The following is a 144179-nucleotide window of genomic DNA, read 5'->3' on the forward strand; positions in this document are numbered from 1 at the left end:
GTAGCATTCCACCAAGCATCAGCCTCATGCTGCAGTTTCGCTCAAGACACCAGGATCTTCCAAGCTTCATTACAACGGAGGTTGCGGATAGCTTTTTCCATCTCTCTAATCCACTTGTTCGAAACAGAACATCTTTGGTGATTCCAGTGAAAGCAGGGACTTGAAGCTTCATGAAATGTTCCATCAACTTCGAATGAGGTCCCGGAGCAAATCCATCAACATTGGCACCAGCCGCAGTACCAGTCCCAAGAGGATACGAGCTGCTTGCTCGGCGGAGACAATCACTCCAGAGGGAAGAAAAAAACTATAATGGTTTAGGATTTTATTTTCTCTAATAAAAGTAGATGATGTCCCAACATTGTTGATAAAATATTGATGAGAAGTCACTAGGGCTTGGGGCTATCAATTGCACCATATAAAATCTTGTCACCTTGACCTTGTCCTACCTAGGTGTTCTACAAAGTTGGACATCCAATTTAAGTGCCACCACCGTATTTATAGTTTCCAACGCCAGATCGCAATGCCTCCATATCAGTTCCTTTGGAGGTAAATAAAATTCAAAATGGGATTGTACAATATACAACAGTCCAAAATTTGGGATTTATCCAATCACTTGAATGGTTTTTAAGCTACAAAATCCGGCTATGATAGCAACACATGAATTTCAAAGTCCCACTGGGTTTGGGGAGCTCGTGATAATCTAAAAACTGTATCTGGCTATGATAGCAACACATGAATTTCAAAGTCGCATGTATTTATGAAATTTAAAAAAAGGATAAAATATTTAAAAATAAATTAGGGCCCAACCGGGTTCGAACCGGTGACCTCTTGATCTGCAGTCAAATGCTCTACCACTGAGCTATGGACCCTTGAGATGTATAATTTCATTACAAGAAATTACTTGATTGCTAGAACAAATGTTGAAGTTGCTTCAAGTTCTTCCTCCCCCATAGTTGTGAAGGTATTTACAGATGGAGTTTGGCTAATAAGATCAAGCCTTAGAGGCAAGGGTTTATCATTATTCATTTTGAGGGAATTTCCTAGTTGGATGATAGTTATATAATTTTGCCACTTTCATCTTCTTTGCCCACAAGATTTCTTCATGTTATTGTTCAAGGTTTTGTTTAGATATCAATATTGTCACTTGGAATGTACTTTCAGGGTTCATGTCAATGTATGTTTATGTAATGAAAAGATCTTTTGGTTAATGTTAAAAGTAAAGTTTTTAATTAACTCGATTAATCTCTGCTTTCCCAATGTGAATTGTGAGGTTTAAATGTAAGTGATTGCTAAGTTTTCCCATGTGTACTTAACAAAATTGTAGTGTCATAAGTCCCACTCGGTTTGGGTAGCTCAAGGATAATCTAGTATCCAACTATGATGGCAACACATGAATTTTGAAGTAGGATGTATTTATGAAATTAAATTAAAAATAAATTTATAATAAATTAGGGCTCAGTTAGGTTCCAATGGTGACCTCTACTTTACCACTGAGGTATGAACCTTTGATGGTCCTTGCTTACAGAAGGAGTTTGGATAGTAAGTGTTAGGGATACATAGTATATGCTTGTACTTATATGGTTAGATTTTACTATAAATTATGTACTGTAACACTTTGTTATTCAATTGAGAATGCCATTTGTTGCATGGTATCAGTCTCTTTCCTCTCAAACGAGTTTTCGATCCAAGATGGCTTCTAGCTAGGTAGATTTTGGTGTTGCTCTGCACTCTGCTTCAATGCTTCTGCCACTGGTTACCTTGAATGTTTCACCTTTGCTGCCATTGAAGCTTACTGATTCTAACTATCTGCCATGGCGCATCCAGTTCACTTCAATTCTGAGAGGTCATGGTCTTCTAGGGTTTGTGGATGGCTCTATTCCTCGTCCCACTGATCCTGTTGTTTTGGTACTGTGGGAATGTCAGGATCCACTCATCTTTAATTGGTTGTTCTCTTCTTTGTTTGAAGCTACTATGCCTCATATTTCGTGCAACCAATTCATTTGAAGTTTGGGATAGTCTTGCATGAGTGTAATCTTCTTCTTCTTCTAGATCTAGAATAATGGATCTAAAGGATCGTTTACTCAAGGTTCAGAAAGGATCCTCCACAATTTCAGATTATCTTCTTGAAGATCGTTTGATTTCGGATGCCCTAGCAGCAGTTGAATCTCCGATTGCTGATGAAGATCTTGTTCTCGTAGATCTTCATGGTCTTGGCGAAGACTATAGAGATGTTGTCACTTATGTTCGTCTTTGGGTGTCACCAATGACCTTCTTGGAGTTATCTGGCTTTCTTCTCAACATGAGATATTTTTGAGAAATTCTGCTTCTATTGCTATGGCCTCGATCTTAACTGCTAATGTTGTTGCTCATGGGATCTTGCGTGAGCCTTCAACTCAAAACAGACGTCCACCTTCTAATTTTTCTCAAAATAGTTTACTTTTCCAAATCAGAATCATCGGACTTGGTAACTTTGGAAAGAGGACGTGGTGTTGGTTTTCCAAATTCTAGTTGTGGTTTTTATCAAGGTTGTAGTAACTATGGCAATCAGACCTCCTATATTGGCTATGGTACTTATGGTAATGGCTATTTTGGCAATGACAATATTTCTGAAAATTCTACTAATTCTATTTCATGTATGGGAGATCCTTCGTTTCTGAACACTCCTCACCCTAAGTGTCAGCTCTACAACCTTGAAGGTCACCTGTGTGCTAGTTGTCCAGAAAAATTTAACCATGTGTTTCTTCTTGGTAATCTTTGTGCCTTCTTCTTTCTTTCCTCAAATTTTCCTCCAGATACATGATGTTAAGGCAACCTAGAGGGGGTGAATAGGTTGCAACTAGTGGACTTGCCTAATTTTTTTGTTTAATTGCAAATACAAGGTAAAGTAATGCAATCAATCCACAACACAAGTATTGTATAATGGTTTGACTTTGCAAGTCTACGTCTACTCCTCTCTTGGCCTCAAGAGAGTATTCCACTAGTGATTCTCTTTCAATACAATGGGTAGAGATCAAATCCTTTACAATCTATGTTTAATAAGGCAAAAACATCATTTACAATCTTTAATCTAAGTAAGGCAAGAACACCCTTTACAATCTTTGTTCCCCTCTACAATATTTCTACATAGGGCAAGAACACCCTCTACTAGTTCTAATCAACCTAGACTAGAATTGAAACAACAATACAATTTGAGAATTGGAATATATTATCTAACAAGGAGTGTGACACTTAACTCCTTGTCTGAGTGTGGTGCAATGATGCATGAATGCTCAAGAGATGAGATGCACCACTAATGAAATCCCAATGGCCTTCAATAAGTCCAAGCTTTACTCCAAAGAGCTTGGTTTGACAACTTTAGAATGTCCTTCAAAATTGAATGAAGTTGGAATGCAAGTGATCAATGCTTGTTCACCAATTTGAGTTTTTTAGAGTTATGAGATAGTAAATGCTCAATAGGCAAGGTAAGACATCTCAAATGGGGGTGGTTGGGCTTATAAAGATGGCATTCAATTGTTTGGTCCAACTTTCCAATGGATATAAATTTTTGTGAAATTTTAGTCCAAACGAATGTACGTCTGGATCAAGCGGAGATCCGTCTCAAAATTAGCGGTTAAAGAAATAGCCGTTGGGTTAAGTCAAGACCAGACGGATGCATGTCTGGCTTGCCATAGTCAGACAGATTTTCATTTGGCCAAACGGAAATTTCGTATGGCTCTCTATGACCAGACGGACGTCCGTCTGTAGCACAGAGTGCACAAGTAAGTGCAGGTAGGGACTTGATTGGGTTTTATGGTCCTTCTAGCCAACCCTAAGCCTCATACACTCTCATAATATGTCCTAGGTCAGTCTAGTGACATGATATACATATAATGTAATGCGATTACATATGAGTGCACGTACATGTGAGGTAAATCCCGAATTCATTTAAGTCTTGAATTTAATTTGATTTTTGCATCTTCTTGTGCTTTGATCTTGATGCTCATCTTGACCTTGATTCCTTGTCCAAGATTACTTGATCTTGATTTGGGCTTGACCATCCGGTGAATTTGCTCCATTGAGTTGAATTTGATCCATTTGTTTTAGTAATGAGCTAGACATTTACAACTTAATGTAGACATTAGTGATTTATGTTTGTTATCATTAAAACTAATGGAGGTTGATATGACAATGTTGACATGGCATTTTCCAACACATGGCTTATTGACAGTGGATCTAATAATCATTTAACTGCAAATATCTCTAATCTTGATGTTTGTGATCCGTTTACTAGTTCTGAAAACATTGTAATTGGGAATGGTCAAGGTTTGAAAATTTTCTATTGTAGTTCTTTTATGAATCTTGATGGTTGTTGTGTTCTATTGAATGGAATTTTTTGTGTTCCTTCTATTCAATATAGTTTGCTTTATATCAGTCATTTATGTGTTGACAATAATTTGCTTTTTAAATGTATCGATTCCTCTTTTTCTTTGAAGGACTATATAATTCAACAGATCTTGTTCCAAGGCTGGAGAAGCAATGGGCTTTTTCCTATTCTTTTGCATCCTCCTTCAACATCTCCTCCCACTGTTTTTCTTTATGCTACTTCTTGGCATCAACACCTGGGGCATCTGTCCACTCAAAGACTACAGTATGCTTTGCATTCCTCTTCATTGTTTTACTTGGGTCAGCCCCTTCACTGTGATGCTTGTCATTGTGACAAAGCGCGTTCACTTCCGTATGAACCAGTTTTACACATTAGTTCTTCTCCATTGGAATTAGTTCACACTGATATCGCTGTAATCCCAGTGAATTCTTTTGACAAATTTCGTTATTTTGTTAGTTCATTGATGACTTTTCTAGATACTGTTGGATATATCAAATCTGTAATAAATCAGATGTTCTTTCCATTTTCATTCTTTTTAAACCTCTGGTCGAATTTTTTTTTTAATGTTCTATTCGTTCCTTACAATTTGATGGTGGAGGGGAATAATTTGTTAAGTTGATTTCCATTTTAGCTTCTAGTGGCATTACCCATCGTTTTTCTTGTCTGAAAACACCACAACAAAACGATGTCTCCGAAAGAAACATTAGACATGTTATTGAATCTGCTTTGGCTTCATTGTTTCAAGCAGGTCTTCCTGCTTCTTTTTGGTTTGTTGCTATTCAAAACATCGGTCTATGTTACTAACTGCACCCCCTCTCCTTGATAGTTCAAACAACCTCTGACCTTACTTTTCTGAGAATTTTTAGATGTCTATGTTGTCCTTGTCTCAAATCATATGCCTCTGATAAATTCTCCAAAATCCGTACCTTCCTCGTCTTTTTTCCTAAGTTGAGGTCTTCCAGTGTTGGGCCTAATATTTCTTTAAATATTAATGGTGGGTCATCTACTCAGGAGGTTTCTACTCATGGGCGAGTTGATAAAGTGAATGTTGTTGCTGGGCCAACTCCAAACATAAGTCCTACTAGGCCTTCTAGTGATGTTGTTGTTTCTAATGAGTTATCTAATGAAGAATATGTAGAATGTGCTTTACCCAGGCCTACTTGTACTCGAATGGTCACTCTTACTCAAGCTGGTTCTTTAAAACCTGTCTAATGTTTGAATTGAGTTACTACAACTACAACAGATTCTGGATTGGTTCCCACTTCCTATACACAAGTTGCCAAGTTTGCTCAATGGTGTAAGGCCATGGAAGAAGAATTGAATGCACTTATAAAAAATGGAACATGGGTATTAATCTCACCTTTTAAAGCCCAGAATTTAGTTGGCTGTAAATGGGTCTTTAGAATAAAAAGAAATCCAGATGGGTCTATTTCAAGGTACAAGGCCCGTTTGGTGGCCAAAGGCTATCATCAACGGTTGAGATTTGATTTTGGGGTAACTTTCAGCCTTTGTAGTAAAGCCTGTGACAATTAGGCTTGTTCTCTCTCTTGCTGTTAGTAATTCTTGGCCCATACGACAGCTAGATGTGACAAATGCTTTTCTCCATGGTGATCTAACGTAATCAGTATATATGGAGCAACCCCCTGGTTATGTTGATACATCAAGACTAGATTATGTTTGTCTTCCCCAGAAATCTTTGTATGGGTTTAAACAAGTCCTGCAGATCCGGTACACCAAACTCAGTACCTTTCTTATTTCTTATGGTTTTGTTGCATTGAAATCTAATACATCTTTGTTCATATTTCAGCAAGGGGACGTTGTCCTTTATTTCTTAATATATGTTGATGACATATTAGTTATTGGAAATAACACATCAGCCATGTAATTGCTCTTTCAGGCCTTGTCTAAGTCATTTGCCATTAAACTCATGGGAGATTTGCATTATTTTTTGGGTGTGGAGGCCCATAGAGACTCTAGTGGACTCCGTCTCTCTCAACATAGATATATTGTTGATCTTCTAGCTCACACACTAACATGAGTTCTGCCAAGCCCATAGCTACGCCTCTTGCCACTGCATCTATCTCTACCAGCAGTGATCCATTACCGGATGGGGCCCTTCAGGATTTGTCCTTCACTCCCCAAATACATACTTTGCAATTGGAAGAGTAGCCCAACTTATGCATGCGCCCACTGATTTACATTGGGGTGCTGTTAAGTGTATTTTGCACTACCTTAAAGGTACCATGTCTGATGGACTCCATTTTTGCACTAAGTTTGCAATTTCTCTCACAGCGCATTCCAACTTGGATTGGGCTGGTGATCCAGACATTACGCGATCTACCATGGGAATGTGTATACATTTTAGCAATCATTTGATATCATGGAGCTCTAGAAAGCAAAGAACCATCTCTTGGTCTTCCACTGAAGCTGAATACCATGCTGTGCCTGTACGACTACAAAATTAGTATGGATACAGTCTCTCTTACATGAACTTTAGATTTTTCTCTCCTCAGCGCCCACAGTGTATTGTGACAATATTAGTGCTACCTTCTCACGATTAATCGAGTGTTTCATTCACAAACTAAGCATCTTGAAATCGATTTCATTATGTTTGTGAACTTTTTGCCAGGAAACGTCTTTTAGTTCGTTTTATTTCCACTATGGACCAGATAGCCGATGCACTTACCAAGTCACTCTCTTGACCATATTCCTTTGGTTGTGGGACAAGCTTGAAATCATTGATGTGCAGTGCCTGCGGGCGTGTTAGGGATTCATAGTATATTCTTGTACTACCATATTTTTGTATTGTACGGTTGGATTCTTGTATTCATTGAGACTATAAATTATGTACTGTAACACTCTGTTATTCAATTGAGAACATCATTTGTTGTAGTAAGATCAATCCTTTGTGGCAGAGGTTTTATCATTATTGATTTTGAGGGAATTTCCAAGTTGGACAATGTATTGTAGGTTGAGCATCTTCAACCACATTAGTAGAGGTTGAAATAGTCCGAGGTGCAATATTGCTACTTGATGCTTTTATCATTATTGATTTTTGAGGGAATTTCCTAGTTGGACAATGTATTGTAGGTTGGGCATCTTCAACTACATTAGTAGAAGTTGAAATAGTTCGAGATGCAATATTCCTACCCGATCTTATCAAGTTTTAGTTTTTTCAAATTGTAGATCTATTATTAATGCTGTCCAAGACTAGTTCTAGTTTGGGTTGTGCATCTACAATAGTTGTAGATGATACTCTATCTCTATTAAAGTGGTTCAATTTTGTTTCTTTTAGCTATATTTCTCGCTTACACATGGCTGAATTTTTTTTTTTTTTTGGTAGAAAGGCGCTTTTTATATATAGGGATAGGGATATTACATATGCCGCCCGTAGGAGTTGAACCCATGACCTCTCCACTGAGAAGCAGGTTCCTAACCATCATACTACTCCTCCATTGGCCACATGGCTGAATTGTTTAACTCATTGTACGTAATTGGAAGATTCTTTTAAGGAAAGGAGCCAAATACCCTCATTGCTTCTTCAAGTTTGGCTCAGTTGATCATCTGTCTACACTTCATTGAATCGGATCAAACCAATCAGCGGCTGCCCAAAAGGACATAACAAGACAATTTTGAGCAAGTCTAGTGGGCCAGCCGGATTCCAATTTAGAAACCCTGGTTCAGGTTGGAACAACCTCATCCACAAGCATAGGATATCAAATTGTTATTGTTCTTGTTAAAGGTGCCAAGTTTTTTTTTTTGGCTGCATACAATTAAATGATCATAACAACATGACTCACTCAAGATTCCCAAAATCCAGATATGGTTGAAGTTTTTGTTTTGGTAGAAAGATATGGTTGAAGTTCCAATCAGGCCACGAGTTTTTGTAGCTCACGTAACTAGGAGCCACGTCAGCGGTCCCTTAAAATATTTGGCTCTTTTCACGGGTAAGATAGGAAAAATGTATAAAAAGAAATCAGGAACACCTCATTCGCGCCTCCACAGCTCCGCCACTTCTTCATGTTCTACGATTCCATAGCCACACACTTGCTTCCAAAATCAGGAACAGATTTAAAAGTTCAATTTTTTGGGGGAAAAATTGAGAAAAAGCTGTAAAAATCTACCAATGGATGACTAGGATTCAATCAAATTTTCTGTATTAACAAGGTTGATAAAACAGGCTCCCACGTTGTTTAGCCGAGCGAAGAGGATTCGAGAAAATTAAAGAAGACGACATGTATAAATTCTGAAGATTTTAGGGTTATACGAAGAAACCCACAAACATTGCAGAGAAGGTGTAGGCGAAATATATTGAGTTTTTCATGGAGAACGGGTTGGATGAAGTGATAGACGAAGAGTACAATGGTAACGTTGGTGGTAGTAGCGATGAAGAGGCAGGGGAAGAAGAAAGTGATAAAGAAAGTAACAGTTCGGCTTCGTGTTCTCCTTTCTCTTCTCAGCAATGGCCCCAGAGTTACAGGTGGAATTTGGGTTTTTTTTTCTTTCTTGTGTGTTAAAGGAAGCTTTGAGTTCAGAATATCCTGGAGTGCAATTTCATTTACTTAGAATTTACAATGATTAAGGGGTTTGAATTCATCTATTGACTTAAAATCCATTGATATTCTAAATTTTATCTCATTCTATGAACAACCTTTTGATTGCTTATTCTGTTTCTTACAAGTTAGAAATGTTCTTCTATATCTGGATCATTTCCTGTTTTTTTGCTTATTATCAACGGGCTCCTGTTGCAATAGATTTTCATTTGGTTGCATGCTAGATTTTCTTCTTCTTCTCTGTTTTTGTTGATTGAGTGTATGATGTCTGGTTAATTTGAAAATGGGATGAGCTTTTTGGACGGCTGCTGGTTTACGTGTTCCAACATTTGGGATAGTGCCTCTGTTGCTCTTATCATGAAAGAAATATGTGAAGAAATGCTAAATTACTTGCTTACTAGACATTCTTTTCAGTCTGTTAGTTGCTTGTATGAGAAAATTCATTCTATTTGAGTTTGATTTTAATTTTTTGACATCCTGTATGATGCTGATTCAGGTTCTTATGTGTAATTTTATTTGTCAGGGAGACTACTGATTCGTACACAATAGCTGCGTCTCCAATCTTCACTAGTCTCATCCGTGTCCCCAGTATTAGGTATTCAAGTTTTGACTATGGTACCAAAAGTAATCAGGAGCTCGATGTAAAAACTCCATTGCTGCCTGAGTATGAAGGATTGTCTCCAGGTAAAGATGAGTCTGAACCAAGACTCTCGTCAATTGTGTCAGCAAAGTCCTACATGCATGAGCAGCTGAGTGGAGAACTACCAATTGGTTATGGATGTAGCTTAACTCAGACGGTGTTCAATGGTAAAGTGCATCATCTAGGTGCATTATTAACAGTTATAGTTGATTTTTTTCGTAATATTGTTTTGTAACTACATTTTTTCTTTTCCTCATAATTTTATTGTTTCATGAAGTGACAAAAGCCTGCCTGATTTGGTGCCTTTTTTGATTTTGGAAGATCACATAAAAATATCTCTGGAGATTCATGCAAAGTTTTATGTTTCACAGGAAGTTTATATCTCCTGTATACTTGATAATATCTTTTCCTCTTATGCCTTTTTTATTTGGGAAAAAGAATGCTGCTTGGTCAAGTGGTTCCTCTGCCCAGACTCAAAACCATGGGAAATTACTGCAGACCCTTAGGAGTAAAAATTCTCATACATGTGGATGCGCTTATGCACACTCTCCTTGGCCCTGTGCTGGTGTAAGTGCTACATGACCAAGCAGTGATCTCTTCCCATTTTCTTTTCAAGCCTGGAATTGCTCTGCCCCCATTCTTCCCCCCCCCCCCCCCCCCCCCCCACCGGCCCACCCCCCCCCCAAAAAAAAAATAAATAAATAAAAGAAACAAAAAAGAATGGGAAAAAAGGACAACTGTTATACCTTTGCTATTTTCCTGGGAAACTCTTCAAATATTTACATCTTATTCTGTTATTTCTTAAGAGCTGAATTTCAGAATGTAATGCTTTTTTTTTGGATGAATAAATAAGTTCATTAACCAAACAGGAGACAAGAAGAAGGGAAAAGTATAAAGCCAAAGACAGGTTCAATATAAAACAAAAGAACATCAGAATGTAATGCTTTCTTCACAGTCTCTAATGGGGTACTTATAGTTTTACAGTTGGAGGAAAAACAAGTCTGACGAGGAAAGAAAAAGTAAAGTAAACAAATTAGAATAGGAGTTTTAAGAGTAGAATCCAAGTAGAAGAAGGAAAGAAGAAAGAGGGAGAGTAGGAATCCCTTGCTAGTACCAATCGCGACAAGGATTTTCTTTTGTTTCCCTCAAGTTGGTGCATAGATGTCATGCATTTGCAACTTGGCCAGACTAGGATGAAACAGAGTCCAGGCAATTCTTAGTGAATATATCACAGCTACTTGGTCTCCAAACTTCATGAAGGGTATACAAGTTACTCCAGTTTATATTTTTGATGAAGTGCCTGTTAATCTCCAGATGTTATGTTTGATCATGTTGTATTGGGTCGTGAGCTATTCTTATAGCTGCGACCATCATAGGAAGAGAAATTGGAACACCAACGTAGCCACAACAACTCACAAATCCCTTGAGCCATAGCCTGAAACTTTGCTTAGGCACTGGACCTTGCAAATAACTTTATGTTTCTTGTTGCATCAAGTGACCAGATTTCCAACAAAAGTACAATACACTGCGGTGGACTTCCGATCATGTGATCCTCCCCAGTCTACATCAGTGTAGGCCTTGATACAAAGATGATCATGTGGGTATAAAAGAACTCCCCTCCCTGAATTTGGATAATGAAGAAAATGGAGAACAACAGCCATGTGATTGGATTGATGGATCATGCATGAACTGACAAATTATAGTAATGGCTGCATCAATCTCTGGTTGAGTATGAGATAGGTAGTGTTGCTGCAATTATTCTCCACGTCCACCAAGATTCGCTGTCCTACACAAACGTACTTGACCGTGTTGGTCAAGGTCCGCCTCCAACGAGCAAGTTAGCAAGAGATCAATCTAGAAGAACGAATAGGTAAGCTTTCCTAGTTTAGGAATGTAGTGCTCACTATTACTTACCCTTCTGCCTCCCTTAGATCTGTTTACATAGATTCTAGGATTGTTTACCTGCCCTTTAGTAGTAGAATCCTGCTCGGTCTCTTGTTGATGAGTTTGTTCCGGACTCTCATATCCGGAGAGTCTTTGATCTTATCTGTTCGGGAGTCTTTTGTGAATAGGAATCTAATCGTCCTTGATGATTGATTTCCGTAGCTATCTGTTACGGTATGGATAACTCATCATTTAGGCTCGCCCGATTTACATGGGTAAACATTGGTTGAACACAACCGTGGTCGACCCTAACCATGGTTGACCCATCTTGGTCTTCCTTGACCATGGTCGATCTGTTTGGACAAATCGATCATTAATATATGTCCCTTAGTCCCTTGGTGTTGGTAGCTATATGCTCGGCCTGAGGGACTATCTTGTCCTTGTTCGTTGTATGTGTGTCCAGTAAGAATTTGTACCGTTCCTCCCATACACGTTCCTCATTTTTGAAAACCGAAACGTCACATTTATTGGTAGCCACTCATTGCATGCATTAACTGACGCATGTTCTCCTTGAATCACGCTAGTGTGCCATGTGTCGACAAAAAGGTCATGTCACATAATTATGTGATCGGATTACGAATAGACTCTTCATCCCAGCCGTCTAGTTGTTTAACATAACAACTATCAGATGGGTATCTTGAGAATGATTAAAGGGCCTTACATCTGAATCGCTGAAAAGGGATTTATTTGATGTCTTGGATTGGAATCTTTAAAAGGTTTAAATACTCTTTCCTTCTTCCTTCTTTCTCATTTCGTTCCTGCACATACGAGAGTGAAACACGAGCTTTTGGAGCAACCTGTCCTCTATGTTTGGTTTACTTATTGTCTACTTTTCTCTGGGAAGCTTGAACAAGTAAGAACAAGTAAGTACCCCTCCTCATTCTCCACTCTTTTTACTTCATTTTCATGGAGATTCATGATAAGAAGCTAGAATACTGTATCTTTGGGTTTTGTCATATTCTTATGCTGGTTCTTTGTCTTTCTTCTTCTTTTTGTACCTTCTTCTTTCATTTTTCCATTATTTTCTTCTCCATTTGTTAGAATATCATGGTGTTAGTGAAGAGAGTGAAAATGGTAGTTTCCAAACCCAAGAAAAGATTGAATGAAGAAAAACCTTCTAGTTTTGTGACCATGAGTGATTTTGACCTCGAACACCTTAGAGACACCGAGCAATATTTGAGTGGTTAATCCGGTAACCCTTCCTCTTATTCTGGGCGATATCCATTTAGTAATGATGGTGAGGAGGTCGAAACAGAGTCCCGACTTTCATCTTCAGCTTTTCCTGATCATAATAGGGCCTCCTTAAGTGCTCGGGCTATGTTTAAGGCCGAGAGAAAGAGGTGGAAAGATAGTCTTTCTCTCGAGGAGTATAAGATCGAGCAAAATAAAGACCTTACTTCCGACCATATATATTATGACCCATCTTCCTCTGGACTTGAATTCCAACCCTCACATATGACAGAAGAAAGGTTAGAGTATATTCGTAAAAAATATGAGATACCTTCAGATGTTGTTCTTCGGGTCCAATCTAGTGATAAGAGGGCAAACACTCTTCGTCCCAGGGAATTCTGCCTCTATGAAGAGGCACTTAGGAGTGGTTTTAGAGGCTTCCAGTTCAACCTCTGTTCAGGGAGATAACGATTCACTTTTAGATGTGCCTGGGCATGTTTGCACCCAACAGCTGGCACATTGTCATCTGTTATTGGGGGGTTCTATCAGGGCAAGAGCAAGTCAAAGTTCGTCCATCTCTTGCCCTGTTCCTTCATTTTTTAATGGCAAAGAAGCAGGAGTAATATGGATGATTTTATCTTTCAAAACGCACTTCTCACCAATGTGTGGTTGGGATGGAAATTTCATAAGGAATGGCACACTCCCGTCCAACACTAAAGAGTGGCGCCCGAAATTTTTTTTCGTCCGGCCACCCACAGAACCTTCCTAATCTATTGGGTCTATGGACTGGCCAGAGGATCAAATGATTTCCTAGATCTATCTGCAGTCGAGGAGCATGCCAGGGAGCGAATTCTCCAGCTCCTTACCGAAGACAAGAATCAATTTGCCGTTAATGACCATTGCTCGAAATACCCCAGTATACTGCGTTGCTCGAGATTCCTTCCCGGTGAGTTGCTTTTTCAAAACGTCTTTAATTTATTTTCTTCTTTTGGCTGGTGTGAACTTTATGTTTAATATTTGCCTCAGTGTTGCTCAACCCTGCGGAGTATGCTCGTGCTATAGACGAAGACATAGAGGAGGTAGAAACAAGATGCCTGACCAAGCTTGAAAGTGCTCGTTCTTCGAGAAGTAAGGCGACTCCAGCTCCATCAGTTCTGAAGAGACCTGGTTCATCCGCAGGTTCTTCCGACTTACCTCCCCAGCCAGAGAAAAAAAGAAGCTTAGTCTCTTTTGTAGCTTCAGCTGTTTCTTCCGAGGAGGATGCCAACGTTCCGCATCCTTCTAGTCCTCCTCGACCTTCTTCTGGTGCTTCACCGAGTACACAATCCTCAGAGGCTCCCATTCTTCGTCCTTGTTGGTCGCTGACCCCTAATTCTTATGTGATAAATAATCAATAGAATGGAACTTTGGTTGCTTTAGATTGGATTTCTAGTGTGCTGCTACCTGCTGACCAACAATTTCTTGGTGGGCTTGACCCTCTCCGATCATATGATGTTACAACCAAGTAAGTTGAAACTTTTCGATATTCTTTGAAACCTTTTTTCTTTTTTAACGCTTTTTCCCAAATAACTTTTCTCATTTGTTAGGTTGCTTTGCGCTTTGACTCAAGCCATAGGGGGTAGTCTGGAAGCTGCTAGGAAAGATCATATGACCACCAGCTTGGAGAAAAGGTTAAGGACATGGATATTCAAGTATCCAACCTTAAAGCAACTAATGAGAGACTGGTTGGTCGGGAGTTAGAGCTGCAAGGTAAAGTCATGATTTTGGAGAGGCAAACTAAGTATGCCGAAGAGCAGGTGGTCACCTTGAAGCTTGAGTTAGAGGAGCAAAGAATTTGTTGGCGAGCAAAGATTAGGAGCTTGCAATTGTTAAAGAAGAAAATTTGACCTTTGCTTAAGTGATCAAAGATTTGACCAACCAAGTTGCTCAGGCTTCATTGGCTACTTTTGAAGATCTCCCTAATGAATTAAGGCACGAGGTTATCCACCGATGGGTTCGTACCAAAGGGTTTCGTGAATTTATGGCCAAGGTTGCTGCCCCGACTTTCAAATATGGTCGGCGTTACACTTTCTCGAGCATAATTGGAGAGTTTCTGGGGCTTGATTTGCAGAAGTTTGAAAAATATATTGACCTGGGCATCTTTGATGACCTGAAGATCCCCTGTCCATCATGGGCGGTTGGTAAGATGGCATTTGCTTTACCTAAAGAGGTAGATGTTCGGGATTTTTTAGACTCCGACTGGGAACCGGCCCCTGAGGAGGGATCCCAAGCCGGTAATTCTTCTAAAGCCCCTGAAACCGAGCACAATTCTTATGAGAATGTGAGCCCTGACCAAGATTCTCCTGTTCAGTCTCCGGATCTTAATTCTGCCCCTGTCTCTTAACTATTTTGGCCTTTGTTGAGCCTATCTTGTTCTTGTCTTTAACTGTATATGGCTTTGACTTTGAACTTTTGTATTTAAGCTCTTATGACTGGTGTAATTTTGATTGATGTTCCTGTTTGGAGACTGTGTGACTTTGTGCCAATTTTGGCCTTTTAAAATCAACTTTTGTATTTAAGCTCTTGAACAAGTGTCCTTGTTCGGGAAACTTAGCTTTTGGGCCAATTAAGTGTCCTTGTTCAGGAAACTTTGATCGGTCCCTTCTTCTCGAGTGTTTAATTGCTTTTACCTGTTGCCCCCGAGCATGGTTACTTCTCTAAGGTTATTATGCTATGGCCATGATTATCTCGAGTAGGGTAATTTCCCAGGAGATCTTTGTCAAACATGTATGTTTGGAATGTGATTTCTTGGATACGTTGCTCATACATAGGTGTTCGGCCATTTTGTAAAAAGTATATGGTGGGGAACACATTTGTTCGTTCTTTCTGTGCGGAACATGATTGTTCAGATGAATTGCTTGGTATGAATGTGTTCTCATATAAGTGCTCGGAACATACGTGTTCGAAGATATTTGTTTAGAATTGATGTGTTTTGATATGAGTGATCGGAACACGTATGTTCGGATTTATTGCTCAGGACTTATAAGTAATCGGAGCATGTATGTTTGGGTAGATTTTCTTAAGAGAATAACTTTACTTGTTTGCTTGATAAAGTTGTGTTGAAACAAAATTTGGGTTTGGCAACCCTAAAAGAAATTTGCAGAAACTAACTAGTCTTCAAAGTAAAGCTAATCGACCAAGGTATTAACCCAATTTACTAATAATACCTTTTAAGGTTGCTTCGAATTCCATGATCAGGGAATTAGTTGTCCGGTCTCAGGATCACGAAGATGGTAAGCACTTGGGGCGACCTGCTGTATTATTATGTATGGTCCTTCCTAGTTTGGGGAGAGCTTTCTGTGGTTGGTTGGATCAGAATCAATTGTTCGGTGAAGAACGAGTTCACCAGGGAGGTATTGTCTCTTTTTTACTTTTGCATTATAGTATGTGGCAATTCTCCTCTGGTACTTCCTAGTCAAAATTAAGCCTTGTCTCTTGTCTCGTTTATAATGTCTATATTGCTTTTCAGTCCTTCAATGTTAGCTTCTTCATCGAATTCTTCTTCTCTTAGGGATCCGACTTGTATTTCAACAGGTACTCGAGCTTCCGCTCCATGGGAGAGCCCAAATGGCGTTTCTCCTGTGGTCGTTCTTGCAATTGTTCTATACGACCATAGGACATTGGGCAATTCATCAACCCATCTTCCCTTCATTTTGTTGAGCCTTTTCTTGAGTCCATTGAGCATAATTCTGTTGGTAACCTTGACTTGGCCATTACTTGGTGGATAAGCTACTGAAGAAAGTCGATGTTCGATTCCATATTTCTTATAAAAACTTTCAAAGGCTACATTCTCGAATTGCTTTCCGTGATCGGTGACCAATATTTTTGGTACTTTATACTTGTATATGATATTTAGCTTGATGAAGTTCTTCATTTGATCGGCATTGATTGATGCTAGGGTTCTGCTTCTACCCACTTTGTGAAGTAATCCACTGCAACCACAAGATATTCGCTTCCTATGGAAGCTTTAGGTAGTTTCCGTACCAAGTCTATCCCCCATTTTGTAAAAGGAACAGGTGATAAAGTTGATGTTAGTGGCACAACTGGATTGTGTGGTATATTAGCATGGACTTGACATTTGTCACATTTTCGAACAAAGTCTTTTGCATCTGCCTGTATGGTCGGCCAAAAGAATCCTTGCCTCATTGCCTTGTCTGCCAGTGCTTGTGCTCCTATGTGTGCCCCACAAATCCCTTCATGAATTTCTCTCAAGACTTTAGTGGCCTCTGGAGATCCTAAGCACCGCAGCAGTGGCCATGTTAACGATTTTTTGTACAAATGCCCCTCTGAGAGTGTACTTGGCAAATCTTTGTTGAATTGTTCGAGCTTCCTTTTGATCTTTGGGAAACTGATTGTTCTTTAAGTATTGAATGATCGGTTCCATCCAACCGTGTTTAATGACTATCTGCATGTGGTCGGTAAATTGATGCTTAGACTTACAAGCTCTTCCAAATACACCACTGGCCTGGTGATATCTAGGTCTTCTGTTGCCAGGCGGGATAGCGCATCTGCTTGGTCGTTCTCCTTTTTGGGTACTTGTTTGACCACTAAATCAGTAAATTTGGTTTATATTGGTCAACCAAGCTTAAGTATTTTCCCATTCTTTTTTCTTTAGCCTCATACACTCCATTCACTTGATCACAATAAATTGGGAATCACTTTTGATTTCCAAGTGCTGGATCCCTAAGGTTGTTGCTAGTCGTTGACCAGCTAGGAGTGCTTCGTACTCTGCTTCATTGTTGGAAGTTTTGAACTTGAAGTGGAGCGCATATTTTATGATAAATCCTACAGGGTTTTGTAGCAGCAAACCTGCCCCACTTCCTTGTGGATTACTGGATCCATCAATGTACAACATCCATCTTTTTACTTGCCCTGGGAGTAGTTCGGCCTCTTCTTGACTGTGTTCGGAAGATTGTGTTTCGACCAAGAAATCAGCCAATGCTTGACCTTCAATGGTTGGCTGTGGTCGGAACTGTATTTGGTGCTCGTTAAGTTCGACCGTCCAAGTTACAAGCCCACTAGCCAAGTCTGGTCGGTGTAGTATCTTCTTCAATGGAAAATTTGTTAGCACAGTGATCGGATGCGCTTGAAAATATGGCCTGAGTTTCTTGGCAACGTTCACCAAAGCTAATGCTTGCTTATCAACTTTAGGGTATCTTGTTTTAGCGTGGCGTATATACTAAACTGGGTTTTGAACGTTATCATTTTCTTGCACTAACAGTAGTTGGCGAGGTGGCCAAGTATAGAATCAATTCTTTTTTGGGAGTTGGACGAACGAGTAGAGGTGGATGGGACAGCTTCTCTTTCAGCCCATCAAAAGCTCTCTAGCATTCTTCGTTCCAGATTTCATCTTTGGAGCTGGTTATACTTTTCAAGGCTTTGAAGAATGGCAAGCTCTTTTCTCCTGACCGGGCTATAAAGCTGCTACCTAACCAGTCAGATTCACTGTACTTCCCTGACATTCCTTGGTGGCTTCATTTCAATAATGGCCTTTTATCTTTTCTGGATTTGCTTTGATTCCTCTTTAAGACATTATGAAACCTAGAAACTTTCCAGATGATACTCCGAAAGCACACTTTTCTGGATTGAGCTTCATTCTGTATGTTTGGAGTACATTGAATACCTCTGCCAGGTCGTCAAGATGGTTGGTCCTCAAAATGCTTGTGACTAACATGTCGTCCATATAGACTTCCATGTGTCGTCCTATTTGGTCGGCAAAAATTTTGTTGACCGCTTTTTGATAGGTTGCTCCAGCATTCTTTAAACCGAAGGGCATTACTTTATAATAGTAACTGCCCTTGTCTGTAATGAAATCGGTGTACTTTTCATCATCAGGATGCATCAGGATCTGGTTATATCCTAAATAAGTGTCCATGAAGCTAAACATTTCATGTCTTGTACTGGCATCAATGAGAAGATCTATTCTTAGAAGAGGGTAGCAATCCTTGGGACATGTCTTGTTTTGATTAGTGTAATCCATACACATTTGCCATTTACCATTAGCCTTCTTGACCATTACCACATTTACAAGGCAAGTAGGGTGATCTATTCGCTTTATAAAGCCGGATTGCTTTAACTTTTGGACCTCCATTTGGATTGCGTCATGTTTCTCAATAGAGAAATTTCTTCTTTTTTGGACAATCGGAATGGCTTGAGGATCAATGCATAGTTTGTGTTCGGCTACTCTTCTGTCAATCCTGGGCATGTCATCTGCTGACCAGGTAAAAACATCTGAATTTTGTTTCAGAAATTGAGTTAGTTTGATCTTGAAATCTGCCTCTTGCTCGGCACCTATGAATGTTCCCTCGCTTGGCTGTTCGGGATTTAGACAAATTCTTCCAGCTTCTCCACTGGTTTGGCCCTTTGCATAGCTTCTTCATCACGATCACTTTTAATTACGATAGACATGGTCGAATTAGTTTTCGCTTTCTTTCTCATGTAATTGATGTAACTTTGCCGACTAAACTTTTGGTCGGCGCTACATTCTCCAATTCCATTCTTGGTCGAGAACTTCATCTTTATATGCAATGCTGAAACCACTGCTTCAAGAGCATAGAGAGTTGGTCTTCCCAAAATTACATTGTACGCCAACAGATCTTAGATGACCATGAAGTTCGACTGGATGACCCTGTCTCTTGGGTGGTATCCGATCCAGAGATCCAACCTGATTGTTCCCTCTACTTGAATGGAGGATCCTGTGAACCCATATAATTGGGTTCCGCAAAGAACGATCATGTCCTCACTTAATTTTAACTTTCTAAATGCTTCTAAGGATAGTAGATCAACCAAAGAACCTGTATTTATGAGAACTCTATGAACCTCGGTTCCAGTTATTATGACTTTCACAACTAGAGCATCATTATGGGGAGTTTTCACTCCCTGCATATTTGAAGATGAAAAGGTGATTGGTTCTTACCGTTAAGGCTGGTCTTCCTAGCTTTGCGTTCCCCACATAACACGCCTTTCTTTTTGCCTGTCTGGCAGATTCTTCTGTTGGGCCACCGAGCACTATGTAAATTGGAGATCGCCTTCTTATGTCGCTACCGATTCTTGCTCGGCTTCTACTTGAACTCCTTGGTCATTCTCTACTGGTCGACTTTGGTCTCTTCTTGTCCCCACTTGGTTGTGGGGGTGCTTTTTGCTCTGTTCGGACGTATTTTGTTAACTGCTCTTGCGAAATTAGCTTCTCAATTTTTGACTTCAGTTGCCTACAATCATTGGTTCAATGATCGTGATCTTTGTGAAACTCACAATATTTGCTTCTATCCTGATCCTCAGGTCGGGATTGAAGGTTGCTTGGCCACTTCAGAAGTCCTCAATCCTTCACTTGCATAAGAATCTCTGACCTTTTAGTGTTTAGCGAGATGTATGCTCCTTCAGGGTGTTTGGTTAACTCAGGCCAAACACTTTTGCCCATATTTGTGGTCGGATTTCTACTTTGCTTGTTAGTTTTTGCTTCTGTAGTTGGCTCCTTCTTTTGAAACTCTATGGTTTTAGATATTTCAGCTTGTTTATGGCAGCGCTCCAGTAGATCCGCATACGTTTCAGGCATATCTAACAAAAGACACTCCAAGAATCCCTCATGATTGAGTCCCTGATATAAGGCATGGAAGGCTATCTTCTCATCCAAATTTTCTATCTGAATGGTCAGATCATTAAATTTCCGGAGATAACTTCTGATTGACTCGGTACGTCCCTGCTTGATGGTGAACAAGGTGTCCTCCCTTTTCTTCGTGTTTATTCCACTTTGAAAGCGAGATAAAAATACCCAACCAAGGTGGTCAAAATTCTCTATCGTATTATTCTGGAGTCCCAAAAACCATTCGGATGCTGATCCAATGAGCGAGGCAGGGAAGATCCTGCACATGGCAACTTCACTATGCCTATATGAAGACATACCGGACTTATAATGCATTATGTGGTGCCTTGGGCACTTTGTTCCACTTCCATCGAACATGGTAGAAGTCGGGCATTTGAAGTTTTTCGGCATCTTTGCTTATGATATCGCCCGGACAAAAGGATCTTCTTTGAGAACTGAGTACAAAACATCCTTCCCGAGTCCTTCAATTTCTTCAATTTCTCATCAAGCTCGTCAAATCGCTTGTTTACATAATTTGCATGTTGTGCAAGAAGTTCCTCGTTCTCTCCATTGTGCATGCCATCGTTTGGTCGGGAGATGCTTTCTCTATCTCCATGCTGGTCGTTCGGAGGAGGGTCCTTAGACGCTACCTCTCGTGATGGTTGGGAATTGTCTCTGACCTTTTCCTTTCCCTTCTCCCGATTCTTTTAAGATGGCCGAGATGCATGGTCGGGATTCTGCGTTCGTGCTTCCTTTCGTCGTAGAGGTTGGCCGTCTTTATTGCCATTGGGATTAATGGGAATAAATTGTGGCCCAACTTTTGATACTGTTGCCAGTTGATGGATGCTCGCCCTAATCAGCTCGTTCAGATTTAAGATATGCTTTTGCAATTCATTGAATTGCCCCACGGTCACAAACTGTTCGGGTGGATTTGGTAGGGCATCGTGTTTGGGTATTTTTTTATCCCTTGCGACACTTCCCCTTTATTAATCTCCTTCTCTCCTTCACTTGATTCATCCCCAACTAACCTGTTTGACTTGGGATGCATGATGACTTTTTGATCACTTTCCCACAGACGGTGCCCATTGTTGCTGCAATTATTCTCCTCGTCCACCAAGATTCGTTGTCTTGCACAAACGTACTCGACCATGTTGGTCGAGGTCCGCCTCTGACGAGCAAGTTAGCAAGATCAATCTAGAAGAACGAATAGGTAATCTTTCCTAGTTTAGGAACGAAGTGTCACTATTACTTACCCTTCTATCTTCCTTAGATCTGTTTATATAGATTCTAGGATTGTTTACCTGCCCTTTAGTAGTAGAATCCTGCTCAGTCTCTTGTTGATGAGTTCATTCCGGACTCTCATATCCGGAGAGTCTTTGATCTTATCTGTTCGGGAGTCTTTTGTGAATAGGACTCTGATCGTCCTTGATGACTGATTTCCGTAGCTATCTGTTATGCTTTGGATAACTCATCATTCACTCGCGCCCGATTTACATGGGTAAACATTGGTCGAACACAACCAGGTCGACCCATCTTGGTCGTCCTCGACCGTGGTTGATCTGTTTGGACAAATCGATCATTAACAGGTAGATTAATTTCCCAACAGTCATTGACAAAGACCTTTATTGATAGGTTCCCCTTCTTTTTCTTTGAGTTGACTAATAGCTTTCAAAGGAGTATCACTTGGATGAGGACCTAGTAAATCGGTTTCAGAGAACAGTTCTAGGACATACTTTCGTTGAGATACAAATATACTTTTAGTAGAACGAGCAACTTCGATTCCTAGAAAGTACCCAGACTTCCCTAGACCTTTTATTTCAGACTCATGATTCATGAATTTCTTTTTTCAGCTTTATTATTTCATCATCATCATTGCTTGTCATGACTATATCATCAACATAAACAATTAAGATGGTTACCTTGAGAGCTGTTTTCTTAATGAATGGTGGATGGTTAGCATTACTTTGTCTGTATCCAATTGACACCATAGGCTTTTAGAATTTTCTAAAGCATCCTCGTGGGGACTACTTTAGCCTATACATAACCCACGTAGAAGTTTGCATGCTTTCCCTTGGGTTTTGTCACAAGAAAAACCTAGGGGAATCTCCTTGTAAACTTCTTTTTCCAATCCTTCATGTAGGAAGACCTTCTTTACATCTGGTTGGTGTAGATCCCATCCCATGTTCACTGCACATACAAGCAATACTCTGATTGTGTTCAATCTTGCAACTAGTGCAAACGTATCTTAATAGTTGATTCAAAAGTTTTGAGTGAATCCTTTGGCCATTAGTCTGGCTTTGTATTGATCTATAGATCCATCACTATTCTATTGCATTGCAAACTCTAACATGCATCCGACAGGCCTCTTCCCTTGAGGAAGATTAACAGGCTCGCAAGTTCCACTCTTGTCTAATACTTTCATCTCTTCCAACTTGTTGCTTTTCACTTAGGATCTGTATAAACCTCCTGTCATTTCTATGGAATGGGTATAGAAGAAAGTGAAGACATGAAATTACTATAAGAAGGTGAAAGAGAATTAAGAGCGACAACATGAGATATGCAATAGGTACATTTCCTAACACCCTCTCAAGAGAAGGATCCTTATCGGATGGAGGAGCAGGTAGAGATCCAGGATCTGGTTCTGGAGAGGATTTTTTAATGGTGAAAGTGCTATAGTAGTGGTTTGTTGTTGCTGTTTGCGAAATGCACAAACGAGTGTCTTAAGGGACCTTTACTAGTTGGCTGCTCCCCCTCATTCAGTGCTTTTGGCTCCTTCATAGGTCGCTGCTTCCCCTCACTTGAAATTGTTGGATTAATATCCAGGCCAGTGAAATTAGAAATAGGCACATCTAACTAGCAATGCTTTCACCTGAAAAGTTGTCGAACAAATGTAGAATGATGACTCATGAAAGATGACATCCATGGAAACAAAGAACTTTTGTCATGGAGGATGGTAGTAGCACTAGCCATTTTGGGAAGGAGGATAACCCACAAAGATACAGTGAAGACTCCATGGATCAAGCTTGCCATGAGAGCAATGATCCCGAATATAACAAACACAGTTGAATGCTTTGGGAACCAAAAAGGGTTCTTTCCAAGAAGGATAACTCCAGCTGCTTTAAAGTTAATTGTGCGGGAAGGCATACAGTTAATCAGATATTTGGCAGCAGTAAGAACAGCATTGCTCTAAAAATTTGGGAACATAAGGGGCAAACTTAAGTGCACGACAGCTTCCAATAAGCGTTGATTCTTTCTTTCGGCCACTACATTCTGGGATGGGGTATCACCATATTTCCTCTAATTAATAATGCCATATTCGCCAGGTATGCTGAAAATTATGCTCCATATATTTTTTGCCATCATTCAGTGCAAAATGGTTTAATCTTTCCATTAAACTGGGTTTGGATCATAGAAGAAAATTTGACCAAAATTTTGACAGTTTCGGTCGAAATGTCTGCATTTTTCAAAAACGAAACGAAATTCCAATTATTTCGGAAAAGTGTCAAATTCCGACCATTTTGGAGGTTTCGACTAAAATTTCGACCGAAATTTCGACCATTTCAACATTCTAACTTGTTTTTCCTTAGTTTTTGTTGATTTCTATCCCATTTTCACCTAATTTCCACGACTCATTTGCCTTCAAACACCTCTTTTTCTCATCTTTTACCTCCAAACACCTCCTAAGCCACAACAACTACAAAGGAAACTCTGACAACAATAGAATGTGAAGCATGAGCCATACCCAACAGTTCTAAACTTGCACTTTTTTTATTTTTGTTTTGTTCATGCCTTAAATGATCTTGGATTGCCTTGAAATTAATATATGTTTAGCCTAGGACTATGATCAATGATTGTGTTTTGTTAAACTTATATTTATTATTTGCAACCATTTTTTCATTTTCTGATTTTAATAATTATTTTCTAAAATTATGTATTTTTATTTTATGTATGTATATATGATATATAGGCTTCAACTTAATATATGTGAGGCATCATTACTTGATCTAGTCGGTCATTTTATTTTGTTGACTTGTTGTATATGTAACCATTCTACCAAACTCATGTATGCTAATGATTCTATGCTTGTATGCAATACAGTTTGCACTTGTCGGAACCAGTCATTTGTTAGTATACTTGAATGATAAATTTTCAATGGTTTTTTTTTTGGCAAAATACTAGTTCCATTGTGTTTATTATGCTTGAAATAGATAGTATGAAAGAATCCAAGTCATTTTGAGTCCATATGAGGCCCAAAATTGAAGTTTCAATTTTCAAGAAAAAAGTGTCCAGTTTGATTGAAATTTCAACCGAAACATCGAAATTTCAGCCTTTTGCAAAGTTGAAATTCCTGTTTCGGTCGAATTTTCTTCCTTGGTTTGGATCATCTTATGAAATAGTTGAGAACACTGAAAATTTTCACTCTGAGGCACATTAAGTACACCAAAGTGATACGATTCTGACAATCAATAAATCTAACAAACCACCGATGACCAGAAATAGAAACACAATGAGTCGGACCTGATATACCCGAATGAATTAACTCAAAAGAAAAGTCACTGCTTTTATTAGAAGAAAGATAACGAGAGTGTGTCAGTTTAGCAATGATACATGCCTCACATAGTAGCTCATCTTTATTACAATGCTGAAATAAATGTGGAAAAAGAGAAACTAATGTCTTGACAGGAGGGTGACCAAGTCTCTGCTGAAGATGCTGAATATGAGATGTAGCCAAATGAATCTGTGGTGTTGGTGAAGATGTTGAGGTAGCAGAAGGACGTATATGGTTGAGCAAGTAGAGACCATTTTGTACCTTACAATGTCCAATTGTCCTCTATGTCACCAGATCCTACAATACAATGGGAAGGAAAAAAAAAGGTATTGCAATATAAGTCTCTAGTAAGACAACTAATTGACAGCAGGTTAGTAGAAAAGAAAAGAACATTTAAGGTGGAAGATAAGGGTTGGAGAACAGTGAATGGAACCTTTCCGAATAGAAGAAAAAGATCCAGTTGGCACACATATTATATCTTTCCTAGAGAGAGGGGTATATTAATGGAACTGAGTGAAAGAACTAGTCATATGATCTGTAGCCCCAAGAGTCAATAATTCAAGAATTAGATACAGTCGTGGCACGAAAATGTGAGATAGAAGTACCTAAGTGAGCCTGATGATTACTAGAGGTAGCAGAGGTAGATGCCGATGAAGTGGAAGTAGTGCATCTTGTAGTAAATGTTGGAGAGCTTGCAATTTGTTTGTAGAGAGCCTGGATTTTGTGTTAGTAGAGGGAGTGGGATCAACTTCAATTTGATTAGCTTGAGTCTTTCATTGATTCTTTACACCACATCCTTTCTTTTGGCATCAAAATCTGCTGGCTTTGGTATGCCATGGTTTTCCCACAATCTTGACTATGAATAACATCCATAGTTGTCAAGGTGTCGCCTAATTGTCGCCTCGGTGTCCGGGTGCCTTCGAAGCGCCTCAAATCGGCATCGCCTTATTTTTAGGCAATAAGGCGACCGCCTTAGGGTATGAGGCATCACCTCAGGCCCCTCAGACGCCTTATACCTTAAGGCGTCCGCTTTTTTTTTTTTCTTTTTTAAATCACATGAAAGATGCCAAATTGAAGGCATATATTGAATTACTTATTAGATTCCGATTGTAAAGAATTTATTGTTTGAACCTATATGCATATTTATAATGACGCTACATGTGATCAAAATAAAAACAAACAAAATCGAAAGAGAATAAGTTCTTGACTCGAATCTCACACTCTCACTCTCACTCTAATCCTAATCTCTTTCTCTTTTCCTCTCTTCTTCTCTTCGATTCCCGCGACGACACTCCGGCAAGCAGTGGCCAGTGACAAGCGACTTCTTCTCTTGGTTTCTTCCTGCGACTTTTTATTTAGGACCTACTATGTGTGGTTTGTAGTATGTTGGATGACTTGAGGTAGCTAATATTAGTTTTTTATTATATAAGATATGATAGATTTATAATGGATTAGAGTGAATGAGATGTACACTAAAAATTTCACTTAAAACGCCTCAACCGCCTTAAAAGCGCCTCGGAGGGCGCCTCATCGACTCATCGCCTCAACTAGCCTAAACCGCCTTGTATCGCCTCGTCGCCGTGACAACTATGATAACATCTTTAGTAGCTTCTGGACTATACCCAGTCTGAGTCTGGAAGGCTAATCCATCTGGTGCAGTGGCAGGAAGCATGCCTGTCCGATAAAAATCTTTTGTGTGTAGGAAGGTGTATGACTCCTCTGGAGTGGGAAAAGGATCATGGCTGAGAGCTTGGAGTGGAATAGGATCGCATTCCACATTGAGACCAGCCAAGAAATCATACACCTGAGTTTCATCTAGGTGCTTACGGTAGGCCGTAATATCATCAATGTTGGTTGGCTGAAAAGTGTTGTCATGTCAATCTTCAACTATAATGCACTGAAGAGTGTTCTAGTAATGAGAGTTTGACATTTCCCTTTGTTTGGTGTCATGGACTTGCTTGCGGAAGTATGAACCTGAGCCATGTTTCCAACCTTATCTTGTATCTTTTGGGCAGCGCAATCCAAATAATAGCAGTAGTGTCCAACAAGAGAAAGGTTTGTTGTAAATCGGGTTTTAGAGACTGAATCAAGAAGGCCATCCCCAGAGAGTTGTGCAAGCTATTGATCCTAAAGTGGACCAGGGGTTCTTGGCTTCACAGTAGTGCCTGTAGGATGCCTTAGAAGACCATGGTCAGTAATGGTAATATAGGCTGATCTAGACCACATTAGGTAATTAGTTCCATCTAAGATTGTAAGTGGAGTACTAAGGGGATGATAGTCATTCCTTAGACTGATCAGATATAGTGGGTGAAGAGCCTATTATAGTTCCTGATGTAGTTGTCATCTTAAACCAGATTTATAAAATTCAAAAGTACACGGGTATACTTGGATCGAATATGCAGTCCAGAGGTTAATCTTAAGATCAGAACCAGGTAGAATTTGCAGTCCAGAATGCAACCTTAATAACAGATAAAGGAAAAAAATTTGGAAAAACTTTTCATTTCTTCATAGCAGTGTACTTTGAGTGCAGGTATGAACAAGAGGTAATCTTCAGCTCTACCCAGGTTTCAAGTCTCTAAAGTGGAAGATCTATCCTTCACTGTTGAGTCCTTTCTTCAGGGATTGAGGATAACAAATAATGGGGCAGAATATTTTTAAATTGCTAAGTCATTGGTGGGGAAGCAAAGGGCAACAACTTAACTGTCCATTTCCGCTGGTAGCTGCCCTTTAATTCAAAGGAAGAACAAGAAGAAGAATGTGATGGGAAGAGGTAATGAAAGGCTGTAATTGGAAGAGGGTATGAAGGCTGCGATGGGAAGATTTGGATCAGAAGAATTTAAGCTCTGATACACTGTTTTTTGTTACGAGAAGAATTCTCAGAATGTAGTGCTTTATTCACAGTCCCCAATGGGGTATTTATAGTTTTACAATTGGAGTTAAAACAAATCTGATAAGGGAAGAAAAAGAGAAGTAAACAAATTAAGAGGACTTTTAAGAGTAGAATCCAAGTAGAAGAAGGAAAGAAGAAAGAGGGAGATTAGGAATCCCTCTTGGATTAGCGCTAGCTAGTCATGTAAGCATGAAATTCCCCCTGGCCCTAACCCTAATTTGGGCCCCCAGGCTCAACCAAGATGGTGCAACTAGGGGCTGCCCAAACCCCATTAAGGGAAATTTGGTCATTCCCCCTTTGAGTCAGTTAATTATTTTAATTTCAGAACTTTTATTTTGATTTTGGGAGTCCAAATCTGTTTCAATTCCTTGTTTGAGTCAGCTAAGTAAGTTCTAGTGTCACTAGGAATCTATTTTAAAATTAAGATTCCTTTTGGATAATTCGGTCTTTCTTTAGTACAAGTTAAATTCTTTAATTTGTGTGGTGGTTATTTACTTAGTTGTATGGGGGTCCTAGTCCATACAGGAAACCCAGTTGAGTCGGTCTTTATTTCCCAGTTAGAGTCTATGTCTTTCCCTCCTTGTGTAAGGCTATAAATAACCCACTCCCCTCATTGTAAACTTACGTTGTACAAAGAATCTGAGATTGAGGGGAAGGATTGTGGCATTGTTCGGGGGGCCACAGTTGAGTAGTTTGAGAGATCTTCTTCAAGTCCAGCTTCCTCTTCCAATCTCCAGCATCAGTTTAACAAGTCCAGTGCCTCCACAAGTAGTTGCAGCAGCCGCATCCCCTTCCCCTTCCTCCTTTCTCACTTGCAGCCCTCCCCCAGCCTTTCTCTTCCTTGCACAGCTCCAAGAATCCCCTCCCACCCCCTGCAATCCTCTCTAAGCACCTACCCCACCCCTGCAACACCCTTAGGCAGCACCCTCACCCTCCCCTAACCCTTGTGGAACTTCCTCCCCCTTTTTTTCCCACTCGGCCTCTTTCCCCCTCCTTTGGCTTGCTGCACATCTGAGAGCAGAAAAAGAAAAACAAAAGAAAGAAAAGAGAGAAGAAAGAAAGAATGAAAAGAAAAGAAAGAAAAGAAAGAAAGAAGAAAGAAAATAAAGAAAAAAGAACAGAAAGACTGCCCAAGAATCATTCAGGAACCCAAGAAAACCTTCTCATCTCTTTATTATTCCTTTTCATCATCCCTAAACCCTTCCTTACTCAACCGCAGCTTCCTAGGAATCCTTAAAGCATCTTATGCTTCTTTGTTACATCCCGTAGGGATTTCCTAAAACCCTAACATCTCACAAACACTACCCATATTCAACCCCAGTCCATCCTATAAGATCCTTGTTATCCTAAAATCAACCTATTGGATCTTTGTTGACCTCCATCCTTCCTAAATCCAAATTTAACAATATTATCCATCCCATCCAGATTTCATAATTACTTGTTGGTTCAACAAGAAAGATTCTGAGCTAACCCTAAATTCTAGGAAATTATTTCAATAATCTATAACCCTAAAGTTGGGTTACATCAATTTGGTATTAGAGCAATGGACGGGCTAGTGACTTCCAAACAACTTGAACAAATCTAGAAGACCCAACAAGACATGATGGCACAACTGTAAGGGATAGTAAATCTAGTTGCATATCTAAATCTAAGGGTGACCCATCTGGAACATATCGAAATCTGAGATGCCATTCTATACCCCACCACCACCAAGATCAACAAGTTTGAATTTGCAAGTCTATGTACCCCATAGGCGCATAAAGAAGAATCTAGTGGAGCACAAAGGAATAGAGAAGAAGGAGATGATGTGCTATATCACCCAAAGAAGTTCCAGAGACAAAAATGGACATACCCGGCGGTCGAGGTACGACAACCCCATGTATGATAGGTACGATGTTGAAGAAAGGTAACCCACAAGAACCAACTAGCACCTAGCTTACTTGAGGTAGACATTGTTCCTATTTCAATAGAGGCCAAGACCAGAAGAGAGGTGTAGACCACCACAAGGTAAAGCTAAAATTGAAGGAATTCAATGGCTCCTTAGACCCTTAAGTTTATAATGACTGGAGAGCTGCCCTAGATAACTACTTCAACTAGTATGACCTATTAGAGGACAAGAAGATGCAACTGACCAAAACCAAATTGCTAGGAGCAGCTAGAGATTGGTGGAATACAATGGAAAGAGAGCTATACTATTAAGGTAGAGAACCAACCGCATGGAATTGGATGAGGAAAGAACTGACAGAGAGGTACCTCAAAGCACTACAAGGCAAGTCTCTTGGTGAAAATCCATATGTTGAAGCAAGGACCATGTCTGCAGCTGACTACATCCAACAATTCGACTCCCTAGCATCCAGAATAGGCACCAAAGAAAGCAAGCTCCAGACTTTGACCCGATTCTAGCTTAGTATGAAATAGGACATACAACTGGCCCTAGGAGTTATAGATATAATAGATCTTCAAGATCTAATTGACAAAGCTCTCTGTGCTGAAGCTCTACTTTCTTGAAAGAAGCAATCGAGCCAAGACTATAGAAGAGATCCTCCCAGCAACAAACCCTAGACTTTTTCCCTATAGCAATCACACCAAAAGTGCTGAACCTATTAGAGTAGAAAATGGAGGTCAAGTTTTCGTTAACAACCTTGGGAGTGTTTTTATTTGTCACGAGAAAGGACACTTTGCTAGACAACGTCCTAAGTGTTGAGGACTTGTAGTCCTAGACACCAGCCAACTAGAACTAGAGGAGACACACTTGTGCCCACCTCTAAACTTTGAGCCAGCTAAGGAGTACAGTGAACACAGGATAGACCTAGGAGCACAATTGAACGTGATGTCTAAAATCTTGGTGACCAATAATGAAGGAGAATGGAATACTATCTTCCACTCCATACTATGGGCAGGAAGACTCTTATCTAACACTACAGTGGACAGTGGCAGCAAGTGTTAAATTGGTCTCGGAAAGCTTTGTACAAAGGACGAGATTGAAGATAGAGAAACACCCCCTCCCATACAAGGTTTCTCTACTCAACAATGCCAGGATGGATGTCACAGCCGGGTGCCTAGTCTCAGTCATTTTACACTCCTGTTCTGATGAGATTTGGTGTAATGTAATACCAATGAGGGTGGCCGACGTCATACTTGGAAGACCTTGGCTCTTTGACAATAGTGTTGCTATCACTTGCTGGGAGAACAAGTGTTTCTATAAGCATAGAGAAAATGATTGTGCTACTGCCACTAAACCTAGACAAGCCTTATGGATCAACCAGAAGGACTCTTATAACTCACTAGTCTTGATGGCCCAATCTGACGAAGTACTCAAGAAGCACGTTCAGAGGATAGTTCAGATTGCACAGAAGGACCCAACAGTGAGACCCCATTCATTGGGGATGAATGTCTTCAAGGTGGGGAGAATTATTGTAAGTGCAAAATTCTCCCTGGCCGAAACCCTAATTTGAACCCCGAGCTCAATCAAGATGGCATAACTAGGGGATGGCCAAACCCCTTCAAGGTCAATCTGGTCATTTTTGCCTCTTAGTTAATTATTTTAATTTCAGAATTTTAAGTTTTATTTTTGGAGTCCAAATCTATTTCTAATTCTTTATTTGAGTCAGTTAAATGAGTTCTAGTGTCACTAGGAATCTATTTTAAATTAAGATTACTTATGGATAATTAGGTCTTTTGTTGCAAGTTAAATTCTTTAATTCATGAGGTTGTTATTTGCTTAGTTGTAAGGGGGATCCTAGTCTATAAAGAAAACCCCAATTGAGTCGGTCTTTATTTCCTAGTTAGAGTCTATGTCTTTCCCTCCTTGTGTAAGGCTATAAATAACCCACTCCCTTCATTGTAAACTTCTGTTGAATTGAATACAAAGAATCTGCAATTGAGGGAAAGGATCCTGGTCTTCTTGGGAGGGCCACGGTTGAGTATTTTGATAGATCTTCTTCAATTTGAGCTTTCTCTTACAATCTCCAGCATCAGTTCAACAGGTCCAGCTCCTCCACAGTCCACAAGTAGGCACAGCAGCCCCCCTCCCCTTCCCCTTCCTTCTCTCTCATTTGCAGCCCTGCCCCACCCCTTCTCTTCCTGGCACAGCTCCACGAATCCCCTCCCACCCCTGCAATCCTCCCTAAGCCCCTACCCCACTCCTGTAAGGCTGTAACACCCTTAGGCAGCACCGTCACCCTCCCCTAACCCTTGCGGTACCCCTTTCCCCTTCTTTTCTCACTTGGCCCCTTTTTTCCCCCTTTGTTGTCTTGCGACAGGTCTGAGAGCAGAAAAAAGAAAAGAAAGACTGTCCCAAGAGTCACTCAAGAACCCCAGAAACCTTCCCATCTCTTTATTGATCCCTTTTTCATCATCCCCAAACCCTCCCTTACTCAACCGCAGACTTCCTAGGATCCTTAGCACATCCTATAGTTCTTTGTTGCATCCCATAGGGATTTGATAAAACCCTAACATCTCACATACACTACCCATATTCAACCCCAGCCATCCTATAAGATCCTTGTTAACCTAAAATCAATCATTAGTTTGTTGTTAACCCCCATCCTTACCCAAACCCAATTTTAACAACATTATCCATCCCATCCAGATATGATAATTACTTGCTGGTTCAACAAGAAGGATTTTGGGCTAGCCCTTAATTCTATGGAATTATTTCAATAAACCCTAACCCTAGATTTGGGTTACATCAGCTAGTGCTAGTGCTAATCCTGATAGGGATTTTCTTCTTCCAGATCTACCCTTGTCAACATATTCTATTTCTTTTTTTATCGATTCCTTTTGGTTTTTATTGAGTATGTTATATTCATTTTTTATTTTATTTTGGGGGCAGTGGTGGGTATACAAGCTGCTATACTTCTTTAGGGGATGGGCTTCTTACAACATTTCCTTATGATGTGAAGTAGCTACTATGCATCTCTAAAATGAGTTTTAACTGTTTGCTTTTGTTTTCTTCTAATTTCTGTTGTTTTTCCACAGGGATAAATGTCTTGGCTGGTGTTGGGCTTCTATCTACTCCGTTTACTGTGAAAGAATCTGGTTGGGCAAGTTTGGGTCTTCTACTTATTTTTGCAGCTGTTTGTTGTTGTACGGGAATTTTATTAAAATACTGTTTTGAGAGCAAGGAAGGTATTATGACCTACCCTGATATTGGAGAAGCTGCATTTGGAAGATTTGGGCGGCTTATCATATCAGTGAGTTTCCTCTCTGTAATTTAAGTTACTTTAGAAGATTAAGATCATTTTCTGTTGGTCAAGTTAACTAAACTTATTATGGTATTTTCTGAGCCACCAAATTTCCCTAAACAAGTATGGTCTTTTCTTCAGGTCTATATTAGATAGGGGTAGATCTATGCAGTTCAAGAACTTGGTTCTGAGGCCAACTCAATCAGCCAAAAAAACTGAGTTGGACTGAGATCTTAGCGAGTTGGTGAACTTTTCTGTTTTTTTTTTTTTTTTTTTTGGGGGGGGGGGGGGGGGGGGTTTAAAATCAAAGCTAGGTTTTGTTGGGAAGCATATGATTATGGTGAAAGACGAGATTTTTGCTGAGATACCGAGATAATACCCATATCTAGGATTGATGCTGCTTTCTTAACTGGTAGCCAAAACTGAGATATCTCAGACCTCGTACAGTGGGTCAATAGTGTAGCAGAATAATTTTGGCAACATTTTTTTTTTGGTTACATTTGAGGTTACTTCAAGGTTGCTTGGAAATAACATTGGATCTTGTTGACTTTCAATTTTGTAATTCAGTTTTATTAATTTTCCTTTTCAGGGCTTTCTGATGCAGTTGTTTTCTTTGACTTCTAATGCAGATTGCTTTGTACACTGAGTTATACGTAAGTGAAGCACAGATTCTGATTCTACTGATTCTTCCGACCAGCTACCACATGCTATTACAAAATCTAGCATAATAATGATATTTATCTGTTTCATGAACACAGTCATATTGTGTGGAATTCATTATTCTTGAAGGTGATAATCTTACAAGGATATTCCCTGGAGCATCTTTGGATTGGAATGGGTTTCATTTGGACTCTATGCACTTGTTTGGACTTCTAACTGCTCTTATTGTTCTGCCAACTGTGTGGTTGAAGGATCTTCGTGTGATTTCTTTTCTTTCAGGTCAGTGGAATATTTGTTTCACACTCCAAGGAATTCTGCAGTTTCAGACTTTTCAGTGTGCAGGCTTATCTTATGATACGTTATTTTATTCTTGCAGCTGGTGGAGTGATTGCAACAATTCTGATAATTCTTTCAGTCTTTTTTGTTGGTACCTCTGATGGGATTGGGTTCCATCAAACAGGTCCTGCCCTGAAGTGGAGTGGTCTCCCATTTGCTGTTGGGGTATATGGATTCTGCTTTTCTGGGCATTCAGTGTTTCCAAATATTTACCAGTCAATGTCTGATAAGACACAATACCACAAGGCATTAATAATATGGTATGGAAATGCTTATCTTATTGTGTATGTTGAGCAATTTACTTGATCTTTTCCTTTGAAGGACTTGGGCACTCCTTTTCTGCAGCTTTATCTTGTGTAGTTTACTATATGGAGGTATGGCGACCATGGGATATCTCATGTTTGGTCAAGGCACTCTGTCTCAGATAACTTTGAATCTGCCAAAGCATTCTTTTGCTTCCAAAATTGCTCTGTGGACAACAGTAAGTTTTAGATTCGATAAATTCCATTCTTTGAGTAGCAATAAATGCCTCCTCCTTTCTTGATGATTCTCCATTTATACTCTTTTTCTATTTTTTCCTGTTCCCCAGGTTATTAATCCTTTCACGAAGTATCCTTCTATCTAGTAAATGTAGAGGACCCATCTATTTGGAACTCCAGCTTCAGTAGATACTTTTCCAGTGGCAATTTTGATGCATTTCCTTATCAGCCAACAGATATGCTTTGTTAATGAATCCATTGGCCAGGGGTTTGGAGGAGCTTCTTCCTGCTCGAATTTCGAATGGTCTTTTGTGTTTTATTCTACTGAGAACAATTCTTGTTGCTTCAACTGTTTGCGTGGCATTTCTTTTGCCATTTTTTGGTATGTCATTCAACCTTAACCTAATTTTCATCCTTTCAGATATGTGAAGTAGTTTCAGGCATAAATGACCTTATCTGCAAGATTTCTTGTTTCCTTTACATCAACTGTTGGTGAAGTCTATAATTTCTCATGGATTATTTATAAACAAATATTGTAATAACAGAATGGTTTGCTTATGCATGCCGAAATTGTCATTGCAGCCAATATAGTTTTGTATTTACCAAATGCAAAAGTTAATTTCTTTCTTTCTTTCTATTTTTCTGTCTCATAATAACATTCTTCTTGGTTTTCTTTCTGTTGAGATCTGTATCATATATTGTGCTCATTAACATCCTAGTTAAGAAGTGTGATTATGTGGCTTCCCACAGTTAGTTGAATAAGGCTTAGTTTGATTGTGCTAGTTCATTTTGTCTTTGTGCTTGTTATTTTTATTTATCATTATTTGTATAAAATTTGTCTAATTTACATTTACTTGTGTGTCTTGCTGTTCACACTAGCACTAAGCATTGATTCAAGAAACTTCTGCAGATTTAATACCACATCTGTTGATTGATGGGCTTGTGACTTGTCAACATGACAGTCCAGCCTTTACTGTAATGACTAAAGCCCTAATACGGGAAAGAACAAGAGAATATAAGCATAGATATATCAGGTATGACCAACTTGCACAAATTACAACACCCCCCCTCAATTGGGTGCATGAACTGTTAGAATTCATGTGGTGTAGGGGCTGTTTTGGAACTAGTCTATTATGTAGTTGCCTCATTATATAATGTTGCTTTTTACCTTTCAATACCTCCCTACTCCCTAGGGAAGTGTATGTAATTTTCCTTTTGCATTATGGGTGTATTGGAGAATCACTGCAACATGCAAATTCTACCCATTCTTCGCTCTTCTCTTTGTCTCTTCCATCTCCTTCTTCCTCAACTTCTTCTCCCATGGTGCTGCTCCTAGTTCCTTGAAGATTGGAGCTCCGTACCTCATTTTTTTCATGCTTACTGCTACTGCCAGACTATGGTTTTCGTGAAACTGATGTTCTCAAAACTGCGATGCTGCTGGGCTCTCAGTTTGTGGTTGACAACTGATGTTATAAATGCCTATTTAGTAGTAGTGTGATGAAGACATGATTTGAGAGTATATTTGGCTGTTACTCCCCTGTTTAATGGGTTTTCTTGCTGGTTCCTTCTTTTTGAGCTTATTTTCTGTATTCGCTTGCTGGTTTTTTGAGGTTATTTGGGTTGGGATCATTCTCCCCAGGAGTTTGAGTGCTAAAACTCCTCTTATTGCCTCTTTATATTTTGGTTGAGAATGTTCTCTTCTCCTTAGAGTCTTTGGAGGTAGTGGGTCAGCAGAAGGTACGTCAATTCTTGCAGTTTCTTCACCTGCTCAATGGTTCTTTGACAGTCATCATGCTCAACTCTGGTGAAGTTGGATATTACCAACTACTCAGATTGGAATCAGTCTGTGAAGCTTTCCCTTTGGAGTATGGGGAAGTCAGGTTATATTACAGGGATTTTCAAGGCTCCTCCTAAAGCTGCTCCTACATATCTCAAATGGGAGACATAATTCTACTGTTGACTTGGCTTAGCTTCTCATGAAGCCTGAGATTTGGAGAAGTTTTATGAGAAAGGAAGCAGCCAAGGAAATCTGGAACAATATTGCTCGAACTTTTGATCATGTTTAGGTCTCATCTGAAGTATATCAGCTACTTCAACAGATCATTACAATGACGCGAGGAGATACCCCCATTTCTGAATTTTATAATACCTTCATTGCTCTTTGAGAAGAGTATGACCATTATAGAGGTCTTCATCTCGCCATGGTAGTGAAATTTTGGGGTCATCTCGAGCCTACCAAGATAATCAGTTGACCGAATATAAGAGGATTACAACACTGTGTATAAGAGGAAGACTGATAACAAGCAAAAGAAGGCCTGCTAAGGGTCCTTAGATCCATATCCTAAGCCACCTCCTCCTCAATCTTGTAATCCTTCTTCTCCTCCCCCTAAGTTAGATCTTCCCATTGCTACTTGAAAGGGAAAGAGAATGTACTAATCCTACTGCCAAGCCTGTCTCCTATGGTGTACTTGGAATTTTGAAGCTTATTCTGATGGGAAGAAATCAGTTGGGTCCAATACAACAACAACAACAACAACAACAACAACAACAATAAGCCTTGTCCCAACTAAATGGGGTTGGCTACATGGATTCTTGCCCTCCAATCAGTTATGTTCGAGGCCATGCTAGATACAAGGCCTAAGCTATACATATCCTTTTTCACCACTTCTCCTAAGGTTATCTTAGGTCTACCCTTAGCTCTTCTAGTTCCTTCAATATGGATTATATCACTTCTCCGTACAAGGGCATTTATAGGTCTCCGTTGAACGTGGCCGTGCCACCTCAAATGACTTTCTCGAAGCTTATCACTTATGGGAGCAACTCCCAGACCAACTCTAATATGATAATTTCTTATCTTATCCATCCTAGTTTTGCCACTCATCCATCTTAGCATCCTCATTTCTGCTACATTGAGTTTATCTATATGATTCTTTTAAGAGCCCAACACTCTGCACCGTACATTATAGCTGGTCGAACAATGGTCTTATAAAATTTTCCTTTAAGCTTTAATGGAATACGCCGATCACATAAGACCCCGGACGCACCTCTCCACTTCATCCACCCTATTTTAATTCTTTGGGAAACCTCATCCTCTAAATCACCTATTTTATTTATGATTGAACCTAGGTACCTAAAACAATTACTCTGAGGAATCTCTTTATCATCAAGTATCACCACCTCATCATCTGCCCGATCATGACTAAAGTTACAAACTAGATATTCTGTCTTCGATCTACTAAGTTTAAAGCCTTTTGATTCCAAAGCTACTCTCCATAATTCTAATTTGGTATTAATCCCCACTTGGGTCTCATCAATCAACACAATATCATCAGCAAAAAGCATACACTAGGGACCTCATCTTGAATGTCTTTGGTTAATTCATCAATTACTAGTGCAAATAGATATGGGCTTAAAGTTGACCCTTGATGTAGCCTGTTGAAAACATGGACGGAGGTTTACTAATTAGAATATGATTATGTTTCCTAATAAGTCTAGAATTTTATTTCTATATTTCCTTTTCCTACTTAGTATAGGATTTAACTAGGTTGTAACTATAAATACCCTATTGGGGTTTTGTGAATAATATACTTTTAGAGGAGCAATTCCTCACATTACAACATGGTATCAGAGCAAGGTTTTGTTTTCATTCTACAGAGATGTTGTAGAATTTTTTTTTGAAATTGTTATTCACGTGTTTGTTTTTTTTCCGGGTATCCTGGAAATGTATATTGGGTGATTAAGTGCATGTCTAGGAAAATTTTGTCTAAGGAGTCTAGTATTTAAGCGGACTGATTGTGTCCCTCCAGTCTTTCCTGGTGTACTTTGATTCAACAATATACCAATTGGAGGTAACCTGAGGAGATATTTTCCATGTGAATTAGTGGGAGTAATTTTGAAAATATTTCAAGGACTTTTTCGTAAATTTTGAAAAAGTTCAGGGATTTTTTGAATAATTTCTCCTTACGATGATGGTTGATCGCATATCTCCTTTATCTGGTACATCTGAAGAGTCTCCCATGTCTTCCATTCATAAGGATTGTGAGTTTTCTTCGCTTCAGATAACCTCTGTGAAACTTAATGGGACAAATTATCTTAGATGGTTTCGTTAAGTTTCCCTCGCTGTTGGTGCTCGTGGTCTTACTGGCCATCTTGATGGGATTTCTACAAAACCTTCACACTTGGTCTGCAACTTTCCAAGTGGTATACAGATGAATGCTTGGTCATGGGTTTTCTCATCAACTCCATTGAATCTAGTATAGCAGAGAGTTATCTCCTCCTTCCTGATGCGGCAACTATTTGGAAAGTTACTAGATACATACTCTAGAGTTGGCAATAATGCACAGTGCTTTGAAATTAGACGGAAAATCAATCAGTTACAGCAGAAGGACCTTCCTTTTCCTCAGTACTATAACACTCTTCGGGGATATTACCAGACTTTAGATTTCTATGAGAAGTTTACACCGAAGAATGCTGAAGATGCTATTGCCTATCAACAATGGGAAGATAAATAGAGAGTTTATAATTTTTTGGCAGGATTGAATATAGAATTTGATCAAATTCGCGCATAGATCCTTTCTAGAGAGCCTTTCCCTTCTCTGGCTCAAGCCTATGCCATGGTAGATATCGAGGACAACCGAAGGACAGCTATAGTACACACTCAAACATCTAATAGATTTGCATTGGTGGCTAGTTATGGCAATAATAAATCTACTTCTGATAATTTTCTCTCTCCAGTAAAGTGCGAGTATTATGGAAAAGAGCGTCATACAAAGGACAAGTGTTGGAAGTTGCATGGACATCCAACAAATTTCGTGGAGGTAGAAATGGAATTAAGGGCGGCAATCAAACATCTGCAAATCAAGCCAGTTCTAACACCCTGAGTACTCCAACACCTCTTTCCTCAGATGAGCTCCAGCACCTTCACCAATTGATGTCCAGATTTGACTCATCTTCTCCAGTACCGACTTCCAATACGAGTATAGCCTCTGTCATTGATCCCTCTGTTGATCCACAAATCCCCACAGATATTTTTGGTTGTCACAATGTCAATTTGAGTTATCCCTCCTGGGTAATCGACTTTGGGGCAACCAACCATTTGGGGGCTCATCTACTTTGTTTCATACTTATTCATCTGTCCCTATTGCTTAGGATGTTCGAACGGCTGATGGGTCTCTCTCCCCTATCTCTGGGAAAGGATCTATTATCCTGTTTCTGTCTTACCTTATCTAATGTCATGCATGTTCCTAAGTTTTCGGCTAATCTTTTATCTATTAGTAGCCTTACTCGTGATATGAATTGCAAAATAACTTTCTTTCCTTCTCATTGTGTGTTTCAGGACTTGGAAACAGGGCTTACGATTGGCAGTTGTAGACAGAAAGGGGGGCTCTACTTAATGGATGGGTCCCCATCAGCTCTTTTTATGGTCTCTAATTCCACCTCCCCTGCGCCTTTTACCTAATTACAGTGGCATAGTCGTCTTGGCCACGTTCCTTTACCTATTTTGTCCAAATTATTTCCTAATCTGATTAAAAGGTGCAATTTGAATGATATTTATTGTGAGGCATGTATTTTGGCCAAACGGACCAGACATGTTTACCCTATTTCAGATAATCGTAGTAAAATTCGTTTTTCAGTCATTCACTCTGATGTGTGAGGTCCTTCTCGACTGTGTCTGAATCTGGTCATAGATGGTTTGTTACCTTTATTGACTGTTGTACTAAGACCACATGGGTTTACTTACTTCAACAAAAAAAGTGACGTTTTCTCGTGCTTTCAAAATTTTAATAATATGATTAGGACTCAGTTTGGGGTGACAGTCAAAATCCTTCGTACGGATAATGGAATTGAGTATTTGGGTGGCACATTCCCTTCCTACTTAGCAAACCATGGCATCATACACCAAACTAGTTGCGTCGACACTCCACCTCAAAATGGGGTTGCCGAACGCAAGAATAGATATCTACTTGAGGTAGCACGTTCCCTTATGTTTTCTATGCATGTGCCTCTTCGGTTTTGGGGTGAAGCCGTTCTTACTGCGGCATATCTAATTAACTGAATGCCTTCCCGAGTCTTAGACCAACGCTGTCCCCTTGAGGTTCTTTTAGGTACAACAGTCTTTACAGTCTCGACCTAAGGTTATTTGGATGTGTTGCCTTTGTCCGGAACCACCATGTTCATGGAAAGTTAGATCCTCGTGGGTTAAAGGGCATTTTCTTGGGTTATCCTCCTACACAAAAGGGGTAGGAGTACCCCTGGATGTAGGTAAATTGAGTGATCATGCTCTTGGAAAGGGGGGGGGGTAGTGTCTTAGGCTTTTCAAGGACATTAGAGTATTCTTGTAATAAGACTTCCAATTTGGATTCAAAGGCTCATTTGTATCTAGGTGGGTTTCAACGAACTCCATCCTAAACATAGATGCACGAGTGTGGGATGAGACTAATTTGCGGAGCCTGTGATAGAATAATTGACTTGAGCATTGCTTTAGTTTGCCCCATTGAGTCACCCGCTGGTTTGGTTTGCCAAACTCCAATTTGAGTTGGTTATAATAAAAGACCGTTGGGTTGAGGAGCACCAACCACTATACTCCTAAGATAAGATCTCCATCGTACATAGGAAGAGTAAGCATCAATGGTTGTGGTGTACCCTTGGACTTGTAGCAGAATTTCCCGAACTACACCTTCGCATCTGAGCTTGTTCCCTTCGCCTACAACTATTGCAACTTCAAGCATTGAACTCTGTGATTAATCCCAAGTGCCAAGCAATATAAGGTTGGAGAAAGTTGTGGGTATTGCCCCCATCATCAATATCTAGCAAGGTTTGCCATGGACATAACCTGTAAAGAGCAGGGTTCTCGGACTTGGAATAGGCCATTGAGTGAATTGACTGAGTTGGAACATCGGAGTTTCCCAATGTTGCTGTGAAGTGTTCCCCATTGTCTCCATCAAGTTCTCTGGTGTCAGTGTCATCTCCATCGTACTTTAGCAAAAACAATTGCCTTGATTTGCATAGGTGACCAGGCACATATCTTTCATCGTAGTTGTAGCAAAGACCCTTATTTATGTCCCTGTTGCATCTCTGCCAACGTTCGTCGCTTAATAGGTATGGAAGGAGTTGGTGTAGGGAGTTGTGGAATGGTGGGTGTGTTTAGTAGAGGGGTCAAACTGGTGTAGGCAGCAAAGGGGGCAACGGTTCTTAGCAAACTTTGCTTCTTGGAGTCAAGCTAAGCCCACTATTTGGGCCATGTCTGCTAGCCGGAAGGCCCTGACCTTATTACATATCCCAGCCTTTAACTCTAAGATAAATTCGCTCGTGAGGAATGAGGGTGGTAGCCCACTGATCAAGCTCTTCAAAATGACTAGGTAGTTTGTCACCGTAGTGGTTTGTGTCAATTTGGCCAACGCTGCTTGAGGATCCTCGTACTCTGACAGCCCAAATCGGATTTCCAAAGCTTTTCTGACAGCCCCCCAACTGGCAGCTATTTGGACTTATACATCCACTGGAACCAATGGAGGGCCGATCCATCCACGTGAAAAGATGAGATCTGCAGTCTTTGTTCGTCGGTGGTTGAATGGTAATAAAAGAACCGTTTTGCTTTAAAAATCTACCCTTTTGGATCAGTTCCATCGAATCAGGGGAACTCTAACCGCATAGTACGTGTCTGAATGGGCGGTGGTGAGCCCCAACTGGGTGTTCTAGTTTGGGAAGAGGAGGAAGACACTTGCTTTATTGGATTAGCCAAACGCAACAACTGCTCCATTCTCCTATCCATGACGGTTAATGGAAGGGCCATTTCTGCCAGTCTCTTTCTGTCCAATGACATCAAGCTAGAGAGCAGAGAGCTTAGTACCTTACTCCAATGTGGTGGTTCTAAGCTATTTCATAGTTTTGTCCAGTTGGGATAGGGTGTTCCGTTGGCCATGTTCGGTAGGTCGGACCAAAGATATGCCTAAGAAAAGTGAAGGGTTTAGAGAAGCAGAGAGAATAGGGTAGGAAGAAGATGAAATAGAAACTTAAGGAAGACATGAAAGGAACAACTTCATTCGTGCCCGCATCATTGCATGTGTATAGTATTTAAATTGCATGGTAGGAGATCTTGCAAGATATCTCGGTTTTTTCATAAATCGAGATGAGATAGAGATCGAGTTCTGCGAAATTGGATATCTCACTCGAGATCTCGCCATATCTCACCCTATCTTGCCCCAGATCTCGTAATATCTCGCCATATCTCGCTGGAACTCTCAATTTTCGCTTGATTTTTTGCGAATTTCAGCTGGATTTTCACTTGCAACTACTTTTAACAAATCTACAACATCAAAGGAAGATCAATCATTCTTTGCTTGTCTAATGAACTTATGTGTTAATAACTTATATAAAACTTCTAATGGTTATATAATTTTATCATTCTATTCTCAAAAGTCGAGATTGTGATACTCATATGATTGGAATTTTGATGACATTTAAGCTATTTGATGTATTTGATAAAATTGCTTTTCATTTATATGCCTTAAAGGTTCTATATTACATGTTATATAACCTTGCATTCCTTAATCCTACAGTATTTCAGTTTCACACTATGGATACACTTAGAAATCATACTTATGATTGTTTTCTCACAAATCCAAGGCCACCAGTGTGTTCAAAAAGGCCTTAGATAGGCTAAATACCAAGTTTCAGCCCAACCGGGACCGTAAAACCCACTTAGATGGGCTGCAGAGTTGACGCAAAAAAAATGGCATATCTTGACTGAGATCTCGGTTTTTCAGGGTGGTGAGATCTTGCTCGAGAGCGAGATCTCTTACCATGTTTAATACAATCATTGGGTCATAACCATTAGGGATCAATCCTTCTAGAATACTGCTCATTCCCTTTGCTTGTTCTGCTCCTTTCATCCTCATCGTACACGTCCTACTCAGCTTGTTTAGTCATCTAAGAAGGCGGGCCTTTTCCTTTCACGTGCTGATTTTCTAGCATGAGCATTGTCAGCCCTAGAAACCTCCTCCAAGTTGCCATTGCTAGCGCCAGGTGGCTGCACTGGACCAGGGCTGTATCGTAAACCTATTTCGTAATTGGCTTAGATGCTAATCTTTTGTGCTAATCTTTTGGGTCCATAAAATAGGCCCATGACCAAACAAACTTATGAAACAAAGGCCCAACACCATTTATATCAACCCTAAGTTGATTTCAAAGGAAAATAGGTCACTTCACTGCTGATCTGTCACCTTTAACTGATGGTGACTCGGCTGGCTCTCTTGAGGACCGGCAATATACTTCAGGTTGGTACATTCCTTGGAGGGAATTTGGTGACATAGAGGATGAAGAAATTCAAGAAACAATCTGTAATTTCTAGATCTGGTGCTTAGGCAGAATACAGGATGATGGTTTATGAGCCATGTGGCTGAAGAAATTCCTCCAACATCATACAATAGCTCCTGAAATGCCTCTGAGACACTACAGTGACAATTAGACTGGAAGATCATAACTCTGTTCAGCATAATAGAACAAAATGTGTTGAAATTGAAAGTCACTTCATAAAGGAGATCAAGATTGCCTTATTTGCATTCAGTTTGTTATGACTGAGAACCAATTGACCAATGTGTTCACTAAAGGTGCAACTGTTAAGCCTTTGCATCCTATCATTTTCCAAGTGTGGCATGAGTGATATCCATACACCAACTTGAGGGGGAGCATTGAAGATTTGTTTGGTTAGGTTCTCTTGGTGAAGTGTGTAACTAACTAGGTACATTTAAGCATCTAGGTTCATTATGCACATGTAACATGTTCATTATGTGATTCCACAATCATACTATATTTGTAAAATTCTCAAGATCATAAATGAAGTGTTGACCTCTTTCTCATTGACTAGCCATAAAATTTATTTATCCTTATATACATCCCCACTCAAGTACATGCTTATATTTTGCTGCACAATAACTACAAATTTGAAATAGCTAATCAAATGTCTTAACATTTTCTGTATAATAAATCCTTAATGAATTATTTATGTCAAAACCAAATTATATTTTTCTTATAATTGTCTCTCTCATTTTTGCAAATACATTTCTTGCCTATATGATATTCTTAACATATTTGAAGTTGAAAATTGTCAAAATTCAACTCATCGAATGTAACCTGACCACCGGAAAAAAAAAATTCAGATTGTTAGCGACTGCATTGTGAAGAAATTCTACAGTCGTGCCTCCTGATATGCTTCTACTTGCAATTTTGGAAATGCTAATTGCAACTTATGATTGAGTGCCATGATCATACATTTAATTATCAAATGATTTAGTTACTGCACAACCGTAACAAGAAAACTTACAAAATTGATGCTATTGCAACTGCAGATCTTGTGATGGCTTTAATTGGTTCTCTCCTCAGCATACTTGTGGTAACTTCACAACTCTTTTTATTTTCACTTTGCTTGTGATTGTAACCACAATCAATAATCCCCAATATGGTTATTTCACCATTCGTTAGTGGTAGCAGCAATCATGTGCCCTACTGATTACCCTGGATGACCAGAGAAATTAATATGATTGAAAATATATAGTCCTATTTATATGCATGGGTCTAGCTTCCTATGCTGTTCTTTTAACAATTATCTTTGATTAATGAGGTGGCATCAATAGAAGACCTTAATAGGTAGGATTATATGTTGGCCATCTGAACAATTTTTGTCATGCCATACAATACTGAGACTGGAAATTTAGAATGTTTGACTACAGCTTTGTATGATTGTAAACTCTGTTTTTAATTGATGATTGTGATTCTTTTACAGGCTGTTATACTTCCGTCTCTATGTTTTCTTAAGATAGTGAGGAATAAGGCAACCCGAATACAGGTAAAGCTAGAAATTAGCTATTGTCATGCCATATAGCTTTCCCCACTTCCTTTCTTTGAGAATATCTTTTCCTCTTAAAGATCAAGTAATTGGTTCATAGTTATTGGATAATAATAGTTTTTTTTTTTTTTTGATGAATAATTAATTTAATAAACTGAAAGCAAACAAGAGCTCATACAAATGGGAGAGGGGGGGGGGAGAAGACCAGTCAAGGAAGAGACTGGATTGGAGAAGTGAGACTCCAAGAACTAACAATCAGCCTATTTCTTGGAGAGTCAGTAACAAGGGGATGGGGGAGAGAGAAGTCTCGAATAAACATCATAATAGATGGCATTCCAAATCATATCTCGAGAAGGGGATTTGGAAGTCCATCTTCTCATGTTACATTCCTACCAAAGATGATGGATTGTGGCGGCAAAGACAAGCTTATCCACTTGGTCGCAGATAGTGGCACCAACATAGCTTCTTAGTATCCAGTTCCAATCTTGGGCAAAGCCAAAGGACCGTCACAACCAGGGCCAAATGGAAGCAAGGGCTAGGGTCAAAACAGATCAAGAGAGTGGGAAACAGAAAAATAAATGATCAAGGTCCTCTGAACTATTCCAACAAAGGGGTACAGTTGGGGTTGACAGGGATGTGGCGGCTAATGAGGAATGCTTGGGTTGGGAGAGTGAGGTTAAGGGCTCTCCAAAGGGTAAGGGAGTGGCGGGGGATATTACCTTTGAACTAGACGAGGGGAGTCCAGGGGACAGGGGGGGAAGGTTCTTAGGAGGTTCAAGCCAAGGTAGTAGTAAAGGATGAGGTAGGTGGGTGAAGCCAAGTAATGCGGTCAGTAGCATGGGATGAAAGAGGGGGGAGGGAGTTCCAAACCTGTGTGGGACAAGGGTGAAGGATAATAATAGTTATTCTGAATTCAGGAGATAAAAGGAAAACATAGTTTCTGTTCAAGCATTGAATCCATAGATGCATCAAAATTGTTGTCTCAGTGCCTAAGGTATAAAATGTTATTTCTGGCTAAACATGCATTTTTTTTGGGGGGTGAACTGAGATTCATTGAGAAGCAAGTGTGGAACACACAGCCACTGAATTACAAGACTTCTGTTACTGTGGAGTGGATCATGGCCATACTGTCCTACACTGCATTGATAGGACCTTCCTGGCCAGGGAATCTGCAAGCATTAGTAGCTCTAGGACACGAAGAAAGATAACAAGAAATTGGAAAAGAAGCAAGGTGCCCAATGTCTTCAATAACCGACTGCAGACTCAAAGGAACTGGCTTCTTAGTTAGTGACTACCTAGCAATCTGACTTGATAATGAGATGATCCACAGCCAATTCAATCCCTTCAAATAAACCATGCCTGATCGCAATTGCTTCACCAACAGCAATATCGTCAGAGTTGTTTACATCAGATTTGGCTAATCTAATATTACCTTCCCAATACGGATTATTAACTCCACCAGAGGACTTCTCTTTTGGCTTTCAGGCTGCATCACAATTAATCTTGAATGTGCCTTTTTTTGGGGGTGGGGGGTGGGTGGGGGTGGAGACTTGTTGATGTGAACACAAGGACCCCCTAGCTGAAACCTCAAGTGGGCCCCCCAGGATGGCTCCAAGAAGCCACCCTAGCTTGGCCAAACCCCTATTTGGGGGGTAGTTTAGGCATTTTGCCCCCTTTTTTATTCAGAATTTTATTTGAGTTTAAATTAGTAAGTTAAGTTGAGTTTGGTTTGGTTTGGTTTAGGGAGTTATATTTTGATTCAAAGTTGTTTGGTTGAGTCATAGGTTATTTTAAATTAGCATGTGTTAAGTTAATTTAAAGTCTAATTATTAGCATGCTTGTCTTTTAGTGGATTCCAAATCAATGGTTGAGGTCTTTAGGTAATTAGATTCCAATTTAAGAGTTTTGGTCAAGTGGTGGGATCCTTGTCTGTTAAGAATTTCCACCCAAGTGAGAGTCTTTGAAGGCTAATAAAGTTTATTGTGCTTAAGGGTCAGGGTTCCTAGTTGAGGGAGTCCTAGTTGAGTACAATTGTTCAAGTTCAACTTCTTCTTCACCAATCCAGTAGCTTTCAAGCAATCAATCAAGCATTCGCAGCCCAGTAAGATCTAGTAAGTCCAGCAGCTCCGCCCCCCCCCCTTGCGCCTTCCCTCTTGTCCACAGCCCCTCCCCACCCTGCCCCTTTCTTGCACAGCTCTAGGATCCCCTCCCCCTCCTATCGTAAGTCTCCCCAACCCTTTCCCCTCTTGCCCAGACCGAGAAACCCACCCCTATCCCATCACACCTACTCTCTATCCCTTCCCCTTCAACTACAGCAAACTCCTACCCTCCCCCTTGAAGCCGTAGGTCTTCCCCACCCCCTTTCCTTCCTGCAATAGCAGCAGCCCCCTTCCTCTGTTAATCCCTCTTCCTAACCCCTTTAGGTCTCTTTCCTCCTTCCCTAGGGTCGCACCTAGCCCTAGGTTGTATTCCTAAGGTTATTTTCCCAACTCAGCCTAGTTTTGCTGACCTAGTAAAATTCTGCACTTCATCTTCTTCCTTCAGAAATTATGCAGAATTTTAAACCTCAAGAAAACCCTAAGTTCTAAAATTCAGAGATAGCTAAGCCCTTGACCCACTGAAATTGGGTTTTGAACTTGCAGAACATCAACATCTACTGTTCTAAAACCGCAGGACAGCAAGGTTGCTTCCCTTCCCTGACCCTAGCTGAACCCTCTACAAACCCTAATTTGATTTTTATTTGGATTTTCAGATCTGAATTACCAATTACAGCAGGGTTTTAGAGCATTAGGATACCCTAAACCTCTTGATTTAGCTTCTTGCTGGATTTCCTGGGAAACCGTTAGATTGAGAGCAAGTACTAAAATATCCCTAGCCCTAGATCTGGGTTTTCATCACTTGGCTTGGGCAGTGCTTGGTCTAGGAGATAAGGCAGGCCCAATACGTTGAACCACACATTGTTGGGTGGCATATTCCTCATGAGCTCTTGCTCCAGCCCCTATAACCTCTATGGCTGCCAACCTTTTTTACCCCAAAGGCCAACTCGTTGTGGGCTCTCCATAATCACCAGAAGATAAAGGATATAAAGCTGATACAAGTTGTCAAGGCGCGCCGGCAACGCGCCCGGAGCGGCCCCGAGCGCCAAGGCGCGCCAAGGCAAAAGGCGCCGCTTTCTCTTTTAAACACGAGAAAGATGCCAATCGAAGGCAATATTGAAATACATTAGATTCCGATTGTAAAGATCTATGTTGAACCTATATGCATAGTATAATGACGCACATGTGATCAAATGTTAAAATAAAAATAAAAACAAACAAAAGAAAGAGATAAGCGACCAAGTCCACACCCACCCACCCAACCCAACCCCCCCCCCACCGAGGACACCCAGAGCGGGCGGACAAGCAACCCCCCGGACAAGGACCAAGGTGGTATAGTATGTTGGATGCGAGGAGCCGATATTAGTTATTATAAAGAAGAAGATTTAGAGGAAGAGAGTACCTAAAATTCCTAAAAGCTCCCGCTCAAGGCCTCGGGGGGGCCCCGACTATCGCCTCATAGCCAACCGCCTGCCCGCCGGACAACTATGCTGATTATTGCCTTACTCTGCTTTCTTCCCATCGAATGAAAAATCTGCCAGCCATTGATCTATTCAGAAATTCCAACCAATCCATCACTAGAGGGTTTCAAACTGAGTTTTCATCCCAGCCCAACTATTTGTGCATAGGGACAATGGAGCATGTTGTGCTTGATCAGTTCTAAACTTCTAATTCACCACATCTCAGGCATTAGTATTTGGCCTTGAAGCACCGTCTTGTCATATTCTCACCTGTTGCAATAGCATTGACACAAGATCTCAAAAGATATGATTTAACTTTTGGCAAAGAGTCACACCTCCAAATTAATTTCCAGACCTCGAGTATAATTGACCAAGAGGTGCTTGATGATGTGGAAGGTTTCTTCTGTAGTATATCCTTCTCCCTATTACATTGCATATGGTAGGCAGACTTGACTGAAATACCCCATTTGCTACTGCCCCCCAACCATCTTATCAGGTTTAGAGAAAAGAGAGAGTTGGATGTTCAAGATGGCCTTCTTTGTTTTAGGATCAAATAGTTCAGTCAGCATACTCTCCTTCCACCAATTCTCCTCATCAATGAGGTCATTACTAATTCTATCAATTCAGTCGAGTTTATTCTCGAAGAGACTTCGAAATTTGGTAGACCCAGCACCTATCATTCGCTCCTGATATTGACTGACCTTCCATCTCCTATTTGCCAATATAGGCCCTCCTCTAGGATCCTTCGCCCTTCTAGGATGCTACTCCAGCCCCATGAAGGTGAACTACCAGCCTTTGCTTCCAAGAAACTTCATTTTGGAAAATATGTGCTCTTCATCAAGGTTCAGAATTTCAGTTTTGAAGCCAGTTTCGACCAGCCATGAAACGGAGTTGGGGTCAAAATTTTGACCGCCTCAGATGAACTTGGGAATTTCAGCAGCAAGTTCAGATGGGTGGTTTTGGCCATATTTTGATATGTGTTTTACATGGGTTTTTGCTACACTCTATTCAAAGCATAAATAACACAATGGAATAAGTTTTTTGCTTAAAACCAATGGAAAGTACCCATTCGTATACTACCACTAGTAAGACATGCTTGTCTGTTTCCAACAAATATAAAGACTTGTAAATTGAAACAAATTACTCTAAGTACTCAAAGTATTTCATACAAGTACACTACCGACAAAGTAAATAACCAAAAAGAAACTTTTGCGGACATCTCCACTCAAATCCAAGATGAGTTCCTTGGTGGATCCATCCCTCGACCCTCTCCTCTAAATTGTGGACAAGAACATCCCATGTCATGGTGTTGGACAACGATTCAGGTAGTCCATTATTGTGAATATATAGGTGTCATCATCAGCATGAGGCACGAGGTAGACATCCTAACTTAGGGAATATGTCACCATAACCACTTAAGAGGATGACGGATGAACTGGGTGTGATGGATACCCAAGGATGGAGTCCAAAAATGATGCACCTGATCCTGATCCATCCCCATACCCATGTGTAGGCATACTAGTAGAAAATGACCCCCCGTTTCCCCCATATCCACTCTTGTAGGAAGGGCCACCAGCAACTCCCCATATGCTCCATAAGGTTTTGTCTTGTTTGGGCAAAAGATAAAAAATTTAGTTGAAATTTTGATCGTTTCGGTCAAATCTTGAGCAACTTTTGCAAAATATTGCAAAACTTGGTCGAGTTCTGTGCATTTTAAGGTTCATTTCAGTTGGTACAAGGTAGATGGTCCATCCCAGTTGAAATTTTGATTGAGATGGACGAAACCAGAACATGAAATTTCACTCTAGAGGTTTTTGTCCCAGTTTGGCAAAAAATCGAGTCGAAATTCCAACCGTTTCACTCAAAACTTGAACATTTATCTTCAGTAGCTTCCCCCACTTTGAGTTAGACTCCCTCCACAATCTCCAAGCTGCCTGGTCGAGGATGGCTTTCTGTTAAGTTTCATTTCTCAACCCCAAACCTCCATTTGACTTTGGCTGACAAAGCTTAGCCCATGCTAGCCACAGTATCTTCATGTTTTCATCATCCCCACCCAAAAAAATCTAGCAGATATACTGTTTATTTTCCTGCTGAAAGACCCGAGAAACTTAAAGTGAGCTGTTTCAAAATTTGTGATCAGCATAGCTGCTGATTTTAGAAGCACCTCCCTCCCCGTGTAGTTAAGCCATCTTTTCGCCTTGTAATTTTGCTTCCACTCTATCATTAAGCTTATGAAAAACTTGGGTCCTAACTTACACCAATCTCTGATGGCAGCCCCTAGTACTTGCTAGGCCCATCTCCATATGGGGCCTTGAAGACTCTAGAGAACCATCTTTTGATTTTGGAGTTTGTGTTTGGACTAAAGCGAAGGCTGGACTTTAGATGCCTGGCCACTTGCTCGGGCATAGATTTCCACCACATCCTTCAAGTTGGTTAGGCCCTTCAGTTTGACATCCGAGAACAGGAGGTAGTCATCTGCAAAAATCAAGTGGGTAATTGGTTCTCCTTGATTTCTGGTTTTGACCCCTTGATGGATGAGGCTGCTTAATGCTTGAGAACATAGAACATAAAGTGTTGGTGAGAGTGGATCACCTTTTCTTATCCCTCTCAATGGCTGAATTGAGCATCTCAAGGTCCCATTGATCTGTACAAAATAATGGACTGAAGAGGCACAAGGCTCATGAGTTTCACCAAACAATGAGCAAAGCCAAACCCAAGAAGAATTGCTTCAAGAACTTCCACTCAATCCTATCATATGCTCTCTGCATGTCGAGCTTTAAAGCAACTAACTAAATTCTCCTCGATATAATGGAAAATTTTATGGGCTGTGAAGATGATGTCTGAAATAGATCTCCCTGGCACAAAAGCTGATTGTGATGGTGTAATCAATTTAGGAAGAATGCCTTGCAGGTGCAGCCTTGTTACTGTTATCTTTGTAATTACCTTCTTATAGGTCTATAGTTGTCCACTTCCTCTGGAGTTTTTCTCTTTGGGATCAAGTTAATAATGGTTTCATTGCAATGAGAGGGAATAGTTCCTGTGGTAAAGGCATTCACAACAAAACCATGTGGATCTATATAGATAGTCTTGATAGTGCTGAAAAAATAAAGGTGGGAATCCATCAATACCCGGGGCTTTGAGGGGGCTCATCTGGAAAAGAGCACTCTTCATCTCATCACGAGTTGGGGTTGAGGCGAGTAATTGGTTATTGTTGTCATTCGCACCTGGCTCCATGGTCTTCAATACCAACTTTAAACCTGCATCATTCACTCCCTCTGATGTAAACAATGTTTTATACTGCTCCCCAAATGCTTCGTATATAAGTGCCTCAGATGTTGTCCATTTCTCTGAGGGGATTTTTAATTTCATAATTATGTTTGCTTTCTGTGAATGGCTGAGGCATGAAAGAACCTCGTATTCCTGTCACCACTATGTAACCATTCCACTCTAGACTTTTGTTGCCAGAACATCTCTTCCCTTCTTGGTAGCTCCTCCAGAGTATTTAACAGTTCAGCCTCCTTAATCTGAGAAAAAGACCATTGAGGTCAACTCTATACTTCTAGCAACTCCCTCCTTGTCCTTTCAGTCGAAGTTTGCAGATGACTGGAGGTTTCTGTGTTTCGAACTTCCAATCTGATTCGGCATGTACTTAATTTTCTGTACATCCCCTAGTCTAAAACACCTTCATGGTGGTCCTTCCAAGCTACCACCTTGTCACAGCTTCGGCCTGCAGCCACATTGCCGAAACCTAAAAGGTCTTGCCCCTGCAGTATCTATAACCAGTGGGTAGTGGTCTGATACCACAACAAGTTTGATGAATACCAATGCTTCAGGACAAGCCTCTATCCATTCCGTATTAGCAAAAGCCCTATCCAGCCGAATTTTTATGCTTGCATTGCACTCCTCAGTCTTTTATTGTTCCAAGCATATTTAGGTCCTTGTGCTCCGAAGTCAAGTAGATGATACTCATCGACCATCTCCTGGAATTGAGCTATGTACCTGCTACCCTTGCAATACCTCTGCATTTTTCCTTCCATGAGAGAAAGGAATTAAAAAACTCCGCCTAGAAGCCATTTTTCAACCCTACCCCTGCCAAGAGCTACAATCTGGTCCCACACTTTCTTCCTTTCTGATTTTACCAGATTCCCATAGACTCAGGTTAATATAAAGGCTCCGAGTTCTGTTGTGTAACTGAAACATTTAATCAAGTTGTTGTCACTTGTAAAGAATTTGAATAGAGAGGTGATGTTGCCATAAAAGTACTAGCCCTCTGGATGTTTCCTTCGCCATGAGCAGAAACCAGTGTTGGAAGTTGAGCCGTTTCCCTGTCTTCTCAATTTCATTCAACCCACTCTTGGTCTCCATTAGAAGCAGTACTGCAGTTACCCTATTTAAGACACGTTTAAGGGACCGAACTATAAGGGGCCTCCCAACACCGCTACAGTTCCAACAAGCAAGCTTCATTTCTGCCTGTGGGTATGCTGGCCAGCACCACCCACGGGGTTCACCATTAAAAAATGGAGGTCATCTTCTGTTGACAGAAACCTTATGAAGGCTTCAATGCTCTTTCACTTTTTTGTTTTTGCCTTCATCATCCTTGCCAAGCTACCTTCGAGGTGGCCTTTCAACCTTCAATCGAGAATGAACACCCTGTTTCTCTGGCTTCCAGTATGGTCTTCCCATTGGTATCCATTGTTGCCAAACTTCCATCTTCCTTGTTTATTATTTCAGTGATAGCTACCTCCCCTGGGGCTATTTGTTGTGGGTTGGTTACAGAATATGGATTGGAGAAAGGCAAGGCAATGGCTTCAAGTCTTCTGGGTTAAGTGGGTTTTGCCTTTGGGCCTTAAGTCCTGATAACCTCTGGGATACAAGGAGGGTGGCTACTTGAGTTAGAGGAGTCAGTTGGGCTTGGTGGTTCACTAGGTTATCCAGCCAAGTTGTTTGGCCTTGTTGGGAATGGGCCTCAGTTGGGCCATTGGTTAAGGTGACTGTAGAAAGGTGGGGTATGATTGATAATAGGATCTGGGGATGGGTCATCGGGGTGAGGGTTCTGATGTAAAATTTTGAGGTGGTCCCCTGGGTAGTATCTGGTTCCTGCAGTTCAAACAGCATTGATGCCGCTTGTACTGTAAATCTACTGTCTGGCAAAGAGCCTCTCAACTGAGCACTGTATTTTCAAAGTTTGCTAAGAGCCACAGTTCCTTAATCAACTTATATGTCTCTCCACTCCTCATATTTCTCACATCTTGACTGTTCATGTCCAATGATCCCACAGATGTAGAAAACAACGAGAGTTTTCATACTTCACCGTAATCCCAGACTTCAACCCTTTCTTCTAATTGGAATTATCACCTTCCAGAGGCTGTGATATATGCATTATAATTCTACTTCTCAGATTACTGGTTTGCTGAACTGAGACCCTTTGATTATCATTGACATTTTGGGACGTCCTATTTTTCTCGCTAGCTGGAAGCCAAACTCCAAGGAGAATAGATGTTGTGGTACCACATGGAACTGAGAACATTCTCTTTCTATTAATATACATCAAGATTTCTATCTAAAGTATATATGGAAATTTGCATGTAATTTTTTATTTATTTTATATTTTTTGTGCATATGCTGAAATTTCTAAATGTGTTTTTTCACCTCTTTAGTGTGAAACTGTACCCATTTATATCCCGCATCATGTTCTTTCCTTTCTTAGAGAAACCAACTATGCTTGAATGCATAGTTATCAATGCACTAAAGCTACTTGGTTTCATGGATGCCATGAACACCTATGTTGTCTTACTTTTTTTGGCCCTTCCATCACCCTGGTAGCATTGCTGCCTTGATTACTATGCTTGGGTGTATCTTGCATTAAATATAACTTGCTAGGATCAAACGTGAATAACTTCTAGTCATCAATGATTGAAGTTGAGGAAGTTGCCAGCGAGATAACCTTTTCTTTAAGGCATATGGTCTCCTTATGGATGCATTTGGTTGTTGGCCTGGAGCATAAAAGAAGGTTAGAGAAAAGTTCAACACCTTTCCTGCTCCCCGGTGGGGAAAAAGGGGAAGGGCAAAGATTTTCTGAAATGCTTGTCTGATCGTGCTGAAACAATGGATGAGATGTGAGAAAAGTGAGTTTCATTTCCTTTTTCTGTTTTTGATCGATTTCCTAAAACAACAACAACAACAATAAGCCTTGTCCCAACTAAATGGGGTCGGCTACATGGATTCTTGCCCTCCAATCAGTTCTGTTCTAGGCCATGCTAGATACAAGGCCTAAGCTATACATATCCTTTCTTACCACTTCTCCTAAGGTTATCTTAGGTCTACCCTTAGCTCTTCTAGTTCCTTCAATATGGATTATATCACTTCTCCATACAGGAGCATTTATAGGTCTCTGTTGAACGTGGTCGTGCCACCTCAAACGACTTTCTCTAAGCTTATCACTTATGGGAGCAACTCCCAGACCAACTCTAATATGATCGTTTCTTATCTTATCCATCCTAGTTTTGCGGCCACTCATCCATCTTAGCAACCTCATTTCTGCTACACTGAGTTTATCTATATGATTCTTTTTAACAGGTGAAATTGTAATTGAACCAAATAAATGAATGTTTTTCTCTGTTTTCTTTACCACGTCTGAGAAAGCAACCTTGTAGTTATTAGTGTGGCATCTTGGATACAAACAACTTGAGCATTCAAGTGCACCCTTTGCCTCATTAATAATAACCCAAAAAGAAGAAAATAAAGCAGAAGTTTATGATTATTGTATGAGCAAATTTGGCTGCTGGGCCTTGTACGAAAATGAATTCCACAGGTACCAGTAGCAAAATATTGCCGTTATCTCTTCCCTCCTCTTCAAATGCCCCCATGGTGCCACTTTAGCAAGAGGTAATTAGTTTCCCAACTCAATGAACATCTGCAATATCTGTGCTCCAATAATTTCTGTAATTCATCAACAATATAGTAGTCCTCCTGGCAGTCGAAGCTGACCCAGCCAGTTGCTTTTTCCGCCACTGATGCTGCTTCGACCTCAACATTTCAGACCCACCAGCCATAAATCACTGCTCTAATGCCGCTTATGACCTCATTGTTTGAGACCCACCAGCTGTAAATCCTGCCACATTCACTGCGAATACCGCTGCTGTATCCATTGCCAGCCCTGGAACAACTGTCCCCCCCCCCAACTCTCAAGCCTAATCGGTGCTCCTTTTCTTATTCTGCCTGCCTAACCCCACCCCTTCCTCTTCCTTGTCTCTTCTCCTTGACCAGTCCCTGCCCTTTTCTCATGCTCTGCTCCACCTTGCTTTTCTTGCACAAGTCATTCCCATTGCCTCTCTCTTCCCTCTTCTCCCACTCACCCTGCCTCCATGGGCCCACCATTATGGGTCCAATTCCTCCATCTCTTCCCCTCTCATGCCCCAATCACCCCAGCCCTGTTACTTTCCTGGTCCCTCAGCCTTCTCCCTTATTGACCCAATCCCCGAGCCTAGTCGACCCATTTTGGCCCACTCTTATTGGCTCAATCCATCCCCTCCCCTCCTCCCAACCTCCCAGTCTACACCCCTTCTCTCAGTCCAAACCCACTCTAAGACCAAGCCCATTTCCCCTTCTCTTGCTCAAACCAACCCCATTTCTCCCACCCCCACTCCCCTTTGCAACCCAACTCCTGCTACCCCCAACCCTCCATCTTAGGCCCTCCCTCCTTTCGTGAGGAAATTGCTCTAGAGATTGCTCCCGTGGCTGAAACCCCTCCCCTTCGCTTGCCTTTGATCATGAATGCTGCAAAAGAAGCATTCATGTCCTGGAGGATTACTACCATCCTGATGGAGACTTCCTTGTGAACTTTAAGTCTTTCACGGGGAGGGAAAAAAAAAAGAAGAAAAGAAAAGAAAAAGCATAGGACGGAATCCTAGTCTAGTGCATTCATTTCTCTGTTGCTTTACTTGTTTGGTAGGTGCCTCTATTGCGCTTGTTTGTTGGTTGCCCGGGCTCTGCCCTTGGTCCCTTGTATTCTTTCCCCTCCCCTTTCTCTCCCATTTGTTAATGACTTTTTTATTCATCCAAAAAAACAATATAGCTAACTGGCATTGTCTCAAAGTCCCACTACATGAACACAATAAGATGTCAAAGAAGTAAAACCGTGACCCCTTTATAAAGGAGAGCAAAGCCCTTTTCTGATTTAGGTTTTCGGGTTTTTTGAGTTTGACTTCCACATTTGTATTTCTAGTCCATCTGACTGGTAATCAGCTGCGTGTTTTAAAACTGGTAGACTCAATTTGGATCTTAACAAAGTTGACTTGACTGTCTATTTACTACATTTTCTTTCAGATATAAGGTGTTATGAATCCAAAATCATGCAGTGGCATATCGAACTGGGTCACCATATCTGCTTCCAAACTTAATTACTTTTTTTTTGTTGGATGAGTGAAATAATCATTAACCAAGGTCCAGAGGGGGAAAAGAATGTACAAGCAGGGGAAGGAGGGTAGAAAGGGGGTGGGGTGGGGGAGTTCCATCATACTAGAGGGCAAAAGCTGAGAACCTAATCCCAGGAGACAACAGTATTCCTGTTCCTTGGGGTATCAAAAACTAGGAGGTGGGGAAGAGACTGCAAACAAGCAGAAACGTCAAAACAGATGGCTCTCCAAATTTCTTTTAGGGATCTAGATTTGGAGGTCCATTTTCTGAGGTTTTGCTGCCACCACAAGTGTAAATGGAAGAGCCAATTTACCAACCAGATTGCAAATGGAAGAGCCACCAAAATTATCAGAATTTCGTGTGACTTCATTTTATTATAAATTACCTCAAATTAATCAGAACTATCACTAATCTACTGGAGCATTACTCCTATGTTACATTTCAGGAAATATTGAAATCTTTTAACTGAGAGATGTTTTTTGAACTGTCTGGACCATCTTAGCATGCTATGTCCTCAGTTACTCATATTTTGATTCTGATGAGAGAGAAATGACCAAGAAAAACGTTTTGTGGTAAAAAAAAAAAATGGAATACCATAATTTAGGTTTTACATAACAGGAAATAAGAAAAGCAATGTATAAGTATTAAACATAGAGAACCTAATTAGCAGGTCTCATCTTGGTGTTGTTCATAAGACAAGAATAATATTGGGCAATGCTGAACCTCTGATTTCTGAGCCTTAGTCGACTGCAATATTAAATTAAGATTTACCCCCCCCCTCCCCCCCACGCTTGTTCTTTTGTTTGGGGCTGCCAAAATTGACAATCTAATGAAAGATGATAGATGCGTAAAAGCAAAGTCTTCCCTATAAGTTGTCTTTTCTCATTATTGTCTTCTTTCTTCAGGTAATTCTGAGTGTCTCAATAGCTGCATTGGGCATCATCAGTGCTGGTCTAGGAACATATTCTTCTTTATTCCAGATTGCAAATAAATACTGGAGTTCTTGAAGCAAGTCAACAGCCAAGTACTTGGATGTGTGGCTTCCATTCATGTGAAGGGAAATTGTTTTTGCCCTACACATTAAATAAGTTATTTCTGGTATCCAGAAACTCTTTTTGTTAGTGCAACTTAAGGCATGAGCACCTGCATAATGGAAGTATGGATACTTGAATCTTTTCAATCTGTGTTACAGTTTCAGCTGTAGCAGGGAACTCAGGTCTCTAGATTATAATAATTCTAGACTGAATGCAGACAATCTTGTAAAGCTTAGGCCTTGTATCTAGCATGACCTCAAACAGAACTGATTGATGGGCAAGAATCCATGTTGCTGACCCGTTTAGTTGGGACAAGGCTTCTTCTTGTTGTTGTATGCAGACAATCTTATCTCTTGGTTTTGCCATCTATGATCTCTTAGCAATATTTGGGTGTGAATGGTCATTTAATCTCTGGTGGTCATTTACATTCCTCACAGTTAAGCTTAGCAAAGAATGGAAGGAAGATCTTTGAGGTCTCTGGGTCAGTAGTTGAACAACCACAGCTTACTCAAGCTCTAGCTTCATTCCTTCCCTATAGAACCGAATTCATTCTCAGCTTCGATGAATTAAGTGTCGAGCAACAAAGGCGCCTTTGCTTCTTTTAGTCAGGTCCTGCTTAGTTTAGTTAAACTCCCATTGATGTAACAAAACCAGTTCAATGTGTCGGCAATGTTGTTGATACTGAGAGTTATTACAGAACCCTGCCGAGGGTCAACCAAATAACTGGGGTAAGATAAGATAGAATGGATTAATGGGGGAGTACCCATTTGATGGGCTAGTCTGGGCTTCATGAGGAATTGCAAGAGTGAATATTGGGCTAAGCAAGGAAGGTTAACTCTCTGAATTTTAGCAAAATCAAGCAAGATGTGGGCAACTTTGTTTGAAAAGAAGCAAGTCCCTCAAAACTTGTTCCAATCTAGTGCAGAGCTTGAACCAACAATTTATTTACAACCACTTCTGGCTTTTTGTTTAAATTTTATCAGAAATAATCTCTTATTATCACCTGAATAAATAGAAAGGTTAGAGAGGGTGTGTGAAAATAAATAAATAAACGCTCACCTCAATGAGTCCACAACCCAATAGGTCCAAAATTCAATGTCTTTTTTTTTTTTGGTAAAAAGAGTTTCATTCAAAAGAAGGCCAAGCAAATGGCACAGAAGGCTGGACATGATACACCCCAGCTTCTAGAGAGGAAACGGGCTAGTAGGTCCTGCTTGGGACAACCAAGGCCCTCCGGGCTAGAGAGTGGGCAAATCCATTCCCCTCTCTAGGAATAAAAACGAAAGAACACAAGTTTAACACAACTTTGAGATCTAGCACATCATTGAAAGCTATTGAGGCCTCCAACGGAGGGCGAGGGTTAGGCTTCAGAAGCTCTTGTTGGAGTCCTAAACAATCTGTAAAAACCTTGACAACATCAAAACCATGCTCCTTTACCCACTGCAAGCCTTCCCTGAGAGCCAAAACTTCTCTTGTGAATACTGAAGGCAACACCATTGGTATAGAGCATTGCTACAATAATCTCACCAAGATGCCATACTACGAAACCAATACCACCTTCACCTATCTTTGGATTTAGAGATGCATCACAATACAACATACACTCCTCCCCTACCTGATCCGGCAAGGGGAACTGATTATGGACCTCCATTCCAGCTGTACCACGTTCACTCATGCAAGACCAGAACTCCCGAAATGCTACTTCACCCCTTTGTGCCACCTCAAGTGGGGTTCTCTTAACACCTTTAAATTGAACTTCATTCCTATAAAGCCATAAATGCCAATAGATAAAGGAGATCTGACATAGGAGCTCATTACTTGCATTTTGGAGGAGAAGTTAAATGATTCCCAAGCTTCAAGTATTCCAGGAAGAGAGAGTTCAGTCACATTCTGAACAAGGAACTCCACCAACCCACTACAAAACCATACCGCTCTAGAATTCAATGTCAGAGTTACGTCAATCTAATCGTTAGATTTGTGCAAAACCTTAAGAACCTCATTCCTCCAACCTTGTTGACCTTATACTAGTTTCAAGCCTATGGAACAACCAAAGTCTAGTCTAAGCCCTAATTCCTTTGCTACACAAAATTCTCAAACTCTATTCTGAACCCTAATTCCTTTATTGCTCAAAATTCCCAAATCCCATTTTAAACTCTACTTTCTTGGCTGCCCTAAATTTCCAACCTTAATTTCTTGTTGCCGTAATTCCCAAACCCTAACCCTAATACTATCAAACCCTAATCTTAGATCATTAGAATTATAACTCTAAAATTATAAAAGTCTAGTCCTAGATCCCTAAACCTTGAGTTTGGATCAACTCCTGTTGGGGAAGCGTAGACTGCTCCTCTTATGCTTCTTCACTACAAAATTGTTGTGGGACCCACATCTATGTAATAATAATTTAAACTTAAAATCCTCAATGGGTCCCTTACCCAATTTTGTGGTGAAGAAGCATCAAGAGAGTAGTCTATGCTCCACTACAAGGAGGTGACTTGGACTCCCAAACCTTAATCATGAAACCTTAGTATGCGTTTAGTAATGTTTCCGATCTATGAGACTAGTTCTCATGCAAAACCTTTTTTTTTTTTTTAATGTTTTTGTGTTAAAAAGATTGTTTTTTTTTCTTAGAAATTGGCAGTTGATATATCCGTTCTTAAAATATTTGCAGAACACTATTAGAATAAGTTGGTGTTTCATAAATTCATTCTAAAATTTCAATCGTGACCAATTTTATCATTTCTATTTTTGTTCTTTGGTAAAATATATTTTTGATGTTTTGCAAAAGACGGTCTTCAGACCACTTTTCTAACCGATCCGTTCTTAAAAAAAAGAAGAACAAACCGTTTTAATAAATGCCTATAATCCATTCTTTCATTCCCAAATAACAAAAGAACGTTAAAAATGTTTTCTAAGAACATTACCGAACACGCCCTTACTCTGACCCATCTAAAAATTTTGAAAAAACTAACCCCATTCACATGGGCCTACGTGCCTCTCATTCAAACCCCACTTAACCATGAAAGAGTTTAATTAATAGAAGCTTAGGAAAAAAAAAAAAAAACCGTGTCAGGGGATTGAGTCATTGAGCTACTAGTTCTTGAGTCATCAACTTAAGAAAAAAAAAAAAAAAAAAAAAACAAAACTGTTCTTGAATCATCAACTCGGTTCTTGAGTCATCAACTTAAAAAAAAAAAATAATAAGAATAAAAAATAAAAATAAAAAATAAAAAAAATAATTAAAAAAAACTCTTTTTTCTTTTGGCAACTAGAGGCAAAGTCAAAGGATGCAACGGTATTTGTTAAAAAACAATAAAGGATGCAACAGTACTTTTCTGTGTATATAAAATTCCATTGTAAATAAGTTCAGACTCAAGATTTAAAAGTAGAACGTGAAATTTACAACATTTCAATAATGATTTTTGTTCTAAGTCATCATCCACTGACAACTTCGAGATTATTGGAGTCATTAACTTACCAATGCAGGGTTGGTTGAGTGGTATAATGACTATAATCTATACTTTTCAGTAAAGAGATCATGACTTCAACTCTTGCAGATGGCATATGTAATATTATTATTTCCTCAAATATATAAAAATCTATTGTTCCAGAAAAAGGGAAAAAAATCATCCTCTCATGTTTTTGTCTAACTCCTAATAAAAAAAAAAATAAATAAATAAATAAAAGTAAAGGTTGGATGGTGCCTTTGAACCCCAAGAAAAAAAAAAAAAAAGGTAAAGGTTGGATATATTAAGGCTTTGTGCATTATATTCTCTTGGACGTTCTTATGAATTCATATAAAATATAAATTTATATGTTATCACATGGACATATTCTCCAATTGAAACTCGATTTGTACTGTCTTATGCACTCATATGAATATAAATATATGTTTGTTGGGTGATACTAATGACTCGATGGATCGACCCGTTTAGCATGTTAAAATCTTAAATACGTACAATATGGTTTTTTGTTAGGTCATTGTGAGATTTTTGAGATTTTTTTCCGTAGGATTTTGAGCGAGAATTTTTATAACGCTGTTCTAGTGGTTGGTTGAAAGATCTTTATTATAACTTTCTTTTTATATAGCAAAAGTTTTTCATCTACATAGCACTCTACATTGATGCATAAACAACATTAAGTTTCTAAGTTCTTTTCAATTTGTTATTATTGTTGTTTGTGATTTTTTAGTGTTTGCTCTAACAATATATATACATAATTTCTTACCAAAAACAATTTTAAAAAATAAATCATTCAGAAAAACGGTTAAAAGTAGATATTATTGATTAATTGTACAAAGAGTACTCTTCTGATGTGACTTTTATTTTGCATATCTCAATTTTAATATGGACATGAAAGGGAGTTGGGGGACAATTGTGAAAATGAAACCGGCGGAGCACGAGAAATAGAGGGCCGGACGAGCGCCAGCGACGCCCCTCACGGAAGGGCGAGGACCAACCGCCCCGGATACAAAAGCCAAACCGGGCCGAGGCAGCGACAAAACCGAACGGATCTCGCGGAGAAGCAGAGAGGATTATAGACATTGAGGGCCCCGAGGGTGCACCTCCTAGGGATACAAATGCCAACGTGAACCACAAGATGACATGGACCACCCCCCCTAGACGCCGTGATCAAAAAGACGTCTTCGAGGCACGCACAACGGCAGCGATATTAAATCAAGTTAATAGGGCCTATAATTAACGGTCCACACCGTTTCCAAGTGGGACTATAACACACTTCCTAAAATATCCAAAGGAAAGTTTTCGCACTTATAAATCCAATTTTAAATGAAATATTTATTATTTTATTATATTAAAAATAATACAACACAATTAGTGGTGGAACATCATAAACCTCCACGAAAGTTTCCAAAAAGATGAGCAATAAAGCATGTTATTGTGGTGTATGAACTACTTTTGTTAAATTAGATCTTCAATTGTTCTTCCTTGTGTATATATTAGATTTTTGTTTAAATGTAATATTTTTTTATTCTTTTGGTTTCCAAAGAGGAATACTCATATATAATATTAATAATTAAAAATCAAGACAAGAAAAGATCAACATTGGCATACATACCAAAAAGTTCTAATTCTTTTGTTTTTGTTTTTTTTTTTTTTTTTTAAATATGACAGCCTCAACAGTCGACAGATTTTTAGATATAGTTAAAAAAAGAATATAATTCATAAGCAAAAGTTAGTATAAAATATTTCTTCGAAGATACAAATCATCTAAAATCTTTTCTATAAAGTATTAATAAAATAATATAACTGAATTTTCAAGAATTGAAAAATATCAATGACTTATAATACGAGTTTAGTTCTTTTCAGGATTGAAGGCAAAGTCCTGTCGTATACTTAATTTATTATAAAACTATTCCTTGATGATATAGTCAAGGTGTGCGCAATTTGCCTACATGATTCTCAACTCTTAACAAACATAATTATAAAATAACTGACAGTGTACGAGTTAGGGTTATTAACGTGATAGAAGATCGGAATTCAGATTTTGCTTTTACAAGGAGTTTTTTTTCTTTCTTTTTTTTGGTAGGAAATAGATTTATTCAGGCAGAGAGACCGGAGCTATTGGGCAAAAATCTTTGAGCCAATGAATGGAAGGTGGCCAAATGGTTGTATTTGCGCCGAAGCTGGCCTTTCAGGCTAGTCTATCCTTGAAGTATTGCGAAGTCCATAAATAAATTGAAACTTAGACATATCAAAATATTGGTTTGAGGTGATTAATGGCCTTAAAAAATCAATTAGTCAGGATGGCCGAGTGGTCTAAGGCGCCAGACTCAAGTTCTGGTCTTCGTGAGAAGGCGTGGGTTCAAATCCCACTTCTGACATTTTTCCTAATTTTCATCAAATATTTATGTTTTATTAAGAATAACTTTTTCTAAATTCTTCTTTCATATTTTCGATTTGTACTTCTAGCAAAGAACAACATATTCAATTACACCATATCCTCCCATATACCTTCATTAAAAAAATTCCTCCACTTATTTTGAGAATAATGAGAGAATGTTCTTTGCAATGAAACATAAGGGGTTTGGAGTTAATTGACGAGGCATGTGGCAATTGGCATCACACGTTCTATCATGGTAAAACATTTTGGAAAAAGCACCGAACCTAAAAGGCAAGGCTGAAATTAGGGTTTGCGGGCAATGAGCGGCATGGCGCACATTGCTGCCACGCCACTCTTTGTGTAATGTGTTGTCGTTGCATCATGATGTTATATATCTCTATTGCATACACCCTATTTAGAGCAACAACACAAAGAACACAAAGAAGTTTCTAGCTACTCAATGACCTACTGATTATGAGGATGAAGCCCTGAGAACCCTACTATGATTAATGTGAATGCATAAAAAGGGTTCAAAAGTAAAAACTATAAATAGACTGAAAGAATGCAAAGAAAAACTCTAATTTTGATAAGTAGGTTGCTTACCTTGATGGGTAAGTCTTATGTATTTATAAATAAACATGGCTCTTATACAAGATTCGTTTACAATATTCAAATTTGAATTCAAAATTAAAAACTTGAATTCAAAAATCAAATTCAAACCATAACATATCCGTTATGGTCTTTCATCCCCCCTCAAACTCTGCATTGGCAAGTGCAAGAGTTTGTCTCTATGCTTGAAAAAAACTTGTGATGTTAAGCCCTTAGTAAACACATCTGCAATTTGATCATCTGACCGAACAAAGTGCACTTTTATGGTGTTGTTCTGAACCAAGTCTCGGACAAAATGATAGTCCACTTCTATATGTTTTGTGCGAGCATTTGCAGCCATTTGTGTTGCAGACACATTATCACAATAAATGTCCATTCCTCTTGGAAGTTGCACTTGCAAATCACATAGAACATAAGAAAGCCATGGTAACTCAGATGTTGTGATGGCAAGGGATTTGTACTCAGCTTCCGTACTTGATCTAGATACTGTAGGTTGTTTCTTGGAAGACCATGATAATAAATTATACCCAAAAAAAATGCAAAACCCACTAGTTGATCAGCGTGTGTCTGGGCATCCTGCCCAATCTACATAAGTGTAAGCAGCTATGAAAGAAAGTTGGGTTGGTTTCAAGAGAACACTAGCACCAATAGTATGCTTGACATAACGTAAAATACGTTTTGCTGCTTGTAGATGATCTTCTATGGGAGATTGCATGAAACTGACACACTTGATTGACTGCATAGGAGATATCTGGTCTAGTGATCGTCAGATATTGTAAGGCTCCTACTAATTGTCTGTATGGTGTTGGATCAGGTAAGGGATAACCTGTTGTTGATGATAACTTTGTTCCAACTGCAATTGGGGTTGTGCATGGCTTTGAAGTCTCCATTCCTGTAGACTTTAATAAATCGATGGAGTATTTACTTTGAGTGAGTAAAAGACCATCTGAACTTCGATTAGCCTCAATTCCTAAGAAGTAATGCAAGTGTCCCAAATCTGTCATTGCAAATTCTTTGCTAAGGCTTTGAATAACCTCTTGAATTGCAGCTTCATTTGCTCCTGTCAATATTATATCATCTACATATAACAACAATACTGTCATTGTACCTTGGGTTTTGCGTGTAAACATGGAAGAATTTGTCACGCTTTGCTTGAAACCTTCTCCTTGTAGGTATGTTTTGAATCTGTGAAACCAAGCTCGTGGAGCTTGCTTGAGACTATAAATTGCTTTTTGTAGATGACAAACATGTGTTGGTTTAGATGTGGAAACAAACCCCCTGTGGTTGTTCCATGTAAACATTTTCTGCTAAGTTGCCATTCAAGAAGACATTTTTCACATCAAGTTGATGTATTGGCCATGACTTTGATAGTGCAACGGTTAATACTGTCCGAATGGTGGCTGGCTTTACAACTGGACTAAATGTTTTATGAAAGTCCACTCTTGCCTGCTGGTTGAACCCCTTGGCAACTAATCATGCCTTGTATCTCTCAATGGAACCATCACTTTTTGTCTTGATCCTGTACACCCACTTACAACCTACAATATTCATACCCTTAGAATAAGGCACCAAGTTCTAAGTCTGATTGTCTATCAAGGCTTTGTATTCTTTTTGCATTGCATCAATCCACTTTGGTCTTTTGAGGCTGATTTGTAGGTTTTAGGTTCAGTTGGGATGTTGGAGATGGTGGTGAGAAAGGTTTGAGCTATTGGGTGTCTAATAGTGAGTAAAGAGAGAGGGGTTTTTGGTTTGGCGGAATTGGTTTTACTCCTAGTAATCATAGGATGAGATGTTGGGGCTGTGGTTGGTCTATTGTTGGTGGGGATTGATTAACATCTTGGGTTGGATTTGCCATTGATATGGCTGGTGATGATATTGTAGGGGTTGTTTGTAATGGTTGGTTGATTGAAATAGGAGAAGAAGAAAGTGAAGTGAGTGGAGGCACATTTAGTGGGGTTTGTGGGATGAAAACAGTAGAGAAATAAGTTCGACTGGTGGTTTGTTTGATGATTGGTGTGATGGGAGATTTGAAAAGGAAAATTCCTTTTCTTCAAAAATAACATGTCTAGATAAATATACCTTGCCATTGTCCTTATCTAAGCATCTATAACCCTTGTGATAAAGACTGTAACCAAGAAAGACACAAGCCTTGGACTTTGGCGATAATTTGTCTTCTCTGTAGGGTGTCAAGTTGGGGTAACAAAGGCAGCCAAAAACTCTCAATAAGCAATAATCTGGTTTTAAGCCAAACAGTGCTTCATGAGGAGATTTTCCTTGCAATACCGGTGTAGGTAACCGGTTTATTAAATAGACAGCAACAATAAAGGCTTCTAACCAATATTCTTTGGGCATGTGAGCTTGGAATAGAAGGGATAAACCCATCTCTGTAATGTGTCTGTGTTTTCTTTTTGAAACTCCATTTTGTTCTGGAGTATGAGGACATGAAATCCTGGATACAATGTCATATTCATCAAGATAGTTTTTGAAAGCTCCCCTTGTTAATTCTAAGGCTCTATCACTTTGAAAAAATTTAATAGAAGTAGAAAGCAAGTTTTTAGCCATATTTTTAAAATGCTTGAAACAATGAATTGCATCAGATTTAAATCGCAGAGGATAAAACCAAGTAAATCGACTGAAATCATCAACAAAAACAATATATGAATTGAATCCACTAATTGACAAAGTTTTAGTGGGACCCCACAAATCACAATCAATAAGTTGTAATGGTTGAGTAGTTCGACTAACTGAAATAGAAAAGGGTAATTTGTGATGTTTGCCAAGTTGGCAAGCGTCACAAATTTTATTGGATCCAAGTGTTTCAAAGGAATTAAATAAGACACTATTTCTCAAATCAGTAAGTACTGCAGAAGAAGGATGACCAAGCCGATGATGCCAAATATCAAAAGGAGCTTTATTTCCATAAAGAGCCAAAGGAGGCACAACATTGGCTGAGAAAGAATACAATTTATCTTTGAATGGACCCTTCAGTAGAGTGATGCCTGATTCCAAATCCTTAACACAGAAACCCCATGGAAAAAAATTCACCAGAACAACTATTGTCAGACGTAAGTTGAGAAATGGAAATTAAATTCTTTGACAATTGGGAAACTTTTAGTATGTCATTAAGAGATAAATGATTTGAATTTGTTTTCAAAGTTGAGGAGCCTATATGAGTTATAGGGAATTTCTTACCATCACCAATTGAAACCTGGTCTTCTCCTTTGTAAGTGGCAGATTGATGTAGCATCGCTGGATCAAATGACATATGGTTGGTAGTACCTGAATCCGGTATCCACTATGCATCATTTTGTGGTGTAATGTGTTGGTATTTTGGGTACCATGTAAGCTAGCATAAGGAATGTGAGGTGGTGGATTATGATTATTTTGGCTTTGGGCATAACGGAAATAGCATCTATTGGCCGAATGGCTTTGCTTAACACATTTGACATTTGAAGGAATTAGTATTAAAGGTGATTTTGGTTTGGTCGGTTATAGGAATTTTGAGATCTTGGAGGGCCATTTGATGAATTTTGGAAGTTAGATTTAGGTGGGTTTCGGTTGTTGGGTGGATAGGCATTAATACTATTATTAGGCTGATTAAATTTAGGCTAATTTGTAACAAGTAATGTAGTAGGGGAATGGGAATCAGTTAAGATTGATTGGGCGTTCCCATAGCCACGGCGTAACCGTTGCTCATGAGTAAGTAGTTTGGCCCTTAGGTCGGTAAAGGTAACGGGTGGGGTAGTATTTTCCACAGTGATGATGAAAGTGAGATAATCCGAACGAAGACCATTTAATGTATATGCTACCAAGTCAAAATCATTTATCTTGTCATTGATTGCCGCTAAGGAATCAGCGATGGACTTAATTTTATGAAGATAGTCCGTAATTGCGCTCGTTCCTTTATTGATCATCTGCAATTCACTGCGAAGATAAGTCCTTTGAGCAATGGACTGTTGTTGGAAAAGTTGTGCAAGAGAATCCCATACATCTTTCGCTGTTTGAAGGCCAAGAATATGAGAAGAAAAAGACGGTGTGAGGGTGGCATTGATGCATGCTCGAACAAAATGATCATTCTTTCTCCAGGTTTGAAATGCTGGATTCGGCGTTTGAGTTCCTCCAGTAGTGACAATTTGATTTGGTATTGATCCAGTACCATCAAGATGATGCATAAGATCACATGTGATAAAAATGGATTCTAATTGTTCTCTCCACATGAGAAAATTTGCTCCATCAAGCTTGACATAAACAAGGTTGGAGAGATTGGTAATGGGGAATGGAGTGTTAGCAGTGGCTATTGAAAATGTAGTGTTTCGGGGGAAAAAAAATCTCAAAACCTTAGCTCTAATACCATGAAAGAATGCAAAGAAAAACTCTAATTTTGATAAGTAGGTCGCTTACCTTGATGGGTAAGTCTTATGTGTTTATAAATAAACATGGATGTTGTACAAGATTTGTTTACAAAATTCAAATTTGAATTCAAAATTAAAAACTTGAATTCAAATTTAAAAACTTGAATTCAAAAATTAAATTCAAAAACTTGAATTCAAAAGTCAAATTCAAAAACTTGAATTCAAAAATCGAATTCAAACCATAACAGATCCGTTATGGTCTTTCATAGACCAAATAGGTAGAGTAAGTTGGGGTTGTTAAACCATTAGGTTATTGATATGCTATGAGCTGAATAGACCTAATCTAAGAGTAGTGAATTTCATAGTGTTAGGAAGGTTAAAGATGAAGGGGCAGCATGAGTGTGAAATCCATCCCTATCCTAACCCTGACCTTAAGCCGAAAATCCGGTTGTTTGTAGGTCCGAAGACTTGAAGCAAAGGAAGAAGCCAACTATGGGCCATCTCAGTAGAAGACATGGTGTTTGACCCAGAACCCATGGAGATTGATGATGGGGTTCCATACTTGGAAGTCTATGCAGATTTGGAAAGAAAGCTGCAGCTTGATGAAGGTGAGTATAATTGATGGACTTGAAGTATAGTTAGACATGATTCGAAGGCATTTTTCTATATTAGATAAGTCTTATGTTGTGTTGGGAGAAGCCCATGAGGTTTGGACTTGAGTTGGGCCTCCAATTCCTTGTTTGGGCCTTGCTGACCAGCTTGGTCGATTGATTGGTCGACTGGGCCAATCGACCAAGCAATCGATCAACAGGGTGTTAAATCTGAGAAAATCCAATTTTAGGGTTTTTCACTTTCTATTTAAGTTAACTTCGTGTTTCTTAGTATCCTCTGCCTCCAAAACTCTCTGAAAATGTGGGAAGACTCTTTCAAAGCTCTCTTTGGTGATTTCGAAGGATCTTTGCGAGATCTGAAGCTTCTCATCTCTGATCTGTCAATCCAAGGTTAGTGAGCTTTTCTTTGTTGTGATTTATTCTTCTACAATCTTATTCTTGATTGAGATTGGGAAGAAGATGCTACATTCTTGCAATCATCTCTTCTTTAATCTCATTCTATTCTCAAGGGTTTATGATCATCATAGTGACCTTAACCCTAATCCTTGATAAACTCCTTTTGAAACCCTAATTTTACCCTTTCTAATCACTTTCTTAACATGATTGAATCCAATTTTCATGACGTACTTGTATTTGATTTTGATTTACCTTCTTCTAGGATGATATCTGATCATCCCTAGTCTTTTCCGTGATTTCATAGTATATTTTTATTGAATTCTAGGGTTTTCACCCAATTGGGGAAACCATGATTTCAAATTGGAAGGTAGTGTTTTTAATCATTATTAATGCCTAATCTATACTCCTTTAGTGTTAGAATACTGTTTTAAAGGTTTCCTCCAAGTTTCGTGAAGTTTCAAATCTTGTAGATTGAGTTTCGGATCAAAATCCACTGAATTGCTTCGTACTGACTCAGTTGGTCGATTGGTTGGTCTACTGGGTCACTTGGTTGGTCTACTTACCCAGTAGACCAACCAATCGACCAAGCAAGTCAGTAGCTCTGTTTTTGGCTCAGTTTGATTCGTTTGCTCTCCAATCTTTTAGGATTCTTTCCTAATGTTATATCTATAATTGTTAGGGGTTTATTTTGCTAGGTTCGGAACCTCTCTCTTTGATCTTTGGATAATCAACAACGCTAATTAAGGTAAGGACAGTTATCTCCATAATGACATAGATTGCGTGTATGCTAGTTTCTGATTTCGGAAACTCTTAGATACGATACTAATATTGTACTTTCTATTTATGATGTACTGCTGTAAGTACATTAGTACATTACTTATGTTGTCTTTTCATTATTCAAGTATATATGTATGCTTACTCATGTATGTTGTTAATGAATGCTTTTACATATTCTTTTATGTGATGAGATGTCGGTTATGTATGATGTGACTGATCTGAGAATGTGATTGATTAGGTATGATTTGGGATTGGGAAATGTCCTTTTGACATTTCTGTCCTTGGACATCGGAGGGAATAGTATGGGATGTTCTCCGAAGATGCCCATCGACACTTTCCCGGATTATTGGATGTCATACCTAGGGCCGTCTAGCAGTGTTTGGCTAGGATGTCCCCGTTATATCAGACCCGATTCGGAAGGATATTGAGACCGAACAACCCATGGTAGCAATGGGGATTTATGGGCGCTCAAGACCGGTAACCAACCCGTGAGAAGACATGAATCACACTGTGGGGGCCATTTATTAGTAGGGTTGCATATAGTAGACTTGGGCTCATGGGCACTTAAGGTCGGTAGCCAACCCGTGAGGGGACATGAGAGCTTCCCGTCTATTATATGTGGATGATCAATAGGGTTGATGAGTCCTTAGTCAGGGACTATGCTGACTCTAGTGTGAAGGATACCGGAAAGGATCGCCAGGGGCGAGAAATGGACGTATCTGGAATTGAGTTGATATGACTGAGTAGATGACATGCATTGGGCTAGGCTTAACCTTGACATGCACTAGTACTTAGACCAATGGTGATTTGAGAGAGTGGTGACCTAACCCCCAGCCATGGATTGTCCCGAGGGATGGAGGACCCACTACCAACTGACGTTGTGAGATGAGACCTTCCTAAAGAAGTACGGTGCTCTGACTTAAAGCATGTCTACTTATAGAGACCGACATACATAGAGTTTAGATGCATACATACATTGTCTTACTCATATTGCATTGCATTTTTTTATGTTCTACAACATGTTATTTATGTTGTTATGATTTAACTTGCCTTACTGAGTTCATTCGAACTCACTCCTTTTTGTGCAACCTCTTGTGTTAGATTCCTTTACATGTACTGATTACTATGAAGGGCAATATGAAGAAGCACCAGTTGAAGAAGCGTACTACACGCAAGGTGCTGGCTACAATGAAGATCACATTGATGATCCCACGTTTGGTCACGCTGCGTACTACGATTAGACCTAATGTGGAGTGGGAACGTCTTAGTTGGATTGATGAAGTCCACTATTTTAAAGGCGTTATCTATAGAATAGAAGACTCTTAGTTTAGTTTGATTTCCATTCCTTTACTTTATTTTGAGAACATTTGTATTTCTTTTAGACTTACGTGCTACATTTCCGCTGTAATTGTGGAGTGAGATTCCACCTCACTCTACTCCTTTTTGATGTTTACATCTGGTATCTTTTTTTCCGCATTCTGATTATACTATCATTCTTTTCCTTATTTGGATCTCTTATTTATAATATTACACTTGATTTTATCCGTTCATGATTATGTTATTGCTTATGTGGGAGGATGATTTCCTTGATACTTGATCTTCGGGGCTGTGGATCACACACTCGAGTATGACCAGATAGGGTACCGGCTGGGTGGATGTGACAATGAGGAGGGAGTTCATTGGAATAGACGAAAACGTCTGCATGACGTGAAAATTCATCCCTAGTCTGTAAATAAAAAAATGCTTATTGTGATGTTTAGTTATGCCTTAAGATGATTGATGCACGGATAACAAGTATAGATGTATGAAAAGAAAGGATGTAATCATATAGTGATTGTGCCTATAGAATGTCAATGTTATGACATCGTTGAGTCTGTAAGACAACTACTATCCAATGGAATGCGTATAGGTAATGTTTATGAAATGCAACAATATGTTTAAGCAAAGGAATGGAAACACATGATAATGAAATGAAGATATAATTGTTGCGTCCGTACTCACAAGTATACAAGATCTCCCAAGTAATATAGAGGTAGAGAGACATCATTCCCACTAGGATCAAAGAGTAAAAGTCATGTACTAGCTTTAACAACACCTATAATTATCTAGCTAAATGAATTACCAACGATTTACTAAGCTATTGACTAAATTAACAAAACATGAAAGAAATAATTAAATTGCTAACACAAATCAAATTCAATTGATGAAATTACTAGGGATTCGATTTCACTAAATATGATATAGATTATTGATCTATTCCCTCCCCCCCCCCCCCTCCTTCCTCATATAACCAATTCAATCTCCCAATTGTCAACGAGATTTTCTAAGTTAGATTACCTCATCTGTTAAGCAAGAGGATCCCTAATATATTAAACCCCCTACCAGTTACACATAGAGGATCAATTTAATATATCGTATTAAACACAAGAAACTCATAAACAAAGTCGAACAAACCACCTAGCTTATTACGCATTAGATGTAATTTATCATTCTTCAGTCCTTAATCTAGCATGCATTCCTCATTATTACATGAATAAAAACACACCATGAGATTCATGAATGTTGGTCGGACATTGAGACATTAAGAACAAAATTGAAGAAAATAAGAGGGAGAATTGAATTATATGAAAGGGGAATAAAATCAATAACTGTCTCATGTAATGATCCATCTAACCCTAGCAAAAGAAACTTAGAACATTATAGAAGAAGAAGAAGAAATAGTTAAGGGAAACATCACTTTAGGGTTGAAGAAGAGACTTCTAGCAATTCCAATTTGTCCTAAGGCAGTTCCAACTCTCCAAATTCATCTTTTCTAGTCCTCTAAAGCACAAAAACATTTCTATTTTTATAGTATGCTCCCTTTTACAAAGTGATTTTCAATATTACATGGGATATGATTATAGTATGCTCCCTTTGAGTTTCTTATCTGACTCAACCAAGAAATTTGTTTGTCTAGATGACGTATAAATTGCATTGATTTAGAGAGTTCAAATGAACAATCCCACCATTGGATTTAAAGATCAAGAAGTCTTGAAACTCTTTTCCAAAAATCAGCTTGATCAAACGCTGGATGATTATCCGATGAAGGACTTGTTCGAAATTGGACAGATTACACCCAAAAATGAGCTTCTTCCTTTTTCCTTCTTTGAATATGATTCTTTCTTCTTCTTCTTCTTTTTTTTTTTTTTTTCTTCTTTCTTGTTTCCTTCTTTGATCAATCTTCAAACTCTACTAATTGCTCCAAGAAAATCCTTTTTGTTGAAGGAGTCCAAGTACTAAGAGGGTTCACTATTAGCACATATAATAAATAATTTGAATCATGATTTATCTAGATAAATATAAATTATCAAAATTACTTAAATTTGGGGAAAGTGCATCTAATGCTCATTTGCATACCATATTAGGGTGAAATGATACAAAATGAGCGTGAAGACATGAAAATGTATCAAGTTAATTACTCAAAATAATATGCACAAAATAAACATATCAATAGGATTATGCCTATGACATGTTTATGATGAATGGAAATAAAATGACATGATAATACCTGTGAAACAAGGTGATATGCTTGTGATTAATGAAAATGGAATGACATGATGACACTTGATGCAATGCAATGAAATGATTATAATAATGAAACTGAAATTACATGATGATGCATAAGGAATCGAATTATGTGGTTATGCTTGGGAATGTGATGGTATGCCCATGTGTATGAAATGGAATTGTTATAGAATACATATGCATTGGGCAATGACAGGCATATGGAATGAAAAGGTAAAAGCTATGTCTATAGGAAAGAAAACAAATGCTCATGCATGCGAAATGGACATGTTTCTGTTATGCATATAAAATGAAAATTATGGTCTTGCCTGTAGAATAGATATGATATGATCATCCATTGGTAATGACATGTTTTATGCTCGTAAAACACAACAATGTGATCTAATGGAATGAAAGATGGCAAGATCATGTAAAGGAAATGAAATTGAAAAGAGTTATGTTTATGAGTAGAAAAGTTAGGGTATGACTAAAGGACGAGAATGGTACACTATTTTAACAAAATGAGAAATGACAAAACACGCCTATGTTTACAAAAGGAATGTAATCTTAAGTGCATTATTGAAATGATGGATATACCTTGTAGTGAACTAAGGAAATGAAATATTGAAAAAGATCTTTTGAGGTTTGCTATACCTCACACATTGCACTTGAAAAGTTAGAAGTCAAAGAGAGGTCTATATGAGGTAGCCTCAGCTTAAAGTTGAACCCCCATGGAAGATTCTAGGTAAACACCAACCCCAATATGGGCAAGAATTTTCAACCCTCAATCGTACAACAGTGACAATTTTTAGTACATTGAGAGGGAAAATTCTTGTGATGAGATACATTCCGGCTCAAGTTGAGATAGGAAGATCCTCATAATGGTGGTTGGTGGCAAGAAGAGGTAAGAGGATGAATGGAGGTCTCAAAACCTCTTTGTACTATGGTGACTCATTCCGATGCAAGAAGGGGATGCTCATGTGATGGGACACATTTCGGTATGAATGGAGATAAGGTGAATAAGCAAGTGAGAGGAGAGCTAGTGAAAGACAGATGAATATAGGAGTACGTCTCAACCCCTCTTAGTACGACAATGATGTGTTACGATACAAGAAGAGGATGTTTGTGAGACAAGATCTGTTCATGCATAAATCAAGACAAAAAAAACCAATGGATGTCATAAGAGCTAAAGACTAATGATTGTGAAAAGTCATACTAGAATGTAGAAAGGGAATAGATCCTTCACTAAATATGCCCTAATGGAATACAAGGCTAAACTAAAGGTCCCCTATAGGAACATGGAATAAAGAAAGATTAAGGAACAAGGAAATGAAACTTTAAAGCTAGAAATGCCTTAAATTTGATAGTATGACACACAATTTCTATGAATTGAACTTCTTTGATGACTTAATGTTTTAATATGATATTTATTATTGTATATCTAGCTTAGGGAATGATTTCATTTATTGAGTACTAATACTCATTAAATTTCTCTAATTGTCCCAAACACAAGTACCCAAGTTTATGTAAAGGAAATGGACAGTTATTACATGTAATAACGAATTGTCTTTGGTATTGTGTAAAGTGATGGTTAGATGCCAACAGTGTCACTCATTATGTTTTATATGAGGTTTGCCCTGCTACTAGACATTCATTTATTAGAGTGTGGTATTACATGATTAGTCAATGATGTATCTCTGGTTATAATGAATAAAAAAAAAATTATTGCTAATCTTAATGTTTTAAGCTTCCATATTTAAAGTTTACCTACACGTATCCAGTTAGGCTGCAATGCTATGGGCCCCATTGGTTAGTGGTGTGCATGTTTGAGTTATGCCAATTACAGTATCGTTTCCCTTTTAACTTTGAAGTCAAGGGATCTTATGCCTCTCACTTAATTTAATTTGTCCCTCTCCCAATAGATGATCAAAACTCAATTCAGTCTTAGAGGTATCAGAGGAAAACTTATGTTCTATGGGCTTGGATGATTAAGAATCCTTGTTCTTGTCCATAAGTGGTGATAGATACTTGAAGACAAATTGTTTTTCAGCTATAAGACTAGCTAAGTTGACTTCATCATCAGTGCAATCGACATTGTAAAGTGGATTATGGTTTTGAGACCTAAGAAGTTCACTCGATCTCCAAGTCTAGTAGTACATCCCAACATAAGAGGCTTTCCTTTGCTCCTCTTTCTTTAACAAGTGATCGTAACTCATAAGTTGGGATAGTAACTATCCTAGGTCAGTGACCTGTTGATTGGCAAATCGTTTCTTTGAATCTAAATTTAGACTATCTAAAGCTATTCCCATGAATTCACTCTCAAGCAGTGCTAAGATACCTCAACACCTCAAGGCTTTGAACCACGAGATGAACCTTTTGATGCACTTGTCCGCTATTGAAGATGTGTTAGATCACTTATGTGTGCTTGAGGCTCAGCCATGTAAACTATGCATGGAACTTATCCTCCATATCTTGCCAATTAAACACAAAGTTGGCATGTAAATTACCATACCAAGTAAAGGTAGTTCATGCTAAGAAATTAGGGAACAACCTAAGTTTCATAATGTCATCAGCTCTAGTAGGGCCACATTGCATTGTGAAGCGTGTGGACATATTATCTTCCCCTAAAAACTTTGTAAACTCAAGGATTTTGTAATTTCTACCTAAATCTAGCTAGTCAAAATATTCAAGGTAACGTTTTCTATAAACTGGCCTCATCATCAGCTTGTAAGCAGGTTGATCTAATCTTGAGTTATCTCCTCTCAGACAATTGGAACAACACATTGCCCCTGTTGTGGCCAAAAATCAGGTAGGCCACTTGTTCCTTGAGGGGAACATTCTTTTGTGGAAAGCGATCCATTGGTGCAACTAGACCTCGGCCAAAAATTTCTGGTTTTATGCCATTGGTTTTTAAACATAACTGAAGGCACATTGTTACCTTTTTAATGGCCACTGGCACTTTGTAAGTCAAGCAACTAACTTGGTCCATTGGAACTACATTCACCCTAGTAGCTACTCACAGTGGATGTGTTGGATAATTTACCTAATTTTGTTGTCTGATGGGCTGCGCCATTGGATTATCAAACATATGCGAGTACTCCAACCTAGAATGATTCTCGACACTTGAGGCCTTCGGTGTGTCTAATGTCACCATTGTTTCTACTGGTTAGGATTGTGGTAGGGACTTCTCTATATGGTGGAGTCTTGCTTCAAATACTTGCAATACCGGTTGGCTGTTATGCCTTGACTCCACCAACCCTTGACACATTGTTCTAAATATCTCCTCCACCGATATGCCATTTGCAATGGGGCCCTCACGAATCACTTCATCTTGGCTCACCCTTTCTAACATTTGGTGAGGAGAATTATGTTCTTCCTCTATCCTTGTCATTTTCCTAGTTACCATATTAGCTGAGGTCCCATTGGGCGTGCCAAAAATGTTTCTTCCGGAACTGAGTTTAACAATGTTGGTTGCACAGGCATGTCAGGGCTTCAGAATGACCGAAGATAACATAATCAAACTGACAATGGGCTCTCTCTAGCTTGGCATATCGAGAACTTTGATGCCTTTTGGGAGAAGACAACAAAAACTCATGGAGTTTGATGGTGGTGAATTAAACCAAATTACACTATTGAAATCTACACTACAGGCTAAAAACTAAAGATAGAAGAAAGAAATAACAATTTTGCTTGATTGATTTGTTGTGTGCTCTTTCAAGTACAAAATGATGGCTATTTATAGATTACAAACACTAACCACCCACAGGATAGTACTACCTGCAACTAGCCTAGAATAAGAATTCAAATAAATGAAAAAAATAAATAACAACAACAACAGTTGATAATGGACTTTAACTGCTACCTTCTTCCCCGGTCTTGTAGAGGGTGCTCTTGCTCGTGAACAAAAATTGTAAAAGGGTGCTCTTGCCCTGTAACAAAGATTGTAAGGATTTGATTCTCTACCCACCGTATTGAAAGAGAATCACTAGTAGAAATCTCTCTTGAAGCCAAAAGAGGAATGGACATAGACTTGTAAAGTCGAAACACTATAAATTCTTGTGTTGTGGTTGTTTGTTATTGTTTAATTTCATTTGAATTTTCAATTTACCTTAAATTTGCAATCAAACCGAAGAATTGAGGAATTCCACTAGTTGCAACCTAATCATCACCCCCCCTAGGTTGCACCAACACCTATCTTGCCCTTCGGGGCCAATATATTTTAAATCATACCTTGTGGGATTCAAGGCCTAGCTTACTAAACTTGCACCCTAAGTAACACCATTTGTGCAATTTTTTGTGTTTGGTTTCATTAATCAATTCCCTTGTCACCTTTTGCTTTTACCTATTCAATTCTTTGGAAGTCATTAGATTATATTCCTCATTTGAGATTTTCCTCCCTTCTGCCACTCTATGAAGAGTAATTAGGACCAATGTAGTCACTCTTTTATGTACCAATTGAACACTTCCCATTTTTTTTATCATTTTCAAAGGAGACCATTATTTTTGTTACCAAACGTATGCTAATCCAATGACGACCTTATAGTAAGAACAACAGATCCTTCTCAATCAGTCACTTTGCCCCCTATTCTTCATGAATTAGAAAGATCATTTTCGAGTTATTTACTTATTTATTGACAAATAGTCATGTTGTATTAATGCAAAGTTTCGATCAAATCCCACCCCAACGGGAGCAGTAGAATCCACTTTCTAAAATATTTCGGTAGAAGAATGGTAAGGCGTATTGAGTTCGTGATTTATCGATTTGGTCTTTCAGATGCCTTGTTTTCCGAGATCGAGACTAGCATGTTGTTGGGAGATCAATGAACAATGGGATTTACCCTAAGCAAAGGTAGTTTCAGCAGCATCAGAGACTTTGATACTCGTTTCGAATGGCTTTTCCTAAAGAGATTTTTCTGGAGCAAAACTTCAATCTTGGAGGAAGGGTGGTTTGACACCTGTTCCTATTCTGTATTCTCATCAATAGGCTCAGGGTCATATGTTGTCTTCGGAATTGCAGGTGGGACCTCATCACCTAGTGTCCTACTTTGTGAGCTATCCAGGGTCCAGTGTGGGTTGCACAAGGGTTAGAGGTGTGGAGCCTCGTAGGTACATGAACAGGGTATGGTTAAATCATAATGATCCTTACCAAAAAAAAAAAAAAAAATCATTATGTTGAATATTTACAATACATAATAAATTACTACAAGTTGAAAAACTAACATATAAATTAATTTAATGGGGCATTCCGAGAATCGAACTCGGGACCTCTCGCACCCAAAGCGAGAATCATACCACTAGACCAAATGCCCTAGGCTATACATTGCATGTTATTTTTTATTATATTTATTATAAAGAAGCCTATGTGTACTAAGATGTCCAAGTACTAAGATGGTTCACTATAAGCGCATATAATAAATAATTTAAATAAAGATTTATCTAGATAAATATAAATGACCAAAATTACTTAAATTGAAAAGAGTGCATTTAATGCTCGTTTACATACCATATTAGGGTAAAATGATACAAAATGAGTGTGAAGACATGAAAATGTATTTAGTTAATTACTCAAAATAATATGCACAAAATAAACTTACCATAGGATGATGCCTATAACATGAGATGACATGTTTATGATGAATGGAAAAAAAAAATGACATGATAATGCCTATGAAAAAAGGTGATATGTTTGTGATCAATGAAAATGAAATGACATGATGACGCTTGATGCAATTTAATGAAATGATTATACTAATGAAACTGGAATTACATGATGATGCATAAGGAATGGAATTCTATGATTATGCTTGGGAATGTGATGGTATGCCCATGTCTATGAAATGGAATTGTTATAGAATACATATGCATTGGGCAATGACATGCATATGGAATGAAAAGGTAAAAGCTATGTCTATAGGAAAGAAAAGAAATGCTCATGCTTGCGAAATGGACATGTTTCTGTTATGCTTATGAAATGAAAATGATGGTCTTGCTTGTAGAATAGATATGATATGATCATCCATTGGTAATGACATGTTTTATGCTCGTAAAACACAACAATGTGATCTAATGGAATGAAAGATGGCAAGATCATATAAAGGAACTGAAATTGAAAGGGTTATGTTTATGAGTAAAAAAGTTAGGGTATGACTAAAGGATGAGAATGGTACGGTATTTTAACAAAATGAGAAATGACAAAACACACCTATGTTTACGAAAGGAATGTAATCTTAAGTGCATTATTGAAATGATGGATATACCTTGTAGTGAACTAAGGAAATGAAATATTGAAAAAGGTCTTTTGAGGTTTGCTATAACCTCACACATTGCACTTGAAAAGTTAGAAGTCAAAGAGAGGTCTATATGAGGTAGTCTCAGCTTAAAGTTGAACCCCATGCATAATTCTAGGTAACCAACCCCAATATGGGCAAGAATTTTCAACCCTCCATCGTACAACGATGAAAATTTTCAGTACATTGAGAGGGAAAACTCTTGTGATGAGATACGTTCCGGCTCGAGTTGAGATAGGAAGACTCTCATAAAGGTGGTTGGTGGCAAGAAGAGATAAGAGGATGAATGGAGGTTTCAAAACCTCTTGGTACTATGGTGACTCATTCTGGTGCAAGAAGGGGATGCTCATGCGACGAGTCACATTTCGGTATGAATGGAGACAAAGTGAATATGCAAGTGAGAAGGAGAACTAGTGAAAAACGGATGAATATAGGAGTACGTCTCTACCCCTCTTAGTACGACAATGATGCGTTATGATACAAGAAGGGGATGCTTGTGAGACAGGATCTGTTCTAGCATAAATTAAGACAAAAGAACCAATGGATGTCATGAGAGCTAAAGTCTAACGATTGTGAAAAGTCATACTAGAATGTAGAAAAGGTATAGATCCTTCACTAAACATGCCCTAATGGGATACAATGTTAAACGAAAGGTCCCTGTGGGAACCAGGGAATAAAGAAAGAATAAGGAACAAGGAAGGAAACTTTAAAATGCCTTAAATTTGATAGTATGGCACACAATTTTCTATGAATTGAACTTTTTTATGACTTAATGTTTTAATATGATATTTATTATTGTATACACCTAGCTTTGGGATGATTTCATTTATTGAGCTCTAATGCTCATTAAATTTCTCTAATTGTCCCAGACACAGATACCCAAGTTTATGAATATGAAATGGATTGTTATTCCATGTAAGAACAAATTATCTTTGGTATTGTGTAAAGTGATGGTTAGATGCCAACAATGTTGTTCATTATGTTTTATATGAGGTTTTCCCTGTTACTAGACATTCATTTATTAGAGTGTGGTATTACGTGATTAGTCAATGACGTGTCTCTGATTCTAATGAATAAAGAAAAAATTTATTGCTAATTTCAATGTTGTAAGCTTCCATATTTAAAGTTCACCTATATGTATCTAGTTGGGCTGCAATGCTATGGGCCGCATTGGTTAGTGGTGTGCATGTACGAGTTATGCCAATTACTGTGTCGTTTCCCTTTTAACTCTGAGGTCGAGGGATCTTATGCCTCTCACTTAATTTAATTTGTCCCTCTCAATAGATGATCAAAACTCAATTCGGTCTTAGAGGTATCAGAGGAAAACTTATGTTCTATGGGCTTGGATGATTAAGAATCCTTGTTCTTGTCCATAAGTGGTGATAGATACTTGCAAACAAATTGTTTTTCAGCTATAAAACTAGCTAAGTTGACGTCACCATCAGTGCAATCGACATTGTAAAGTGGATTCTGGTTTTGAGACCCAAGAAGTTCACTCGATCTCCAAGTCTAGTAGTACATCCCAACATAAGAGGCTTTCCTTTGCTCCTCTTTCTTTGACAAGTGATCGTAACTCATAAGTTGGGATAGTAACTATCCTAGGTCAGTGACTTGTTGATTGGCAAATCGTTTCTTTGAATCTAAATTTAGACTATCTAAAGCTATTCCATGAATTCACTCTCAAGCAGTGTTAAGATACCTCTACACCTCAAGGCTTTGAACCACGAGATGAACCTTTTGATGCACTTGTTCGCTATTGAAGATGTGTTAGATCACTAATGTGTGCTTGAGGCTCAGCCATGTAACTGTGCATGGAACTTATCCTCCATGTCTTGCCAATTAAACACAAAGTTGGCATGTAAATACAATACCAAGTATAGGCAGTTCATGTTAAGAAATTAGGGAAGAACCTAAGTTTCATAATGTCATCGGCTCTAGTAGGGACACATTGCACTGTGAAGCATGCAATGTGCTCTATTGTGGACATATTATCTTCCCTTGAAAAATTCGTAAACTCAAGAATTTTGTAATTTCTACCTATATCTATTTGATCAAAATATTCGGGGTAAGGTTTTCTATAAACTGGCCTCATCATGAACTTGTAAGCAGGTTGATCTAATCTTTATCAACTGAGTTATCTCCTCTTAGACAATTGGAACAACATATTGCCCCTGTTGTGGCCAAAAATCAGGAAGGCCACTTGCTCCTTGAAGGGAACACCCTTTTGTAGAAAGCGATCCATTGGTGCAGCTAGACCTCGGTCAAAATTTTTTGGTGTTATGCCATTGATTTTTAAACATAACTGAAGGCACATTGTTACCTTTTTAACAGCCACTGGCACTTTGTTAGTTAGGAAACTAACTTGGTCCAACTAGAACTACATTCACCCTAGTAGCCACTCACAGTGGATGTGTTGGATAATTTACCTGATTTTGTTGTTTGATGGGCTGCGCCATTGGATTATCAAACACAAGCTAGTACTCCAACCTAGAATTATTCTCGACACTTGAGGCCTCCGATTCATCTAATGCCGCCATTGTCTCTACTGGTTAGGATTTTGGCAGGGACTTCTCTTTATTCCACTTGCTTCAAATGCTTGCAATGTCAGTTAAATGTTATGCCTTGACTCCACCAACCCTTGACACATTGTTCTAAATATCTCCTCCACCGATATGCCATTTGCAATGGGGCCCTCACGAACCACTTCAACTTGGCTCACCATTTCTGACATTTGGTAGAGGAGAATTATGTTATTCCTTTATCCTTGTCATTTGCCTAGTTACTATATTGGCTAAGGTCCCATTGAGCGTGCCAAAAATGTTTCCTCCAGAACTGAGTTTAACAATGTTGGTTGCACAAGCATGCCAGGGCTTGAGAATGACTGAAGATAACATGATCAAACTAGCAATGGGGTCTCTCTAGCTCAGCATATCGAGAACTTTGATGCTGATGTGTCTTAGTTAAACTTCTGGATTGAGGGCTTGAGAATGACCGAAGATAACATGATCAAACTAGCAATGGGGTCTCTCTAGCTCAGCATATCGAGAACTTTGATGCTGATGCGTCTCAGTTAAACTTCTGGATTGACTGAGCCTCCTCTCGTATTCGGGATGATGAGTCCTGCAAGAAAGGTTAGATGCGGGCCGGCTCGTGTGCCGGGCAGCCGCCTCCGATGGCTAAGTCAGATGATGAGCAAGAAGAATTCTTATGTAAAAGCAACACAAGATAATGCTCAGAGTGTCTTGGATCCTTACCGGAGGGGTATGGCCCTCTTTTTATACTGTAAGTATTACCTTTTACATACTTGGTAAGTCTACCCGATGGAGGCTGTTGTTTCTCCTAAGATTATGCCTCCATGTCGTTGGTCCTGCTCGATCAGTGATTGAGTTGACCTTCCCCATTGAGAACGGTTGCTATATTAGTCCAGCATACGTTACGCCTTGGTCGGGGTGGTCGCCATATGTCCCGACTAACTAGCATGTGGAGCCCCATCCGCGTCAGACCCGGTCGGGTAGGAATCTTCCGTATCATAAGCCCCCTATCCTGGACGTTGTTTACATCGTGTGGGATAGCAAGGAAGATTAAAAAAGTGCAAGACCTTAAGGAAGGTGCAAGATGACCGGAATTGACCCGAATCAAATTATTGCCTTAAAAAAGTGCAAGACCTTAAGGAAGGTGTAAGATGACCGGGATTGACCCGATTCAAATTATTGCCTTAAAAAAGTGCAAGACCTTAAGGAAGGTGCAAGTTGACCGGGATTGACCCGATTCAAATTGTTGCCTTAAAAAAGTGCAAGACCTTAAGGAAGGTGCAAGTTGACCGGGATTGACCCAATTCAAATTGTTGCCTTAAAAAAGTGCAAGACCTTAAGGAAGGTGCAAGTTGACCGGGATTGACCTGAATCAAATTATTGCCTTAAAAAAGTGCAAGACCTTCAAGGAAGGTGCAAGTTGACCGGGATTGACCCGATTCAAATTATTGCCTTAAAAAAGTGCAAGACCTTAAGGAAAGTGTAAGTTGACCGGGATTGACCCGATTCAAATTATTGCCTTAAAAAAGTGCAAGATCTTAAGGAATGTGCAAGTTGACCGGGATTGACCCGATTCAAATTATTGCCTTAAAAAAGTGCAAGACGTTAAGGAAGGTGCAAGTTGACCGGGATTGACCCGATTCAAATTATTGCCTTAAAAAAGTGCAAGTCTTTAAGGAAGGTGCCAGATGACCGGGATGGACCCAAATCAATTTATTGCCTTAAAAAAGTGCAAGTCCTTAAGGAAAGTGCAAGATGACTGGATGGACCAATCAATTTATTGCCTAAAAAGTGCAAGTCCTTAAGGAATGTGCCAGATGACCGGATGGACCCAAATCAATTTATTGCCTTAAAAAAGTGCAAGTCCTTAAGGAAGGTGCAAGATGACTGGGATGGACCCGAATCAATTTATTGCCTTAAAAAAGTGCAAGTCCTTAAAGAATGTGCCAGATGACCGGGATGGACCCAAATCAATTTATTGCCTTAAAAAAAGTGCAAGACCTTAAGGAAGGTGCAAGTTGACCGGGATTGACCCGATTCAAATTATTGCCTTAAAAACACTGGCTTCGTAAACACTGGCTTGTTTTTGGCACTTACATAACAGTGTCCCGTATGTTTTGGGCTTATCTGTTAGTAAGACTTCCAAAAGTCTCTGGTGTGTAATGCCACTCCGAAGTGCATTAATGTACGCCACCTGATCATCAAGATCCTCGATCTCAATGGTTACTTCATCGAAACGTTTCAGGAAATCCCGAATGGATTCATTCCGCCCTTGCCTTATAGCGAATAAGCTATCAGATGTCTTCTTGCTTCCGATCGCACTTTTGAATCGGGCTATGAACTTCTGGGCAAGTTCCTTGAAGTTGTGGATGGATCTCGGCTGCAGGCTACTAAACCACTTAATGGTCGGGCTTTTTAATGAAGCCGGGAACGTTCTGCAGAGTAATTTGTCTTCTCGTCCAAGGATAGTCATCACCAATTTGAAGTAGCTTATGTGGTCCTTCGGGTTGTCTTTCCTTCGAATGGAGTGAGAGTTGGCATGATGAAATTTTGGGGAAGAGGTATGTTCATGATTTCTCCAAGAATGGTTCCCAGTCAACCACATCAAGATCTTCATCATGGTCTCGATCCTCCAACTTGCGCTCGACCTCAGCCATCCTTCTTCTAAGGCGATTTTGCCTAACTCCATTCCCGCCTGACTCAGGTCTTCCTTTCGGGATCCTCCCTCTTGGCCGGGATCTTCTTGCATTTTGGAAGGCTCTCAGTAGCCTTCCCGTCTGAGTGTTACGTCTTGGTCCTTGCTCGACTCCAATTTGATGGATAAAATTAAGCAATACTCCCTGCATCTCGAGCATGCCTTTTCTAATTTCGTCCACATCCGCCACAGTAGCGTGGCCCTAGGGACCTTTGGACGTTCCTTCCCCATTCGGGTCTTCCAGAACTAGGTTGTCCTAAAGAGGGTCCTAATCTGCTCGGATTGAGGGGTCGACCCCATCTTCTAGAAGTGTTTGATCATCCCCGGTGGTTTCCTGTCGGGTACGACCATTCACTCATCTCACCATGAATTTGAAAACTTGTCTTTCCCACAGACGGTGCCAAACTGATGCGTCTCAGTTAAACTCCTGGATCCGACTGAGCCTCCTCTCATATCCGGGACGATGAGTCCTGCAAGAAAGGTTAGATGCGGGCTGACTTGTATGCCGGGTAGCCGCCACCAATGGCTAAGTTAGACGATGAATAGAGTGAGGTCTCGTGCAAAAGCTACACAAGATTATACTCAGAATGTATTGGATGCTTACCGGAGAGGTATCTCCCCTATCTTATACCATTAATGTTACCTTATATGCATTTGGTAAGTCTATCCGACGGGGGCTATCATATCTCCTGAGATCGCGCCTTCCTGTTATTAATCCCGTGCAATCAAGGATGGAGTTGACTTTCTTAATAGAGAAAGGTTGCCATATTAGTTCGAGCGTTCATCGTGCCTTGATCAATCCAGTCGGTTATTATCCCGATTGAATGTGAAGCCCTAACCGGGTATCACCTGATGGGCTAGGAAACCCGTGCCAAGAGTTGACTGACCGGATGTGGAGCCCCTACCAGGTCTGATCCGGTTGGGTATGAAACTTCCGTATCAGATGCCTTTTGGGAGAAGACAATAGAAACTCATGGAGTTCGTTGGTGGTGACTTAAACCAAATTACACTATTGAAATCTACACTACAGGCTAAAAACTAAAGATAAAAGAAAGAAAGAACATTGTTGTTTGATAGATTTGTTGTGTGTTCTTTCAAGTACAACATGATGGCTATTTATAAATTACAAACACTAACCACCCATGGGCAAGTACTACCTGCAACTAGCCTAGAATAAGAATTCAAATAGCTGGAAAAAAAAAAAAAAAAAAAGCAAACAACAACAACAATTGATAATGGACTTTAATTGCTACCTTCTTCCCCGGTCTTGTAGAAGGTGCTCTTGCCCATGAAGAAAGATTGTAAAAGGGTGCTCTTGCCCATAACAAAGATTGTAAGAGTTTGATTCTCTATCCACCATATTGAAAGAGAATCATTAGTAGAAATCTCTCTTGAAGCCAAGAGAGGAGTGGACGTAGACTTGTAAAGTTGAACCACTATAAATTCTTGTGTTGTGGTTGTTTGTTATTTTTTAATTTCATTTGAATTTTTAATTTTCCTGAATTTGCAATCAAACCGAAGAATTGAGAAATTCCACTAGTTGCAACCTAATCACCCCCCCCTCTGGTTGCACAAACACTTACTAAACTTGCACCCTAAGTAACACCATTTGTGCAATTGTTTATGTTATGTTTCATTAATCACTTCTCTTGTCACCTTTTGCTTTTACCCATTCAATTCTTTGGAAGTCATTGGATTATATTCCTCATTTGAGATTTTCCTCCCTTCTGCCACTCTACAAAGAGTAATTAGGACCAATCTAGTCACTCTTTTATGTTCCAATTGAACACTTCAATTGGAACAATATGCTTTTCAAAGGAGAGCATTATTCTTTTTACCAAATGTATGCTAATCCAATGACGACCTTATAGTAAGAACAATAGATCCTTCTCAATCAGTCACTTTGCCCCTTATTCTTCAAGAATTAGAAAGAACATTTTTGAGTTATTTATTGACAAATAGTCATGTTGTATTAATGCAAACTTTCGATCGAATCCCACCCCAATGGGAGCAATAGAATCCACTTTCTAAAATATTTCAGTAGAAGAATGGTAAGGCACACTGAGTTCGTGATTTATTGATTTGGTCTTTGAGATGCCTAGTTTTCTGAGATTGAGACTAGCATGCTGCTGGGAGATCAATGAACAATGAGACTTATCCTACACTGAGCAAAGGCAGTTTCTGCAGCATTGGGGGATAGAGAGACATGGTAATTCGAATCCTCCAAATCACAGGCATGGGGGACTTTGATACTTGATTCGAATGGCTTTTCCTAAAGAGATTTTTTTTGGAGCAAAACTTCAATCTTGGAAGAAGGAAGGTTTGACACCTGCTCCTATTCTCATCAATAGGTAGGGGTTGTGGATGCACAAAACGAAGACGAAGTAAATTTACAAGTTGAAAAAATTAACATTTAAGTGGGGCATTCCGAGAATCGAACTCGGGACCTCTCGCACCCAAAGCGAGAATCATACCACTAGACCAAATGCCCTAAGTTGTAAGTTACATGTTCTTATAAAGAAGAAACCCAAACAAGTGGATAAATTGGAAGGGAAAAACACGTTAGGGGTTTAGTTGTTATTTTAAAACATCAACAACCAACAAGCTAATAACTATTAGGAATACTCTAAGGGCCTGTTTGGTTACATGAGTCTGGAGATTTCAAATATCTAGAGATTTCAAATCTATAGAGTTATAATTTATAAAATTAGATGTTTGGTTGTGGAATGAAATCTGAGGATTCATCCTAAAAAACTATTTGATCAACGTGATTTTTGTGAATGTGCAAATGTATAGCTTTTTTGAAATCTTTGGATTTCACCCCTTACCCATAAATCTAAAGATTCATGTTTTTAGTATAAAAAGGTGAATCTCTAGATTTCATGAATCTAGAGATTTTTACAACCAAACGGGTATAATTCTCAGATTCATGAATCCAGAGATTTGAAATCTCTAGATTCATGTAACCAAACAGGCCCTAAGAGAGTGTAGCTGACTGCAATTAAATTCAATTAAAACACCATGAGATATCCATCTAATTTAACCCCTTTTCTTAAATCATACTATTGTACTACTATTGTAAAAGCACCTATTCAATAAAGATTGCTACATTTCTTTTCCTAAAATACCCTAAATCATTACCGTTATATAGTAAGTGGATATGATTGTTTATATCTATCTCCATTCTTTTACACCACCCCCCCCCCCCCCCCACACACCACCACTGCTTTACCAACTCATATTTTTCCTTGCAACCCTGATATGGAGAAAATATGATCGACCTTGGTTCATTCTTGGTTCGACCCTCGACCCCGGTCGAGACGAAAGGAATCGACTTGCTTCCGAGCGAGCCGGGTTCAGGAGGTAGCTTGCTGAGGAAGAAAACTAAATCAGCCACAAGCACGCCCTAATCCGATACTTTTGGAGTAGGTTAATCAACCTAATGACGGCTAGCAGTTTCCGGCGGCTGTCACTCATCACTATGATATGGATAACCTTCAGATAACAGTCCGATTATCCTAGGAGTCCTCTACTAGTCCAAACTAGTAGAAGTCTATCACTCAACGGATCTATCTGTTAAGATCCAACGACTATCCGAAGAAGGCTCAAATACACCCAATGAAGAAGATTCGAAGGTACACTCTATATAAGACATTACCTCCCCACAAAGGAGAGGATGGACGAAAACACTCAGATGCTTACTATCTGAATCGTATTCTTGTTATTCATTCCTTAGCTCTGTGCTCTAGCAGAGCCGTTTGTGATTAAGTTCATCAACTGACTTAGCCTTTGGAGGTGGACTCCCGATCCCAGCAATCGGGCCACATCTGACACTTTATTTTGCAGGTCATTCTCATGAGATCTAAGGGCTGAGCAGATTTTGGATGCATCATTTGGCGCCGTCTATAGGAAACGTTTCAGAAAGCTATGGTGACTAGATCAGTGGCAGTAGCAGCAGCAGCTGCACAATGAGATGTTGGCGTCCAAATTCCTAGAGTAAACAATCCGGATATTCCTCAGGGAAGTCGACCACCCGAGGTAGATGGTGGTCAAGGAGGTAATAATCCTCCATATTCACTCCAGCATCAACTGGATCAGCTGAAACTCTAGATGCTGGATGTAAGTCAGGCACTCCATGCGCTGACCAGACAAGTGGCGGCAGAGATCTCCGGACAAAAGTGAGTATACTCCATTAAATATTCCTCGGGCTGATATTCTAAATATTATGAAGAAACGGAATATCTTGAAGTGGCTTCCGAAGCTTCCTACAAAACCAGGGGAGCAGGATCGAGAAAAGTATTGCTGTTTCCACAAGGATTACGGTCATTATACCAATGATTGTAGACATTTAAAGGCAGATATCGAAAGATTGATATCCCAAGGACATTTGTCCATTTTCGTCAATAGAAGGAGAGAGGAACCACGCGATGCAGCAGTAAAAAGGGACCGTTCAGTTAGCCTAGATCAATCAAAGGAAGTTTCTAAATCTAAGAAGGATAAGGAGGTGATTGATGCTACTCGATCACCGATCCTTACAATATTTGGAGATCCCGAGCCTGAATCACTCCGGAAGCTGAAAGCAAAATCCAAATTCGTTGGAATTGGAGAAATGCAAAAGCGTAAGAGGCCAAATGGTGAGGGTTCGATCACCTTTGGCGAAGAAGATGAAAGAGACGTTTGTCTGCCTCATGATGATGCCATAGTCATCAAGGTGGAGATTGCACGCTAAGGTGGATGAAGACTTGATGGAGCCATCATCCACGCATCTATATGGCTTTGTAGGATCATCTGCAATAGCGGAAGGATTGGTCCAGTTGGACCTATCGATTGGAAGTTTCCTCAAGGAAGCTACAGTTCGGGTAAATTTCTTGGTAGTTCGGGAGCTCCCATCTTACAACATCATCCTTGGGAGACCATCCTTATCAAAATTAGGTGCTATCGTTTCTATGAAGCACCTCAAAATAAAATTCCCGACTGAGATGGGAGTCGGTCAAGTTTCATCCGACTAGAGAATTTCTCAGTAATGTTATGTTGCATATCTGAAAGACAAGGAAGGCCCGAGAAGGGTAACGGCGTTACCAATTGAAGTGCGAGATGATCGGGATGAAGCAAAAATGCAAAGGCCCGAGCCAGTAGAAAAGATGGAGCAAATCTAGTTGTATCCCAGTGATGAAAAAAGAGTTACTTATATCGGGTCTGAGCAGCTGGAAGAATTCAAAGGGGAGTTGAAGTCTTTTCTTCAACAAAATAGTGACGTGTTCGCGTGGTCTGCAGATGACATGCCAGGAATCGATTGGCATGTTGCAGAGCACAAACTTTGGATAGATCCAAAGGTGAAACCAGTTATCCAAAAAAGGAGAAATTTCTCCATGGAAATATATGAAGCCGTTTGGGGCGAAGTTGAAAAATTGAAGAGTTCTGGTTTCATCGAACCAATTGAATGCCCAATCTGGTTGGCCAATGTGGTAATGGTCAAAAGGTCAAATGGGAAGTGGAGGATGTGTACAGATTACACAGACCTCAACAAGGCTTGTCCTAAAGATTGTTACCCATTGCCTAGGATTGATCTGCTGATAGATGCAACTATAGGGTATGAAACCTTGAGTTTCATGGATGCCTACTCAGGGTATAATCAGATCCTCATGAACAAGGAGGACGAAAAGTTTACGGCTTTCATGACTGATCGTGAAAGTTTTTATTATAAAGTCATGCCGTTCGGCTTGAAGAATGTAGGAGCTAATTATCAGAGGGCCGTCAACAAAATTTTCAAGGACTTGATCGGGAAAAATGTCGAAGCTTATGTTGACGATATGCTGGTAAAGAGCATTGCAAGGACGAAACATATTGAAGATTTAACAAAGGTATTTTCAGTACTGCGAAAATACCAGATAAAGCTGAATTCGGAGAAATGTGCCTTCGGAGTTTCGTCAGGCAAATTCTTGGGCTTCATGGTATCACAAAGGGGTATTGAGGCTAATCCAGCCAAAATACAAGCTTTGATTGATATGGTAGCCCCCAAAACTGTTCGGGATCTGCAGTGCTTGACAGGGAGAGTAGCCGCGTGAACCGTTTCATCTCACAATCTAGAGAAAAGTGTCTACCTTTTTTCAAAGCTCTCAAAGACTTGAGAGGTAGCAAGGAGGCAAAGTGGACTAAGGAATGTCAGAAAGCCTTCGAAGAACTGAAGGAGACACTTGGAAGACCACCGCTATTATCTCGACCCGAGAAGGGAGAAGTCTTGCAGCTATATTTAGCGGCATCCCCTTCGGCGGTCAGCGCAGTTCTCGTTCAGGAAAAGGACAAGAAGCAATGGCCAATTTATTATGTCAGCCACGTACTATTGGACATAGAAACACGGTATTCTCAGATCGAGAAGCAGGCTCTAGCTCTTATGATAGTAGCTAGAAAATTACGGCCATATTTTTAGGCTCATTCCATCGAGGTATTTACTACTTTTTCTCTCAGTAAAGTTCTTCATAAACCTGATTTGTCTGGAAGAATGGTGGCATGGTCGGTTGAACTCAGTGAGTTCCAAGTAAGCTTTAAGTCTCGAACGACAATCAAAGCTCAAGCACTAGCCGACTTTGTTGTAGAGACTACCGCACCCATGGAAGAAGTTACCGAACCCACTATCCCGACACTATGGGAGGTATATGTGGATGGTTCGAGTAACAAGGATGGAGCAGGGGCTGGAATTCTCCTGAAGAGTCCGGCAGGATTTATTATTCGGTACGCATTAAGATTTACATTCGGAGCGAGTAATAACGAGGCGGAGTACGAAGCCCTTATAGCTGGACTTAGATTGTTAAAAGCATTAGCAATAGCAGACGTAACTATTTATAGTGACTCTCAGCTAATTGTCAACCAAGTACAGGGGGAATATGGTGTTAAGGAACCCCAGTTACAGAAATATCAAGAGATTGTGCAAGGATTGCAGAAAGAGTTTAGGAATCTAAAAGTATGTCAGATTCCAAGAAAAGAAAATACAATGGCAGATGAGCTATCTCGATTAGCCAATGCCAAAGAAAAGAATTTAGACCCTTTGGTCTACATCGAAGAGATAATATTTCCAAGTTATCACGAGAAGGAAATTTCCTATAATGAAGCAGAGCGTTGCTGGATGGATCCAATAGTTGAATATCTGAGAGATGATAAACTACCGGAGGATCCGAAAGAGGCGAGATTAATCAAAGTACGATCAACGCGATTCATTATGCAGAATGGAAGGCTGCACAAAAGATCTTACTCTGGACCCCTCCTGAGATGTTTGGGTCCCGAGGGATCGGAATCAGCTCTGGTTGAAGTGCATGAAGGAATTTGTGGTGCTCACATGGGCTGTCGGGCCCTGGCACACAAAATTCTGAGGCTTGGGCTATATTGGCCTAAGCTCCAACAAGCTGCTATGGAATATGTTCGCCGATGTAGCAACTGTCAAATCCATGCTACGGTATCTAAACGCCTAGCTGAAACCATGACTTCGATTTTAGATCCCATCCCTTTTGCGATGTGGGGAATCAATATCATGGGCAAATTCACCAAGGTGTCAAGCAGAAGAGAGTATCTTATAGTAGCAATCGACTACTTCACCAAATGGGTCAAGGCTAGCGCCCTGGCAACCATCACTGAAAAAAAGGTGGAGAAATTCATGCTCGAGTCAATTATATATCGATTCGGAATGTCAAAAATAATCTTTACCGATCATGGCACCCAATTCGAATGTCATCAGTGGCATACCCCCAAAGCAATGGTCAGGTAGAGGTTACAAACCAAACACTACTTGAGGGAATAAAGAGAAGACTCGAAGCTGATAAAGCATTGTGGGTCGAAGAAAAGAAGAATGTACTGTGGGCCTACCGAACTACGGTTCGGACACCTACAGGAGAATCTCCTTTTAAACTGGCCTACGGATCTGAAGCATTGGCACCTGTGGAAGTAATGGCTGAAACATTGCGGGACAGAGAATTTAAAGAAAAAGCGAATGAACAAGGAATGCTTGATAGCCTTGATTTATTGGATGAGGTTCGTGCAAAAGCAATAGCACGAACTCAACATTATCAACGGAGGATAGCGTCACATTATAATTCCCGAGTAAAGAATCATCGGTACTCAATAGGAGAAATGGTATTGAGAAATACCTTAGCTTCATATCCACGCCATCAAAGGAAATTGGACCCTTCATGGGAAGGACCATATATGGTTATTAAACCAGTTGGTTCGAGGGCTTACAAGCTGAAGAACATGACAACCCAAAAAGAGTTGTATCGTTCGTGGAATGCCAGGCATCTGAAGAAATATTATTCTTGAAGATTGTCATTTTCGTTCATGATGTAACAAATTTCAACTCAATCAATACAATTCTCAGTTTTCAACATACCGTCTTTTGATTGGGGGCATCATACAACACACTCAAGAACAGATCCAGCGACAAAATCAAAAGGCATCGGTTTAAAACCTGAGTGAGTTCCTTCTCGGACTTATTGAATTTTTCCGGAATTTCTTAAGTCAAGGCATCGATTTAAGACCCGAGTGAGTTCCTTCTACAAGGCATCGGCTTAAAACCCAAGTGAGTTCCTTCTCAGACTTATTGAATTTTTCCGGAAATTTCTCTAAGTAAAGGCATCGGTTTAAAACCCGAGTGAGTTCATTCTACAAGGCATCGGTTTAAAACCCGAGTGAGTTCCTTCTCAAACTTATTGAATTTCTCCGGAAATTCTTAAGTAAAGGCATCGGTTTAAAAACTCGAGTGAGTTCCTTCTCAGACTTATTGAATTTCTACGGAAATTTCTAAGTAAAGGCATTGTATTGAACAACTAAGACCTACAGCAACAATGACTCAAGTGACTGACAAAGTTCAAAGATGAAGTTAATTCTTTAGTTCTTTAAACGACCAGAAGAGGCCAACTTTTACATCAAGCATACATATGAGACAACAAGTGTTGGGGTACAATCTTCGTTCAGTCGAAAAAGAAAGTCATCGTCAGTGATCATTAAGAAGTTAAACAAGATCGAAGTAGCTTTGTCAGAACAAACACATGGTCAAAAAGCAATACAGATTCAAGAAGAAGAAGAAGAACAGGGATTGCGAAGCATTCTGCAAGTACAAAATCCTCCACAACTCCATACTTTTTATCCAGCTTGACAGGAAGAAGTCTGATCTTTGATCAAACCTGCATTAAAGGCAAGTTCTTCATAGCTGAATCCTTTCAGAGGAGAATAAGGAGGAGAATCGTCGAGATGATGCATGATATCCGGATCCAGAGGTGGAAGGTCTGTCGTATCTTTGGTCCAGGCAAGAAGAGGAAGTCCCAGCTTGGAAAACACTTCAGGATGACAATTTGAGCGGTGGGGAGTCGTGTTGAAATAAGGATTTTTCCTTAATATTGATTCCCATACTTCGTTTTCGCCATCCCGGTATGCCTGCAAGTTATAAGCGTTCAGCATATCAACAAAAGGCTTACTGTGCAAATACTTGAAGATGCAAGCCCTGTGAACATCAGTTGGGAGGGACTTGGGCAAAGGGATAACAGCTTGCCTTTGGGGTAACGCTTCAGACCCTTTCGCCCATGACTTCCCTGCTTCCCGTTCTAGCCGACGGATCTTCTCCCTGGCATCATCCAAATCCAAACAAAGACGTTCGATCACGGAATTCTTCTCTCTTGCAACCTCCCAAGCTAGGTTTCCAAGATGAGCAATCTCAGCGTCTTTGGATTTGGAGTCTTCCCAAAGCCTGGAAACTTCATCACTCGGCCACCGAGTTCTAGAGGCTGCTTCCACTTGGTTGTGGAAGTTACCAGTGAGACTCCTGCAACAACTTCAGAGTTAGTCATGAGCAAAAGAAGAGTCTTCAGAACAAAAGGTAATGAAGAAAAACTTACATCACCAGTGATTTCATAAAATCACTGTCTGGGATCGTGGAGAGGGCTCTACTCTCGGCAAGCATTTGAACAGCAGTGCACCATTCCAGTGCCTTGTCAAAATCGCCTGTCACCAAGTCAGACCTCTTCGACTAACAAGAAGGATGAGCTACATCAACAGCCAACCTAGGGCGCTTCCTGGTGGCAAAATCCTCCAGCTCCAGAGAAGGAGAGAAGGAGGATACCAAACAAGCTCTAGAGTTGGAAATAGAAGCGGCACCAACAGGGACCGCATCTTCCTCAGATGCTCGAAGGGTCTTCATCATGGAAGACTGAAAGATCTCTGCAGCAGGGGCATCAACAGTACAAGCAACGACGGAGGGAGCCACATCCTCCTTGGAAGACCGAACGGTCTCTTCAGGTAGAGGGAGCGTGGGAGAAACATCAGCAGAAACTGTGGGAATCCGATCTAAAGATTCACCAATAGCAGTCTCCTCACGTTTAGAAGATTCGCCAACGACAATCACCTCGGAAGAAGCAACCTTCGTTGGTACAGGGGCAATTTTCTTACAGGAATTTGCCCTAATAAAGTCCAAGTTAATTTTGGGAGGCACTGCAAATACAAAAAAACAGTGTCAGTATGAGAATCCAAAAACATATAGAAAAGGGAAAACCCTAGATCTCTGTTAAGCGTGAACTACTCTGAACTTCCGTCATAAGTAAACCCCAAGTATGGATACTGTGGTGCTTACTCAGGGAGAAGAAGAGGTTAGTGACATCAATAGAAAAGAAGACTTACTCATTCAGATTCTGATCGAAGATAGTGTTGGAGGACAAGAGTATGGACACAACAAAGGAAGATGGAATGTCATTTTGCAAATCTACTAGACAGAAATAACTTGCAAATAGTGAGATAAGGGTGAAGTACCCTTGAGGGGCTTAAATAGCCTCAAAGAAGGATGCGATGGTTGAAAGCCTAAGGCAACCAAGGGACTAGATCGAAGAGACGCTTCGAATTCTTCAAAAAGCAGGATCAATGGTCAGGGGAAAACGGCGCTTCAAATTCAAAATTCAAAGATTAAACGAAGTTTCCACGTGGAACAATATGCACCTGATACGAGGATACTGCCAATCGTTGCTCCACCATTAAATAATAGAGTATTTCCAACTCCTTGGGAGGAGTAATGGGTATACGAATGCAGGGAAACGTTTGGACTTCGCAATAAATGAAGGAGCAGTTGGGAGTAATCAGAGGCTGAACACATCTCTCCCGAACGCATCTTCATGATATCCCGAACGTTATCCCCCGTTAAGGTACAAGTTAATCTACGTGATAACTTATATCATTTATGTTTTGTTCCCAGGACAATTTTTTGGATAAGAGATGAGGAAGTATTAAGGCAATCATTGGAAAAGTTCGAGATAAAGAAGACGATTTCTATTTCATTAAGAACGTGGAGGGCCAACCCTTCAAAAAAAAAAGAAAAAAGAAAACATGACTTCCTATGATTCTTCCTCATTGTCAGCCGAGGAGTTTTTATCAGCATCTCTTTCCGAAGCAGGCTGTGGAGGTTCTTCGGGAAGGGGCGGTGAATCAGCAAGATACTCCTCAATATTAGGGTCTGCTGGAATAGGATCCTCCTCTTCCAAAACCCAGTTGGGGAATTACAACTTAAGCTTCCCGAAGATTTCCTTGTGACACACCTCTCGGTAAGCTTGAAGGTTGAAGGAGCCCAACAATTTAGAGAAGGGAACGTTGTTCAGGTACTTCCGAATGCAGTCCCTCCGAAGATCTGGTTTAATATGTTCGGGTTCGATGGGAACTGCCATCTTCAACAGACGTTCATTATCCAAGGACTTAAACTCAAGGCTCTCGCCAAAAGCAATAGCCTCCCTTTTATGCTTCTTGGCCTCACATTTGGCAGCATGGGCACGAGCAATTGACGAGTCAAGTTCCTTCTTTAAAGAATTCATCTCCTCATCGTGCTTCTCCTTCAACTCTTCGGCTATTTTCTTCAACCGGTCCACTTCAGAATTGGCCTTTGCCAAATTCTCTTCACAGGTCTGCAGCAAAGAGCCATTGCGACCAACTCGATTCAGCGCCTCCATGTGTTGATAAAAGCTCAACACGACATTCCTGGAAAGACGAGGAGATTATCAAAAAAGCTCATGAGAGATTACAAAGCAATTGGCGGAAGATTAAGAAAAACAGTACCTTGTGGAGTGACGAACGAGAACGTCATCCTCCAGGGCTTCAAAGGCCTGACGATCGGCAGGCAAAAGACCGAAAGAGCTCCATTCAGCAGCCTTCTTGGGATCCTGTGCTGCCCTATCTGTCCGCGTCAGTGTCCATTGAGGCACGAAGATCTCCTCAGAATCTTTATTCTTCTTGGATTTCTTGGGGCGGAAGCATCAGCGGAGTCATGCTTCCTTTTAGTTCGAGCGGGAGAGGGGATATCTACCTCTTCCATTGGTTTTTTCCCTCTCCCCAAAGCCTCAACCACGGGCTTCAGGTTCCTGATACCCTTGTAGGAAGGGTCTGGAGGTGGTGCAGAAGCTACTTGTTTTGCAGTCAAGGCTCGAGGAGACCGTTTTTCAGAGGTCACAACAGCCCTGGCAGCCTTTACCCGAAGACTTTCGGGATTCATTCTTGGAGGCACTGCAAAGAAAGACGAGAGTCAGAGTTGAAAGAATTCACAGTATCATCAAGAAAGTGAAACTTGGTGGTTAGGAAGCTCACGTTGAGCCAACCCCCAGTACTGAAGGATGGAGTTGTATTCCATCTCATATCCATGTATCTCTTGATACCATGGAATTGACTTGATCTTCCCGACGGCCGCTCTGTCTTCTTTAGATAAGGGAAGGACCCGGTTACTCTCAGAGTATGAAGTGTATTGCTTCTAGACGATCGGGAAGTTAAGATTTGATTGAGGCACTTGGCAGAAAAAATACCGCTTGCGCCATCCTTTATGATTGGAAGGGTAGGTTCCTTTGGCAAGAATGCTACCCGTCCAGTCAAGCTCCACTTTATTGCGCTTGGAAAGCACAACCCAATCGGGAGGATGGGAAATAGAAAGAACATGAAAATGTACAAAAAGAGGAAGAGAAGGCGTGATGCCAAGTTCAAAACATAAACCCAAGAAGCCGACAATGAGACGTCAGCTATTGGGAAGAAAATTTTAGGACAAATGTCCCAATGATTCAGAATGGCTGCAAACAATGGATTGAAGAAAGGAAAGTGAACCCCGCTTTCCAGTGCATCTATATACAGGGAAAACTCACCCGGAAGGGTTGAGTCGACTCTCTCATCAGATTTGGGAGCCCTAAGATGGTAAGAAGAAGGAAAGTAAAAACCCTAGATAGCTAAAGGAAGATTTTCCTCATTATAGGAGGAAACAACGAAATCAGGTCCACCAGAGGATTTGGTAGGTTGTCTTGACTGCCCAGAAGACTCGGTAGTCACCTTAGGAGTCATGGATGGTCCAGACTCAGAAAGGGCAGAAGAAGTCTCATTTTTTTCTTCAACTCTTTTTTGGCTAACTTTTGCGAAGTCACGCCAGAGAGCAGTTAGGGTTTTATTGTCACTATCCTACTGCTCGGAGGGGATAGAAACCAAGGCCTCATCGCCACTATTGCTTTTACCAGCGCTAGGCACAAGGGAAGTCTCAAAAGAAACCCTATCTTCCATTACTAAAAGGTCTAATGGTGGTTTCCAAAGAAAAAGAAACCTGGAGACAGAAAGTAAACTTTGCAAAGGGATCAGTAAACTTACTGAATCACTAAGGCAGAGAGCTCGAGAACGAGAGAATCATAAAGGTGCGAAGAAGACGACGAGGTTTCAAAATTCCAGACAAGAAGAATGAAACCTATGAAGACAACGAATAGTTTTTAAGCACCCGCAAGAGTGTTCGAGGACGTGAACGATCGAGATTAATTCGGCATCAACGATCGAGATTTGAAGACGGTTTGAAAGTTTAAACTCACGAATCCAAAACAGGCGTTCAGAAACCGTCGTTTTGATTGCGTGAGCCACGATAGTTTCGACTGCAAGAGGATGCGTGGTGGCACCCTCACAATGCTCGAGGAAAAAGCGACACAACCACATTAAATGTGAAATGACATTTAATGGGTTATGCAAAGACTATTACTTGATGAAGAACCTAGTTAAAAACCAAGCCCTTGGGATCGACCGAATGCTTGGTCTCGGGGGCTCGTGATATGGAGAAAATATGATCGACATTGGTTCATTCTTGGTTCGATCCTCGACCCCGCTCGAGACGAAAGGAATCGACTCACTTCCGAGCGAGTCGGGTTCAGGAGGTAGCTTGCTGAGGAAGAAAACTAAATCAGCCACAAGCATGCCCTAATCCGATACTTTTGGAGTAGGTTAATCAACCTAATGACGGCTAGCAATTTCCGGCGGCTGTCACTCATCACTATCATATGGATAACCTTCAGATAACAGTCCGGTTATCCTAGGAGTCCTCTACTAGTCCAAACTAGTAGAATTCTATCACTCAACGGATCTATCTATTAAGATCCAACGACTATCCGAAGAAGGCTCAAATACATCCAACGAAGAAGATTCGAAGGTACACTCTCTATAAGACATTACCTCCCCACAAAGGAGAGGACGGACGAAAACACTCAGATGCTTACTATCTGAATCGTATTCTTGTTATTCATTCCTTAGCTCTGTGCTCTAGCAGAGCCGTTTGTGATTAAGTTCATCAACTGACTTAGCCTTCGGAGGTGGACTCCGATCCCAGTGGTATGTGACATCCTGCCCAAATCTAGCCTGAAAACCCGATCTGTTTTGGGTGAAGTAGGGTTTGTTTAATATTGACTTTGAAGTTGGACCGTGATTTCAGTTTTACTATCTTTGAAAATCTTAGGAAGCCACGTCAGACCTTTCCCTTAGGGTTGATCCAATGTCCCAAAATGAAGAAGAAGTCTTTGTGGGCCATCTCAGTAGAAGATATGGTGTTTGACCCAAAACCCATGGATATTGATGATGGTGTTTCCTTATGGAAACCTTATTTGATTTGGAGTGAACTACTCATTTGTGAAGAAGAACTTGGTTGATGGGCCTAAAGCTTAGTTGGACCTGGTTTGAAGACTTCCCTCCATACTAGGTAAGTAGTATGATATGTTGAAAGAAGCCCATCCAAAAATATTGAAGTTAAGCCCATTAAATCCCTATTTTTGAATAATTTCTGTTTTGAAGGTTTTTTAAAAGTTTTATTTCTTTTAATTTTGTGGTAAACTATCCCACTATGTTTCTAAGCCTTGGAGAACGTGGTAAGAGCCCTAGAACCTCTCCTCCAAAGCCAAGGAAGATCCTCAAGCATTTGTTTAGGTTTCTTCATCGGTTTCTCTTCTAAAAGGTTGGTATTCAATTCGTTTCTTCTTTAATTCATTCTTTATTCTCTACTTCTGATCTTCTGATTATGAGAAGGGTATTACACTACTGTAATGACCTCTTCTCTAATTCTTTTAGCCCTAGAGTGAATCTCCCAATTCACTCTATGTTCTTGAAGCCATATGGCGATGATTCTTGAATTTGACTCCACCAAAGATCTTGATGATACTTTCCCTGAATTTTCTACCTATCTTTATGATTGTGGGGAAGGTCTCATACTATTACCATGACCTTCCCTTGTGTCCTCATGATTGAGGAGTTGATCCCTAATTTTCCTTGGACCATTGGAAACTAGAAGGGAGAGATTTTGAGGGGAAATTCTTGGGTAACCCTCATGAGAGGGTAACCAATTGGGAACCCTTTTATTTCTGTTAATTCATTTGGACCCTCCCCAAACCTTTCTTGATTGTAAATTCTTTGCCCTAAGGGTGAATCTTTACTCTCCCTAGTCTTTCCGTGGGATACACGGATCCTTGTTAGTAAATCCCTAATCGTATGATTAGAATTTCTTTCCTTTCACTTTAATTGAGAACCTTATTTTCTCTCATTGGTAGACCCTTCCTAATGCCATTCTTAATTTTTGAAATACTAATGAGATGTTCCTTTATCTATCTTGGGTTGTTTTTGTGAGAGTTAATTATGGGTAACTCTCATGAGAGGTAACCATATATGAAACCCTAATGTTCTTTTATCTGTTGGAAACTCCCCAACACCTTTTTAGATTGTGCATTCTTTGTTTCTCTTTCCCTAGGGTGAATCTTGATTCCCCCTAGCCTTTCCATTAGAGCCATAGGTTATGTATGATGAAACTCTAATCCCTTTGTTATAGACCTATTAAGATTGATTTTCGGACTAAGATCTCCCCCATGTCTTCATTAGGGTTAGGTTGTACTTGGTCATCAACCCCATGAGCAAAGCACCCTTGTATAGCAATATACATGGGGGCGGTTGCTAGTGGCGGTCGATTGAACCAAGCGACCGCCTGGCGCGACCGCCCGGTTCTGCTTGTAGAAAAATGCCCTATTTTGCCCCCTGTTCGTTATAAATAGCATCCATCACCCTATTAACGCATTATTATGTTCGGGATTGCTATTTTGGGCGATTAGGCGGCAGTGAAAACGTGCTAGAAGGTGGGCGAAGTGTTGTTAATAATATGGAACCTTTTCTCTTCTATTCTTGGTGATTCTGATTAAGGTAATGAATCTCCATCTACTATTCTCTTCTTTTTAACCTCTGATTGATATGAACCCATCCCCATTTTGTTAGTGGTTACCCAATTGATTAGTTGTATCTCCCTTTCCAATGTTCTTGATGAGATCCTATCCAAAAACGAATCCCCGCATTTGTTTAATGGATGGATCTAGTTAAGGGGAGAGTTCTGGGTAATCTATTTATGGTGTTTGTTAGGTTTCTTGTCACCCAGTGGTTATGGGAGTGTTAGATTCGAGATTTAGGCTATGATCACTCGAAATCCGGATTGAAAACGGATGATCAGAAGCTTGAGTTTCGGATTGAAACTCTCTGTTTTTGGGGCGATCACTAGTGGCGGTCGCTCAACCTAAGCGATCGGCACGAGCGACCGGCTGGTAAACATTGACCATTTGACTTCTAGATTTGATCCGTTTTGATGCATTCCACTTATACCTTATTGTAACCCTGTATATAGGTGTTCTCTGTTTCAAGTAAAAGTCTTATAATAGTTTCTAGAATTCAAGTTAGAAGGATTTTACATAATTACATGTAAGGACATGCATTCTTATTTATATGTAATTACATATACATGATGATTCAGCTATTCTATTTACTATTCTTTGATCATGTAACTTGCTGTAATTGTATAAAGCATGTGAATCTTATTGTATACTTTCTGTTTGTGGTGTTCCTTGATGTACTTCATCTTTTATGATATTGCACAACTGTTCATGGTATGATAAAGAGTGATGTAGTGTAGTTGTGATGGAAGAGGTATTCCATTGGGATATCTTGGCTGGAGATATCAGAGGGCTGTGGTATGGGACACATGCTCACTGATGCCTCTAGCACTATCATGATTACTTGATGACATACCTAGGAGAGTCTAGAATTGCATGGCTAGGTACCCCACATGCTATTACCCTTTTGGCAGGGGAATTGAAGCCGGGTGACCCATGACAATGGTGACGTGACTATGTTTCATCCTATAGTGGTAACCAGTCCGTGCGGAGACTCAATGGTCCACTGTTGGTCATACAATGGTAGGGTTGCATATGTTAGGGTTGGGCTCATAGACGTCCAAGGAACGGACCGAGTGTCGTGAGGAGTCATGAGAGCATCCACCCCAACAATATGTGGATGACCATAGGGTTAAGGAGTGGAGTCCAACAGCGGTAGCCAGTCCATGAGGGTTCTCACTCCTAGGTTGCGAAGGATACTGAACCAAGTTGGTTGGTGCCATAGGGGAAGTATCTGGACTCCATATAGTATATTACCATTATGACTTGCATTGGATTAGAAACCCCGACATGCGCCAGTACTCATTGCCAATGGTCGTGGTGAGAGATTGTTGACTTAACCCCAGCCATGGTTTGAGAGCCAGGTGTGGACTTTCCCTTTTTGCCCAGGATCCCTACAGAGGTAACTAGTCCTTGCCGAATCAGAGTGATGAGACTTACCCAGAGGAGGGCTGGTGTATACCTTAAAGCATGTCAACTGTTAGAGACTTGCATAGTTAGATCTTAGTAGCATTCATATTTCTGCATACAATTCATATCATTTCATATATGCATTCGTGGATTGTATTGATATATATATATATATATATATATATATATATATATATATATATATATATATATATATATATATATATATATATATATATATATATGAGAATGGTATGTTCCTTACTGAGTTCGTTAGAGCTCATTCCTTTCATTGTATGTATTATATAAACTGTACAGATGGTTGCACAACGTCGGAAGTTGGAGATGATTCATATGAAAGAGCCTTCTCATATGAAGCTGATGTGGCACAGACAGTGATACATGAACTTGCAGAGCATGAAGCCTCCTGATGATGCTTGTGTGCACTTTTAGCACCCATTGATGGCCGACAGAGGCAGATTGCCAAGATTTTGATGATCGTATGGAGAAAGATTGGAGGACATCTTTACTTGCTAATTTAGAAAACTAGTTTTTAGATTTAGAAAAGAAAACCAGAAAGAAGATAATTTAGTTTATTTATTTTGCTTCCGCTGATCTCGATATTATGTTTGATTCTTGATTCTTTCCTTTGATCCTTTCTTGGATATTTATTGGAGTATTTGGACTCTTGTAACCTTTTTATTAATTATTGCACTTTTCTAGCTCTTGATTACATGTATTTGTATTTATTATTATTGATAGACTAAAACCGTGGATCCTGTGACGGATCGCACCCACGGGTTGTCGGGCGGGTAATCGAGGCCGGCGGGCGGGGTGTGACAGGTCGGGCCACATCTGACGCTTTATTTTGCAGGTCATTCTCATGAGATCTAAGGGCTGAGCAGATTTTGGACGCATCAAACCCCAACCTATTTATTCCCCTTTTAGCACCTCTTCCGACGATTTCTACAGTTGTCTCCCCACAAATTTATTATAATTTTCTCAATTTGAGATGCTCTTAAATTCTGGTGTCTAAGCTTGAATGTTTTAGGTGGCAAAGATTGTGATGCTTCAGCAGGAGGTCACATACTTGTCATAGGCAAATCACCACAAGGTTAGTTAATGGGGATGCTCGTTTAGGTTATCTACAAATAATCTTCCTCCTTTTTAGTTCGACGTACAATTTTTGTTTATTACACATTATATATCAAGTTAGATTAGGTTGCCACATTTCCCTAACTCTTCCGGAAGGTTTAATAGGACTTCATGCTACAAAACTTGATTTCGCCATTGAAGCCGCACAATATTTAGAGGAAAGGAATTCACAGATCACTGTATATAAATATGACAATGTGATATTACATTAAAGAGAACATAGACAAGGTGTTCTATAGTCATGCTATGCTACAACAGTTTTAAGGGTTACATGCACATAAGCTAGCAATGGTAGGGTAAGATCATAGAATCCTAGAGGTCAGCTTGCAATAAAGGCAAAGGAGATCAATGTATTTTTTACATGAGATCATGTGGGAGGACCATTTGGATCTGAAGGATAGAATCAAAGAAGGTCGGTTGGCTAAAGAGTAGGGTTCTGGTACATACCAACTCCATCAGAAGATCAAACATTGCAAACACACACATTGAAACAACAATGTAAACATGCTTTTCACAACTCTACACAAGAAATCCTTACAACTAAACAGGCTCTAGAGAGAGTACAACAGTAGTCACCATCAGATAATGTGGATCCCCAAGAGGCAAAGTTAATTCTAAAACTTGACAAGTTGATGAGGAAGGAGGAACGGTATTGGGATCAATGGTCCAGAGCAATTGGTTGCAAGCTAGAGTCATAGGAAGGAGTTTCTTTCTAGTTCAATCTCATGCATCACCTTTATCGATAATGATCAGCTCTGTAGACCTCTCTCAAGGGATGAAATTAAAGCCTCTTTATTCCAAATGAAAGGCAATAAAACCCTGGCATTGATGGGCTCCCTGTCACACCCCACCCAGCTTGATCTAGTTATATCCGAATACCCGTGGGGGTGATACACTACAGGACCAAGGTTCAATGACAAAATCATACAACCATATGACATAGCATAATCAAGGACAAGAATAAACAAGTTTAAATACTAAATTTATGAAATCTGAATTACCAATAAGGTTACAATTATCCATTAACTAAAGTTAAAACATAAACTAAAGTTAATCAAAACTGAATATCAGAGTTTAGAGGAAAGAATGGCTTGCAATAGAAATAATCTAATTGTCTTGATAGAAGATGTCATTGGCCCTCTCAAAAGATATAAGGCTAAAAATATAAAACAACGCTATGAAGGACACTATTGACTCCCAAGGTATCGTCATCTCCCAATTAGAACCCAGCTCCATAGAAGCAGTCTTGGCACGGGCACAAAGCTCTATGCAAGTCCACTTCCTCACAAGTCACTCCTTCAAAATAGTCTGCCGATGACGGATCTTCCATTTGAATGGAGTTCTCATAATCTGCAGCAAGATCTATGGCAAAAGAAGAAGAAGAATATATGTGTATATATATGTATGTATTTGTTGTCATTGTTGAGTGTTGTCCTTTACAAATGCATAACTCCAAGTATTTATATTAAGAAAATAATAATAAAAAAAATAAAAAAAACACACACACACATAATTGCCAATCCATTACTAATCTAAACTAACTCTAAATAAGTTCCCAACAATTTAGAGGACAAGAAATTGAATTTAAGAAGTGAGCAACCAACACTAACTTCTACAGTCATCTTGTTCTTCTTAAGTTTTGGCCAGCATGGACATAATTGGTTTTGTCCTGGGCTAACACTAAACCAAAAACCTTTATCCATTTTTCATTGGATCTAGTTCATCCTTAACCCAGTTCAAAACAGTTGGGGTTTATTTTTTTGGGAACTAACATTGCCTCTCATGACCGTTTGACTGAGAACATTAGTTGTCTCGAAATTAAATGGTCATGCATTAATAACTCTTAGAAACCTTTCATCTTCACAACCATTTTTATTTAAAATTTTGAATAGGAACCTACAAGGACGCACCACATCCGCCACGATTAGTTTTGTTCTCCCAGGTAATACCTTCATGTCACTTCACCTTTTATTGTTTTACCTGACCCCCAATTTTTCACCATTTTCCCAGTCGTCTTCAAGCTTTGCTTTGCAACTCCTCATGCAACGATCAACATATTCTAATCACGAACCATGGCTGACAGTGCCAAACCCACTAAGGGCCACAAAGCCATAGGTCTAGAGGATTACTTGTCACCGATGATAGACTGAGATCATTATGCCCCTTGTTCGGCCTGAACATAAGCCATTCTTTTCGTCTTATGCACCCTGCGCTTTTTGGCTTTGGACATCTTCTTACCATCATAGGGGAACTTGTCATGGTGCAAATGGTGCCATTATTCATCATGTACTTCCTTCGGTCTTACCACACATCTCTTTTAGTCTCCTTCTAGAGTCTTAAGTCTTAACTCACTCACACCCAATTCTGGGAGCTTCTCTCAAAGAGTAGGAAAATCCATCATTTCATGTATGGGCTTACTGGGAAGAAGCCTCTCTTCAAAGAATGCCTCCTTGGCCTTAGACCCATAACTGTTTTACTTTCAGTTCAGGACTTATGTGTCTCCTTGCCCCAAACAATAAGAAATCCCCTAGAGTCTTAACCCGATAACCATCATTGCATGTCCAAGAACTTGGAGTGCCGGTAGAAGAAGACTGTGGGCCATCCGAGTTGATTGTGGATTCAAGAGTTGAACCCATATACATAAATGAGATAGGAGATGACCGAATCACCTTAAATGACTTTGGGAGGAGAGGTTAAACCAATTTGGATGGTTTAAGAAGGTGGATTTGGCATGCATGGAAATCGAGGTTGGAAGACCCCAATGCCCAACTAAATGTTACTATTAAGTCAAGCAAGTTTTGGGGAGTCTTCTGGTCAAAGTCCAACGGAAACCACTTTCAAATGAGGAAGTTATAAGGGTAATCTCCCGAAGGTTGTTGGTTTAGTTAACTAACCGCCCCCACCTAGAAAAGGGCAATTTCAGAATTTTTTATGTTTGAAATCCTATTTTGTTGTTCTTTTTCCTTTTATGAATTGTTTAACATTTGTGGAGGCTAAAAGCTCAAGGAGGGTGGAGAGCATTGGAGTTGGTGGAATTGTTGATGATCTGTGTGCATGCCGAAGTGTGAATCGCACGTGTGAAAGCTTGTGGAAAATCCTCAATCTTCCTTTCCATCAAATTTGTGGTGCATTTATGATGGTAGATGGCATTGATGGTGTGAAATCCCCTGGATTTCTACCCCTTTAGCCTGTGGTTTCAAGACCGAGAACCTGGGCCTCGAGTTGGCGACAACTGGGAGCCATTCAAGTCAAGCCCAAAGGATTGAAATTGGAACCAATGTTGGTGCATGACCCTTGTGATGACTCAACAACTCTCTCCGAGAGTTTAAGTGAAGAGAGAAGATTAATTACGATAATGTAAAAAGGATGATATTGAAATGACCATAGATCAACGATGGAGAATTCGATTGATGCGAATAAAGTATCAAATCGAAGATCGTCAAAAGACATTTCCAACGAGCCAAAAATCACCAAAATCAGAGTCTGTTTGGGGTTCCAACCATGGACCATTCGGTTGGGCCGGTTGGGTGAACCAATACCCCACCCTATTTTCTGTTTAGGGGCAAAACGGAATTTCGGATTTTTAAGCCCTATTTTATGTTTTAACTCACCCGTAACCACATTTCTTTATGCAAGAACGAGTTTGTGGCTGGGGGAAGAAAAGAAAGCAAGAAGAAGCGTGGTTCCCATCCTTCCAAAGGTGTTTGATGATTCGAATCTTCGTGAAATCACTAGGAAATGTTAGTTTTCTTTAATCCTTCTCTTATGCATGGTTTTGGGAGTATTTTCTCTTCTCTTCTTTGAAGGATCTTGAAAAGGAAGAATGTTAGGTATCTTGGATGCTTATCTTTTCTTGTACTAATGTTTCCCTAGAGTATGAGAGTAATGGTTTGTTCCCTTGCGAAAGATTTTGCATTTTGACTCTTCGGGTCACCCACGGGTGATTTAGGAGAGCCAATTTGGGCCATTTTGATCTTGGATAAATTGGATCAAATGGAAGGTATCTGTAAGATCCTTTTGCTGCCAATTAGTTTTCCCCAAAGTTTCGTTTCATTTTGACTTCGAATCGGTGGCGAAACGGAGACCATTCATTTGTGAGGTTGAGAGTTACCTTTTTTAAACTAGTGGTCAAGATTCTATTTTCGTGGGAAGATTTTGGGATATCTTTTGAAACACAAATAGACTCTAATTTGTGATTGTTATCTCTCTTGCATGAATAGACATTTATGTATCTTTAGTCACCAACTTGTGGGAGGGAATTCTTGGACTTTGGAGAAAGAAGCAAAGTAAAAGGTGAGGAATAACTAACTATGTTATACATAGTTAATTGTTGCTATTTTAATTTCTATTCTTGATATAAATTTCTTGTAAATTTCTATCTACCATGATAAGCATGTGTGTGACTTTGCACGAATGGAATGTAAGATTTATTGCTTGAGTATTTCTCTTTGCTATTGACTCCTATGTTATTGATATGAATATGGTATGAGATTGCATGAGATGCAAGAGGAAGAATGACATTATTATCCTTACCTTGTATTTCTACTAGGGTTGTGGATTTGCCTATTGCCCTAGTGACTTTATGTGTTTGCCTAGGTTATGATTGGGGAAGTGGGGAATGCCTTTTTGGCATTTCTGTCATAGGACACCAGAGGAGGTGTTATGGGACACATTCCTTTGGTGCTCTTGGCGCTTTCCCTAATTACTGGTTGACATACTTAATGCATGTCTAGAAGTGTTTGGCTAGGTTACCTCATGAGTACTACTATCCTTCCAGTAGGGGTATTGAAACCGGTTAACCCGTGATGTCAATGGCTGGGTTCTATGAGCATCAAGCAGGCCCACTACTATCATGAGATGGTAGGATTGCATATAATAGATAAGGGCTCATGGACGCTCAAGACCGGTAACCAACCCGTGAGAGGACATGGAGAGCATCATGTCCATTATATGTGGTTGACCATAGCGTTAGGGGTCAACGTAGTCTAAGATGGTTGGTGCCATAGGATACGTTGACTCTACGTGGGAAAAGATATTGAACCGAGATGGTTGGTGCTATAGGGGAAGTATCTAGACCATATGTAGTACGAGACCGTATGACTTTGCATTGGGCTTTGAGTAATCCTTGACACACGCTAGTTCTCATGCCAAACAGTGATGTGAGAGAGCGGTGACTTATACCCGAGCCATGGATTAATGTAACTTGACCCAACAACCGCGGAGAACCCAACAGACGTGCTTTAGTGCCGTGAGGAAAGAGTGATAGAGACCGCCAAAGGAGACAGGTGTATGACTTAATGCATATCTACTTTAGAGACTACATTATAGAGTTAGGAACCTCATATCATCACCTTGCATCTGTTTGTTTAAATTATTAATTACATGATTGTCTCATGAATTATGATGTAGAAATTGGATGAATGTATGAAATGAATGTTAGTTACCTCATTGAGTTCTATGAACTCATTCCTTTATTTTTGTTTGTTCTTTAGACTGCTCTACAGGTTGTGAAGACCCCTCCTACGTTGAGGATCCTTTGATGAATGGCTACCAGGACGACGTAGTTGGAGAAGAAGTGGAAGCGCATGAGGCTTTATGTTCATGCCAAGACTACTCTTACGGAGCTGACGTTTAGAGATAGAGACCTTGCTGTCCATTAGGAAATCTTTAGTTTCTTTCATGTTTCTTTCTACATATATATGTTGATTTTGTCACATCCACCCAGCCGGTACCCCATTTGGAATACCCGGGATGTGATCCACAGTCCAAGGATCAATGATCTGAGGTCCATGCCTCCCACATACACGGTAACATAATCATGAACAGTAATAATCAATGGTAAAAACAATTAATACTAAGTATCATGAATAAGATAAGATTAAATAAATCAGAGTGCGAAAGACAATAACAGTAAAGTATAAACATAATCATAAAGGTGAGAAAAGGTATGATAACCACTCTCTCAGAGCAGCGGAAAAGAAGTGTGATAACGTTAATTACATGTCCAAGTGTCAAAAGATAATTCCAAAGATAAGTTAGTTACAAGACCAAAGGTTCCATAAATACACCAGGGGAATGGGGCACTAAGCTAGGGTTTCTTCTATACTAATGGTAGTCTCCTCAACAGATGCGGATGAAGTAAACCCAACGCCGCCCGCTCCCGCACAACCGTGGGGCTAACCCTGGTGCGGATAGTAATCCTCCTCGGCTCCAATATACGGATCCTCACTGACGCCACTACTCGGAGGGTAGTATGTGGAATCATAGTCCGCCACAAAGGAGGTGCCATCGTAGTCCTCGGTACCTGGAATATACTCTAAAAACATTTGTACAAAAAGGAATGAGTTCGAAGAACTCAGCAAGGCAGTTATTCCATAACTAGAAATCATACACATTCAGAACATAGTATAATGCAATGCGATATGGAACATATGATGCGAATATGAGTCTAACTCTATGAATGCTAATCTCTAGGGTAGACATGCTTTAAGTCATAGCACCGTACTTCTTTTGGGTCGTCAGTCACTCTCCCATTTCCATATCTTGGGAATGCCTGGGGAAGATCGGTAAAGTCATCAAAAACGTGGTAAGGGGATCGGCCACCGCTCTCTCACATCACCATTTGGTCAATATCGGCGTATGTCACGGTAAAGCCTAGCCCAATGCAAGTCATCTACTCGATCAGTCAAGTCGATTCAGATACGTCCATTCCTCGCCCCGGCGATCCTTTCCGGTATCCTTCACACTAGAGTCAGCGAAATCCCGGATTTCGGACTCATCAACCCTATTGATCATCCACATATAGTAAACGGGAAGCTCTCACGTCCTCTCACGGATTGGTTACCGGTCTTGAGCGCCCGTGAGCCCAAGTCTATCCATATGCAACTCTACCAATAAATGGTCCCTTTCAGGTATCCGTAGCATGGTTTATGTCCCCTACCGGATTGGTTACCAGCCTAGAGCGCCCATCCAACCATACACTACCACGGGTTGTTCGGTCTCAATGCCCTTCCGATTCGGGTCTGACACGACAAGGATAAACCTAGCCAACCAACTAGACAGTCCTATGTATGTCATCCAATAACCCGGGAGAGTGTCGATAGGCACCATCGGAGAACATCCCATACTATTCCCTCCGATGCCTAAGGACAGAAGTGTCAATAGAACACTCCCCAATCCCAAGTCAATACGTAAGCAATCACATATTCAAGTTCGTCATATTTCATGCATCCAATACATCTTATCATAAAAGTTAAAACATGATATTGAAATGAATCATCAAACATAAGTAAACAAGAATAGTAATGTAACATGACAAGAGCATAAAGATGTCAATACTATTGTTCTAACACATATATAACAGTCTTATTAAGATTTAAAAGTAATCCAAAAGGTTCCATTCATAAACAAGAACATAAATCATAAGTTGGTGATCGATATGTTTATGGAGATAACCATCCTTACCTTGGGTTGGATTGATGATGAATTGAGAGTACCAAGAAATAGTCCAAAATAATTGTTAAGGCCCTAAACAAACATCAATAATAAGTTAGAGAAGGGATTAAGAAGATTGGATATCAATTGGATCAAAACTAGCCAAGGTTGCTGTCAGCAACAACTTTGGTCGATGGTATTGACCAAAAGGATCGACCAAAATTTCCTTTGGGATAGAATGATGGATTTTGGGTGTTTTCATCCTAACTTGGTTTTCCAGTGTTCGGATCAATCTGAAACTTGGGGAAACACTTAACAACAGTAGTAGGACACTATAAGTCAAGAAAATTACCCAATCCAATGGTCCAAACAAAAAGCCCCAATTTGAGATAACAAGTTCAAGTGATAAACATCATGGTATGAGTTGGAATTGATTGCATTGATGAGGAATGGCATGTAATAGTTAGGGGAACTAATAGAATTTCGATTGGAATCATATAGTAGTGATAAACATGAACATAGCATACCCTACAACTCAGTTTGGTGCAAAATGGCATGATGTTAATAGAAAAATTAACGAATACATATGCTAGGCATGAGATGGAGGCATAGCATCAATGGATCGCTAAGAAGATCATAGGTTAATCATGTGTAGACACTTGGAGTGGTGGTTGCAAGGTTGCAGCACCATTTCCAATGTCTCACCAGCAAGAAGGGAAAAGAAAAGAGTAGAAAATGGTAGGGTAGAGAGTGGAATGGTGATTCATACCTTAGTGTGGAAGAAGTAGACAAGAATCAATAGTAAACAATGAGTTTTTGATGAGGTGCCCTTCACATTAGCCAAGGAGGTGCCTTGGGAAGCTCTCCCCACGATTTCAGGTGAGAAAATGATTGCACAAGGTTCAAGGCTCGAGGTCATAATAAATAGAATAGGAATATTCCATGGAATCTTTAACTTGGCAGACTGGGAAACTTTGGTCGATGGTTTTGGTCGATGGTATCGACCAAAAGGATCGACCAAAATGTTTCTTAGCAGAAAAACAGGTTTAGTTCAGCAACTTCATGTAGGGATTTGAAAGGCTATACAAGGTCAATTTGAGTGAGGTTTTCTTCCACAATTCAATCAAGGAGTCTAGTTTTTGGGGAATACCTTCGGATTGTGCACAGGAGGTCAATAGGTACATCAACGAGATTAATCTTCTTCGATGCACAGACTTTCCTTAAACACTGATAATGCATTTAAGCAAGGGGTATCATCATCAATGTCCATAGGCTCAGTCTCCGAATCATGATCATCAATCAGAATGGTCCATAGGTCTCTTCTACCACCGCTTCGGGTCTTCGGACCTGAATACAATAGTGGATCCGGGTTAGGGTCAGGGTTAGAATAGGGCTGGATATTACAGATTTCTTTTGGGAAAGGCGAGGGTATTTTCTATCTTGACTCTAGAGTTTTTCCGCTACAGATATTCTTTCTCTTCTAGAACTATGATGTTTAGTTTTGATTTGAAGTAATGGATGATTGTAATCATTATTTCAGATTTGATAATTTATTACTTGAACTTGATTTATTCTAGTACATTTAATTATGCTATATCATGTCTTCTATGGATTTGTCACTGAACCTAGATCTTGCGGTGTATCACCCCCACGGGTATTCAGGCATGACCAGATCCTACTGGGTGGGGTGTGACAAATGGTGGCAATTGTGGTAGTTAGAAACTGAATGTTGTTTGATAATTATCATTATGTCTCTCAACCCCATTGAGTGGTGATTTGTTCTCCCCATCTAAGTTCGATTTGCCACTTAGAAACAATGATGAGAAGCTCTCTATTAATCGATTTGGGGATAAGTGCTAGGGGACTTTGTTGGATGTTTTTGGGAGTGTTTTTTGGGCATCATCATTGTTCCATTACAACTCCAAAACTCCCAAAACTTGGGAGTTCGAGATGAAGCAAGGAAGAGGACTATCCTATTCACACCAGGTGGGCAGTCCACCAAGGGAGATCGACCGGCCTTGGTAGGCCCAACCGACAAACCCTTCCTAGATCCGATCAGGTCACTTTGTCCGATGTCCAATCTTTGCCCGATTTGATTTCCAATTTTTTATTTAATTGTTCTAAAAGAATTTGCTAGGTCTTGGGTGATTATTTGGCTTCTCAATCTTATACATTTTAGTCTCATTGGAGTGCTAATGCCATGACAAGTGAAGGAGAGAATTTTATGTAATCATGTATTAATTCATGTTTTATCTCACGTTATCATATTTGTTGTGTGTTTGTGTGACTATTGTTATAGGACATCATGGTTGTAACATGAATTTATATTGTGTTTATTACTTTGTTATGTATTTTTAATCACAATTATGATTATGATATGATGGTAATGGGAGGATAATGCATATATGTATATTCTACCAAGAGTTGTGGGCTTGCTATTGCTCTTGGTACCTTACATTTCATATAGACTCTATATGTGCATATGCTCTAAGTGTCTAGATGTATGGATAGAAACTTATATCATACCATCACCCTTCCGGTATGGGTATTGAAGTCGAGTGATCCCTAACAGTGGTATTGAGTTGTGGGTGTCCAATAGCCTATTGGAGTAGGTGAGGGGACACAAATAGACCACTTGTCATTCATGGTAGGATTGCATATAATAAGGGGCTCATTGAAGCCCAATAGCCTATTGAAGTAGGTGAGGGGACATGAGGTAGCCGGCCTATTATATGTGAATGTCATAGGGTTAAGGAAGGCATAATCTAAGTTGGTTGCTCCCATAGGATGCGACATTTCCTAGATGGTTAAGGATATCAAACCGATTTGGTTGGTGCCATAGGAAGGATATCCGAACCTTGCATGACATGATTTATGCAGATGACCTCTTGCATTGGCCTTGGAAGTTCCCTAACACGCGCCAAATCTCATCCCAATGGTCGTGGTGAGGGAGTGTGGCCCTAATCCCCAAGATTGGATTGTTATCCCCATACCTCGATCTTGACGCCTAGTTCGGTTGGTGCCATTGAGGTCTGTGTAAGACTTCCTAGAGGAGGCAGGTGCTATGCCTTAATGTGTGTCTACCTAGATAGAGATTGCATGGTTATATTCATAGGAGCATACTAGCATTTACATTACACATTTACATTTCATTTGCACTTCATAACTATATACATGTGTTAAATGCTGAATTGGTATATGATATTGTTGACTTCACTGTGTTTGTTGGAACTCATCCATATGGAAACTCTTTCTTTAGAATCTTTGACAAGTTATAAGAACACCATATTCTTAGAAAGTTCGATGCCGGTAGAGCGCTATAAGGGACCGGCAGGGGAAGACACCGAGGCACACAGAGAATTGTGCTCCTATATGGACTACTCCTATGGTATCCAGCCATTCTGAGAGCCGAAAAAATTTGGTTGGGAGTGTGGTTGCCTTAGTTGGGATCATTTATATTTTCTATATGGTTGTTAGGCAGTACCGCTAATCACACACACTTTGAGCCTTTGTTATGACAACTCTTTTAGACTTCCGTTGATTAAATGTTTATTAGCTTTGAATCCATTTTGGATAAATGTAATAACATTATATTTTATACTTCTAATCCTTGCTCTTTTGATTATGCTACTTTGCATGTGTGGTTATGGATTGGTCGTAAACCAAGGTCCTTTTGGTTATGGATCATCCATAGTTATTCGGGTAAATCTGATATCGACTAAGTGGGATGTGACAAACATAGTCTTCTAAACATGTTTGTCTTTTAATCTTTGTTACACACAAATTTTTGGTCAAAAGGGAAGCTCCTTGCAAGTGCTCACAACTTGAACAAACTCCCCAATGGAATCTTCAATTTGTAGAGAACCTCCTTTCATAAATGTCAGAAGTTTTGGCCAACATCTTTGCCTTTTTCTACAGGGGGTGACAAGTATTTGCAAATGAGGGAGCCTCACTCACAATGCTAGCTAGATTGACTTCACAGTCATGGCAAGTAACATAATACAAAGGGTTTTGAGCCTGAATGCCTAACAAGTCATTTGGTCTCTGGCTATGGTAGTAGGTACCTATAGAAGGGGCTTTCCTTTATTCCTCTTCCTTTAAGAAGTACTCATAACTCATGGCCTAGGAAAATAATTGTCCCAAATCAATAAATCGTTGGCCTGCAAACCACTTTCTTAGGTCCAGAGTCAACCCATCCAAGGCAATTGCCGTGAACCCACTTTTGGGCAAGGCTAAGGCACATCTACATTTCAAAGGTTTGAAGCATGAGATGAACCTCTCCACAGGTAGTGCTAGTTGGAGATGTGTTAAGTCATTTATGTGACTAGTGGTTCGGCCACATAGAACTATGCATGGAACTTGTCTTCCATGTCCAGCCAACTAAAAATAGAGTTGGCTAGAAGGTTACAATAGCATGTGAAGGATGTTCCAGTTAGGAGTTAAGGAACAACCATAATTTCATTATGTCATCTCCCCCAGTAGGACCACATTGCACTGAGAATATGCAACATGTTCCATTGTGGACATATTATCTTCCCCAAAGAACTTAGTAAGTTTGGGGACTTTAAAGTTTCATCCTAAAATCAATTTGATTATAGTATAATAGGTAAGGCTTCTTGTAGACCGGCCTCATCAATGGTCGATATGCAGGATTTATTTGGTCATGTATTAACTTGATTTTTGCCTTCTCGATCAATAGGTCCAACAAACTGCCCATGCTAAGGCTGAAAGTCTAGTCAATCTCCTTGCCCCTCCATAGGGACTCCTCTTGGTGCAAAAGGATTGCCATTAGGCGGCAATGGGCCTTGATTAGGAACCTTTGGTGGGGTTTGCCACCAATTTTGTAAGGGATTGAATGGAGGCAAACCGTTATAACAACCTCTTGCACTCTGCAAATCAGGGAAATGATTTGCCCCTAAAGTTATGGTTTGCCCTTTTTACCACTCATGGTAGAAAATGAGGATGATTTACCTATTGGGGTGGTCTTGTTGACTATGCCACTGGGTTGTCATATACATGGATACTCCAGCATGGGTAAATTCCCTGAACCTAAAAAGTTTCCAATTTGTTTGATGTTACTATTGTCTCTGTTTGATGGGACGAAGGTAGGGATTCCACTATATGTTCGAGTTTAGTCTCAAATATTTACAGTGTTTGTTGGTTATCATGTCGTGATTCCGACAAGCCTTGCCACATTGTTCTAAACATTTCCTCAACAAAAATGCCATTTGCTACTAGGGCCTCACAAACCACCTCTCATGGCTCACCCTTTCTGATACATCTCTTGGAGGAGAAGAATTATGTTGTTCTTTGTTAATCCTTGCCATACATCTTGTGACCATTATGGCTAAGGTCCCACCACATATGCGAAAAAGATGTTCCACAAAATTTGGTTATGGAATGCACTGGCGTGCCGGGGTCTGCAACTGACCTAAAGGATCTAACAATCAGGCTATGTAAGTTCTCTTTGCATAGTCGTATCGAGGACTTCGATGCTTTTTGGGAGAAAGCAATCAAACTTGTGGGGGTTTTTCAATAGTAAACTTGTACCATCCTATACTACTACTATAATTGAGAAAGAAAAAGAAGAAAATCTACTCTAAGAATGTTGTTGTCATTGTTGAGTGTTGTCCTTTGAAAACGCATTACACAAAAAAAAAAAAAAAAAAAGAAGAAGAAACAAACAAACAAACAACTAACTACCGATCCATAAGTACTCTAAACTAGTTCCCAACAATTTGGAGAAGAGGACATTTGAATTTAAGAAGTGAGCAACTACCACTAACTTCTGCAACTGCCTCATTCTTCTTAAGTTTCAGCCAGCATGGACATAATAGGTCTCGTCTTGGGCTAACACTAAACAGATCCCCTTTATCCAGTTTTTATTGGATCTAGTTCATCCTTTAACTTGGTTCACAACAGTAGGTCCTTTTTTTTCCAGTAACTTACAGTTGTACATAACCTTTTTCTTTCTTGTGATTATGCCAGGTTGTGTTGGAAACTTTGCGCTTTGAGAATCTATGTCAATGAGTTCACAGGTACATCTTTGATTGTGTTATTCCCAGATTGACACTGAGAGGGGGTGAATCGGTGTCTCAAAATCACTCAATGTGAAGCCTTAATCTTGAAACAAGATAATTAGAACTCGAGCACAACCGCACAAGGACACGCCACCACACACCACAAGTGGGGGCACCAGAAGTGTACCACCACCGCAACAAGGCACTCCAAATGTGCAACAAGAAAAAAACCAAAAACGCAATGCACCAAAGACGGGCGGCCAAATTGCCACACCACGAGAAACCCACCAGGGTCGAATACCAAACACTCATGATAGAGCACAACAGCCAGAACACCAACCCGAAGCAAAGCAACGACAAGGGCACCAACCCCAACCCCAGACAAGCTCCAACGCAGGTCACAAGTAAACCAAAACAAGTCCCCAAATACACATGAGCTAGATTCCATCACTAAACAAACCTAGAAAATAATAGACAACACGGAAACGGGTACCCAACGTGTAAGATGCATGGAACAATACGTCCCAACCTTTTCTCTTTCAATCTTCAGTTCCTCTAAAAAAGCCAACAACCATGCCCCCCGCGCCTTTCTCTCTTCACCCGCAGCAAACAAAAGACCACCCAAGCCAGACTCCAAGCCAACAAGACGGCGACCTCCACGCACCCAAGCCCCAAACGCCTCCCCGCGGAGTTGCCTCCTATAGAAATAACAGAGTAACAAACCGAGTCCATCGACAAACAAGGAGGAACGACAAACGGACAACCGAGATCCAAGAACAACCCACCGTGGATTAAGACGAAGCAAGCCTCCCCAAAACGGCCAACGGACACGGAGACCACCGAGAAGAGGTGATCAAAACGGCCAGCCATCGACAACGGAGGTTTGCGACCAACGGACTAACAAATCCAAGAACATCCCACCGTGGTTGAAGATCGAAGTCGGGTCCCAAATCGGTCAACGGACACGGATGACCATCCGATGAAGAGGTTGTCAAACGGCAGGCTCAAAACGGGTCTGAGTTTTCTTTATTTGAATGGTTCTTTCTCTCGAACCTTTTGTGTGTTGCTGTACCTTCAACCCCCTTGTTGCCAACAATGACAACACCTTCATTTTTGGCCAATGGAACAACAGATTGATTGGTTGGATTTTATCGAGATGAGGTTTGGATACTCTAATAATTTGCCATTGTTTAACTCCATTTGGAGTATACTTTGTTCATTGATATGAAAATCTTGTACAGGTATGGTCCAATCGATCCAACATCTATTGATATCTCTCTCCACAATAGTTGAAGAAATCCATGCTATTCCTATGCCATCTTCAGAGGGGACTACAGCCACGGATTCAAAGGTTTTTAAATATCACCCGAATGAATCTAGTAATCTATTTTGCATTTTTATAGATGCAGCTTGGGATTCACAGTCAAAGAAAGGAGCTAGAAGCTGCCTCATCTGGGATCCTGGTGGTCATTTCCTAGCAGCAAAATCAACCGTTAGCAAGAATATATGCGCAGCCATGATGGAAACGGAGGCTATACGTGATGTTATTTTGGCTTCTCAACTTAACTTGAGTCAAATCCAAGTTTTTTCAGACTATAAGGGGTTGTATGGTAACAATTCTGTTCCAAATTTCCCAATTCGGCACAGAATCCACTTTCTATGCTACTATGCCGAATTGGGCAAATTTGTCACATAATATACTGAAATCTTGTATGGTTGGACACAGATGGGCACATTTTGCTAGCAAAATTGGCACAAAATCTTGTATGGTATGTACAAAGTCAATGTACAAAATGGGCATGCTTTTGTTTTTTTTTTTGATTTTTTTTAATAAAATAATTAAAAAAAAAGGTGAATACACATCAGTTAATACACAACTGCTCTTATAATGTTTCAAGTGATTGGTGGGAGTCTCGCTATTACTGCCAATTGATTTGCATTTGTCTTCCTTTGCTCTTCCATTTGTCTTGCTTTATTTTCGGTGTTTTCAGGGGGAACATAAGGGTCTGATATGACTTCTTCAGGTATCCAATGCGGATCTCCATACTCTTGAAACTTTTTGTCAGCAACTTGCTCGTCGCAAATGTAGTTATGAATAGCATACAAGCAATGACAATTCTAGCTTGAGTACGTAATGTAAACTTGTGACACATTTTAACCAAAACTGGAAACTTGCTCTTTAGACACCCAAAACACATTTCTATAATATTCCTTACCAAATAGTGCTTGTGGTTGAAAAGTTCAACTATAGTCCTTGGCCCTCGACCTCTCCCCTTGAAATCTCACAAATGATACCTATTACCCTTGAATGGTGTCATGAATCCAGTCATAGTCAGGTATCCGAAGTCAACCATATAATACTTACCTATGACAAATTAAGATAATAAAAGTTAGTCCCATCAGTTTAGATCGATGAAGGGTTAAAAAGAATCAATAAAGTAGTTGTATTAAATTTACCTGGGAGGTTGAGGAAAATTTAAATTGGGGATTTATAATCACTTGTCTAAATACTCTGCAATCATTTGTAGAACCTTCCCAGCCAGAATAGACAAACATGAATTTCATGTCAAAGGAACACGCACGCATGACATTCTGTGTGGTGATTCTTTTCCTTCCATAAAATGGTACTTGTCTTTCAGCCGATGCCACTACATGCACATGAGTGCCATTGATTGCACCAATACAATCCTAGTACAATGAACATTTTCAAACCCATTAATAGATGTCCATGAGAAGCATAAAATATAAATGTTTACTATTGTAGTCCAATAATAAAAGCGTGTATCATACCTTAAAATAAGGAAAGTGTTTTGGATTTGTGAGGAACTCATTTGGAATTGCATTAAGGTTAAGAGGCTTGATGTTTTCTCTACTTAAAATCACAAAAGCATTTAACATTCTCTTGAATACTCTTGTGATTGTCTTCGGCAAACGTTGAAAATCTTCTGCAACATCCCTATATTTAAAGTCACGACCAAGTAAACACAAAAATATGCCAAGTTGTTCATCAACACGAATGTACCTAGTATCATCTAACCACCCTCAATGTTGCATTTTAGACTCTAGGTTATAGAACACGTGTTGCTCCATCTTGAATTTCTCATAGATGCGATCTATGTATCCCTCTAAGATTGTTCTAACATGTTCCAATCCTGTGAGTTTACTATCTCGTATTGACCCAAGGACATGGGATATTTATGGTTGATCCATTAGCAACATTTCCAAACCTAAAAACTCCACAAAAATCTCTTCATCTGAATCACTAGATGTATCCATATTTTGAATATAGTCTCTCAAAATAATCACACAAACCCTATTCAAATAAAATAATAATAATAAAAAAAAGAGACAACACCCATCTTTAGTTCATAACATGTCATACAATCCATACTTAGATATAATCCATACCCTATTAAAAAGATAAACATAATGCATACTATGCAAATCCAAAGTTATGAATCTAATGGTAACCCATTAAAAAGCACACATAGGTTGCATACAGTGCACATCCAAAGTAGGAGGGTCCATACCCTAGTTAAAAGCATATAATATCATCCTGAATATATATATACAAATTGTTCAAGCTTGAGTAGGGTCATTGGGGTGGCTGGACGGGTGGCTGGGTAGTGGTAAGCATAGTATTCAAAAAAATTTGCTTGAATTATTTATTATTTTTTTTTTTTGGGGGGGGGCGGGGAAGATATTAGCACTTCTCTGACTGTTGTATTCAACTTCACATGTAAGACTGCCTTGCATAACATGGCGATATCCAAATTCATTGTCGTAAGAACACTTATGGAACTAGCAATGCTGAAATCATTAGTATCACTGGATGTTGCACTACTCTGAGCTAGATACTTGTCCCGCTTTGCCAAACACATTTTTGAGAATGATTGAATTGCACTTGAATTGCTAAATCCTAGGCACGGGCTCTTTCTCTTCCTTCTCTTCATATTTGGAGTCTTGTCATGCCTTTCAGTAGGAGGGACGGGTCCACTAGGTGTACAAAGCTGAGAGGTAGGTGACAACTCAGGATTGCCTTTAGAAAAGATGTTAATGTCATCTCCATTTGAGCTATCATCACCCACATATTCATCATTATCCTTGCTCAGGTCCACTGAAGATTGCAATGCAGTGTCAGGAGTTATCACTTCCTCACATGTAGCATATGTACCTCCAAAGATCTTACACAATTCTTCCCACTCAGGAAGACCATGCCTCTTAAACTTAGCCCAACTTGGATTAGCCTGTTATAAATATTGCACAAATGAGTACACATAATCCAATGATCCAATTGTTTAAAATATATTTAAAAATATAGCTCAAATTACCTTGATATGAATTTTCCATAAGGACTCATCATCAACAGTGGCAGTTTTGTTGATAGGGTTCCACCCAAATCCCGTGGTTTCTAGTAACTTTTTGAAACTAGCATATTGTTGCCTTAGCTTGTTAAACTTGTTTGTCAGCTGCTTCATTTCTAAATTTAAGTTTAACCTACTTAAAATTTTTCCAAAATATTTCTCCACCCAACTTTATTGAATGTGGACGTTGTTCTATTTGAAGCCTTGACTTCTTTTTCCATTATTTCTATAAAAAGTCTCGTATTCTCTTGGCTACAACTAGCAATTTGATTGGATGGCAATGACATTTTGCAAAAAACTAAATTCATACAAATAATAATGATTAAACCATACAAGTTACTAACAATATAATAATCTAAACAACAACTACTAAAGGGGCTAACAAATAATAAAAACATCCAAAACATTTATCATATCAATCCGCATTCCATTACAGCTTTCAAAAAATATAACTAAGCATATGAATCCAATAGGAATAGAAGTACAACACCTAATATAGATAATCCTATCACTACATGTTAAATTAATGCTACATCCTTCTCTATGTTCTCCATACATTTAATTCTCCTTTTTGGGACTTCAGCAGTTCCTTAACTAGTGAATCATTTTGTCTTGTTTCCATCCCACTTGAAGGAGTGTTTGTCGGCACTTTTCCTATTGGTTCACACCATTGAAAAAAACTATATTCCCTTGGAAATGATGCACATCCTTGATATAACCTATTAGGATGCCTGGCAGATGTTGAAATTTTAATTGCATTCAGGTTCCCACAACTGCAATTTATATTGTTGAACTTCAAATAAGAACTTCTAACATCATTCACACTAGATGTTGACAACCTTATAAAAAGGGGCATAGTGATCCAAGCAAGAAAGAAAGGAAAACATAACTACAACAACAAGATGAGGGACAACTAAAATATGTTTATTACCGCTGCCATAAAATATTTGGTTAATTAGAGCAAGCAAAGATAGTTGAGAGAGACCAGGGAGAGTTTGAGAGAGTTGAGCAAGACAAAAGAGAGCAGAGAGACTTGAGAGAGACCAGTGAGAGTTCGAGAGAGTTGAGCAATACGAGAGAGAGTAGAGAGAGTAGAGAGAGTCGAGAGAGTGGAGACAATTGAGATAGACGAGAGAGATGCTTACAAATTAGGGCTGCGAGAGATGAGCAGATTACATCTATAACCCTCACTTTTGTAAACTGTCATATTTTGTGCCCCGCATTTTTGAAGAGAAGTGCTTGGAGCTTCTCTAGCACAATCAATTTGTGTGCCAAATGCCTGGTTCAGCACACTTTTGCTGAACCAGCACACTAATTTCAAACCGGTTTACCATACAAGATTTTTGTGATTTCTATGCCAAAACAAGCAAATGGCACAAAATAAATGTGCCAGAATTGTTACCATACAACCCCTAAAGCTGTTGTCTTAGCCCTCAATTGGCAACAAATTTCTCTAGATAGGCTTCTAGCAGTGTTTTGGAAGGAATGAACGTTGCATCAACTTTTAATAGGTTTTTATGTGTTTGTATTAGTAGATCTAAGAACACTTTTTGCAGAGATTCTAGCTAGTGGAGCTCTCAAGTTCTCTCGTAGTAGGCTATGGTGGCAAAGTCCCCCTAATTCCATTGTACAAGCTCTTTCTTGCTTCTAGGAATGTGATCCTAGAGTTCCTAATATAAGTTTGAGTTTGATTTAACCAAAAAAAAAAGAAGGAGGGCAATATGATATTATAGTATGATATGTTCACAATTTTATATAAAACTTCTCTTATTACACTGAAACAATTGAATAATACATAACACATGCATTTGCACATTTTTATTGCTAATTTATAGATAGATAGATGATTTTCATTAATTACTTTTATAATTTGGATTCAATGAATTACTCGTGAATAATTTGACTAATCTCTAAAATGCACATTTACATTCAACACATCGAATCTATCTAATTTGAACAGACAAGGAAGCATTTAGTTGTGCGGCTTTATAGAATCGACATCTACAAGGGAGATTTTCATAGCCACCCCTTGAGTTATCACCTAAAATTAATGTCACCCTTTGAGTTATCAAGTTTATCAATTAGACCACCTATTAGTAACATCATCACTCTTAGTTAGTTTTTATTTATCCATTTTCAATATTACCCCCACATCCTAAGTTTAAAAATTCTATCCATGAACTATATCTCCCATACTGTATGAGAACTTCTGATTGGGAGAGGGCTCAATCTGAGAAAAACAAGGGATAAAGGTTATGAAGATAACATTAATTCTTCGACTACCCTTCCCTCTTCCGTCGTTGTATCTAAGAACATGAAGCAATTACTTCAAGGGTATTCTTTTTGTTTTTCTTTTTTGAAAAGTTTAACTTGCACTTAATTGTAATTTCCTAAAGATGGGAAGTGTCATTGTAAATTTAATTGACAAGAGGAAGATGAATTAGGTAAATTAAAAGGTGACATCAATTTTAAGGAGACAGCTTGGGGGATGGCGCTAAAAATTTAATTAATTGGTTCTCAGTTTTTAAACTAAAGGCAACAACTCAATTAATTTAACTTTTGAAGAAAAAAGGGAAAAGAAAGGGTAGAATTGTTGGGTTCGGGTGGGACTAGGGTTTTGGGTTTCCCTATAAAAAGTCTCTGTGAGATAAACTAGTTAATAAGAAGCCAAGCATAGGGTAGCACTTTGTGAGGTGTGAGACTTGTGAGATTTTCAAGAAATAGTGAAATTATTTACTCTCTTAGAAAATACTGAAATCTTTTACTCTCTTTGGTGGATGTAATCAATTTTATTGAATGACGGTAAAATCCTCATAGTGAAATCCTTTACTCTCACTGGTGGATGTAGTCAATCTTGTTGAATCACGGTAAATTTCTTGAGTGTCTTTTGCTTGTGTTCTTCTTCATGATTATGCATCCATCCCCAATAAGTATCAAAGTAGGGTTTGGTGGATTGTTTTATACCTTTTCAATTATTTGGGTCAGCTAACACAAATGATCGATGGTGATCTCTTTTTATTGTGAAGACAAAGGTATTTCTCAATTGTAGAAAAGAATAAAAACAAGAGAAAAAAGGTGTCAATGATTAATTTTTCTAGGGAATCTGAAACCAAAAACAAGAAATTATTTAAAAAAAAAAAGTATTTGGTGGAGAAGAAAAAATAATATTTTCTTGTTTCATTGAATGTCTTGTACAACTCATTTTCCCATAGGATTTCATGTAAAGGTTCTTGATAAGAGGTTAACTGTTCACAAGGTTCATGGGCATTCCAAACTCGATGGAAGTGATGAATCAAAGAGATTTCACTCCATTGATATTGATCTTGTGGGTTTGTACAGAAATCAATAGAATGGTTATTCAGGTTGATGACAAGTATGAAAAAGCACAACCTAGGTAAATAGGATGGTGATGAAGTGTTCAAATTTTTCTATTGAACTTCTCAATCATCATAATGAATTCACTTTGTGCAAACAACAGGTAAAGAATATTTTTACACGAGAGGGGACTCTTAAGGCTCTCAAGAAAATATCACAAAAGCCAAAGACAATGAAGGAAGACGAGTGGCAAGAGTTGAGGGACCTAACAAATAGTACAATCCAATTGTATCTTATGAATAATGTTCTTCATGAGAATTTTGAGTTGGCGAATCTAGAGGGAAATTGGGCAAATCTGAAGAGCATGTATAAGTCCAAGTCATTGATGAATCGGTTGTTTTTAAGAACCAATTATATGGCCTTCGGTTGTCAGAGGGAGTGAAGTTTGAGAAGCACTTGGATGAGTTCAACAAGATTTTGACCGAGTTGTCGGCTCTTGATAAGGAGATTAAAGATGAGGACAAGGCATTACCACTGTTGGCATCACTACCTCAATTGTTTGATCACATTGTGACTGCATTACTATTTGGTAAGTATACTTTGATATTTAATGATGTTATTACTACATTGCTGATGAATAAAACATGGCAGAAAAAATAGAGGTCATAGGGAATCAGATGAAAGTAGTGCTCTAGTTGTATGGGGTGGTAACGGTAAAGGAAGACCAAATGGGAGAATGGAGAATCAAGGGGTTGCTTAAAGTTGGCCGATTGCAAAGTAATATTTTATTTTTGCAAAGAGAAAAGTCATATAAAGTGCAATTGTTCAACGCATAAGGAGGATAAGAAAAAGAAATATGAGGAAAATGGAGAATCATCTACTGTCGTCTCATGGATTGATGATGGAGGAGTCACCTTATAACTTCATCATCAAATTTGAAAACTTCAGATTGGGTTTTAGATTCTAGGTGTTCGTTTCACATGGGTTCAGTCAAGGATCAGTTTGCTATATATCATGCATGTGAGGGTGGTACTATCAAAACGGAAAACAATCCAGAAAGCAAGGTTGCCGGGATTGTGATGTATGGGTTTGCATATTTGATGGGATTGTGCAAACTTTGACTAGGGTTAAACATGAGCCAGATCAAAGGAAGAACCCGATTTCATGGGAACTCCGGATTCTAAAGGTTTCAGATGGTCATCTAAAGGCAAAGTTCTCAAGGTTTCAAGAAGGTCCATAGTCATGATGCAAGGATAGATGATTGGTAAATTGTATAGGCTTGCAAGGAGTTTTAAAACAGGTGGAGTTCCAATTGGAACTTGGTCAAGGAGTATAGGTGGAAAGAATTTGCAAGTTGTTCTAGTATAGAATAAGGCAAATTTAAAAAGAAACAGGTGACTTTCACTTTGGATTTGGTGAGTGGTAGTGATCTCTCAAAGCAAACTACAACAATAGGAGAGGTGGAGCCATGCCACATCATATGGCAGCCATAATGTACAGGACACCTCAAGTATGGGGGGTGTGCGCCATGCTAGTTTAGGTATGGCAGACAAGAAAGGAATCCTTGAAAGGGATGTGGGTCATGCGGTAAGCGGTGCTAGATATACAAAGACAACAAATTGTAGATTAGACATTTTCTTCAAGGTGGGTTTGCAAAATTCAAGCTAAGGTGGAGATTGTTGGGTTTTGGTGTCTTGTATTTTGTAGATTAATATAAGTATAGTTTGACTATATTTCTAATTGAAATGAATTATGGGTAAACTACTTATACAAGGGTAAAATTATAATTTTATGTAGATTAGAGTTTTGGGTTTCCTTATAAATATTTTATATGTGATAACTTAAGTAACAAAAAAGTAAACAAATGGTAACACTTTGTGAGGTGTAAAAGGGTTAAGATTTTTAGGAAATAGTAAAATCATTTTCTCTCTCTGGTAGACGTGGGTAATCTTGTCAAACTACAATAAATTCCTTGATTGTATTTTACTTATGTTTTTCTTGGTGACGTACATCAATCCTCAACAAGAATAAGATGATCATAAGTTGGACTTCTATCGAAAGTTTAATTTCCCTTTTTCTTTACAAAGATTGAGAGAGAAAAATAAAAGAGCATAGAGTAGATTATGTTTTTTTTTTTTTTTCTAAGGTTGATTTGATGGGTCAAAGGTATAAAAGGTGATATGTTATGTCAAATAAGAAAACTAAGAAAAAGCAGACAACTTTTCTTTCTGCATTCTGACAAATTTTGGATCAAATGGACTCTAAAAGAAGTCCATGTAAAGTCCTTTCTATCTATTTAAAAAAATTAAAAATTACATCAACTGATCTAATCACAATTTATAAAAAATGCCAAAAAAAATTGAATTTTTCTTTCTTGATGGGTTTCTCCTTGTCCATGTTCATTAATCTTCTTTCCAATCAGACTCATACCTTAGCAATGACGAGTTCAATTAATTCATAGAACTTTGCTTGGTTTTGAAAGCAGAGTTGCTTGTCATCAACGAGGGTTTAGTTTTGGGTAGTTGAGGGGGCTTGATCTACTTTACATAGAGTCAGACTCTCTACAGGTTGTTTCTTGCATCTTCACTGATCAGATGTTTCCTGGAAGTCTGGACAGGATAGCAGCGAATTGAACGACCCCCCGCGGGCGGCGAGGCCCCCGGCCAAGGGGCCCCGGGAAAAACTTCAAAGGCACCGGGGCCCCGGGGGCGGGGGGGCACGGCCCCGCGGGCGGCGGCCGCGATATTAGGTCATTAAGAAGCTTGACTGGACATCTAAAGACAAATACATTTATAAAAATGCAAATGATACTACTGATTAGATGTCAAAAGTTTCTAGATGTTGTAGACTTCTTGGACATTCTTTGTAAATCTCTCACCGGAGTTAGAGGAGATTCTCTAGGCGGATAGCTAAGGCTTATCTAGTGATTTGTTTTCTTTTTTTTTTTTTTTCGGGTCTTTAACCCGTGAATGTACCCAAAAAAAATCAATTCATACAACTACTCACTCATTCAAACCCAACGTATTTTGCTTTGATATAGTTTAAAGAAACTAGTTTTGAGAATGATCCATTAACATTAAAACATTAATAATATAAAAATTATACATTAAGAAAAGGAGGCAATGATGCTTTTGACCAATATATCCGTTTTAGGTAAGTTCATTCTCAAGTTTCAAGAACAAAGCATGAAATGAACACTAATCTAAGATTGCATCTATATTCTAACTTATAATCCATTAATCACTTTAAGTATTTTGAGGTGATTAATTTCCTCATCCCATGCATGTGTTTGCCTTCCCAAGAAAAAAAAACATAAAAAATAGAAATAGAGCTTGGATGATGGATCTATTAGGGCATTGTGAAACATATTCTCTTGTCTTCTCTGTCCTTTTCTATATTCATTTCCTCATGGGTATATCTTCCACTTGCGCTTCTAAAGCACAGACTATAATTAATAGCAGATCTGATATGCTCTACACACAATTTTAAAAACAATAAACTAAACCAGTCAAAGAAACAGATAAGGAAGATATAATTGATAAGCTGAGAAACAGTTAAGGTTATTAATGACTTCCATTTCCATATGCGGAAACAAGGCAAGCTTGGTGGACCAAAAAGGTTAAGAAACCTGCAAAAGTTCTTAAAAAAGAGCTACTTGCAAGTTAGAATATGTTTTAGAATAATTATTCTTTGTTCTTCTTGATTCCCAAGATGAAGATAATAATAATATAGAAAAGAAGGATGAACTCATGGGGAAACAAGGCAAGCTTGGTGGACCTAAAAGGTTAAGAAACCTGAAAAAGTTCTTAGAAAAAAGAACTACTTGCAAGTTAGATTATGTTTTGGATTAATTATTCTTTGTTCTTCTTGATTCCCAAGATGAAGATAATAATAATATAGAAATGAAGGATGAACTCATGTCTTTAGTATTTTAATCCCTTTCTAAACATGACAAGGTAACCTCAACTTTTGTAAGATATTTCAGAGACTAATTAAAGAAACTGAAAAAATATAACAAGAGCATATCAAAACTGAGGTTTCTTTTATTATTGTAGAAGAAATTCCACGTTTTTCTTTCTTCTTTCATTCGCAGATCTCAAATTCATGGAATGGAAATAGAGAACAAATCACGCACAATGAACACAGATGATTTTTAGTTGGTTCAAATCTTTCAATCCTACATCCAAGGCAAAGGTAAAACCACTAGTTTTCCACTGTAAACCAAACAAAATACACTCTGAATATTGTTATAACCCCCATCTTAGACAACCTAAAGGGCATGGGTCAACTAGGAAACTGATGGAACTAGTGATCCTATGGGAGAAACTCACCATGAAAACCCACCCTAGGACTAGTGTAAAAAAGAGGGGGGGGGGGAGCATAGAGGAATGAGTAGAATGTGTAAGGATGGCTAAGGAGAAGGGATGGGAACCCACAAGCAGGGACCTATGGGACCCATTTTCTGACAATTAGATTAACCGTTTGATATGGCATTCGATACTCCATGGACCACTAAACCAACCCAGTCAATGGTAAAAGGGTAAGGTAAAAAGGTAGAAAATAACCTTAAAACCCTAGGAGTAGCCCTAATATGAAGGGAAGGTCATTCACTTTGTTAAATCTAGTGTAAAGCCTTGGAAGAGGGGAAGAAAGGAGGAGACCAAAACCAAGGCATTGGCTGGCCAAACTGGGGATTGAAGATGGTGGATTGGCAATGAAATATCAACATAAGTTACATCTCCTCCACCCTACCTATCAATGTATCTTTTGTTAAATATAGCCATGAACGGGCCATTAATGCAAGAATGTGGGGATTAACAACTCCTACATAATCCTAATGCCTAAAGAAAATTACTGATGTAGATAGATGGGGCATTTCAGTAGTGACAGAGCAATGTTGAGATTATAATCCAAGAATTGGGTGAAATGGAACCTCAAGTAAAGGGATCAATTGGGGAGATAATTAAGTGGGAAACAATCTCAGAAACAAGTTGGGAAGGTGGGGGAAACTTGTTAAGAAGCCCATTGGAAATAGGGAGGAAATGCCCCAAATTTTGGATTTGGGTTTATGTTAGCAAGACTACTGGTCAATGCAGCTGATTGATGTTGTAACGACTGGCAGGTGTTATGAAATCCAGCCCTAGCCTAACCCTGACCTTGACCCGGAATCCTTGATGTTTGTAGGTTCGAAGACCCGAAGTGGTGGAAGAAGACAGTTGTGGACCCTCTCAGTAGAAGACATGGTGTTTGATTCCAAACCCATGGACATTGATGGTGGTGCCCCTTACTTGGATGCACTGTCAGTGTTTAGTGAGAAACTACACCTTAAAGAGGGGGAGATTAGTTGAAGTACCTAATGCACTTCCGGACTTGATTCGAAGGTAATTCTCTGACCTAGACTTGTTGATTGAGTTGTAGGAGAAAGCCCAAGTGATTTTGACTTAATCTAGCCTTCCAATTCCCTAACTAAAGCTTGCTGGCCTAGCTTGTTCGATTGCTTGGTCGACTGGGCAGTCGACCAAGCCAGTCAACCAAAGGATTTATAAATCCGAGAAAATGCTGATTTTTGGATATTTTATTGTCTACTTAAGTGAACCTCGAAGTCAAAACCCTATTCTACTGTTAGAACCTCCTGAAACGTGGAGAGAGCCTCCCATGACATCTCCTTGGTAGTTGTGAAGGATTCTTGCATTAATCATTGTCTCTCATTCCCAAGATCATCCCCAAGGTGTGTATTCTCTCACTCACTCTCTAATCTACTCTCACCTCTTCTCTTACTTGCTGTTGAGACCATGAAGATGGTGCTGCAACCTTGCAACCACCACTTCATGTGCTTTCTCCTTTTCATTTGCTTAAACCCCTCTCAATCCATCTATGCTATGCCCCCATTTTGATTCTTATCTATACATTTACATGATTCTCTTCATAGCAACTTGATTTCTTAACCTAAAATGATTTCTATAGTATGTTAAGTCTGATTTTAGGTTAGTAATTGATCCTAATCTATTGTCCATCATTTCATTGCTTGAATCCCTATATTCTCTTTGCATTTGCATTTGCATTTGATTTCATTGAAAACTATGATTCTAGCATTTAGAGATTAGGGTTTCAAATTGGGGGTTCCTAATTTGACCATTGTTTAATGTTAATTCTTTGCTAGATAGTGTTCATTTACTGTTCCTAACAATCCCTCCAAATTTCGGATTGATTCGAGCTCCGGAAGATAGGTTTCGGATAAAAAATCATTATTTCATGCCCAACATTGTTCACTTGGTTGACTGCTTAGTTGACTGGGCCAGTCGACCAAGTCAGTCAACCAAATGAATACAACATTGTGTAATTGTTCGATTTGATCCGTTCAACCTCCGATTTTCTTGATTTCTATTCTAATATTGTATCTATGATTGTCTAGGATCTAAGTACTATCTTTGGGATCATTCTCTTTTGATCTTTGGACTATCTTCATCTCGAATTAAGGTAAGGACGGTTATTATCATAATTACACGGATTATGCGAATTATGCCGCTATGTTGGAAACTTAGTAGATTTACATTCCTTATTATAGTCTTAACATCATATGATTGTTGTATGTACTTCAAGATAGTAGTACCATGTTATATATCATTTTGATTATCATGATTATCTATTTTGCTAATTACATATGTGATTGATCATGTTACGTTATATCTCTTTTCATATGATGAAATATCATGTATGTATGATATGATGGAATTGAGAATGTGATTGGATAAGTATGATTCGGGATTGGGGAATGTCCTTTCGACATTTCTATCATTGGACATCGGAGGGAATAGTATGGGATGTTTCCGATGATGCCCATTGACGCTCTCCCGGATTATTGGATGTCATATATAGGACTTGTCTAGTGGCGTTGGCTAGGATGTCTTTGTTGTATCAGGCCCGAATCGGAAGGGTATTGAGACCAAACGACCTGTGGTAGTAATGTGGAATTGTGGGCACTCAAGACCAGTAACCAACCCGTGAGAGGACATAGATCACATTGCGGATACTCGTTAGAGGCCATTTATTGGTAGGGTTGCAAATAGCTAGACTTGGGCTCACGGGCGCTCAAGGCCGGTAACCAACCCGTGAGAGGACGTGAGAGCTTCCCATCTATTATTTGTGGATGACCAATAAGGTTGATGAGTCCATAGTCAAGGACTATGCTGACTCTAGTGTGACGAATACCGGAAAGGATTTCCAGGGGCGAGGAATGGAAGTATCCGGATCTGACTTGATACGACTAAGTAGATGACTTGCATTGGGCTAGGCTTTACCGTGACATGCGCCAATACTTATACCAAATGGTTATGTGAGAGAGTGGTGACTTAAACCCCAGCCATGGATTGTCCCGAGGGATGCAGGACCCATTGCCTACCGAAGCCAAGTGACTGGACCCACCCAAGAAAAGTATGGTGCTATGACTTAAAGCATGTCTACCATAGAGACTAGCATACATAGAGTTAGAATCATATTTACATCATCTGTTTCATATCATCTTGCGTCATGTTATGCTTTGTATCATGTAACTATGTATTATGGAATAACTTGCCTTGCTGAGTTCTTTTGAACTCACTCCTTTTGTGCAATGTTTTGTTAGACTATCCTACAGGTGTTGAAGAATTTGATGGCCCCCATACTATGAGGAGACCCCCGATGAAGCATACTACCCTCCGGATGTTGGCTACTACGAAGATTACCCTGAAGATCCTGCAGGTGATTATGCTACATTCCAGGATTAGCTCTACCCTGGTGTGGGAGCGGATGTGCCTAGTGTCTTTTGTTTACACCTATGAGGACATTTTTTATAAAACTGAAGAAACCTTAGTTTAGATGTTTAACTATTTATGTTATCTTTTGAGACTTGGATTTGTAACTCTTTTGATATTCGAACTACTTTCCGCTGCAATATAGGGAGTGATTTCCGCTCACTCTCTATACTATGATTATATTATGCATTGATATCTTTTACTTCCACACTCTGATTATATTATCTCCTTTAATCTTGTCTTGATCTTATGGTTTGTATGACATTTCATTGATTATATTGTTCATTATTGTGTTATCGCGTATGTGGGAGGCATGGTTCCTTAATACTTGATCTTCGGGGCTGTGGATCACATAGTCGGGTATGCCGGGTAGGGTACCGGCTGGGTGGATGTGACAAGTATTGCTGCATCTTTGGGTGCCTTATAGGCAGTCAATTGAGGTAAGTTTGGGGAAATGCAGTCAACCTACACGCCTACTAACATGTATACACTGTGGATAGGAAAATTGACAAGAGACAAAGTTTACCATCACACTTTTGGAATGTCAATTGGATTGAATCAAAACTCCAAACAAAGTGAGGGGAATTCTATACTAGACTTAGGACTTAATGCACACTGTATTATATTGCTAATAATGATTATGTTGTAATATGAATGTTGGAATATAAACACCATCAGTGCATGCATCCAAAGGTTGTGATCTTATGGGTTTCACATATAATACACACACACACACCACACTTAAGTATTTTATTTGTTTATTACCTTCAATATTATATGCAAATATAATTATGTTTATGGGATTAAGGCATTGCATTCATATAATATTTCGGGGGTGGTGGCTACAACCACTGACTCCGAATACTCATGCACCTCACATGAACATGCATACTTGCATTTTCTCAAATTCATACTATTGCATTGGGCTAGGACCAACATTGAAGTGCAACCACCCTATTAATAGGGGCATTGAGGTTGGCAACGTGTGGTGTGGAGTAGTGGTATTAGTGGGCACCCTACAAATGGAATGAGAACCTTGAGGGGACACTAAGTACCCTAGTGCACCATTCATATCATGGCGAGATATCATGGCTTAAGTTTATGGCATTGGGTTGTCGAGGTGTACATCCAAGATAGCGGGTGTTTGAGGATCTACACTCCTAGAATGGCAAGGGATATCAAGCCAACATAATGTGTGTTTGAGGGTGGTACCATTTGACCATGGAGTGCACTATGAGTGAAGACCTGGTGTGAAATCCAGCCCTTTCCTAACCCTGACCCTTACCCGGATCCATTGGTGTTTGTAGGTCCGAAGCCGAAGTAGTAGAAGAAGAGACGGGACCCTCAAGCGAAGACAGGATGACTCAAGCCATGGAATTGACAATGATGCCCCTACTTGGATACACCGCGGCAGGAGAAACGCACCAGAAGGGGGAGGAGGAAGCACGGAGCACCGATCTCGTCCGAAGGATTATCTAATCTAGACTTGTTGACCGGCTGTAGGAGAAAACCCAACTCAAATTGGACGGGCCTCCATTCCTATCAAGTTGTTGTGGGCTTGGACAGCCAATCGACCACAGCGACAGAGATAATAAATGAAAATCACAAAATCCAATTAACCCACATGGGAACTCATGAATAGAAGCCTAACCTAATCATTGGCACACAGAGCACGAGGAGTGAGCTCCCAAAGCCCCTGAAGTGGTGAAGATCTGGTCTCAACATGCATTCCTCTCAACCCTCAAGGTATGATCTCTCCTCATCCTCTAATCTACTCCCTCCACCCACTATTGAGACAGGCTGAAGTGCGAAACCTGCAAACACGGCCATGTGCCACCCATAATCCACGCATGCTATGCACAATACAATCAATAGCATTGCACAGATTCGCATCAACGTCTAGATCTAAACGAGGAGAGATGCTAGGGATTACTAGGAGACCAGCACACCAACCGACCCATCACCGCCAGTAACAAACAACAACGATGTTAGCAATAGAACAAGGGCAAGGATTCCAAGGACCATTGATCAGATAACAGATAGAAAACGCAAACATCCCCCAGGGACGACGACGAAGACGGCCAAACACAGCACCGAGCACGGCGACCAACGCGACGAGAAACAGAACAACACGCGGCGGACCGAGAGCCCAATGTGCAAAGGCAGGGCAAGACAAAGGGGACACAAGAAACCGAACGACGAAAGGAAGGACGGCAACCCAATGACAAGACGGGATTACAAGATGATTGACAAAGGAGCAGCACAGAAGACACAAGACACAAGACAAAGAAAACAGCAATGCCGAATCAGCCAAAAGAACACAACACGAAAGCGATGTATGATAGAGCAAAGATGATGTACACAGTGGATATGATGAATTGAGAAGGATTGGATAAGATAAGAGATTGAGAAAGCCCGACCGCGGACACGAAGGGAAAGAGGGAGCTCCAAAGGGCCACGCGCCGAAAGGGGACAACAAGGACGCAGATGATGGCTAGGATGCCGCAACGACCCGAACGGAAGGGAGAGACCAAACGACGGGAGTAGAGGGAGGGCCCAAGACCGAACCAACCCAGAGAGGATATAGACAAACGGAACCGAAAGGGGCCAGGGAGGGTGCAAAAGGGACGGGCACGGGGCAAGACGATGAGCAACCGGAGAGGACGGAGAGCGCCACAGTGGACGACCGAGGGGGATGAGTGCGGGAGAAACCAGACTCAGGGAAGGAACCGAAAGGATCACCCGCGAGGAATGGACGAGGACGACAGAAGACCGAGAGATGGCGCATGGGAGGACCGGACATGCGCCAAACTAACCAAGGGAGGAGAGAGGGGACCAAACCCGGCAGGAAGCCGAGATGAAGGGGACCCAACACACCGGAGAACCCAAGAACCGGATGGTGAGGAAAGAGGAGAGACCACCCAAAGAAGAGGTGCTAGACTAAAGCAGCACCAAGAACAGCAATGTAGAGAGAACAGAGCACAGCCAACAGACAGAGACGACAAGGAGAAGGAAACGCCGGAGTTCGAACAAGAGGAGACAAAGGGAAGAGCGAGGCACGCAAGCACAGAGAGCAACACCCCAAGGGGGACAGAAGAGAGGGACGAAAGGACAGAAAAGAAGCGGGAGGAGAGGAAAAAGAGGAGAAGGACGAGGAAAAGAAGAAGACCAAAAGGAAGAAAAAAAAAGAGGAGGAAAAAAAGAGGGAGAGGAAGGACTTTCCCCCCCCCCCCCCCCCCCCCCCCCTCTCCCCCCCCCTAAAGATACACGACACCCCGAAACACAGATCCAAAGCACCGATTATAGCAGATGGTAGCAAGGGAGGCAGGCAACGTCGGGAGTGGATACAGCCCGGCATGGGGTATCGGTTGGGTGGATGTGACACCTTGCACATGGTCTAGGCAAATCCCTGACACGCACCAATCCTATACCAATAGTTATGCATTTATTTTCCATAAGTGGTGCCGAGTGGATGGTAAAGATGTGAGTGAAAGTGTGGTGAGGTGATGAGTGGATGTGAGGTGATGAATTAGAGGGTGGAGAGGTGATGAGTGGATGGCAAGGATGATGAGTGAGAGTGTGGTGATGTGATGATTCGATGTGAGGATGATGGGTGAGAGTACGGTGAGGTTAGGAGAGGTGATGTGATGAGAGGGGACTCGAGATACCCTTGACCTCGGTCATGGTGCAAAGTGTGGCCCTTACCCTCATCCCCCGTTCGTGTACTTTCTTTTCATGGATTGAGAGACCATCCCAGAGAGGATTGTATTACATAAGGCGTGATATAGTAGTCAGAGAGCTGCATTATAATACATGTTGGATGGCATACATGGGTGCACAGCATACATGTTGAATGTAATAGTTTTCCCTTACGAGTTCGGTGGAACTCAATCCTCAAGAATCTTTCCTTTTAGGTAATAATACAAGGTTAAGGATCGTGCAAATGTCAAAGGCAAAGGAGCTATTCGTATGGTGTCATAATGCATTCATTAGTTCATTTCCAATGCAATTCTAGAAATAGATGACTATAAGTACATAAACCTAAACCAAAGGAACCATCGAACTTTCTTTTAAGGCATTAAGGTAATTCTCTTTGTTATTACTAGTGTAGATATTATGGACAATTGTTGATTATAGTACTGTATCGCATTGGTCTAAGGGGGAAACATGTGTAGGAATCCTAAGCCATCAAGCTAATCCAGATGGCCACTAGTCAGGATGTGAAAAACATAGTTTCTACAAAGCTTTCTTTACAAGTATTACAATGCCTAAACCTAGAGAAACTCAAAAAGAAAAAAAGCCCCAAAAATATTTTTTTACGAGCTAAAGACTACCCCGAAACTTTAGCTGCAAGTTTCCAACCATCAGGGATCACCGAAGGCATACCATTGCCCCCATCTACCACTACAGGTGAACCTCCATAGGAGTCACCGATTCTAACCTCCGAATCCGGGTTCTATTCTTGCTTTCCCATAATAAGAGCAAATTAGAAAGTAATCACAACAACAAAGAGTTGTAGCACTTCCAAGAGAAAGGAAGAAGACGAATCACACCCCACACTCTTATGGCAACCCTAAGACCAAAGAGATGAAAGCCTAGCCATGTTGAACCTGGTAAAAGACAATTATGCCTCTGAACTCTAATGCTAACAAAATGTCAAGTATGTCATCAACTTAATGCATATGAATGACAAATATTCCATTACAATGGTGCACATGCATGGATTCAAACCACATTACAACATACTCCACCTTAGTTTAAATCCAAGATCTTAAGACTCAAGACTCAAGACCAAAGACTATACCCCTGCACTAACTCAAGAACCACCCCCCCCCCCCCCCAAAAAAAAAAAAAAAAAAAAAAAGGGAGAAAACAAAACTAATCTTGAATTTTCAGCAAGCTCAGATTTACGGGGACACTTTTGATTAGTATATCAATAGAATTTTCACTTGGTTAGTATATCAACAAGATTTGCACTTGAAGAAATATTCTCCACCTTGATCTGACCACTTCCCCAACAAAATGTAGTCAAACATCTATGTCCTTAGTTCTTTCATGGTATGCATTGCTCTTTGACAAATGTGTTGCACTCAGTGAATCACATAATAGAATAGGATCTACAACTTCAAATGCCAGCTTCATAGCAATTCTCATGATTCATAAAGACTCTATTACAACTTCAGTTAAGGCAACTTACAACATCGCCACAAATAGTAAATACCAAGTAGTCAATGACCTTTTATTTATTTATTTTTTTCATGTAAATCTGTTGCATAAGTTGAATTGCAAAATCCTTCCACAAGAAAAATGTTTGAAGCATTAGAAGTATATTTTGAACAATGATTTGAAGTTCCTTTCAAATATTTTAGAATCCATTTTATAGCATCCCAATGGTCTTTACATGGTTTTCTTATAAACCAACTAACACCACAAACAATGGTCCACTCTAGTACCTATAATACCAAAGATCAAACAACCAATAGCATTTGAATATGACACATTTCTCATAAAATTAGTTTAATCATTAGACAAAACACCATCAATAGATTTTAATTTGAAATGAGATCGTAAAGGCACATTAACAAGATCACTATCATGCATTTAAAATAGTTCAATAACCTTTTTAACATAACCGGATTGTGTTAAAGACAAGATTTTATTCTTACTATCCCTAACAATATTCATTCCCAAAATCCTTTTAGCAAGTCTAAGAATTTTAATATCAAAAATAGTTTTAATTAACTTTTTAGCTTAACTATCAATATCAACAATATTCGATCTTGGAAACAATTAACCTATCATCAACATAAATCAGTAGATAATTAAAACATTTAATCTTAGTAATTTATAATAAACATAATGATCATAGTTACTGCTAGTGAACCCAAGAGGCAAAACAAAGTCATCATATCTTTTATGCCATTGCATAAGAGACTATTTCAAACCATATAAAGGTTTTTTAAGAAAACTAAGAAAACAGACTTTATTTTCAAAACCCCTTTTAATAAATCCTTTAGGTTATTCCATAAATATTTGTTCATCTAGATTACCATGCAAAAAAAGGTTGTTTTGAAATCTAATTGTTCCCATAATCAAATTTTGCTACAATAGATAATGTCAATCTTATAAAAGTATGCTTTATAACAAGAAAGAAAAACCTCGTGATGGTCCAAACACTCAACTTGAGAAAAGCCTTTAGCTACAACCTAGCTTTAAAAATATAGCATTTTCAACACCAGGAACAATAGGTTTTCTCTTGAAAACCCACTTATAATCTATTACCTTCTTACCATTATGTCTGTCCACAAGGGATAGGTTTGGTTTTTCATCACAAGGTCAAACTATTCCTTCATTGCCCTCGACCACTCATTCCTAAATGAACTCTAACATGCCTCTTTGTAAATAATTGGCTCATTGAGCTCAATTTTGTTGCCACTTGGAAAGCAATGGCTTTAACATCAACATAGGCCAATCTACAAGGTGTCTCCATGGACTTTCTAAACCTATCTCTAGAAAGAAGATAATCAAACAAAGGGTCATTGCTTTGACCACCTTCATTGGGTCCAGTTTCTATGGCTATATCAGGAGGTATTCCTAGACCATCATTATCATTAGTACTATGCTCTAAATCATGATCTTAATCCAATTGTGGACTAGCTGGTGAATCTTGAGCATCACCCTTATGCTGCCCGGAATTGGTAACTTTCTCCACCTCCAACCTAACTTTATCCGAGTCATCAAACACTTTAGTTCCTTATAATACATCTCTTTAAAAACATATATAGCTCATTAAATACAACTTCTCTACTAATAAAACACTTTTTTTTAGCAATAAGTCACATCCTATAAAGCAATAAGTCACAACCTATAACCTTTAGTTCCTCGAGGGTATCTTAAAAAGAACACCCTTAACAGCTCTAGGGTTTAATTTTCCGTGCTTAGTATGAACATAAGTTCCACAACCAAAAGGTTTTAGGTAGTTTAGACTGGGTAGTTTTCTTGTCCAAATGGGAGTTTAAAAAGCTATAGCAGAAAACGGGACCTATCGACTGCATAACAAGCTATAAATACAACTTCAACCCAAAACAAATTACCTAGAAAAGAGTTAGTCAGCGTATGCCTAACTTGTTCATGATAGTCCTATTCAGCCTTTCAGCCAGCTGATTTTGTTGAGGTGTATCAACATATGCTTTATGTCTAACCATCCCAAACTAAGCATGATAAACAAGAATAGAAAAATGGTCTATTACAAAATTCAAGTTCATTATCAGTTCTTAAAACTGTTATTTATTTTTATTTTTATTTAGTTTGATTCTCTACTAGAGTTTTCCAAATTATAAAACTTTCAAAGGCTTGATCCTTATATTTTTAAAAATAGGCCCAAACTCTTCTAAGCTAATCATCAACTATAAATAGAAAATAATGTGAGTCCCAAAGTGAAATAGGCAATTGAGGCAATCCTCATAAATCAAAATGAATTTAATATAGTATAGATTCAGATCTATGTGAAGATTCAAAAAAAATTAAGCCTATGTGAAAATGGTTTGGCGATCATAGACCAACCTAACTCTCCTTGGCCCTCGTTCTTTGAAGGCTACTTATTTTCCTAATCTTTCTTTCCTTGAAGCAACCATCGTGGGCTTGGTGAAGTATCTTGTAGAGGAAGGAAGCGTTAGAGAAAGGTTTGCTATGGCAAATTGGAGCTTAGGTGAATGTTTGGGCTGATCGGTAAATCCCCACATTAATTGATTTTCTCATAAAATCACCTAGACCCTATTGAGATTGAATTGAAGGAAAATAATAGAAGTTGAAGAGATGATTTATTGGATTTGGTTTTTTTTTTTTTTTTTTTTTTTTTTTTTGGGTAAAAAACGCCTTCATTTAATCTCCATTTCTTCGTAAAGCCCAGGGAGCATCTTCATCTAGAACAAGAGAACGGGAAACTGTTCCATCAAAGGTATGGAAGGAAATCAGGTGAAACTCTCCCTAACGTGGGTATATTAATCTAGTGTTCATGTACACAAGCACTTCTCACAAGTCAAGCTTCATCCAAATGCCATATTCCTATTGACCCTGGTTACCCAGAGATGTGGAACAAAGATCGAAAATGGTGATCACATCTTCTTGGGATGTCCCTTTGCAAGAGCAATGGTTCGTCAATCCTTTTCATGTCGGCTTATGTTTGCCTTGCAGATCCATCTCCTAGTCTTCCCATTTGGTTATTGAATTGGAAGAAGGTGAATTTCAAGATAAAGTCATTGCTTTGACTTTATCTTGATGTAATACTTGTGGATCAGTAGAAACGATCTGATTTTTAATAAGTGAACTTTGCATCATCTCTCAATCTGAAATAGCAATCACAGCAGCCAACCCACTAACGAGTCCAGTCCTGCACAAGCACAACATTGGATGCCTTTGAGTTGTGACACTTCCTGCTTGTAGTCTATGAGCTAGGGAGGATTGGGTGTTGGTCATTACCAGTCGAGCAACACTGCAATGATAGGATTGGGTCTTCGCTAGAACATCCAAGGGTGATGTAGGTTTTGCTTTTTCTTCCCTAGTCTCTCATTAGCATCTGGGTCTTGAACATGCTATTCTTGTGGCATTGAATCCTAGAGAAATCTATAATCGGATTGTTTGACAGTTGGGACTTGATCTCTAATCCAACCATGGCGATGGATTTTATGTTGGAACCTGTAATTCAGGATATCTCTTGTTTGTCACGATGTTTTCTTCTCTGTTCTTTTTCCCCAGCCTAGAAATTAAGCCTTGTTTCTGAGCTTTTTGATAGTTGACCATTATCCACTCTTTGGCTACATAATCTCTATGTAAATGAAGTATATATTATTGCTCACCAATGAATCTACTTTCTACCAAAAACTCATCCAACTACTACAAACTTTAAACGCTAAAGCCTACTTTTGAATTCATTAAAAAATTTCCCTTTTTATACAAATAAATATCAAAAGTCAACCCTCCTTAAATGCATGTTTATATATTAATTGTGAAAGGAAAAGGAGAGATGATTGAAGGAAAAGGATAAATCTTTCATTCTTAAAAGGTATAGTAAGCTGTGGAGGGTGAGGAGAGGAGGGTTGAATTTTTCAAACACTAATTAAGGATGTATTTTGATAACATTCATTCTTAGAGGACAGAATAGCAGTGGTTTGTGTTTGTTAAAATGGGTTTTTTTGTTTTTGGGGTACAAGAGGGGATGGGATATTACATTCCATATCAGCTAGAGTTGAATTCACGATCTCTTCATTAAAACGTATTGGTCTTACCAATTAAACAACCTTGCATTAGCAAGAATAATTCTTCTTTTCTTTTCTTTTAATAAGAACCCACTGGTGAATAAAATAGACTAAGGAACAACTTTTGACAAAAAAAGTTAAGAAATTTTGTATAAGGAAATAAAAACTTCATAAAATTCTCCTAATAATGAAAGTTCCTCAATATCATGTGCAATCTCATCACTACTTGTGAACTCCCTGGGGGAGGGAAAGAGCAACAAAAGGGGGGGAAGGGAGGAAACGGAACACGAGCCAAAAACCGAGGAAACAAAGCAGAAAGGGGAAAGGGGAACATGGGCCCGCCCGGGGAGGGGGGGGAGGGAGGGGGGGGGCGGGGGGGGGAAGGGCCCCCGGGCCGCCCCCAGGTAACCACGGAGGAACCCCGGAGCCGAAACAGCCACCCTCCGGATGCGGACCACGCCCTAACCTTTGCTCTCTTCCCCCATACTTTTGGTTGAAAATTAGACTTTTCATATTTCAATTCCAAAACAAGTCTATCTAAAGACTGGTTACTCGTCCTACGATATATTAAAATAGTTTTACACCAAAATTGATCTCCCATAAGGAAAATGTTACCAAATGCATACTAAATTAAGACTATGAATGAGACTCAAGTTAAACTAGGTCGTTTAACACCCCCCCCCCCCCCCCAAAAAAAATGAAAAATTTAGACTAGGTCATAAAAAGTAGTTCGAATTGCCACCCTATCAAGAGAGAAACAATGTGCTTCACGGACGCTTCCCCAACTGACAATATTGGTGGGGACCACATAAGATCTCCAATGAATTCTACCTGTGATTTATTTTATTAATATTTGTAGCTACAATAGTGATGAAGAAGTATCAAGAAAGCAAATTGTTCTCCTCTAACGGGACAATGATCCAAACTCTTTTAAAAGTTTGATCCCCTACCCAACCTGATATTATTGCAACCTTAATTAATTGAAATTTTATTTTTTAAAAAAAAACCATTTAATGGGAGCAAAACCACTTGATATATGGTGGATTCAGTTTGGAATTGAAAAGGATGGTTTGGTCAA

At 39.6% G+C, this 144179-nt stretch overlaps 1 protein-coding gene and 4 non-coding genes across 5 annotated transcripts; 2 read left to right on the forward strand and 3 right to left on the reverse strand.

The window, feature by feature from the left end:
- Window positions 1-797: 797 nt before the first annotated feature.
- TRNAC-GCA (transfer RNA cysteine (anticodon GCA)) lies at window positions 798-869 on the reverse strand. Its single transcript has one exon. It is a non-coding gene; the product is annotated as a tRNA-Cys (tRNA).
- A 7505-nt stretch (window positions 870-8374) lies between these two features.
- LOC149018543 (Transmembrane amino acid transporter family protein) lies at window positions 8375-59266 on the forward strand. Its single transcript, XM_089152745.1, has 12 exons — window positions 8375-8843; window positions 9440-9723; window positions 32708-32922; window positions 33543-33566; window positions 33672-33852; window positions 33950-34169; window positions 34255-34390; window positions 34499-34518; window positions 34625-34770; window positions 44732-44775; window positions 45166-45228; window positions 58105-59266. The coding sequence occupies exons 1-12, from the start codon at window positions 8686-8688 to the stop codon at window positions 58204-58206; spliced, it is 1593 nt and encodes a 530-aa protein (XP_089008871.1). The 5' UTR covers window positions 8375-8685; the 3' UTR covers window positions 58207-59266.
- Window positions 59267-63988: 4722 nt separating this feature from the next.
- Window positions 63989-64072, forward strand: TRNAL-CAA (transfer RNA leucine (anticodon CAA)). The gene has a single exon. It is a non-coding gene; the product is annotated as a tRNA-Leu (tRNA).
- Window positions 64073-79596: 15524 nt separating this feature from the next.
- On the reverse strand, window positions 79597-79668 carry TRNAP-UGG (transfer RNA proline (anticodon UGG)). The gene has a single exon. It is a non-coding gene; the product is annotated as a tRNA-Pro (tRNA).
- Window positions 79669-88291: 8623 nt separating this feature from the next.
- On the reverse strand, window positions 88292-88363 carry TRNAP-UGG (transfer RNA proline (anticodon UGG)). The gene has a single exon. It is a non-coding gene; the product is annotated as a tRNA-Pro (tRNA).
- Between the last annotated feature and the right edge of the window lie 55816 nt (window positions 88364-144179).

This window comes from Hakea prostrata, chromosome 4 (genome assembly GCF_041222555.1).
Source record: "Hakea prostrata isolate BN-2017 chromosome 4, UWA_Hpros_2, whole genome shotgun sequence".
Lineage (NCBI taxonomy): Eukaryota > Viridiplantae > Streptophyta > Magnoliopsida > Proteales > Proteaceae > Hakea > Hakea prostrata.

Coding starts and splice junctions, on each gene's coding strand:
- LOC149018543 (XM_089152745.1), top strand. CDS start 8,686: ATGGAGAACGGGTTGGATGAAGTGATAGACGAAGAGTACAATGGTAAC. Junction 32,923..33,542: donor TTGGGCGGCTTATCATATCA/GTGAGTTTCCTC, acceptor CTTCTAATGCAG/ATTGCTTTGTACACTGAGTT. Junction 34,391..34,498: donor AAATTGCTCTGTGGACAACA/GTAAGTTTTAGA, acceptor CCTGTTCCCCAG/GTTATTAATCCTTTCACGAA.